Below are 136,340 nucleotides of genomic sequence, written 5' to 3'. Positions count from 1 at the left end.
TACACCGTAGAAAAGCATTGTTAAAAATATGCAACACCTTACGGTAGTGAAGTGCTGAAGAAATCATCATACATCAGGCGTTTCAGACGTGGAAAAAGGGACAAGACTGTTTGTTGCATTAAGCCAATTAGAAAATCCTCTTTTCTCCGAATCAACGGATTTACATCGATGAGTAAACAGTCGAATGTCAAAGAGCGTATGCTTTTTAGGTGTTGCCTGGACAGCTCTGGTGTTAAAAGGCTAAACAAGCTCTTCAGTGATGTACTGATGAGCTTTACTTAAAGTAAAAGCACGATTTGTAAGTAAAACATAAAATAAAAATAAAAAATGTAAAGTATTGATTGATTGATGGATTGATTTCAAGCATTGTAGCCGATGCAATAACGAATGTAAACAGATTTATCAAACTCATTACAGAAATGTTGAAATGCATAGATTTAGAAGTCAGAAAGGTGCACGGTGGCGCAGTGGTTAGCGCTCTTGCCTCACAGCAAGAAGGCCCTGGATTAAGTCCCGGCTGGGGGACCTGGACCAGAACATCAATGGGGGACCTTTCTGGGTGGAGTTTGCATGTTCTCCCCGTGCATGCGTGGGTTTTCTCCGGCTTCCTCCCACCGTCCAAAAACATGCTTCATAGGTTAATTGGTCAACCAAAATTGTCCCTAGGTGTGGATGGGTGTGTGATTGCGGACACTCTACCCTGCGACAGACTGGCAACCTGTCCAGGGTGACCCCTTCCTTCGCCCACAAGTGGCTGGGATAGGCTCCGGCATCCCCGTGACCCCAAAAGGGAAAAACAGATTAGAAGATGAAAGAAAGACAGAAAATAAAACAAACAGAAAAGACACTTAAATAGCATTTAAATGTAGGGACCATTAACATAAGTCAGGTAGAGCTTGATTTATTGCTTAAAAAAGGAGTTTATATAATCCCACCCCTACTGAGTTTTTTATTTGTAGTTTTACAGTTTTTGTAACCTGGTTCTGATCCGATAGATTCTTTTCAAGTTACAAAATCCAGTGCTTTGTCATGATTGATTATCTTCAGAAAACATTCGTTCATGATTTCAGTGAACAGTAACAGTAACCGTTTTGTATTAATCATTGATTATTAGAACACATGATCACAATAAACCAGTAATTATTGCTATGCATTGCAGATCAAGTAAAGAAAATCAATATCTTAATGATTGTAATTCAAACATTTCAGTAATCATTATTGCACATTACACAAAGTACGCTATATTAACTACATAGTACTTCATACCTAGGCTGCACGATATGAGGAAAACTAGCGATATGCGATATTGGTGATTAATATTGCGATAACGATATAATTCGCGGTATATAAACAAATAGCAAAACAACCAAAAACATAATTTCCATTTCACTGCAACAGTTTAAAAATTATACTCCAAATGACCCTCGTCAACGTAGGAGGCAAACATAAAAGGGCTCATCTGATTGATCAACAACGTAAACGGGTCCTTCCGATTGGTTAAATGCATAAAGGGATTTATTTCATTTGTTAAATATTTCAAGCTGCCATGAGTTTGTTTTAGCACATTTAAGGTAACCATTTATTGCGATTTTCGCCGTCTTTTGTGGTATGCATATTGCACAGCTTAATGTCGCGATAACGATAAATTTGCGGTATATTGTGCAGGCCTACTTCATACTATTAATGTAGTATAATAACAAAGATGGAAATTATGATGATAAAAATCCACTGGACATAAAATACAAACAACTGAAATTTACAGACTTAGTAGCTTTTTAAAAAATCACATGTGTTATTCAAAGCAAATATTTACTCATTGCCCCACAAAATTCAAAATCTATTTAATAAAAAGGAAAAGATGAAAGAATAAACCGAACTTTAAATTGGTGTGTCTGCAAACAACAACCAAACAAACAAAAGCCTCTGTGACACAGTTTGCATGTGAATTTGAAAGTGCGTCTTTATTTTAAACCACTAAAAAAACTTGTACACTTACGATTGACAAGTATACCCATTTAGGTGGGAAACATGTAAAGACCTTTTATTTCTGTTATAACATTTGGAGTGAGTGAGACCTGATTGTGTTTGTCTAAAAGACCCCTAGTGGTCACTTGGTAAACTATCCTGGCTCCAGTTTAGGTATTTGGATTTTCAGTCTTTTTTAAAAGCATCGGACAAAGGGGGTCAACGGGATGAAGCATAAAAACAAGGGAGGGAACCACGAGGAATTGACGCACATTAGATGGTCTGCTGGCATTTCTGTTCCTTACCCGGCGGCGGGCTGAAACAGAGTTCTGTGCGCCTCAAAGTAGAGCAGGGTGGGAAGTCAGCTGGTCTCTGAATCTGTGATTAATACAGCAGGGCTGCACTGAGCCACCTCCGCACCATACTGTCCTCACCTCCAATTAGCATGCTAATGAAGCTGCACATGTGACTGTGCACGGAGACTGTGCGTGTGTCACCTGAGGGCTTTTTCTCACAGCGGAGCGTAAACAAAAAAAATAGGCTGACATTCAGAAAAATGACTGCTGCACTGCTAATTGAGAATGGGTGTGTGTGTGTGTGTGTGCTGGTCAAATCTGCTGCTGCCACGGTGACCGGAGAACAGGAATCTTTTCCTCGGAGTGGTTGCACCCGTCACGGTGACCTTTGCTCTTGGCAATCGCTCACAGGTGAACAGTAACAGCTCGCCGTTTGTTATTTACAGGAAGCATTCACACTGCTTTGTGCTGCAAGCATACGGCACCCAGGAAACAGTGTTTGGCCTTTAGACCATGTGGAGCTCTCACTACAATGAGTTGACAGGATGTTGTAGCAATTTAATCAAAATAATAAAATCTTAGATAGTTCTGGTTTGATCTCATAATAAGACTCAATTGGTCAAATTTTATAAAAAGTCACGACCTCTTATTCTACATTACAGGTATCTGTAAAAAAGAAAATAAAAGATCACCTTTGTTCTTTTATTTGGTGGTTTTGTAGAACTCCATATAAATATATATAAAATATATATGTTGTTGTGTTTGATATGAACATTGTGTAATTGTGAATCTCTCTACCCCCAAGATGTTAAGGAAAATGCGAGGTCTACACTATTTTGATCTAGTGGAAAAACAGACAAATAAGTATTTCACCCCCATCAATTAGCTGATGGTACAACCCATATGACACATATTGTCCTAAAGTGCTATAAAGAAATAAAAATCGCATGTTTATTTGCAGAAATCATACGCACATTCTTCCAATAAAGACAAAGAGTTAAAGTTTGACTTCAGTCCATGGTTTCCTTTAAGCCCCTCCTACTGGATCCAAAATGAACAAATGTCAAATTAACTTTAAAACCCAGAATAAAATTCTTCTTAAATTCTCCAGTATTAAGATTTTTTTATACCCAGTTTGGCTTGGATTATTTCAACAAATCCAACTTCTCTCGATTGCATTTTCTTTTGGTCTACATAAGAAAACAACAGACTACAGGGAATAGTTAGTGTAATTCCACATTCAAAAAATGCATCCATGTTATATTAAACGGAAATTTCTCCCATCTTATGACATATTAAACACACTTTTGAGCACAACTATAACAGTCGAATTGTCATGGTGCCTCTGTCAGACTCCTCCCCCTCCAGCTTGGCTCCACTCTGCTCCTGATTATTCTCCAGCTGCCGTCACTCAACTCATCAACCTCTGCTGCTTAAAAGGAGACCCAATGCCAATAATCAGCGCCAGATCGTTGCCCATTTTGGTGACTAGCCTGGTCTCGTCTAGCTCTAGCACATCTTGTTGAATTTCTAGTTCTAGCACTAAAACTTGTTTCATTGTCCCAGGAAACCGGTCCAAGAGTGACGTCAGCACAGTCTCCAGCCTGCTGTCGGGAAGGATCAGTGAACTGCCGCGTCCGCACCTCCAGCCGTGCCACAGACTATCCATCTGGATCACCTCTCGCCAACCCTCTTTGCCAGCCTCAAAGAAAATAATAAATCCTTCTTACCTGCCACGTCCCGGACCTCTTACTGGGTTCCAGCATCTGGGTTCGCCCTGCCTTGAAATCATGACACGAATCCCCCATTTCTTTTGCAGAAGTTTGAGTTTGTTACCCAGTTAAAACAGACTCATGAAAATGGTGTTTTTTTTAACATGTTCCTGTAGCATTCCTGTAGTTGTTACTACGGATGGTGGGCCACAAGCTCCCTGCTCCGCTCTGTTCTAATGCATCCTCTTGGGTTTTTTTTCCTCATCCGAACTGCGGCATCTGACTCCAAACTGTACGGCTGGATGGCTCCAACATTGCTCGCCGTTTTTCTTTGCACTGGTATTGTTAGGTTGGGGTTGTGAGGGGCTGTAAGCTAGCGGGAGAGAGTGTAAACAAAGGGATGATGGGAAATAATTGGTGGCTTACTATGTGCCCATAGTTTCTGCCCACTCTGCAGAAACTATGTTCCATTTTGGCAGTCTTGATTTTGGCTACAAACTGTATAAAAATAATTAAAAGACCACTGGGAACACAATTACGATAAATCAAAAGATGATTGGAGCGAGATTTCAGCAACAGTCGCATTAATAAGCACAAACTTGAACCAATTTGTCAAAGCTAAGAGTTCTCAGGCACACAGACCTGAAATCCAAGTGCATTTTACACTGAAGTCAGGTAATCATAAGATTCTGTTTACTCCGCCTGTCCTTCGGGTCAAAGCCCCAAAATAAAGCAACTTCAGTACATTTTAGATCTAAAGTCTGTTGTGCATGATGAAACAACCTGTTACTTTTATTGGAAGTAAAACAGACACACGAGCATTAAAAATGACAAAGCAAGAAGAAAATATGCAAACGACACAAAAACAACTTAAACGTGTAAAGAAAATATAATTAATTATGTATTTTTAATAGACTGAAGAAAAATGCTTTTTTTTAGTTCATCCAAATACTAATGGATAAAATAGTTCCAGCCTTGCTTTCAGGTTAGTGCATTTTACACAAACGCAAAGAAAAATTAACGACATCAACACTCGCAGACGTGGAAAACAGCAAGCCGCATAGCTACACCACAACCTTTGCAGTAATCAGTTCTGTCTGATGGGCCTCTTTAATTAACCTTGTAGGAAATTAATCCCTATGTTAAATGGACAAGAAAAAGATGTTTGATTACCACCACGAGTCAACTGGGACTTCTGCCTCTGTCTAATTGCCCAGGAAGTGAGAACAAGAAGGGGGGGGGGGGGGGCACAAACGAGAAACTGAAACTGATAGGAAGAGGGAGGTGAGGAGGGAAAGCAGAGCGCGCCGAATCCTGTGGTGTCATTAGCGTCAGTGTGAATGTCAGTCAGTCCCTGAAGCGCTGATAAGGCTCCACCAAGAGGAGGGATGGCAGAGATGTGGGGGGTAAAACGAGGAGGGTGGAAAAAGAGAGAAGACATTTTCGTTGAGAGTGAGAGCTTCAAAATATTCTATAAAATAAAATCAAAAAAAATGTCAGGCTAGCTGCTAACAAGACAACATTACACCAAAGCCAGAGCTTTCAACAGAATGTCCTCAAACCAAAAAAAAGCTCTGCCTCAATTAAACGCTTGGACAGTTGAACTTTTGGACTGACTCAGTTGGACTTGTTTTATTCTTGCAACATTTTTATTGTAAAATTAATTAATCCAACTTTTATGCAACCAACACATTATAAAGAAATCCAACAAGTTATAAATTCTCCAGTGATTTTGTTAGCTTTTGTTATTTTCAGAGTGAGTAAATGCAGGAAAGTGATCTTTTATCTTACATGGATCACTAAACTGCCGTAAAGATACAAAACTGTCAAAAGTCTCACGCCCAGAAAAACTATTTTACGAAAAACAGAGTAAATTAGAGCAGCAAAGTAACTATCCAACACCCTAAGATGATAGAGTGAATCAGATTGAATGATTATCCCTTCCCCCTTCTCTGTTTGTGTACTGGGGGGTTCCATTCTGGGACCTCTGCCCTGTCTCTATTCAAATGTATGCCGACGATACAGTAATTTACACACATGGTGAAAACATGACTCGAGTTGCTGAGATGCTTACTGCCAATGTCTCATGTCGCAAAAATGGTTTATCAGTCACGTTTTAAACTCAATATAAATAAAACAGTTGCAATGTTCTTTTCTGAATATAGAATCACAAGTCCAGAAGATCAAAAATGAGAAAAGTTGTGTCAGAATTCAAGTATCTTAGAATCCTAATGGATTCTAATCGGAAGTTTGAATCACGAACCAAAAGAGTCTGTAATCATGTCAAGTTCAGTTGGTCAAATTTCCTGTTCATAAAAGAGCAGTTATCGTTGGGGGCTGCTAGTCTGAGGCGAACAAAACAATTTTAGTCACTGTATAAACAAAGTGTTGGACAAAAAACTATTAAGAAATCATCTTTGTCTTTTCTAGCCTTTGTCTGATATGTAAAATAGTGAATATTCTTTCATCTCCTTTACTTTTTCACTTTGTAAACACTTGAACCAGCTCACAATGAGTCCCGCAAGGGTCAGCTCGAGGAGATTGTATTGTTCCTTTGCAGAAACGTCTTTGGTCAAATAACCTTCTGTCCCAGCAGCACAGTAGAAGTCTGTCCCTCAGAAGATCAGAGGACTAGACTCACAAAGACTGTTTATAAAAAAAACATCTTAACTGGCTGATGACGCATCAGACATGTCAACATATAAAACTTATTAATTCTCCAAATGTAATCATGTCTGCAAGTTCAAATCCTTAATGGAGTCAATTTATTTACATTTTTACAAAGTTATTGTCAACCTCTACGGCTCATTTGTGTTCACATTTTATTGTCAAGATACAATTCTTACTGCTCATTTGCCAAATTTTTCTCTTTTCAAATGTTATGTTCTCACTGTTTTTATGCTTACATTTTGTTTTTAGTTTTACGTTTTTAAGGGAGACAATTTTACTATCAGTCCAAGGACAACAGAGGCAGTAATCTTATTTAATGTGCAATGGCCCTGTTGAATAAATTGAATGAAATTAAATAAAATTCATAACAGTCAAGAGCAAAAACCCCTGAAAAAGTTTACTTGAAGATTTTTCGAGTTCATGTTAAGACAGAAATATCTGCACAAAATCTTAAGGTTGTGGGCCGCTTGGTCAACCTGTTGAGCCAAAATGTTTATGCACATTTTTTTTTCTGTGAGCATGCTGTAGGCAGCAGATTATAAACACTTATCCAGGATGTAAGGGTACATTAGGGAAGTGTAGATTGTACATTTTTTGTTGTAGCCTCAACCACCCAATGTAAGAACTCAGAAGACCTTCTGTAGAGAAAAACAGGAAACTGTTCCTCTGTGAAATGTCTCATTTGGATGTTCTTGCTTCATTGCTGTTCCCAGAGGTGCGTTTTGAAAGCAGGTGCCTCTCCTCACTCCTGGTTTCTCAGGATATTTTCACTGACCTCAGCTCCCCATGACTCATCCTGTGGTGACTCTGTGATTAGGCTGTGCTATTCCATCTGCATCACCGTTTCAGTTTTCAGTCCGGAGTGACAGAAAAAAACTGGTTACTTTTTAGTGAAACAGAGACGAGAAGTTCAGCTCATTTAAATCTATTTTCCCTTTTTTTGGGAACTGAGAAATTTGTTAGTACTTTAGGTGAACTTCAAACAGTGTCTGCCAATTACAAGAGTACAAGCAGATGGTAAAACCGTTGAATGTGACTGACAGGCGGTACAGTGTGGTGAATAGCACAGTGTGGTCCATTGAATGCATTGGTTACTGTGTTGGCGCTTTTTCTGCGCCAACTGTTTGGTTCTTCAATTTAAAGGTTTTGTTATTTTTATTTGATCGGAAAAATTTTAGAGAAAAAAAAATTCATTTAAAAAAAAGTCTAACAATCCTTACTTGCTTTTTTCCCCATAAGTTTCCTTTTTAATTGGAGTTTTATTCAGTTTAAAACTGTACACTACATTACAATATGAAAACATAAGTTAACTATGGCTTGTTAAAGTTCCACATGGGCATCTTTACAGCTACTTGTTTTTATCAGGATTACATCGTTTTAACAAAATAAAACCCCCCTTTTTTTTTTTAAAGGACAGTAGTTCAATGGAAATTCACCTGTGAGTTGTGCAGGACCGTTGGCGTGAAGCAACCCCGCCCTCTTTACGCATCCCTATTGCCGAGAGCTCACAGTACTCTCCGCACTAGCTGACAGCCCCTCACACCCCATGACCAAACTTTACGAGTGCGTCAAAACGATGAGCAATTTCAGAGCTTTGCAGGCATGCAGTTGAGCCAGATTCCAGCTCAGACGAGGAAAACGAAGAAGATCCAGTCGTCTACAAGCGGATGCATCGGATGGAGCGGAAGCAGGAAGCCTCATTCCTGCCTGGCTTATTTTGACAAATGTGCACTTAAAAACAGCATTTTATTTCGTCTGCTCCCATTTCACAATGATCTGAATGAATAAATACTCGGAAATGTAAATTAATAAAATGATTTCTTATTAAATAATAATAATAATGGATTGGATTTATCTGCGCTTTTCAAGACACCCAAAGCGCTTACATTATGTCCATCATCAGAAAAAAGAACGTTTTAGAAAAACCAAAAACACAATTTTCATCAGAGTGGGTCTTCAAGTCAATTGGTTTGTTTGATAGGAACGATGTACACTGATGATCATCTGTATAAAAGACAAAATCAGGACAATTCTTATGATTTGGCTAAAAATAAAAAGTAATTTTTTTAGCTTTTCATGTGTTAAGCCCTGGGTTTTAAAAAGCTGCCATTAAAGCTGGTACTCGTGTTTTAAACGGCCGTTGTAACAAAAACACGCCGCAGATGTGGCATTTGTACAAATATTAAAACACGCACAAAATGGAAAGTTGTGGTAAGCCTTGAATGTTTCTTTTCTTCCTTTGAGCAAAAGAAAAACTTTTACCTTAAAAAAAATGTAATGCTTTTTGACACGTGAAATCAGAATAAAATGTCTTGAAAAATTAAAAGCCGACGTTTTGTTTTTGTAACTTTTTGATTTGCCAAAATAAGCATCGGTCCAGTCCCCCCAACCCCCCCAGAAAATGAGTAGAAGGCAGTAAAATGTTCATAAACAACAAACGTGCCTTTTAGAGTGAAAGATTTTAGTTTTAGATGCCATGAAAAAATACAAACCATATCTTAGTTAAAGATGATTAGTCGGCATGAGTGTGAACACATGTGATGTCTGGAAGAGTGTTCTTACGCCGTTCAGCTGAACAGAAGCAAAAGGTCAACCTTTTTCCTACCAGAGGTTAATACAATCCCCATTACCGCTTCCTGCTGCCCAGGCGGGGCAGAGGAGGCGGGCCGTGGAGGAGGATGAGAGGGTCCACAGAGAAAGGGCCAACTCTGACGTGACAGTGACAAATTGCCTTGTATTTATTCAAATTGTGAAACGGGATATTTTGACTGTTTTGTAATGTCTGTGTTCAGAGGGTTTGACCTTACTGATGAGTTAAGACTAACAAGCTTTTAATGAGGGTAGAAAGAGAAAAAGGTAGAAGGAAGACAGTAAAGTTAGAGGATGCTCGACTAACTATGTCCAAACAGACTGAAGTGCAAACTCCATGAGACGTCCTATTTATCAGGTACATGGAAAACTGAACTCCTTTTTTAACGTTGAGTTGTTTTTTTCTACTAATTGAAAACAAAACATGTATTTCCTGTGAGGTTCAATTACCTTTATTTTTCAAAAAAACAGATTTTTAAAACTGCTGATGTGAAAAAAAGGTGGAAAAGAAATCAAATGACAAAATTATAAAAAATAAAAACACAAGAAACTGGTAAAGGTAGTATGGGACATCGCTAATTAGATGACGACATCTGTCCATCATTTCAACCCGAAAATTGTTTCACATGATACTAAATACGCTCCGTATTAATCGTAAAACTGTTATTATTTAGACATTGAGTTTTCATAACTGCATCTTCAAACATCAAACATCAAAATCAGCATGATGTTTCAAATCTTTTCCGGTTTCCTATTGTGTTTCATTTTTAAGATTTTAAATGCACTTTTTTGGTCATTGTTTTTTTTTTAAATTGTGCGTTTTCTAAAATGTAACATTTTTTCCCTTTTGTTCAACTTTCTTAACCGTTGTTATGATCGTTGACATATTTTTGCACCAAGTGATTTGTTTGCACTTCAGAGCTACCATAGTTTTTTTTTTTGCCTTGTACTCTGCTAGTTTGCACAAAATCTCTTTGCACAATTGCATTTATTGACATCACATCCGCCTCATCACCCGTTTTGATCTGCCTTTGTCTTGTTTGTCTTAGTTTTGATGTTTGTACGCCGTTTGTCGTGGCCCGGAGCGACGTCATTTCGCTCGGCGGTGCGTCCTCAATGCGGAGCACGGATGACAATTATGAAGAAAGCAGAATCTATTTCATCAATAAGAAACCACAGAGGTTAGTTAGAGAGAACAAGCACAATCCCATCCTCTCAGGGTGTGGAGTGACGATGATAAAACGTAATGATCAAGGTCTTCACAGGTGGGTTTTGGCTCAACGTTTAGTACCATCAAAACGCTTGTGTACTGCAGATTTTCTTTGTGTTATTTTCCATTTTATTTTGTAGCACATTTCTCTTTCAGGTTTGCTTCACTTCCTGTCCATCAGTTCCCCTCCTCTTTAGCTGGTGAAGCCATTTAAACCTTTTTGTCTCCTCCCACATCCTCCTTAACTCACAACGACCACCGTTTTTTTGCTTTCTCTTCAAACACACAAACTTTTGACAGTAACTTTTCAAAAAAAGAAAGAAAGAAATGGTCTTGTGATCCTATTTTTGAATACACTCCTGAGCCATCTTGGCCGGGACTTTTATTCTGAAAAGATGAATAAAGCTTGCCTGGCCTTGGGTTGGAGCAAATCTTTACTGTATTTAACTCGGTAAAACCTTAATGTGCACAAACTTAATGCATATTTTTCTGGAAGTGAGATTTTTAAACAGTTCTTAGTCGGAAGTGAAAAAGAGGGGGACCTCTTAGAGTAGAGGGTTAGCACAACATCTCAGACCTCCTGCATTCTTTCATCTGGCAGTTTGAACATCCTCCAGTCCCCTCTGCTCCTTCTATCCCACTCTTAAATAAATCCTCTCCTTTCTGACAGCCTTAAATAAATCCTGCCTGATGCGAGATTTGGCAGCTCCCTCCTGACCCGGACAATACCCCTCTGAATCTGCACACACAAAAGAGCCCTGAGGCGGGACTGCGACCCCTCAGGCTCTGACTTTCCGTGAGAGAAACAGTCCAAGTCCTTGTGGACTCAGATGTCCTCCTGGCTGCTGTAGCCGACTCTGCTCCACGTTCCTTTCTTTTTTCTTTCCCCACCTCTCGTCCTCTTTCGCCCGCCTTTCCTCCCAGCCTCTCTGGAGACTTAGTGATAACCAGCCCAGCAGTGAGGAGGAAGGGGGCGCAGGAAAGGGGGGGTGCAGGGTGGTGAGAGCGAGGTGTGATGTCCAGACTCAGGGATATTTAATCCTCACTGCGAGGGGTGAGCGTCTCTCTCCCTGTTTGGCTTTGGGAGATCAAAGCGTCCGTTTAGATTCTGCCAGAGATCACTTGCGCTTTCCCCCTGAGTGGGCCGGAGACTCGCACACCAACGCAGACTCTCACGTGGGAAGCGTGGAGGATGTTGGCGGTAATGAGGCCGTGATTGACGGGACTGTTTTGGAACATCTTGAACCACCTGTTTCAGACGGAGGCCAGCCTGTAATCCAACGGGAATATCACAAACTGGCTACTACTCACTTGAGTTCCGCCTTCCTAGGTTCACAAATCCACTTCCAGCGGCAGAGAGAAATCAATTCATCCAAACACCAAGAAAATAAAGTAAAAAATGTAGAGAGCCATTCCGATTGAAATCGTTGTTTTTGTTCTTGTAGCATTTTTCTCATAATATTAATTGACGTATTTCTGAGCAGAAAAGAAAAAAAAACGCAACTAAAAAAACAGTTATGCAGAAAATACGCTGGGAAGCCAAAAGCTCCCTGCTCCGCACCATTCTGATGCATCCACTAGCAGACAAATAGATCCATGAACGTCTTTGTTTTCCTCGTCTGGGCTGGAATCTTGATCCAAACTATAAGGCTGGACAGCTCCAACCTTGCTCGCCAGTTTTGTTGCACCTGTAATGTTAGGTTTGGGGTTGTGAGGGGCTGTAAGCTAGCATGTAAAAAGAGAACTTTTTACGCTTTTTACGTATGTTGCTTCTCATTTTAAACATGTTTTAAAACGTTTTAGGTTTTTGCTTTGTCGAATGAAAGACACAGAACCCCCAATAAAATGTCCATTTGAACATAAAAACCCAACCAATAATAGGATTTTGGCCTAAATGCTTTGAGGAAACTGTATCTTGCATCTGTTTATACCAGGAGCCAGCACCACCACGAGAGGGTTTCACCACACAAGAACCCCACATCTGGGCCACAGGCTGAAGGCCACATCAAGCCAGAGGGCTGCAGCCCCCCCCCCCCATCAGCCACCAGACAAGAGGAAACATGAAGGCAGAAATAACTCCCAGATAGAGCAGGCGAAACCCCCCTGGGAGAAAGATCCTCAATGAGAAAACACTGCAGTTAAAACAATATTAAAAAAACACTGAAGACACAAGGATGAAATTACTAAAATAACCTCAAATAATGACTTTAACATATACAAATAAAAGGAAAGTTATAGTTAAAAAAAAAGCTTTTAAACCTCTTTTTTAGAAGCCTCAATTGTCTGCAGCACTGACGGTCTCTGGCAAAAATGTACAAAGACTATAATAGTTTATCAAATCTTAACCGAAGTTTGGGACAATTAAAAAACTGGAGGACCTGAGTGTCCACCAGTGGCTCATAATCTTAAAGCAGTTCCAATAAAGAAGGTCCAAGACTGTTAAGACTTTATTAAACAACTAAACTTCAAATTAAGTCTGAATCCCTCGGGGAGGCAATGCAGCGATTTTAAAAGCACCATGTGTGTAAGAGATAAATATTTCTGTCAAAATAATCCGTAAACTACAAGAAAAGGTTATTAAAAAAAAAGTAAAAAGCAAGCAGTCATCCAAACCATCCCAGCTGTGAAGCATGGCGGAGGAAGGATCATTTTATGGGGCTTTTTTATTTGGGACAACCGATTCAGATGGAGACCATCAACACTGAACAAGAATATAAACACTTGTTTTGGGCTCCCATTTGTCATGAGATGAACTCAAAGATATGAAACATTTTCTACAAACACAAATATGTAATTGTGAGCACTTCTCCTTTGAGATAATCCGTCCCATTTTACAGGAGAGCTGATTAGACTGTTATTTTTATTTTTTAAACGGGGGTCTGGGGACTCAAAACTAGTCAGTATCTGGTGTGACCCCCATTTGCCACATGCAGAGCAACACATCTCCTTTGCATAGAGTTGATCGGGCTGTCGAGGGGCCCATGGTGGCGGTGGGGTTATGGTATGGCTAGGCATATGTCATGGAGGGTGCATTTTATTGATGCCATTTTTTAAATGCACAGTGGTCCTGTGGTCCATTGTTGTGTGATACATCCAAGAACATCAGCTGGTGTTGCAGCATGATGGCGCACATCCCCATGTTCCAAGGATCTGTGCACAATTCTTGGAAGCTGAAAACATCTCAGTGCTTGAATCGCTGGCATTCTCACCGGACATGTCCCCCATATGGGGTGATAAAAACCAATCTGAATCCATGCGAGCTTAATAGATCAATAATTGAGGGATAAAGTAGGGATCAATAAAAGGGCTTTTGTTTTTTATAACCATTTGTAGCCTTAAGCACAGTTTTTTGCTCAAATCTTCTGCAATAAAGTGCAAAGCTGTAGCACGAGCTCCACCGAGTGTCCAAACGGAAACACTCTCTAGGAGATTCAGAACATTTATTTTTGCAATATGTATCAGATTAGAGCCTTTACAATGCTAATGATCTGCACATTTTTGTTGGAGCTTCTCCTTTTTAGAAACCATTTAACACTGTATGGTGTAAACAGTCTTTGGTTTATTGTTTCTCTAATAAATTTTATCGGATGTGAACTGAATCGTATTGATTTGAATGTCTTTAAAACAAATAGATTATTCATGCATTTGTTTACAAATATGTGTAAATTTCTAAATTCAACATTGAATCGAATGGATAGAAAAACATAAATAATAATAATATTAATAATAGTTATTTGGTGAATCAAATCATCTCTGGAAATTATTGGTGATAGCCAGCCCTACTGTGAATCAATGTATAGGACAGTGTGTTCCAGTTCTCGCAAACATCCACGGGGTCGTCCACGTTGCCAGAATTCATTTTCGCCAGGTAGAGTTTTTGAGTATGTGGCTGTGGTGACAATTTTAGTCGGAGGTGTAGTATAAAAGAATTGCAAAAAACAACAACAATCCTGGTCCTTGCAGTCCAGACCTGCTGCACCACATAAAAGTCAAATATCTCAGAGTATTCAAGAACACATTTTGCATTTAAAGTGAAATTCATCCTCTTTTACTATCACAGCTTTAACTGTTGTGCTACGTTTGGCATTCCCTTGGCCGCTCCTGATGAAAAGTCTGAAGGTTCGAAAATGTGCGTTTTGGGGTTTTGCATTTGGGCATTGCAAGTTTTTGGGGCTCTACATAGAAAAACAAAAAGCAAAAAACATGGCCATTGAATGCAGGTGGCATCCGTTTTAATTCACAGAAATGCCAACCATTTAAAAATTTGTGTTTCTGTTTTACAAATTCACAAGTCTCTTGTATGTTGCAATAGAGAGAGCTGTTAAAGTTTTTGCGCATTCTTGAACGCTTGACGCCTGCCTGGTGTGAACGTAGCTTTGTTATCCGTTTACAAAGGTTCATGGATGTCCAGAAAAGCAAGACATGGCAACAATCTGTCATGCAGGCATTTTTCTTTGTACTGATTGAACTTTACTGTTTGATCACTTTTCTGTGGTAAACTAGTGGCGTGTCCTGGTTCTGTGTTTCTAGTTGGGATGATCAGGACAAGAACAGACGGAAAAGATGGTAAAACTTAAATCGTTACAAGTGTGAGGGAATTAGTGATTCCTTAGGAAGGACACCCAGAGGCGGAGTTCTCCTCCGGCTGCATGGATGAATGCCTTTCTGCTGTAAAATGAGTTTCACACTTAGATTATTCTTGCTGTGTTTTTTAATATAATATCACTTCAAAGATATTCTGAGTTATGAGGTGAGTACATTTCACCGATTTCTGTTTCATCACCCGGGAGGAGTTTGTTAACAGTGGGAGCTGTGAAGCGTATGAGATAAGAAAAAGTGATGATTCCAATGTTTTTTCTCCATTTGTTTTTTTTTTTCTTTCTTCCTCCTTAAACACATTTGTGCACACACACACACACACACACACACACACACACACAACTGCAGCTCCCTCGCTGCGTCCCTTCTGAGGTTCGCAGGTCTGATAGGAAGCCTCTGAAATGGAAAAGAGATAAGAGGAAATAAACAAATAAATGCAATAAAACCAAATTTGCGCTGGTTCAGTGCGCACAGGGGGAAGTGGAGGAGCGAGGCCGGAAGACGAGCTGCATGAAGATGCAAAGAAAAAAATAAAAAATAAAAAGTGAGGGTATTTCTAGTGGATTCAGCTTTACTTTTCTAACTGCTTCTATTCCACAAACAGGTCATCACTTCCTTCAGATGGGATCTGCGTCCGTGCGACCAAAAGGCTCCTGACGAAAAGTCTTCTCTCAATCATAATATATTTTGGATTTTGCTCTGCACCTTGGCAGAGGCTGAACCAAATCACTGGCTTTGATGTGCGCCCATACAAACACGCCACTCCAGCAGCCTCTCTTCTCAGATGTAGCTTAATTACACTATCATAGAGTGGTAATTACCTCATCAGTGCCGCATAATCCCATGGTCAGCATCTTAGCGCCATGTATCAAAGCAACACAAGTCTCTTTCATGTGCTTTTTTTTATATTGTTCCCGAAGTGAATTCAGTGGTTTGCAAGACTGCAGATTCATTTAGTTATTTCTGCAAGAGATGGATATTTTTTGGACTATTTTTGTTTTTGCTTAGTTGGTTTAGCAGCTCTGTAATAATAAATGTAATTGATGCCCCAGAGACTAAACAAAAGGAGTCAGCTGTGTTTATTTAATGCTAGCAGAAGCTAAATACAATCATTATTGTTTGTTTGTCCTAAAAGAAAGAAATGTAAATTAATAAAATCCTTGCTCTATGGTTTTATTCCAGAATACTAGTTAGGTTGTTGTTTCCAACAACCAGGTTAAAGAAGAAAGAGGTCAAGTCTAATCTCAGGACAAAAAAAGTTAACACACATTTGATAGATTATATTTATAACTTTTTGCTCTTTTACAAAGCAGTTAAACTACAAAGTGCAATATTGTGGGATGACTATTGAAATAAACAAAAACATGTACTTTAATTTTGTTATGGAAAAAAGGCCATTAGGATTCTCTCTGGTAGTAGTTACAGAGATCCAGTTAATCCATTATTTAGTAAATTTAAAAAATATATATATACTAAAATTAAAAGATTTAGTTGATTGAAAATATTTTAAAGGTAATTGGAATTGTCTTCCACACAATATACAAGGAAGATTTCAAAAACATAAAGTACTTGCTGTTCAAAAGGATGTGAAAAAGGATTAAATGAATGTTTCTTAATTCCAGGTACCCAGTAGGCCCAGTCTCCTCAAAAAGGCTTCAATCAGGAAGTAAATGTGCCCCACTATAGGGATGGGCGATATGGCCTTTTCAATCCAAATACAATTTCTGATTTCACTTGAGTCTTTCAGTTTCCAAAAACAACAATGACAGAAAAAAAGAAGAGAAGGCAAACAGTTAGCCTGATAAAAGGGTAGAAACCGAAGAAGTAAAATGTTTTTAAAAATGTCAATCTGAGACATGGGGAAAAAGTAATCATGACAAAATGAAATCCTGTGCACTTAAATATTGTTTTTTTGATCAATTTGTCCCTTTTCTGCTGGACGACACCAATTAGGCCCCCACAAACAGTAAAGCCAGAGTTTGTTTTATTAATTAACTATTTAAACTAAAGTTAATTTAATTCAATCTTTATGGGAACTCTCTGAATTTTATACTTCAATAAAATGTTTATTAAAAAAATGTAGAAATAATTCATGAGAAGAGACGGTGGTAAGCTGGAAATCAGTGAACAAATTCAGAATGAGAATGGTTTCATTGTTATAGTTGATTATACAACTATTTTTTTTACATTAAAATATCATTATTCCATTTCCATTTTTATTAATAATAAATAAATAAAAATAGACACAATTCTAGTGCTGGGTAATGTGTTGTTTTTTCGAATCAAAGCCACATTTTTTGCCTCTCCAAATTCTCAGGAATGTGGTTTGGGAAAAAGAATAAACTCAACAGTGAGGCTTCAAAGATTACATTTTAATATACACCATCGACTCACACTTTATTAAGCGCTTTACAGAATTTACTTACACCGTCAGAGGAGCCTGTGTTACAACTCAAGATGCAAATAATTTACTTGTGTTAAAATGGAGACAGGAGCATCTCAGGAATAGTTGGGACATGTATTAAAACATGGGGGTGTAATAATTCATTTTAAAAACGATTCGATATTTGTGGTTGTTGATTCAATTCACTTTCGATTTTGGTTCACTGACCTAAATTGGATCCAGGACAACTTTAGCCAAAACTTCAACTGGTGAGACTCAGAGAGAAATATCTGGTACTAGACAGAGCAAGTGATGTTTTTTTGACTGCTTGGATGTCTTCAAGATTATCAAGTATAAGTTAAACATGTGTACAAACAAACAAGTAAATACGAATGAATGTCCAATCCATTCACATTTTAGTTTCCTAAAGTTCAGCCCACTGTTGTTTTTCCACGTCCAAAGAATCCAAAGGGAACATTCTAGCACACTGTATGGTCACATGTCTTTGCTAAATTCAAAGTCTTTTCACTCATTGGACTGGAATGATGGACTGATCCTTTTTTGTTGCATCACGTGCATGTTGTCCGATGTGATACACTTGGTCATTTTTATATTATAGTAAGTAGGCTGCTAGAAGTTTGAAGCTGTGGTAACTATGGTGCACTGGGGTTCTTTCCTCTACTCTCGCCTACATCTACTCTCCTTCTCTCCTCTATTCTTGATCATTTATTTATCATTTAGTTTTCCATGCGTCTGTTTGATGCAGAGCAATTCGGGTACTGTCCCTCTTTCCCACTCCCCTCCGGGGGAGTGATTCCAGATTCCAGTTGGCTCATCTGTGCTCATGTAACTGACCGTGTACCTTGTCTCTGGCTTGTCTCTACTACGCTTCCTACACTTGGATGTGGATCCTGCCTCTGGCTCATCTCGCCCCCCCAGCCGTCCCCCAACTCCATCTGGATGAAGTCCATCTGCTGGACTATTTAAACATGTAGTTGTAGTTGTAGTTGTAGAGTTAGATAAGCTAATTCTCTCCAAAGGTTGTGGTACATCACCTGTCCGTCCTGGGGGGGGGTCCCTCCTTCATGTGGACACCTTCTGAGGTTTCTTTGGCTACGTTCACATTGCAGGCGGAAACGACCCAATTCTTATTTTTTTGCCCCTATCCGACCTGTATCTGATCTTTTCATGACAGTCTGAACGACACAGATCCGATCTTTTCAAATGCGACCCAGGCCACTTGGGTATGTGGTCCTGAATCTGATACGTATCTGATCTTTTGAAATGCGACCTCCGTCTGAACGGCCAGGCCACATGAATCCGACCCGTACGTCATCGATACGCTACAAACATCATAATTCTGCATTGAAGTAGCGGGAACGAGAACATAAACATCAACCATGGCGGATGATGCTGCTGAGACCAGTCAGTGGAAGGGAAGCGGTTTGATTTAATTTGCAGCGAAATGGCCGAGCATGGTGTTGAACCTTTCCTACGATTACATTTTTTCCCTTTCCAACTGTGGTCAGAAGCGCGGGGGGAGACCTTTTCCTGGGCCGAAGGCGGATCCTCCTCGGGTTCACTTCCCCGTTCTGACCCTCAGATTCTCCAGGGCGGGTTAATAAAGAGTCCATAGCATTTATTCTGGGGGAAACCTTTTATTACCGTTCTCCTTCCTCCATAACACAAAACATGAATGAATGCGCGCCTCCAACACACTTCCGCTACCCCGTCTCACTCCGTCCTGCGCTGCACGCACTCTCTCCTCTCTTACACACACACGCGCGCGGCCCCAGCACTTTTTTTTTTTTTATTTTCCGCCCCAGCATATTCACATCCCCATTCCACAACAGTGGGTACAGACGATCCCGGCTCCAATGCCTTCTTAAAATGAGAAGATTGTAATTGTGCTGGTTCCTTTGTGAAAATAAATGTAATAATACAAAAAGAGCTCCGCTGTTGACAACACTGTTGTTGACATCCATTGTTAACGTTGGCTACTTCCGCAAACAACGCGTGACGTCGTTCACCGTTGAGTACTCTTCTGCGCATGTGGGTCACTTCTGGGTCATTTCACGGTCACACAGGAGATCACAAAAGTTCACATTTAATTGGAAATGTGATTGGCCTTGCAAAAAAAAAATCAAAATTTTTCAGAAAAATCGGAATTGAGCATTAAGCCCTGCAGTGTGAACGTAGCCTTTGTTTTTTCCTGAATCTGTTTTTTTTAGGAGTTTTTCCTTACATAGAAGGAAGTTCTAAGGGCAGGGAGGCCAGGTTTAGTTTAGTCTGTTTAGTTAGTTCAGTTTAGAATGTTCCTATTGAATTCTATGTATTCATGATCCTTGTGATTTTATGTTTAATTTACAATTACTGGTACGAAGCCCAACGACACAACTCTTGTTGTGATATTGGGCTATAAAAATAAAACTGAATTGAATTGATTTAAAATAAACCTACTGTGCATCAATCTAAATTTTGAAATGACTCTTTTTAATGGTTTAGGCTCTATTCGATTCTGACTCAGACAGATTAATCTGGTACAAACCTAGGATTGGAAATCGATTCATCGATCAAATGGGATACATTTAAACTACGTGCATCTTCTGATTGCATGGGATGTGCAGACATTATTAAGACTTGGAACCACACGGCTCCAAACTACGTGACCCCGAAAGGGGAAAAAAACAGTTTAGAAGATGAATAGAACTACATAGGAAACATGAAATACATACATTTTGAGACTGCAAAGGACACGTGTAAATTACATGATTTCAGGACTGTTCATTTATCCTCTAAACCCGTTTGTCCCCGTGTCGCGGGGGTGCCGGAGCCAATCCACTCATGTGTGAAGGCAAGGAACATTCTGGACAGGTCGCCATTCTTAGCAGGTCGCCATTCTATCAAAGGGCCACAAATCACACACCACGCACCTTCACACTCACATTCACTCCTAGGGACAATTTAGAGTAACCAATTAACCTATAAAGCAAATTTTTTTAGATTGGGACGGTGGGAGGAAGCTAGATTCCCCGGAGAAAACCCACGCATGCAAACTCCACACAGAAAGGTCCCCCCATTGGTGTTCTGTTTCAGGTCCCCTCAGGTCCCCGAGGGCCTTCTTGCCATGAGGCACCACCGTGCAGCCTCCCAGGACTACACAGGATCATGTATTTGCTTTGTAGGTCTACACAAGACACGTGTAAATTACAAGCATCTCAGGACAGCATCAGACTCTTGTTAACTATTTCCATCTTGTGACTGCACAGGACATTTATAGATAAAATACATCTTGGAACTAAACGGGATATGCGTAAATTGCGTGCATATAGACATCCACAGGGCAAACATCTTGGGACATGTGAAATTCACTTGCATCTTGGGACTGATTAGGACACGTGTAGATTAAGGTCATTATGGGACTACATAGGATTCACATAAACTACATGCTTTTTAGAACTGAATAGGAAAAACTACACAGTACTACCAGCTTGGGACAAGAGGACTTGGCTGTAGACATCGACGTCCAGAACCAGAGGTCTTCAACCAGAACCGGAAGTCTTTTATTTTAACAGGCGATCCAGTTGTTTTTTCCTGTTTTTTAAGCTTTAATAAAATACATTTTTACAATTCTCAACACTTGATGGAAACACATTTCCACTTCCGGCAGATGATGTCGGGTGCCATCCTTGTCTGCAGCCAGGTCCCTCTCAATTAGAACTTCATTGATCCTGCGTAATTTACACTCATTTTAGGACGTCATAGGAAAAACAAAAAATATACACATCTTCAAACTACATGGGATCGCATGCACTACATGTAAATCACATGCATCTCAGGACCGTATAGGTCACACGTAGGTTGTGTGCATATTGGGACTGCATAGGCTTCATATAAATTGCACGGACCTATAGAGTGCACAAGGCATGGGTATGTTACATCTACTTTGAACTACATGAGACACATCTACATTACATGCATCTTGGTTAGCATAAGACGTGTAAGTTAAATGCACGTTTGCCTGCATTGGTCCTGCAAAAACGACATGTATCTTGGGACTGCACTGCATATTTTTTGCGTTGCACATGACATGTATTTTGTTACTGCAAATAAAATGTGCAAAATGTGAGCATTTTGGTACTGTCCATGACACATGTAAATTATATGCTTCTCGAGAGTGCATAGGACAAGCGTAAATGACATGCTTTCTAGGAACTAATAGGATACAAACTGTACTTTGGGACTGCATTAGATATGAGCAAATTACAATAGGACTGCATTAAAAATCAACTGAATCGATTTATATTTTTACCATCTAATCCGATCGATCTGTCTGAGGCAAGTTGTTAACGGTAAATGGTGTATACTTGTATAGCACTTTCTAACTTCTACGCACACATTCACATGCTGGTGGCGGGTCTGCTGTCAAACACTGGCGCCAACCTTCCACCAGGGGCAAGGTGAGGTTCAATGTCTTGAGCAAGGACACATGGCGGTAATCGAACCTGCAATCTTCTGATCAGAGGTCGACCAAAATACCGCTGCACCACGACCACCCATATTAATTTTTACCGTATTAATTTAATTTTATCGATACTGGAAAATGCAATTTTTAAAAGGCACAGTAGGTATATAGAAAAAAGGATCAAGCCATCATTACAGTCTTTCGTTTTGATTGACTTTACTTTAAATATGGTCCTTAATTCCAGAAACATGTTGTGACCTCTTTTCTCATTTATAGGTTTCATTCAGAAGACTAATTTTCCTATAATGAACGTACGATTATTTGTTTTTGATCTTATATGACAATACAGCTTGGTTATAGGATTGTATTTCCAGCCAATGGAGTAAATGTTTGCCTATCTGAGTGTTCACGACTCCTTTGTGAAAATTATTATCTCCAAAAAATTGTGTTTTCATGTTGAGATTCTAATTTAAAATAATTAAATGAACTGGAAAAAGATATTTACAAAAAAAAAGACTTCAGTCTTTCAGAATATGTTGATAAAAGCACAGATGTTAACGTGGATGTCATGTTGGGATCTTGTGTTTGTGCACCTCAGTGCCTCCCCAGCTCACATGTTCTCACTCCCAGCTCTGTTAGCTGCCTGCTGGATGTGCCGACTTGGGGGAAAATTTCCATTTTGCGGATAACTTCGCAGCCTTTTGATGGGAACGTCTCCCCGACTTTTATCTCTCAGTGCGTCTGTAAACTAATTAATATTTTCTCTCTCCTTCCGCTTCAGGCAAATATTTGTTTCCTTAGAAGTGAGCGTGGGCAAAACCTTCTCTGCTCCATATATGCTGCCAGCTGCCAATCAAGTGGCCCAGAACCCCTGAAACTGTTCACAAATACCCTCCTCCTCTTCCTCCTCCTCCTCCTCCTCCTTGCTTCATCCCCTCTCACTCTGGAGTTGGGAAAAGAATTTTTGTGTATGTGGGGTGGAGGGTTTGTCACTGGAAAATGAAGACATGGATAAAAAATGAAATAAACAGTTGATAAAGGAGGTCTCTGTCCACTGACAGCTCCTCAGGTTTGCCTATTTTTAAGGACAATACTGTAAAAGTACAAAGAGTAAACATGTTAGATTTTCTTCTACATAGAAAAATAGGTCAAAAGTATGGAGTCCTAAACTGTTCATGATTAAATAAATAAATATGACCTTGTGCAAATACACAATCAACCACAATATATTTTATAAATATATAAAAAGATCATGAAATTGTGAACTACCTGCACACTGATTTTAAATTAGCCATTATATGATTCAATATATTTCATTTTGGTGTTCATTATTTTAAAACAGCATTTTAAAATATTCATTTTAATCATGTTGAATATTATTACAATTCTGTCTTTTTTCAGAAACTCGGATTTCAAAATCAATATTTTCCAAAGTATCTTTGTTTTTATTTCACATTTCTGTTTTTCTGAATGACTCATTTATTTCATAATGACCTTTTTCAGCAGAATGAGCCTGTCTTTCTGTCAATCAAACCAGACAGTTCTGTGATTGGCTACTGCTTTACTCAGACATAAGCAGCAGCACCATAACCACATCGATCGAAGTCGCTTCAGCGAAAGTGATGGCGCAATGCACACCCCTTAACACTAGGGGGAGCATGCACCTCAACACGTCGACAGTGTTGCCAGAAATTTGGCAGTTTTGGTTCTAAATTTGCGGACAAAAATGGCTTTTGGCGAGTATGCATAATTCGGGTGATTTTGTGGTCGGTTCGGTGGTTTCATAGTAGTGGTCTAAGTTAGGCTGGGTGGCTGTTGGAGTTCCACAATGCTTCTATGAACTGGAGTTCTCTGAACGCACCATGCCGCGTGTGGGAGGAGCTACCAGCTAATGTTTTTAGCCTGATATCCACATGGAGCAGTGTCTGTGTTTATCTCACAATGCATGGATGCACAATGCACACGGAGAATGTTAAGAGATCAGGTTTATTTATTTTGAATAGTTCTACATGATAACAATGTTTCCATGTTTGAGTTTATGAGATCATCCCAGAGAGCAGTTCGGTAAAGTTAGAAAGATATTCACAGATTCGGACTTCCAGCCTCAATAACTCTTCTGATAAACATTCAAATGTGCCAGCAAGTATCTCAATCCTTTTGTATTAACCCAGAGAGTGTCCTACACATGCATTTCAAAAGAAAAAAGATCTTATTTTTGTCTTTTGATCAAAATTGTTCTCTTCGAGGTGTAAAATGCAGCGAGCCGGCTGCCAAGGGACCGTCAAACAATGTGCCACCTCTGTGAAACAACTTTCTATAAAAATCAATAATCTTTTAAAAAGCGAATAAATGTCTATATTTGTATTAACTGGTAATAAAGACCTTCCAGCATATTCATGCTCCAATAAATATTTTGTGAGAAAGTCCATCTATTGTATTTTATTGCATATATTTTTCACATTTTAATAGAGAGATCATCATAATTAAAGTGGGCAATAGCTCTGAAAATACTGAAGCTACAGTCACCAAACTTTCTGTACTGACTAATCATGACCTATACTATATATACTATATATATATATATATATATATATATATATATATATATATATATATATATATATATATATATATATATATATATGGAGAGAGAGAGAGAGAGATAAATAGGCATATGGATCAATACATGAGCAACACACAGAAGGGTATTGGTAGAGCCAAACACCAACTCCTGGTTGACAGAACAGTCGCTCAAGACTGCAGTTCACGACACATTAACCTGTGTACTGCCTGGATTGATTACAAGAAAGCCAATGACTCGATGCCACACACATGGATCACTGAATGCTTGGAGCTGTACAACATCAACAGGACTCTAAGAGCCTTCATAGGAAACTCAATGAAGCTGTGGAAAACCAGCCTTGAAGCCAATAGCAAGCCACTTGCACAAGTGTCCAGAAATGTGGGACATACCGAGGTGATGCTCTGTCCCCACTGCTGTTCTGCATAGGTCTGAACTCCCTCAGTCAAATAATCTACAAGACTGGCTATGGATACCGACTCAGAAATGGGGCCAACATCAGTCACCTCCTCTACATGGATGACATCAAGCTATATGCTAAGAGCGAGCGTGACATTGACTCCCTGATCCACACCACCAGGATCTACAGTACTGACATTGGGATGTCATTAGGGCTCAAGAAATGCAACCGGATGGTGACAAAGAGAGTTAAGGTAGTCCACACTGGAGGGGTCTCACTCCCAGAAGGAACAATAGAACACATTGAGGACAGTTACAAGTACCTCAGAATTCCACAGGCAAATGGCAACCTGGAGCAGGCAACAAGGAAAGCTGCAACAGCTAAATACCTCAAACAAGTAAGGCAAGTCCTGAGAAGCCAGCTCAATGGCAAGAACAAGACCCGGGCAATAAACAGCTACGCACTGCCAGTTATCAGATACCCTGCAGGAATAATAAGATGGCCAAAGGAAGAGATACAGACCATGGATGTTAAGACACGAAAGCTCCTCACCATACATGGAGGGTTCCATCCCAAATCCAGCACACTGAGACTGTATGCTAGCCGCAAGGAAGGAGTCAGAGGACTAGTGAGCGAAGAAGCCACTATCCAGGATGAAACATCCAAGATGCATGAGTAAATCAAGCTCAAGGCCCCAACTGACAGTGTGCTCAGTGAATGTCTCAGGCAATGGAGAGCAGAGGATACAGTGCTGGAGGACAGATCCTCATGGGAGGACAAACCCCTGCATGGGATGTACCACCAGACCATCACTGAAGTGGCTGATATCAAGAAGTCCTACCAATGGCTAGAAAGGGCTGGCCTACAGGACAGCACCGAAGCACTGGGGACAGAGCATTACCTTGGTATATCCCGCATTTGATGGACACTTGTGCAAGTGGCTTGCCATGGGCTTCAGTGTGGTTTTCCACAGCTTCATTGAGTTTCCTATGAAGGCTCTTAGATTCCTGTTGATGTTGCACAGCTCCAAGCATTCAGTGATCCACGTGTGTGGCATTGAGTCATAGGCTCTATATATATACATATATATATATATATATATATACACACACACATATATATATATAGATATATATATATCTATATATATATGTATATATATATATGGATATATATATATATATATATCTATATATATATATATATATATGGCTGGGTAGCTCAGTTGGTAAGGTACAGGACTGTCACGCAGGAAACCTTGGTTCGATTCCCAGGGGCGGAATGAACAATATAATGGCAATGGTAAATGGGGGCAATTACCATAACAATGGAAATGGGGCAATTACCATAACAATGGCGAGCAATTAACATCACCCAGTGAGGGTCCTTGGGCAAGACCCTTTACGCTACAGCCTACCTCACAAACATGAGAGACAGTGAACCACATGTCATGCCGGCTCAGACGTCGCCCGGCCAAACAAGGTCTGCGTCAGGTGCTGGGGGACCAGAGCACTCTGATGGAAAGTGGGCTACTGGAACAAGACGGAAATGGACTAGATGCGAGAACAAGGTTCTGTTAGAATGCTACTACTCAAGTAATCCCAACCAGCGTGGTTACATGCAGAGAATGTGGAATGAATGGATGCTTCAAAACCCACAATCAAGGCTAACTGCCAAACAACTGGTAGCCCAATGCTCTAACATCCACAAACGGCAACTCCTATCACAACTTGAGATTGAAGCGATACAATACAATGGCAATACCCCGGGAGAGCCAGAACAACAGGTCAGAGAGGAGGCTATACTACACTCCCACCCTGAGATTGGGTACACAGCCCCAACAACCACAGTTACGCTGAGCGAGGCAGCAACTGACCTGAAAGAAGAGGATCATGTCTAGAATGAACACTTGGCAACCCCGACACCAGCTACAACGGTTAAGTGATGTACCGCCTGAAAGTCTACTGGAAACTGTGAATGAAGCATTGAGGGCAATTCCTACCACAACCATCACAGAAACCAATGAACTGGTTTACACTTCAGCAGCAGTGATCCTTGAGATGCTTGGCTATAACAGTAACCATGGGAGAAAACAATACCCACCATGGAAGCAACGGTTAGAGGCCAAAATCAAGGCAACTCGGAAGGATGTGAGTAAGCTGACAGAGGCTCAAAGAGGTACAATGAGAAAGCAAGTACCTAAGAGATACAGCCAGATGCCCATACCTGAAGCACTGGAAACTGCCAAACAAAGGCTCCTAGCCTTGAGCAGCCGCCTAAAGAGGTACACAAGAGACAATGAAGCCAGACGGATAAACAGGCTGTTCGCAACTCAACCTGCGAAAGTGTACGCTCAGTGGCAGGGTCAAAACAGCCGAGCAGACCCACCAAGGCTAGAAACTGAACAGTACTGGAAAAGTATATGGGACAGCACATAACAGCAATGCCCAGTGGCTGGTCTCTCTGAGAGAAGAACATAGCAACCTCCCTGAACAGAATCCAGTAACCATCACAGTGGCAGACATCCAAGAAAGAGTCTCAGGTATGAAGAACTGGACAGCACCGGGCCCTGACATGATACATGCCTACTGGCTAAAGAAGCTCACTGCACTCCACGAGCGCCTGGCAGCACAAATAAACCAGCTGCTAAGAGATGGAACTCACCCCGAATGGCTAACAGAAGGGCGAACGATCCTGATCCAGAAGGATCCCTCAAAGGGTGCAGTCCCATCCAACTACCGGCCAATAACCTGTCTCTCCACAACATGGAAGCTCATGTCAGGCATCATTGCAACCAAGATAAATAGGCACATGGATCAATTCATGAGTGACACACAGAAGGGCATTGGTAGAGACTCCAGAGGAGCCAAACACCAACTCCTGGTTGACAGAACAGTCGCTCAAGACTGCAAGTCACGACACACCAACCTGTGCACAGCCTGGATTGATTACAAGAAAGCCTATGACTCAATGCCACACACATGGATCACTGAATGCTTGGAGCTGTACAACATCAACAGGACTCTAAGAGCCTTCATAGGAAACTCAATGAAGCTGTGGAAAACCACCCTTGAAGCCAATGGGAAGCCACTTGCACAAGTGTCCATCAAATGTGGGATATACCAAGGTGATGCTCTGTCCCCACTGCTGTTCTGCATAGGTCTGAACCCCCTCAGCCAAATAATCAACAAGACTGGCTATGGATACCGACTCAGAAATGGGGCAAACATCAGTCACCTCCTCTACATGGATGACATCAAGCTATATGCTAAGAGCGAACGTGACATTGACTCCCTGATCCACACCACCAGGATCTACAGTACTGACATTGGGATGTCATTCGGGCTCGAGAAATGCAGTCGGATGGTGACAAAGAGAGGCAAGGTAGTCCACACAGAAGGGGTCTCACTCCCAGAAGGAACAATAGCAGACATTGAGGACAGTTACAAGTACCTCGGAATTCCACAGGCAAATGGCAACCTGGAGCAGGCAACAAGGAAAGCTGCAACAGCTAAATACCTCCAACGGGTAAGGCAAGTCCTGAGAAGCCAGCTCAATGGCAAAAATAAGACCCGGGCAATAAACAGCTACGCACTGCCAGTTATCAGATACCCTGCAGGAATAATAAGATGGCCAAAGGAAGAGGTACAGACCACGGATGTTAAGACACGAAAGCTCCTCACCATGCATGGAGGGTTCCATCCCAAATCCAGCACCCTGAGACTGTATGCTAGCCGCAAGGAAGGAGGCCGAGGACTAGTGAGCGTAGAAGCCACTATCCAGGATGAAACATCCAAGATGCATAAGTACATCAAGCTCAAGGCCCCAAATGACAGTGTGCTCAGTGAATGTCTCAGGCAATACAATAGATATATATATATATCTATATAGATATATATATATATATATCTATATATATATATATATATCTATATAGATATATATATCTATATATATATATATATGTATATCTATATATATATATATGTATATATTTATATATATATATATATATATATCTATAGATATATAGATATATATATCTATAGATATATATAGATATATATATATAGATATATATAGATATCTATATATATATGTATATATCTATATATATAGATATATATATCTATATATCTATATATAGATATATATATATATATAGATATATATATATATATATATATATATATAGATATATAGATATATATATCTATATATATATATATATAGATATCTATATCTATATATATATAGATATCTATATCTATATCTATATATATATAGATATCTATATCTATATATATATATATATAGATATCTATATCTATATCTATATATATCTATATCTATATATATCTATATCTATCTATATCTATATATATCTATATCTATCTATATCTATCTATATCTATATATATCTATATATATCTATATCTATCTATCTATATATATCTATATCTATCTATCTATATATATCTATATCTATCTATCTATATATATCTATATCTATATCTATATCTATATCTATCTATCTATCTATCTATCTATCTATCTATCTATCTATCTATCTATCTATCTATCTATCTATCTATCTATCTATCTATCTATCTATCTATCTATCTATCTATCTATCTATATATATACATACATACACACAGGCACACACACACACACGTTTTATATAATGCAGTATTTACCAAGCTTATTTAAGTCTGAGTGCAGTGTTAACCTTAGGTTTTCAATTGTCTTTGTTAAGGTTGGTATTGACGTGAATTTCTCTGGGAAAGATGGATAACTGTTTAGAAGACTCATCAGGGTCTATCACACTGATTTATAGCAATAATTGTTTGGATTTATTTATTTATGTTTACATATCATTACTTTTTCTGCAGCAAGCACCAGCTTCTTTTTTTTTAAAGTTTTTTTCCTTTAACTTTAGCAACCTTTAACCTTCAAAGGTCCTCTTACCTGCTGATATCACATTCATCAGATGCAGGTATCACTTCAACGGCAAATGATAGTTATAGTTATTCATCCTTCATTTTCTTAAATTGCCAATATTTATGAAGACATTTGTTTGTTATCCACTTAAACATTTAGAATCTAATGTGGGGTTTAGTGATCATTCAAATTCTATAGTTAGGGGTGTTCCCACCTCCACAAATCCACACTCACACCAGACTGAAGTTGCTAATTATCCACAGCTGTTTTCTGTTAGCTAACCATCATCCCCAGGATATTTAAGAGTCTGGTTTTCAGATCATCTGTTTGACAACAGAACATTTCTACTTAGATGACAGGAAAGCACTGAACCAACAGAAATGCTTTTAAAGATAAAATGGAGGAGGATTACATATTGAGGACTGAGTGTAGTTATTTCTAAATGTATTGTTTCACTTTTGAGGAAATTGAAGATGTTTATAAAGATTTGAGGTGGAGAATTATTGATGGGCAAAGAAAAGTGGGGAAAAAAAAAAAATTATTAACTAATGAATTAAATGGAATTACTGTACACTACAAATAAATGAGACTCCATATCCAAACTCTGTACCAGTAGGGGGCTGACACGCACCTAAAGGTTGTGTGCAAACTGCCATAAAACAAAAGAAAAAAATAAAGTTTTGAAAAGATGCTTGTTAATATTTACCTTTGCTGCCTCATTCCAAAAAAAAACATTTTTTTTAAATTAACAGGAGTTTGTAAGTTTGATACAAACCAAAAAGGTTTATCAAGTTGTCCTAACAAATGAAATATAAATATTTTTTATTTTTGGATTGGTTAAACATAAAGATTCATTAAGGTTGCTACCTACCACCAACCTCCTCGCCCCCTTTACACCCGCCCTCACTGATTCAGCGGCAGCCACAGACCCCCTCGCTCTCCCCTTCTCCCTCTCTGACTCTGGTCAGAGCTGCATGTGACAAATTAATTAAAAAATATGGCCTATACAGTTTTTTTCTTTTTTGGCTATTCTGTTGCTTCTCCTTTGCAACCATTCTTTTTTTTGGTCACTTTTGGCTGATGAACAGTCTGTAGAATTTTTTTTTTTCCTTTTAATATAATGCACAATTTGCGACAATGACCAACAAGCCGTAGGTCCTGTAGCCATCCCATAATAATTTTAAAACTCTCTCTGACTATTCCAAACACACGTGTTTTGGATTTTGAGCTTTTTATTTTAAACCCCATAAGAGAATTTGACTCCAGTTTTATTTTTGGTTTCTCTCGCTGTGATGTCATTTTTTAATTTTTTAAAAAAAATTTCAGGGTGCGGGGGGGTATTGACTATGCCCAAAGCACATTTTTACCGGGTGCAAGGTGTGCATTTTGATGAGTTTCTGAGTATGTGGCGGGGCGACATTTTCACTTAAACCTGCAGTAAGAAAGACGAATTGCAAAAACAATCAAATATAATTCTTGTGGTCTTTGGGCCATAATAATATGGTGACTGACATGTAAACAGCAGGATTTTAAATTTATTTTCTATGGAATGACTTGTCCCTTTTTCTTTTTTTTGTCTATACGCCCTCTGTTTATTCTCCTTTTTGTTCACTTTGAGGATTTTTGCGATCATTTTTCTTTTCATCTGCAAACTAAACGTTTCATTAAAATCTCTTACAGGACAGACGTGATGACACGATCTCCTTCAGTAATAATTCAGCTATGATATCAGGCTGCAGAGCAGCTTGCTGTACACATTAGTCAGTTACACACACACACACACACACACACACACACACACACACACACACACACACACACACACACACACACACACACACACACACACGTCTGTGCTGATATCACCATCGTGTGTATGTAAGTGATTCCGTCTTTGTGAGGTTAATTGAAGGCAGGAGTGCCAACTGCCTCAGACATAATCTGTGTGTTTGTGTGTGTGTGTGTGCAAGGAGAGCAGGGATGTTCTTGATGTAAAAGCACCCGTTCTTTCATTTTTAAACACAAAAAAACACTAGAAGAAACGCACACGCAACTCTTCTTCTTTATCCCTCCACCTGCTCCTCGTCTACCTCAACTCGGACCAAAATAGAGATTAGCGTTGTCCGCGTGTGTGTTTCTGTGTGTGTGCAGGGGCCTGCTCCTGGGGATTTTGGTTTTACAAAAGAGACAAAAGAAAGCAAGAGTGATGCCATAAGGTTTGGATTTCTCTCATATCAGTTCTTATCAGGGCAGTCATTTTTGACAGGAGAAAAAGCCTTTATCTGGAAAAAACTGGGCCCGTCTGGCCCCTGCATGTGCGCACAACCACACAAAAACACACACACACAGCAGGTAATCGGCTCACTAGTAGAGTTAGGGGGTCAGAGAATAGAAGGAAAGAGATCTTGCCAAGTGTATCTCTCCTCTTTGACTGGATTAAAGCCCACCAGTATTCAGTCCAGGTGCTCCGCAGGATGGAGGGGTGAGGGGGGTTTACGGCGGGTTAATTTTCCTTGCAGCACGGGACCAATTCCTGCTGTTTTCTGTCTAACAAGATCAAACATATATGGGTTACATCCGGCCAAACAGCAAAGAAATATGCTTTAAAAAGGAAAAAAAAAAAGCCTACAAAGAAGCCGGTGGGGGTCTGTCAGGGCTCATTTTCAAAACGTTTATTACTTTATTATCATGTTAACCATTTCTTTATAATAACACCATAATTGCTGGCACTTGAAGTGCAAGATCACGGCTTCCTTAAATGAAGTGATGCTGTGTTTCTGTTGTGGAGGATGACAGGAGGAGACAAAAGAGTTAATTAGCGATGATTAAGCAGAGCTGCAGTCACTGAACAAGGCCCGGTTTGAGCTTTGGTAATTGCTTCCTTTCCCTTCCCGTAATTCCCCCTCACTGTCCTCCCCTTTCTCCCCAACCGCATCTACATATTTGGCGCTCCTGTCCCATCCATGCATGGGAAAGTTGGACTTTTCTCAAAAAGAGGGCTGGAGGGCCCTCTGTTGGCTGCTCGGGGGGCCTCTGCCACCTTAATGGATTTACTGCAAAAACCAAATACACAACTGTAATCAATGCAGAGGCTGCATGAGGACTTTTCTTTTTTACATTTCATCAAGATTTTACTGTCAGCTTTTTATAAAACAGAGTCAAAAAACCAACTTTGCTCTAAAAGCAGAATGACATTATTATTTTATGATTAAAAATCTAAATCATGGCTATTTCTAGACATGCATTATGCATCCAATAGACGTCCTGAGGGCCCATTGGACAAAGCCGATAGGATCTCTTGCAGACGACTTTCCCACGGCTAATCCCATCATGCCTTGTAAACAAGCTGCCATTTTTCTCCAGTAGGGTTTGTGTTAAATAGTGTGATTAAATAACAGGAAGAATAAATTAGAAGGCACATTTATGGTAGTTTTTTGCGCTCTAAAGCAGTGGCTTCCAACCCTCTGTGGACGAGTAACGGTTTGTGGGACAGTTGGTCAAATGAGGAAAAGGACACCATATATTTGACCCGTTTTATTTACAATCTGATTCTGAAGGAAGTTTAATTGACTACACCTGACTGAGTCTTTAAGCACGTCAAGTCGCTCGGTCATAAATGCTTCCGTTAGTGTTCCGAACGCTAAATTGAAACCCCAAATTAACAAAAAACAAACTTGTTAGAAAGGTTTATTTTCACAGAAACGAGACAATGAAAAAACAGAAGAGCCTTTGACCTTAAAGAAAAAGCTGCTTTTAACAGATCAAAATCTCCAAATATGGATTTATTGTGACAGTTGGTTCCACAGACCACAACAATAACGCACAATATTCAGCAACCAGCTTTCTAATATTACGAGGATGCTGCTAATAAAGTTGTTCAAACAGCGGATTCACATTCATGATCATAGTTAGAATAAATTGTGCGTTGCATCTTAAGTCAAGTTGGCGTCTTATTTTTTTTTCAAACTTCTACTTTGTGGGTTAAGAGAAAATCTTTATGCATTTTTGTTTATGGTTTCTACACAAAATCTAGTGTAGAAATAAAGTTTAAACCAGTTGCAGATATTTTACCAAGGATAAAGATAATCAGTCCCTTCCAATGTTTGGGGAACTGGAGGCTAAAAAGAACCCCGACAAACTGGACGCTCACTTCAGCCTCGTTCAGGCAAGTTTGTTAAAATATTGTCTGACTTTGAAACCAGTCTGTGGCCCGAAAAAGGTTGGAAACCACTGCTTCAGAGGCCATCTTGCAAATTTTCAACAATGGAATAGAGGACAGTATTAGTAAAGACGCGTACGAGAAGACCTAGAATGCTGGAGGAGAATATGATGGGGTTTAAAAATGGGATTACTTTGGTGAAAGTGACTGTTCAATGTGCGTTGTCATGATTTTACTTTGTTTTTTGTGTAAAATGTGCAAGTTGGGTGGATTCAGCAAGTTCTGATGATTGACTGAAGGTAAAGTTGCAGTTTATTTTATATCTGGTGATTTAAGGATTTTAATGGACAGCTAAATATATCCCAAGGTTTGATGGCTACAAGCAGATGTGTAGGAGACCTCTATGTGCAGATACACTATATCAGTGTTTTTCAACCTTTTCTGAGCCACGGCACACTTTAACCTTAAAAAAAATCCCGCGGCACACCAGCATCCAAAAATTTAAAAAAAAAGGAGAAACTCATAGTCTGTATTGATCTACAGCCCCTCCACAATCTCACATGCATTTTTGAGATAATTGTTACAGAAAAAGCTGGAAACTGCAGCTGTTTTTTTTCTAAAAGATGCAATAAAGGATAAGTTAAAATATTTAAAAACAGTTTGATGTGTGTTCGTTGGTTTCAAGACGTTTAACAACAGATCTCCGTATGCGCTGTCACTCTCACAACCCAATGCATCATGGGAGATGTAGTGCATTAAACGGCCGGAGATCGGTTTTCGGAGCTTCATTGTTTTGTTCACTTGTTCCACGGTCTGATACCGGATTCTGTGGGAAGCTACACCGCTAAAGACGAGCTTTAGCTGGTATTTTTTGTTAGAACTGAGCGACTTTACGAGCTAAATCGGGACAAGGAAGTGAAGACTTTAACCACTTCTGATTGGTCAGACTGATGACATGTGATTAAGCCCCCAGGGATGATTGGTGGAGACAGTTAAAGGGACGGGCCGTTTCCAAAATACAGCCGAAGGTGCAGCTGAATCGCGGTACCTTATCAAAATGTCATCAATAAAATAAAATAAACGCAAAGAAAAAGTATTTTATGATCTTTTATATTCCTAACTCCTCAGTGTTTTATCAGGGCCTGTTTGGATGAACACAGAGCTGAAATCCTGGAGATGGACAATGTTTTTAGATCAGTTAATGAGGGCAATTTCCCATGGCACACTTGACCATCTCCCACGGCACACTGGTTGAAAAACACTGCACTATATGACCAAAAGCATTCGCTAACCCATCCAAATGATCAGAATGTCCTAATCAGGTGTCCTAATCACTCGGCCTGGCCGCAGGTGTATAAAATCAAGCACTCAAGACTGTTTTCACAAACATTTGGGAAAGAATGGGTCACTCTCAGGAGATCAGCATTTGGGAACAACAGCAACTCAGCCACCAAATGGTAGACTGCGTAAACTGACGGAAAGGGGTCAGCGGATGCTGAGCTCATTGTGCAAAGAGGTCGCCCACTTTCTGCACAGTCAGTTGCTACAGAGCTCCAAACATCATGTGACCTTCAGATTAACCAGAGTACAGTACACAGAGGGCTTCATGGAATGGGTTTCTATGGCCGAGCAGTTGCATCCAAGCCACACATCTCTAAGTGCAATCGGATGCCGTGGTGTAAAGCACGCCGCCACTGGACTGGAGCAGTGGAGATGCCTTCTCTGGAGTGATGGATCACATTTTTCCATCTTGGCAATCTGATGGACGAGTCTGGGTTTGGAGGTTGCCAGGAGAACGGTTCATTTCAGACCGCATTGTGCCAGAGTGTAAAATTTGGTGGAGGATTAATTATGGTGTGGGCTTTTTTTGAAATTTGGGCTTGGCCCCTTAGTTCCAGTGAAAGGAACTCTGAGAACGTCAGGACACAAAACTTTTTGGACAATTCCATGCTCCCAACCTTGTGGGATCAGTTTGGACCGGGCCCCTTCCTCTTCCAACATGACTGTGCACCAGTGCACAAAGCAAGCTCCAAAAAGACATGGATGGCAAAGTCTGGTCTGGATGAATTTGATTGGCCTGCACCGAGTCCTGACCCGAGAGCCAGGACTTCTCCACCATCATCAGTGTGTGACCTCACCAGCACGCTTTTGGAAGAATGGACAAAAATTCCTATGAACACTCCTCAACCTTGTGGAAAGCCTTTTCCAGAAAAGTTAAATACTTCCACAAACGACAACCCTCTCTGACTGTTTTACAAACACTAAACTGCTGACTGCTACACATGTGTGCAATAACCGGGTCTCTGTGCAATAGTCCACAATATTTATTATGCTGCGCTCATTGCAACTCAACTAATTCTATTTTGTTCACACTGTATTTAATTGTTTCTGTACATATTGCACATACTTTTGATTTGATTAGATGTGATTTACTGTATTTTTATTTTATTTTATTTTCACCACTCCAAGGCTGCTACAGTTTCCTTGTATTACCATGCACAGTGACAAGAAATTATTCTGATTCTAAAAGCGAAACAAAATAAAGTTGTCTGAGGTGTCCAGCCTCTTTGGATGTATATTGGTTATCCAATGGACATTTTGTGCCCGGTGGGTTTGGGCATCACTGTTAAACTCAGGTTAAGACTTTGATTCACGTTTGAGAAAATCCTGAGCAAACGCCTCTCAAACAAAAAATGTATTGAGTATTAAGCAACAGTTTTACAGCCTGAACAGGATTTTCTTTTCTGAAAGCCGACCATCTGCAACAGCTGGATTAAATGGGAAGTTGTCACAACTGATGACAAACATTTATGTTGTGGTATGATGTGACTTTTGGTGACATTTCAGACTGAGAACTTCAAAGTTTATCAGTGTAAAAGGACCAATGTTGCTGCAAATGGCTGTTTTGCTTTTTGCAGTTGGATTGATAGTCAGGTTTAATTTCCTTTCTGTTTTCCAGCTGTTTCTGGATCAAAAGCACACTGAACTGATTAACTTATGTCACAAATTAAACAAAAAGTTACCTTTATGGTAAATTCTTTAAAACAAACTTTCAATCTTCCTTTGATGGTTTTGGTGACAGACAAACAACAAATTCTCTCACAATTTTGTGTAAATTTTAGCACAACTATTATTCGTGGAAACTAAAACAACTCCTGGATAAATAGAAATATATTGATTTTAATAGAAAATGTATTTGAATTGAAATAAACTAATTATAAAGGTTAGAGATTAAAAAATGCTTAATAAAAATACATTATTAATGAGAATATAGTCCAAATATTGAGAAACCGTTCAAGAAATGCCCACATTACTGCCAAAACAGTCAGAAAATATATGTTTGATACAGATTCATCACATTAGTTGTACACTTCCTCATAAATCTATACATCCCTAAAGTTTGGAAGTCCGGGAAATGTAACTTTATTTGTACTGCATGAGATGCTTACAGTATTTACATTATAATCATTTGTTCTGAAATGTTGAAATATTTAGGAAAAAAAGATGCTTAACGTGTCTTTATGATTTCCTTAAATTGTTTTAAGCCTGTAAAGCAGTTTGCATCACTGTTAAATGAAAAGTGCTTGATAAAGTTTAATTTGATACGAAGCAGACAAATTAAAATAAATTAAAAAGATAAATGGTGAGGAAAAGTGGGAAAAAAAGTCAAAAATAAATATATGCTTCCACTTTGTCTTTAACAGTAATTTTGGAAGAGTTTTTGGTTTTTATTTATTTATTTATTTTATAAAAAGCTGCTAAAATCAAACACAGTACTGTGATTGCAAAGGAAAAACTGTTAGAATAAACAAAACTGCTGGTCTTATGGTTTAATTGTGTCTTTATTGCTGCATACACTGAAAAAAAAGCAAAATGTTTTTCACATCACATCATTTAAACTGGTTAAAACAGACAGGAGAACAATGAAACAAATGTGTTTTAACATTTTTCCCCAGACTATTTTTTCTGATAAAAGTGAAATAGAATTGTGTGGGACAAGAAAAACAAAAGGGTGAGACATAAATCGGTTTGAAAGAGGCAGGTGGTCGACATGGAGCGCACCAACCCCAAAAACAGCTGTTCATTTCCCAAAGCTGCCCCGCCCCCTCAGCACACCCCTCTAATCCATCCTTTAGCTCCACCCACAACCGTCCCTCCTAGACAACTGTCTCTCCCCCGCCTCCTCCCTCTTGCTGATGATCCTTTACCAAAACAAGTGAAGGAAAATTTGACGTGTGTCCAAAGTGTATTTTTGCTATAAACTCCGTATGAAGTTGTTCTGCTATCATGGTTTCTGGCGTTGTTTTATAAAGTGTTTTTCGTAACCATGTGGCCCTGCATGGCTCCGCCCCCTAAGACAATGCAGATCCTAGGATCACAGGACTGCAACCAAGGCTGCAGCTCCTCGAGTGTTCCTGAAGGTGGACTGGCCCACTTGAAGAAGCATATCTTCAAATCCGTTGACTGAACATGAGAACTGGACTGAGTGACCCCCCCTCCCTCCCTCACCTTCCAAACAGGAAGTCCCTGCAGACCCCAAGAAGCCAAAATCCCATCGAGAAGCTGTTATTACTCAGTCATTCTGTTTGCCAGAATAATCATTCTTGCTCTGATACCCTTTTAACATGTTCTTGATAATTCTATTTTTTCATATTTGTCTTTATTGCAAACTATGTAAATTATAAACTGACCTCAATAAAAGTAGGAAGTTGAACGTTTGAAACCTTTGACAGATTTTGGCGATATGATCAAATTCCTTGACTAATCCCCAACTACTAAAAAACTATTTATTTTTAAACGGCAAATATGTCACAGATTATGTCACAGATTTTGCAAAGAAAAAACTAATAAATACTAAACAAGATTTTAGAAATAACAATAATAAATCAGATTTTACAAAGACTATTTATGAATCCACTGTGTTCTGATGATGAATATATGGATGGTATACCAAAAAAAACCCATAGAAAATTGAATGCATTTTTTAAGACGAAAAACTGTTCAAACACAGGGCATTGTAGTCTTTTTTTGCTAATCCAGTGAGTAAACTTCTGGGAACTTCTTGGAGTTGTAGATTCGGACAGCACTAGAAAATGACAAACACACTATATAGTGCACTACATAGCGAGTAGTGAAGGAATTCGGACATGGCCTTAGACTAACTCAGATTAATCACTGACCATTTCTGGTTCCAACATGGCGACACCCGTATCGTTGAAAAATGGTGACCGAAATGACTTAATTTTATTGGAGCCAGAAGAGCCATTTTCTATGTCAGACTCACTCAGTCCAGTCCTCAATTACAGCCAATGGTCTTGACCTTAGGTTTTATTGTCGACAAGAGAAAATACCTACTTAAAAAAAATGTATTCATCTTTCATTTCATTTTTACACAAATCTATGCTATATCATTCTGTCTTTTGTTTAACTGACAACTTATATTGTTTTTGCTTATGTATTTTTTAAAGATTAATTTCTGTGAACGATGAAATTATTTTGACAGGAACTTCACGTCCTGTAAGTGCGTGGCGAGTTCCAGTGAAGGAAGTAAAAAGCTTGGTCTGCTCTCCCGCTGGCTGCAGGAGTGACTCATTTGCTGCCACTCAGCGCTCGGCCCACCAGCATGAACACCAACCCAGAGACGAGCACCAGAGGGACGCCGGCTGCCGCCGCCATGAAGGAGGGGCCGTAGAGCACTGAAACCTCTGCGTGTGGACACGACTCTCCCCTCTCCTGCAGGATGTAGCGGGCCACGTCCACCGCCTCCATCCACAGAACGTACAGCAGGAGCGTGGACAGGAACAAGCAGGCTGTCCAAACACAAAGAGAAGCTTGTTTGTATGGAAAAGGGCAGATCTTCTCTGCAGAGAAGCATCTGTGTTTCATGGTGGGAGCGGCGTGAACAGCTGACAGACGCCACGGCTGCAACACATGTTTATGGCCAAACATTCATGTTTTTCACGCTGCTGCCCGTTTCACACCACAAACGCTCCACAGAAACACGCTGCTGTCTTTAAATTTACCAGCACTGATGAGGAAGGCTCCACCCAGCTTGTAGAGTTTGTGGCTGATGAAAGGAACGCCACACACCAGGAAGAAGCCTCCAGTCAGGGCAGAAACCAGCCCGAGGATTACCAGCACGGTCCAAAAACCACGAAACACTGAGGGAGAGACGCACAACTATGGAATATGGAAGAGGATTAGGACCATGGAGAAAGAAAAAAAGAGGGCATAGAAAATTCTGACTTTGAGATTAAAGTCAGAATTTGTAGATTTAAGAATTCTGTCAGAATTCTGAGAAAAAGTCAGAACTCTTAGAAATAAATCAGAATTCTTTCATCTTGGAATTATGACTTTTTTCTCAGAACTAAATCTGAGGTTAAAGTCAGAATTTTTAGATTAAAGAATTCTGTCAGAATTCTGAGAAATAAACCAGAATTCAGAGATTAAAGTCAGAATTTTTTAATCTTGGAACTCTGACATTGAGATTAAAGTCAGAAATTGTAGATTTAAGAATAAACCAGAATTCAGAGATTAAAGTCAGAAATCAGAGATTAAAGTTAGTATTCTTTAATCTCAGAATTCTGACTTTTTCTCAGAACTAAATCTGAGATTAAAGTCAGAATTCTTAGATTAAAGAATTGTCAGAATTCAGAGAAAAAAGTCAGAATTCAGAGATTAAAGTCAGAATTTTCTATGCCCTTTTTTTTTCTTCTCCATGGTCCTAATCCTCTTCCGTACACAAACATCTAAGCTTTGCATGAGATTTCACTGACACCAGTCAAGGCATTTTGAAATGCATGTCCATGTTCTATTCCGGGGGCCAAATGCAGCCCATTAAGCTATTTAATGTGGCTCAGCTGGGACAAATTATCCTTGTTATGTTTTACTTTCCCTGTGATTCTGGTGCACTACAAATAAATTGATCTTTCAGGTGCAAAAATGTACTCTGCATTCATGTGGTGGTGGAAGTTGTTGGTTTTCTGATTTTCCTAAATCTTCTGAATTGGATTTGCATTTTCCCAACAGCACATAAACACAACATTTCTCTAAATTTAAGTTCTTGCCTGACGGAACCTATCGGTCCAATTGGCACTAATATGAGAACGAAAGCCACAAATCTTGTAATAACTCCTCCAAAACGTTCATTTTTTTGTCCAAATTTTTAGTGTTTTGGCCCAGGTTATTTCTCACACTTATAAAGTGGATCAACAAAACACTCCATGGGTCTGAACCTGGTCCGGCCCTTCTGTCACATTTTTGAACCCCTTGTGGCCCACGAGCCTAAAAGTTTGTCCACCCCTGTTCTATTCTATGCAAATGATGAAATCATTTCATTTTTAAATAATGATTATTAGCACATCTTATGTTTGCTCTTTTGATGTATGAAATTTTTTTGTCACAAACCGATGCTCAAAAACATAAATATTCATAGAAATAAACATGTCCTTACAATATTTAGAACAACTCAAACTTTCATTAAACAATCAAGAGAAATCAAGAATTTAAAAAGTTTCCTTTCCTTTACCTCCGTCATGTAGCAGATGTTTTTTTTTTGTTTTGTTTTTTTACAAGTTTGGCAGAAATTCTGATCTTTGACGTTTCACACAGTCAGGAAGTGGCGATCATTTTCTATTTGACCTGCTTGAAAATTCCTCAGAGGTTGCTGAACAATGTGAAGATCTCGTGTGTGAGGGCTCACCTGCAGTTGCGTCATAATTTGGATGAGGAATCGGTCCCAGAGCCACAGGTAGGGGGAAGAGGTAACCATGGACACACAACTTGGATTTCGGCTGATTTGCTAGTTGTAAAGAGAAAAATAAAAGGTAAAAGTCGTAAAATAAAACCTGTCAGTGTCTATTTTTACAACACACGTTCCTGTGGGGCGTGTAGTCAGTCAGGACTGCGTGGAGCAGCCAGACAGCCCGTGTTTTAGCTCACATACTCAAGAAAGTGGTCAGGACGGCGTGTGCTGAGGGCTCCATCTGAAACGCGCAGCGCCAGAAAAATCCTTCGTGGAGCAGAGTGAGGGAAGACGGCGAGGCAGTGACGACTTCTTCAGACGCCATCTAAGAGGGGCGCAAACGTGCATCAGAGAAGACGACAGTCAAACGTTTCTTATTCTCAGGCTTGTCAACACGTCTACAGCTGCAGCAGCATCACACATGGTTCTGACTGAGGCCTGCTGAGCGTTTTACATGGGAAACTATTGGGGAGTGCCGAGTGCCACTCACTTGTCAGGAGGATGACTTTGAATAAAACAACTTAAATGATCTTGAATTTGAAACGAAGACACCAAAGGGTCTGTGATGCTGCAAAAGGTACTCATTGCAGTGTGCTTGGTGCAGTTTTACACAAGTGGAGGTTGGAGATTAAAGGCCTTTCTCAATCTGACTCCATTTTTTAAAGTCTCCGGAAAAGCTTTGACGGAATTAAGAGTGTTGATATGACATTTTAGGAGAAAAGGAACTTGAAATGTTTGTAGGGAATCAAGATTAGCTTGTTCTTTCAAGCAAATTATACATTAAAACATAAAAAGTACTAAAAAGGGGGACAGCAATGTAATTTGAGTTTGCAGTGTAAACATTGGCTGGCAGCAAGCTGTAGAACAGTGACACCTAATGGCCAAAAACTGAATTTATTTGAGCCTTTTTTTTAATCATAGAGGTCAGCGATTGTAATTGGTCAAATGAGGTTTGTGCAAAGATGGACTTTGCTGATTATTTAAATTGTTAAAAACTAAACCACTGATCGTCTCTGTGCAAATATTCTCGTTTTTTGACAGGTGAGATCACAAAAACTATTTGAATCTCATGATTTCCATAACTTTAGATGAAGTGTGGGTATGTTTTTTTTTCTTTCAGAAGCAAACAGAGGAAACATAATTGGAAGTCTGGGGCAAAAATAAGATTTTGTATTTCTGTCAAAGTGTTCATAAAATCCCAAAAGTGTACAGATTGCTCTGATCTGAGTTGCAGAATGTGTGCTGTTAAAATAACATCACACAAGGGGCTCAAGTAATCTATGGAAGTCTATTGTGTCCCATTTAAAAAGAAAAAAAAGAGGTAAACGAAATGTGCTGCTCCCCAAAGTCGCATTTCTGAAGTATTTCTCCTGTGCTTCTCACAAACCAGCATTACTATAAATTATCCATGAAACCAATGATTCTGCAAAGTTGAATATTTAAAAAGATCTACAGACAGTAACGTTTTTCACACTGCAATAAAGTTGGCCCTAAAAATTGGAGAAAAGACCACAAATCCTTAGAGGAAAATCACAAAGCAGTAAAATCATCTTTTCAAACAGTCATTTTTAATCTAGAAATTCTGCACCAGCACTCAAAAGTAGGAAAATAAAAAAGTTAACTGTTAAAATTATATGTCATACGGCCCATTATGGGTACAATTGTTTGTACTTTTTGAGGCTTGTACCTAAGTGTAGTTTATTCTGATCGTCATTTTAGAGTAAAGTGCGAATAAAATAATGAGTGACCTTGGAAAAAATTGACCCATCTCAATTACTCTAAAAGTATTCTTAAAACATAAATATAGTTTTCAAAATACGGACGATGAACTTGCCAAATTTTTTTGAACTTTAAAATAACATCCTAAAATCGAACAAAAAATTAATCAAATTTGGGGTGTTTTTTTTTTTTTTAGTCTTAAATCAAAATTTTCTATAGCCAGTAATATGGAGCAAAAAGATTTTGACTTATTTTAATAACCCCTTCATTTCTAGATCCTTCTAATGAGACAGAAAATGTTGATTTTGAGAAAAGCCTGTAAGAGTGCAGCACAAAAAAAAAGTTAAAACAACAACTTTAAACCAGATAAAATATCTTGAATGTCTAAAAACAAAGTTTTAAATCTTTCTGAGTATCAAAAGAATGTAGTGTGGTGATGCTGTAGCATAGTTCTGATCTGGCTTGGGTCATTTTTATCTGCTAGTTTTCCAATCCCATTAAGATCTGCCATCTTTCCTTCACTGCGTATTTATGTCACAGTTGTTGAATTCTCTCTTTCAGTCTGGATCCAATTAAATAAAGCTCGCTGCTAAATTTAGTAAAACTGCGTTCTTTATTTGACACCATGACTGGAAAAAGGGTTCTTAACAGGAAGTAAAAAATACAGAACACAAGATGCTTTTACCTTGAAAAAATATTTTAAAAACAAAATTAAATCTTGAAATCAACAATAAACATATTTAGATATATTCCTCTGACAATTGGAAATATTATGTCTTAAAAGAAGCATGTATTGTAAAAAAAATTGTATTTCTTTGACCCAAATGCTTATGCTTTTCCCCAAAAAACACATTGAGATCAAAATATAATAACTTCTTTGTGTTATTTATCTGCTCACATGCTTTAATTTAGAAGTTTAACATTTCATATGGACCCAGATTTAATTAAAGTTTTTTTTTTCAGACAAAATTTATCTTTATTTTATTTCTGGTCTTCAAATCAGAAACTGACAGTAATTAAAAAAATGCTTTTTTTTTCAATTATAGGTAAAGAAATGAAAGTGTTTCCCATTTCATTAAATAGGTCATTTGCATTTTTTGTTATTATAAAGGTTTAAAGATTGCAGGCCTATTGGTTGGCCCTCATCCATTTTCACCCCTCTTTGCAAAACATTTGGACACCCTTGGTTGAAATCAAATCAAATCAAATTAAGCTTTATTGTTAAGATGGCGCTTCTGATTCATTGCACAGCGCAAAGCGCTTTAACATTAAAAACAAAAAAAACACAATATTACAGTAAAAGCTTAACCCACCCTTTACCCTTCCCACTCCCCTCCGTTAAAACATATGACCCATGACCCCCACGTACAATGAATGACTATGTAGCTTCTAAAAAAATAAATAGATAAATGTAAGGCTTGGCTCTTTGGGAATCTCTACATACCAGGAGCCAGCTTGGCCATGGGAGCATCGCCACAGCGCCCACCCAGACTGGGACAGCAAGGGGGTCCACTTCACAGCCGTGAAGCTGCAAAGTTAAACTCCAGCCGCCCCAGCAAGGGCGACAACCGCGGCAACAACCACCGGCCTAGCCGGCAAGCCCTGGAGGAAAAGATCCTCACAAGAAACACTGGGGCTAAAATCACGATAAGATACTAAAATTAAAGACATAAGATGCATATAAAAGCATAAAATTGAGAATAAGATGCATAAAATGAAAATAAATATATAAAATAGCCTATACTAAAACTAAAAGAATAAATTAGCAGTTAAAATCAAATTAAAAGCTAAATTAAACAGGTGGGTCTTGAGCCTCTTCTTAAAAACTTCTACAGTCTCTGCGGCCCTGAGGTTCTCCGGCAGGCCAATCCACAGGCGAGGACCGTAATGGCAGAACGAAGCCTCACCATAAGTTTTGGTCCTCACCTTAGGAACAACTAAGAGGCCAGCACCGGAGGACCTAAGGGTCCGCAAGGGCTCATAGTTTAAAAGAACAGCATTTAAATAAGAAGGCCCATTTATAAACCATTATAAACATTTATAAACCATTAAAAGAATTTTAAAATCAATCCTGAAACGCACAGGGATCCAATGCAGCGATTTTAAAACCTGTGTAATGTGTTCCCGCCCTCTGGTCCTCGTCAGAACTCGAGCCGCTGAGTTCTGCAATAGCTGTAGATTTGAAATAGACTTTCTGGATAAACCAGAGAGCAGAGCATTACAATACTCTAAACGACTAAAAATAAAAGCATGCATCAGCACCTCTGTGCTGGCAAGAGAGAGGAACGGGCGGACTCTGGCAATGTTTTTGAGATGATAAAATCCTGTCTTTACGACATTTTTGATATGTGGGATAAAATTTAACTCGGAGTCAAAAAGTACGCCCAGGTTTCTAACACATTGAGAAGGTTTATAATAATTAAGATGAGGTAAAATCATCTCTCTTGTCTTCAGAACCGATGATTAGAACTTCAGTTTTGTCCTGGTTGAGCAGTAAGAAAATTTCCGCCATCCATGACTTTATATCTAAAATACAGTTTAAAAGAGTGTTGACAGGTTCAAGGTCATCAGGGGACACGGCGATGTAAAGCTGTGTATCATCAGCATAGCTGTGAAAGTCAACGCTGTATCTCCTTTTCTTTTTTTTAATATCTTATTTATTTATTTAAGTGAGACAACAAAACAACACAAAACAAAACAACAAACACTTGAAAAAACAGATCTGACAAACACAGACAGCTACCAATACTAACACATAAAGTGTGTGTGTGTGTGTGTGTGTGTGTGTGTGTGTGTGTGTGTGTGTGTGTGTGTGTGTGTGTGTGTGTGTGTGTGTGTGTGTGTGTGTGTGTGTGTGTGTGTGTGTGTGTGTGTGTGTGTGTGTGTGTGTGTGTGTGTGTGTGTGTGTGTGTGTGTGTGTGTGTGTGGGTGTGGGTGTGGGTGTGGGTGTGGGTGTGGGTGTGGGTGTGGGTGTGGGTGTGGGTGTGGGTGTGGGTGTGGGTGTGGGTGTGTGGGGGTGTGTGGGGGTGTGCGGGTGTGCGGGTGTGGGTGTGTGTGCGTGTGGGTGTGGGGGTGTGCTAGCGTGTGGGTGTCTGTGTGAGATCTAAGGCCAACGAGAGAGAATTCCATCCCCAAGCTTGATCTAACCGTAACACATTCTGTTAACGGTTAACGCCGTATCTCCTGATGAGGCAACATATATAAATGAAAAATTATTGGGCCTAAAATCGACCCCTGGGGAACCCCACGTATCCATACTTGCATTAAAGTGTTGACCTGTAAAGTAAGAGTAAAACCACTTAAGAACATTTCCAGAGAGGCCCACTAAACCCTTAAGTCTGTCTAATAAAATCTGGTGATCTACTGTATCAAAAGCGGCACTAAGATCCAGCAGCACCAGAACAGAAAGTTTCTGTGAGTCATAGTTTAATCTAAGATCATTAACGATCTTTAAAAGAGCCGTCTCTGTACTATGGTTTGTCCTAAACCAGACTGATACTTTTCTAAAATGTATTGGATAATTAAAAACTGAAAAATGTAGTTGAGTAGCGACACTTTTTTCTATAATTTTACTTAAAAATGGTAAGTTGGATACGGGTCTGTAGTTATCCAGAGTTTTCGGGGTATAATGACTCTTCTTCAGAAGGGGCCTCACCACCGCCGTCTTACAGGCAGAGGGGAAGACCCCCGTCTGAAGAGAGCAGTTAACTATTTTTAAAAGCTCTGACTCAAAGAATCCATGAAATTTTTGAAAAAGTGAAGTGGGAATGGGATCTAAAGGGAGGTTGTAGTGTTTACTTGGGATAGAACTCGACCAAGCATCTCCGCATCAACCAGGACAAAAACTCCCCAGTGTTTCTTCTGGTAAAAACAATGCTGGAGGTCTGTTAAGATCAGTGTATTGCACACATGAAATGTTTGATCTTATAGCATTGATTTTACCCATGAAGTGTTCTGCAAAGTCCTCACATGCAGCATTAGATGATTGCATGGAGGGAGGACTTGTTGAAATCTGTTTATTAAAATATCAATTGTTTTAAAAAAAGAACATTTGGGTTATTTTTATTTTCTGAAATGATTTTTGAAAAATATCAAGTTCTGGCCCGTTCAAGTGAGTTATTGTAGATTTAAAGTTCTTCTTTTAAATTGTTAATTTCGTCTTCCTGTATCTCCTCTCTGCTCTCCTGCAGTTCTGACGCTAAATGACATCAGTTTTCCATGGGATTTTAGGAGTGCTTCTTAATGTTTTTGTCTCGAATGGAGCCACTGCATCTATGGAAGACTGAAGTCTGTTATTAAAATGATCAGCAATGAAATCACAGGGTGCAGGTAAAATCTGAACAGGAGTTTGCTTAAAAATATCAATAAAACTTGCAGCCACTTCAGGAGTTAAATACTGTTTCCTGGTATTCCTGGTGGCATCAAAGAACACACAATAATGATCTGATATGGCCAAGTCAACAACAGAAGACACCCCGGTGGACAGACTGTAAGTCCAGGTCTGTCCTCTGTTGGGCGTTGGTTGTCAGACATGTGTAAAATGCAAAGAATGATCTGAATGATCACAACAAGTCGTTTCAAACGACTTTAAAGTGTTCTAAATCCTCTGGAAAACAAAAAGACGGGATCCTTTCAGAGCAGACACACAACCTGGAAAAAAAGGATTAAGTTTAAAATGATCAAGGGGGAACTCCAGTAGCAATAGTGAGATGTTTTTTCTCTGAATACAGCACTAGTTAAGTAAATCTTTTAATATCATAGACTGTTGTGGATCACACGCCTCTGTGTACACAAACACCGATCAGGTTCCACTCCAGTCCTTTTTGTGGCGATGGCTTTCACACGTCTCACCTCAGTCTTATTCGCGTCGTTGTCCACAGTCAGACTTTGAGAGGTGTAAGATCCGCAGTCGTCACTGGCTACCAGCCAGTAGTCTGTACCAAAGGCCAGGAAGAAACAGAGGGTCCCCACGACCCCAAACATCCCCCCAGCCAAGGCTGCAGCTCCCACCCTCATGCCTGCAGCCTGTTGCTCTCAGAGTCTGCTGTGAAACCCGCGTCCGAGCTGCTGTCCCGAAGAAAGCAAGCGGTCGGCCGCTCCCTGGCATGCTGGCCGCTGTGGGGTAAAGACGCCGGGATGGGGTCAGACCGGGGAGGGGGGGAAGCAGGAGTTATTCTGGGAGGCCGTAAGCTCGTCCTGTTCAAATTACCAGTGGGTGTGCAGCGTGTTTGTAAAAGGAACGATTGCCTGTGGGCATGTGTGCACGAAAATTTATGACAGATGAGTATTTCTGTCTGCTGGGGGAGCATCTTAGAAGGAACTGCAGTAAAACAATGGACTACTCTCAAACCGCTCCAGGTGAAACAAAGCATCAATGACTTTATTGTTTTGGTGAAACACTCCAAGTCAAACAATCTTTCATTTGATTGCATCTCTACTGCTGCTTCTCGTTCTCCAGGTTAAAGCTGAGGTGTTTCTTCGGGGCTTTCTCCTGCTGGTCTGAAGAGGTCCGATCCGGTTCAGGTTTTGGGTTTTCAGGCTGACTTTGAGTCTGCGATTCGGTGGAGGCCAAAGAGTCAGAGAGGGTCCGCCTTGAGCTTCTGGAGCACACTGTTGGGAAGGGAGAGGACACAGTTTTGACGGTCCAACAACACGTTTTTGAATAGTTTAGACATTTTTAGGGAAAAGTTAAAACGTGAAAATATTTTATTTGTTATTTAAATCTTTTCTTTCTTTCCTCGTGTCTTGGGTATCTGTCTTTTATTCCCGAGGAGACATCTCACTTTGAAAATGAAGTCATTTCTTTTTATCCATAAAGCACTTTTTACAGAATAAAATCACAAAACAAAAGACAACATAAAATCACGGACTGATTAGGACCTGCTAAAGTGAATATAAAAGGTAAAGTCCCCTTCTGATTATGCTGTTTTTAGTCAAAAATCAGATCAGAGCAGCAGAAGTTTATCAGAAATTTGCCTCTGAGTTGTGGGCGGAGTTGTTGCAGAGTGAGCCTGCCCTCATTTCCCATTGTCCCCGCCCAGACGAGGAAAGCAAAGACGTACACGGATCTATTTGCAACCAGAGGCATCAGAATGGAGCGGAGCAGGAAGCTTGCGGCCTGCCGACTGTAGATTTTATGTGACTAAAATCTTTTTTCATTTACTTCTGATTCACAACAATTTTAATAAAGAAACACCCATAAGCGCAATTTTAAGTTTATTTTTTACTTTTTTTACATGTCCTCCATCATGACAAAAATCTTACAGAACATGTTAATACCACCAAAACCATGATCGTCATGGATGTGGGTCTTAAGATCACCATTAGACTGAGATCCACTAAAGGTTTCTACATCAAAACATCTGGATTTGGCCTTGAAAACACTCAACGGACGTCATCTGATGTGACGACAAAATTCCAAAGACAAGCAGTGGCAGTTTGAAAGGTCAGATCTCCTCATTTTTTGTTGCTGTTTTTTTGGAATATTTCAATATTTTGGCTTGTGAGCCGAAGAGCAGGGGTTTAAATGGTTGGTAACGTACGTTGGAGTTCTAAAAAGAGAAAGTGAAGGCCACACGACCAACCCTCCGTTCTCTCTGATGTACAGTCGGGTTCCATCGACTTCAAATTAAATCATTCATGGCTTTAAAATGGCTCACAGCAGTCACAGGTGTACATCCTGTCTTTTGTTGGTCATACCTGTGTGAGATCGGCTGAGTCCCGCTCTTCCTCTGAGAGAATCACAGAGCCTTTCATCGTCCTCCTTTAAAAACATGTTTCATTTGACAGAATGTAAGAGTTTGCACTCTTGCTTTGGTAGTATTTAGAAATCCTGACAAATTTTGAATCAGCCCTTCAACTTAAGCTTTACCAAACTTGGAGATGTGAATTTTTTGTGTGTGCTGGACCTGCGGTGTGGTTGCGTTGCAGGTGTATCTCCCTCCAACGCTCTGGTGCCTGTGAAGAGGCTTCCTCGCCCGGTTGGTGGGGACATCTTGGTGCAGGCTGTGTCTGCTATAAGCTCGTGTTTGCTGCAGTCAAAGTGTCCAAAAGTGCGATTACACATTTTTAAGTACCACGAGTTCAGTCGGGAGCCGAAAGGATGCTCACCTTCTTGTTAAAGCTGTGAAGGTTTCTGGAAAGGATCCGCCTGATGCTGTCCATCTCCTCTGGCAGCAGGGGGCGACTCGGAGGACAGGGGTCGACCCTGAAAGGGGTGTTTCCTCATGAAGCGTTTCACATCTTCGTTCTGCATTAAACACTGCTGTTTGGAAAGCTTTTTGAGAAGCAGGAACCACGGCTGAGGAGCGGTTGTCTTACACTGAGGGGGCTCCGTCGTCTCCTCTCTGCCCCCTCCTCTCCAGCTCCTGGTAGACTCTGAGGATGGAGTGAGCCTGCTGGTCCTCCCGGATCAGGAAGCGCCTGAGGTACTTCTTATTGAACTGTTCGAACCTTGCATGCAGATGTGTGCAGAAGCAAAATGCATGAGTAATCCAGTAGGCAGTGGCGGACTCAGCAGTTTGGGGGCCGCGGGTGAACAATTTCATGGGGCCCCCCTGCAGCGGGGCCCCTTATCTACGGGATAACGTCAAATAACTTCTACGCTGTTCCACCTTTAGACACCATCAATGTCAAGAATCCAACTGTTTTGATACGCGTTTAAAAGTGAAGTTATATTTAAACATTAAAAAAGTGTATTTTATTTACATTATATTTACTTGGGGGTAAAAGCATTGCATTTATTGAATGTTACCCACTCACACTCTAGTAGGAACAGATGAGGGGCTTCTGTCTTTTCTGTGATCTGTCAGGTTTTACTAAAAAAGACAAATGAAACAGAAATTCTTGAAATTCTTGAGCGTCTTTTTCTGTCTCTTTTCTCATTTTTCTTTTTTCCCTGCTTTGTCTTTCTGCACTTTTGGAAGTGTGTCATGCTTTCCTCTTCCCCTTTTTTTTTTTTTTTTTTGGTCACAGCTGCTCGGATAACAGCGTTCGTTCTTTGCTCTATATTCTGCTGTTGACGGAATAGCCCATTGCTGCAGAGGGATGGGGGGACAAAAACACCATGCAGTAGTCTTGTTCCATTTTAGTGATTTGGGTTTTTGTGACGGAATCAAATAATAATGGGAGGTGTTGAGGGGGGCCCAGGCAATCTCCTAACTTTGCCCAATAGTAATTCTGCCCCTGCCAGTAGGTGGCAGCCATGCATTTATAACCCCTTATGCTTTGCTAAGGAGGTTACAAAAAATAACTCACTTATCCTTCCAGAAGTGTTGACCCCAGTAACCAACCACATCTTCCATCCCTGCCATCAGGTGATCCATGAACTAAAATCAGACCCACATGTCTTTTTTTTTAAAGACGAAGGGATTTGGAATATATTTAGGTTTTTGTTTTTTTTTCCCCCCTCACTCTGGTGTGGATCTCCTCGCTGACTGTCGGCAGAGTTTTCTTCTTCCTCTTCACATCCAGCAGCTCCACCAGCGGCTTTATGGTCATCCCCTAAAGAGAACCCCAGAATGAATTCAAAAAGTCGCTCGTGAACGCACCGACACCACATCCAAGCTGCCATCCCACCTGCACAAAGACGGTGAAGAGGATGACCACAATCGTCGTTGTGATGAAGAGCCTTTTCTTCGGGAAGTCGTCGATCAGGAAGACGAGGGAGAAGCAGATGGCCCCTCTCAGACCGCCGTAAGCGATGATAAACTGGTCTCTGAAGGTCACAGCATTCCTCCTCAGCTTGTTCACAACAGGAGTCAGCAGGAGGACACCTTAGAGCAAACATTTCCAAGGTTCAGTGCTGAGAAGGTGAACTGCAAGAAAAGACTTTTAGGAAACCACCTGTTGCCCTCCAGAAGAGACAGAGCAGCAGCGTGGAGCAGACGAAGGGCCAGCTCCACATGTGCACGTCCTGGATGGTGGACACGCCGAGGAAGATGAAGATCAAAGTTTCGCTCACGCTGCTCCACATCTTCAGGAAGTACTGGATGCTGGTGTTGCTGTGCTCCGAAACATTAGCTTCCACGTACTGTTTCATGGTGACGGCACAAGTCACGATCCTGCAGAAAAAACAAAGACGGTTGAGATTTGTGAGCCGGGAGCCAAAGCTGGCACTCTGCGACACTCACGCCGTGATTCCAGAGAGGTGAAGCATCTCGGAAGTCAAGTAAGACAAGTAGGAATAGAGGAAGACGAAGAGCGGAGCGATGACCTGGGCTCTGGAGGTGAAGCGTGAGGTGAGGGCCGCCAACAGGCCGAAGAAGAGGCCCAGAAACAGACCTCCCAGCCCCACCACCACCACCCTGCACATCCCCAGCAACACGTCCAGCCCCGACACCGACGGCAGGCGCAGGAAGGACTCAAAGAGCTTATACAGCACCTGTTGGAATGAAACGTTTCAACCATTGGTTCAAGGGACCACCTGAACCCACGCCCCTCCGTGCTGCCCTCACCACAGTGACCGCGTCATTGAGCAGTGACTCCCCAAACACCAGGATGTGCAGCTGCTCATTGACTTGCATCTCTTGGTAGACGGAGAGCACGGCCACCGGGTCGACGGCGGCGATTAGGGAGCCGAACAGCAGGCAGTGGAGCAGAGAGATGTCCCCCAGAGACGACGGCGCCAGGAGGCAAACGCCGTACAGAGACAGGCCGATGCCCAGCACGTTCCAGAAGGTTCCCAGCACTGCGTACCTGCAGGAGCACGACAGCTAGTCAACTTTACTGAAGCTAGAATCCTCCTTCTTTTAGCTTTTAAAGCATACTTAAGTTGACAGTTGGTGTTTATGGCCAAATCAAACAACCACATGTTCAAGATGAACCATTTGATCTGTTGTAAAAGCGTTCCCAGTGGTCTTAGGATTATGATGTTTTTAGCTAAAATGCAAACCCCTGTGTTGTTTTCTAGGACACAGGTCCTGCAGAGCGGCAGGAGTTCATTAGAAATTCACCTCTGAGTTGTGGGCGGGACAGTTGGCGCAGAGAGACTACAGTACAGTCCTTCCCCGGGTGCTTGTTGCTGAGAGCTCTCTGTTTACACGCTCTACCGCTAGCTTGTAGCCCCTCACAACCCCAACTTAACATTACCGGGGCAACAAAATCAACATCTGAGCTATCCAAGCCGTGCAAGTGGAGGCATCCGAATGGAGCGGAGCAGGAAGCTTGTGGCCCCGCCCACCGAAAAACATGACTTTCATTGGAGTGGGTCATCAAAGGTAAACAAACCAAAGGATGGTTCCGAGGTTTTCAAAGAAGAGCCTCCCGGGAAGGAAGTATCCTGCGTCCAAGACGATGGGCGGCAGCAGGAAGAGGAAGAAGGAGTCTGCACTCAGAGTTGGAGGAGCGGAGTGTCGAACGCCGTAGATGACCCCTCCAACAAGAAGGCCCACCATGATGAGGACACAGCTCTCCGGCACGACGGCTGGGACCCGACCTGACCAATGGAAACCTGCCATGAGACCAGAAGAGTGGACCATGAAGGATAGGGTGGTACTATGGGGCGCCACAAAATTCTGTTTAAAACTCAGCCATGTGTGTGTGTGTGTGGGGGGGGGGGGGGGGGGGGGTCTAAATTTGTAGCTTTTTGTTGTTGTTTTTTAATACGCGAATCTCATGTTGAACCGAAACAAAATCGTAACACCAGAGGCGGTCCTGGCTAGTTTGACGCCATGGGTGAAACACTGGATGGCACCCTCACCCCCCCTCCCCCTTCCAGCCCCCGCTGGGTATTGAGCATGGTGTCTGAATAGCTTTTAATATTAAGGGCACTAGATATGTCCTGCACTGTATAGTTTTTTAGTAGTTAGCGGTTCTAATGCTGAACCAGAATTGAACAAGAAAGTAAGTTTTATTTATATAACGCCTTTCACAGATGAAATCACAAAGCACTGAACAATAAAAAAAGCATACAATACAGTAAAAGCAGAAAAAGAATTAATTAAATATCATGTAAAGCAAAAACTAAATTGAAGAAAAATAAACGTAGAATAAAAACAACAATGAAACCAGTCAGCTAAAAGCATTTTTGAATAAAAGTGTCTTCAGTTGACTTTTAAAAGAATCGGCAGTGTCGGCAGCTCTTGCCTGGAACGACCAGTCACCTCTGGTTTTATACTTGGTCTTAAAAATCTTTAAAAGATTTTGATCCGAGGATTGGAGGGCACGGACGGAAGCGTAGGGACAGAGCAAGTCTGATAAGTATTTTGGGGTCTGTCCATTTAAAGCTCTATAGGTTAAAACTAGAATTTTAAAATCAATACGCCACTTGATTGGGAGTCAGTGCAAGGAGGATAAAATGGGGGTAATGTGTTCCCTTTTGTCTGATCCTGTTAAAAGCCTTGCAGCAGTGTTTTGAACTAACTGAAGACGGTTAAGAACAGATTTATTAAAACAAGTAAAAAGAGAATTACAATAAACGAGAAGAAATAAAAGCATGGATAACCATCTCAGAGACTGATTTAGATGAAAAGGCCTGCGGTTTTCTTACGATACGTAAATGATAAAAACAATTTCTATTTAAAAGGCTGGAATGATGGTCCAAAGACATTGACTGGTCAAACCGGACACCAGGATTTCTGAAACAGGGTTGTACAGAGGATCTCAAAGAACCAAGATGCTGGGAAATTATTGGGATTGTGTTTTCTGGGGAAACTATTAGTGTTTCCGTCTTTTGTGGGTTTAGCTGAAGACTGTTACTTGTGAGCCAAGACTTCAGACAGGCAAGGCAATCCAGTAGTTTTGTAAGTTTGTGGAGTTCTGAGTCATTGAAGGAGAAGTACAGCTGAATATCATCAGCATAGAAACAGAATGACACATTTTTAAAGTTATGTTACAAGAACATTCTTATCTAGAACAGATGCATAGACCCTAATTCAAAAAGACTTTATTAGACGTTTCTGGATTGTCGCCCTGAATGACCCAACAGGCTCATCTCTCTTACCCAGCTTGGCCAGGGAGGCCAGCATGATCCACAGCACGATTTCAAAGGGAGCCTGGACGTGGTGGTAGTCCACGCTGAACACCCGCAGAGCCGTGGGAGCATCCGCATGCAGACTGCTGTTGACGCCCGCCGAAGGTGGCGGGCTGTGGGCTTGAGGGGGAGTCAGACCCCCACATCCCAGGAGAGAACCAGAAAGGAGCCAAAAGAGAGTCCGCGGTGCAGCCATCATGCTGCCATGCCGGGACAACGTGAGGCACAGACGGAGGACAGGGACAGGAAGGCAGAGAGGCACGCAAAAACACACACAATACACACACACACACAACCCCCTGAGCAGAACTCATGCTGCTGCTAATGTGCACAGGAATCCCTGAGCTTGCAGGGACACCCCACCAACAGCACAGAGTTGAAGCACCACAACATTCACAGCCACATCTCCAAGTTTAGGAGCGCATTACAGACACTCTTTTCAAATTAACCCAATCTGCATATTCCTAAACCTAAAACCAGATTAGAACATAGAATTTTACACACGATGAGCCAAGGCTTCATTTGAGAATAATCTGAGGGTTGTTTAATGTCCTATTTGAATGAGAATTTGAGTTTTAAACGACTCTGTTTTGTTTTAAAATGTAGATTCTTTCTGAAAGCAGAAAGAAAAGTCATGATTGAATCTATAAATGCAGCTGAAGTTCATTTTAGACACTAGTTTGAGTTTTAAACTTAATGTCGACGTTTGCGCAGGATTTTAATTATTTTAATTAAATTACTAAAAGAGATTTTATGACAGCCTGGCTGTTTTTTTGTTTGTTTTTTTGCAAAACAAAACCTTATTTTGTAAAAAAAAAAATCTTCTTAAATGTAAAGGAAAAGGCAAACTTGACTGTTTTCTGCTTTTATAATGAAACTATTAATCTTATTGATCCCACGAAACATGTTTAGATTGGGGACGCTTTTACTAAAAGACATAAAAAGGTTATGTGGTAAATCGAGAACTCCACTAAGGAATTTTGTGGTCCTTTTGGGCTGAAAATGAAAATCTATTTCTCGATTTTTATTTTTGTTTTTTTTACTTTTTTTTCTATTACATTTTAAAAAAAAATGGACATGGTTTGAAAATGAGATAAAACGTTCATTCAATGGTCGACATACTTGTTGCGCACCACAAAAACAGTTCTTACCTGGCAGACATTCATATATTCAAACACCAAAACCGACTGCAACAGGTTGGTTTTATGAGCTTTATTTTTATTTGTAAAGAATAGATTTGTGACAATTTATTTGAAACGTTTTTTTCTTGAAAGTTTGAAGACTTGTGGTGGGAAACGGACTGTGGTTTTAGACCTTTGAGGTTTCTCTCTCATCAAATTGATCTTATTTCAACTCTTTAACTTTACATGATTTTGGGAAAGTAACCTTTCAGATTTTTCAAATATTTAAAAATGAGTTGTTGTTTTTTTAAATTGAGGTTTAAAATAGAAACAGGCTGGAAGTGACTAAGAACAAGCTTTAAAAATCATATCAGACTGCTGACCTGTAGTGCCACCTTTTGACAGCAGGTGGCGCATGGAACCAGTTGAGTTTGAGGCATCACTCCATCATGCATAAAACAGAGCTGCAACATGGAATTACACTTAATTTCCTTTCACGGGTACATATGAGTGACCGTGCAGAATCCCTGGTCGAGCATATTCAATACTTTAGGAGGACGTTTGCCTGCAGATGTGGATTTTCAGCTTCAGAAATCCTCAACACTGGGGAGCTGAAGTGTGAGGAGGGAGCAACATTCTGGGTGCTCAGATAACTTATTTTGTCACCGCTGCCTCTTTGTGGACCTTGATCCATGCTGTTCTCAAGTGAGTAGGGTTCTTGGGACCCGGGCTGCGGCGGGGGCACCAGGCCGTGCAGGAGGCTGTTCTCCAGGTGGGAGTTGCATCGAGCTAAATTATCCGTCAGATGCTGCATGTAAACCTCCTCCAGCTTCTTTTCCAGCAGTCCGTTCAGCACGGAGTTGGACATGGGCTCCAACCCTGGTTCGTTCGCGTCCAGGCTGATGCTCTGAGTGCCGCCCATGACCAGATAGCCCTGGTCTGGGATGGACACAGCTGAACCAGCATAGACCTCTGGCTTAAAATTCACCGCAGGGTAGCCGGAGTCCTGCTGGCTTGAGTTGGCTCTCACTGGATTGTGGGAGATGCGACCTGAATCGGCCACCTGTAGGTCTGGATACTGGTCCAGGAGGCTGCAGTTCTCAATGCAGACGAGATTTGGGGTTGGTGCAGGTGAGTACCCGGGGATGAAGAGGCCCGGTGGCTGAGGAGGCACTCTCCGTCTCTGGGCTGAGCTTAAATCTTCCAAGTTTGGTCCTAAATGTAAGAAATATACATTTTTACTGACAAAAGAACAAACGCAGATGGATTATAAGATGTTTTCAAAGCCCAACTGTTAGTTTTTCTATTCACTTTGATCAAAATTTTTATTTAAAGCCTCAAGAAGTTCAGGTTTTATCCTGAACAGAGACCAATTGAAAGGAAGAAGCTGTCTTTGTAGGAGAAAAGAGGAAGCATTTCAGACGGAGGGCAAACAGCTCGAGGACCCATTTGCTTCATAAAGTGACTGTAGGAAGTTCAAGCTGACCCTCGTCAGAGCATTTGAGTCGAGTTGCAGAGCCTTGGCTCTTTACCTGCTTCGGCTGAAAGCATCTGTGGCAGCGCAGACCTGGAGCAAGAAGCTGCACACGTCAGCGGGTTCACGCCATGAGCGCTCGTCTGACCTCTCTTCTGCTTGGAGGCAAACCGTTTCTCCTCCCTGAAGGGCAGTGATGTCAAAAAACCTTCCGCCAACATGACACCGAGGAACGTCTTTCTTTCTGCCTCTTTTTGCACGTCTCTCAGCTCTTCATAGATGGCCGGTTCAGAAGTTTGACTTCTCTTCCTCTGTCCTGTTTCACTTCTGCATGTGACGACTGGGCCCTCCACCCACACGGGCTCACTTCCTCCACCACTGGGACAGAAAATCACGGCAGTAAAGTAAAATACAGTACAGTGCATGCAAAAGAAATGATAAACTTGAAGTACTATGATCTAAACCAGGATACTACAACCTTTAATGCTAAAAACAAAAACAAAAACGGCTTCTTTGCTTAGAAAAATCAACTTTATTTCTGTTTTTGTTCCCGTTTAGAAAAGTTTGTGTTTGTTTCTGAGGAACAGCACGGATATTTGTTTCCATCTTTAGGTTGAAATCTTTCATTTCATCCATGCAGGAGAAATTTCTGCACGCGAAAAAAGGTCTAAACGGGTCGATTTGACCCAGAACACAACAGCAGGGTTAAATGTTTGCAACAGTTCTAAAAGTGTTTTTCAAAAAAGAAAAAAAAAGAAAACACACAGTACAGTACAGTCCACCGCTCTCAACAAGGGAGTGTCTCTCACTTCCAACTTTCACAACCCACTTTAAAAAAGTTTCAGAGGGCAAATCATTGAATTCCTCTTATCCCGGCTACCGTTGGGCAAAGGCGGGGTGCGTCCTGAACATGTCGCCAGTCTGCTGCAGGGGCCACACACTCACACACACCAGTGGAAAACTTATCCCTTGTGCTATCCTAGGCACGTTAACGTTGGGTCATCTAGACCCACTAGACAGTGCTCTGAACCTTTTTTCTTCAATGATTTGTGATCTTCACTGGTGTCCATGAATTACATGAAATCCTTCCACCTTTATCCACCTTTGTCATGTTAGGGAGAACACGTCAATTTAAGGGTGGGGTCATCTGGACCCCATAAGAAAGCACAAGGGTTAAAGTGACCAATGAACCTGTTTTTTGGTCTGTGGGAGGAAGCTGGAGTGTCCAGAGAAAACCCACACATGCAAACTCCACACAGAAAGGACCCAGCCGGGATTCGAACCGCGGCCTTCTCTCTGAGAGGTGAGGGTGCTAACCTCTACCCCCACCATGCAGCAAATCAATGTCGTCGTAATGACCATGTTTAAAATATTTGCAATTGCTTTGCGTGTGCCGTTCTAGTTCTAAACGCCACGGATGCGAATCCGTTTGCATCTGTTGTTCATTTCTATTTCCTACAGCAAACTACTGGACAGTGTTGGAACGGAGTGAACTGAGGAGGCTCAAACCCTCTCTTTTTCCTCTTCCCCACCAAACAGCTGCTCCATTTTCACGGTCAGCCTGCCTGCTGATGATTTCCCTCCGTCTGACTGCCAGCAGAACGCGGCGATTTGTCACCTCGCAGCACATTTCCACCGCTGTGCAGCTCAGCTGTGATGACTTGCATCCCTCCCAGCACCCAGGGTTGGATTTTAGGGCCAATCAGCCATAAAATATGAGGCTCCAAAAGCACAAAAAACATGAGTCGATTGGAACTAATCAAAGTGGAAGCTTTAAACTATTTTAGGCAGCTGTAGTAGATCTTGTAAAACCGCATTTACACTGTAGAAATTATTATTTTTTTTAGCTTTTTAGCTTTGTAAACACAGAATGTTTATTGTAAAATGATTGGTTTTCAAAGGTTTATTTTTAGCTTTGAAATAAATTGCATTTGCTTGTATGTTCTAAGTGAACTGCATAATGAGATGAATTCAACAAGTTCTTCCTCTGGACTCAATTACCCATAATGCACAAACCAGGAAGAACTGTGTTCACCAGTACGGCCAAATATCCAATATAACAAAAAAACAAAATCTTCCTCTAACCCCAAAGATGTAAAACTTTTGACACCTTGGATTTTTTTTAAATGTACAGATTAACAATTTACTGCTTTTATGCTCTTGTTAATGCAAAAAATGTTTTTCTTTTCTTTTTTACTCATTTTTCTATCAGTGGATTTTAAAGTTGGCTTATTTTTGTATGATTCTGTATATTTTTAATAGAGATTATTTTTAAAAAAGCACAGCCAAATATCACATACATAAGTGTAAATATGCTTATGTTTTTTGTGTGTAACAAGTATTAATTCCAGCACAAAAGGATAAGCTGTTAAAACTGAAGTTTGGTCACATTTAAGAGTTTAGATAAGTTATATCTTTATTTATTTTTAAGTAATATGGCTTCTTTCTGTCTGTCAACCTCCTGGCAAGTTAAATGCCATGTTGCTGCTTCACTCAACAGACTTGCACGTGTTGCATGATGTTCTATATGTGCAATATTTGTCACAGTTCAATAAAAAGACTCCCCGGTATAGTTTCATCTGACTTGATTTGTGTATTTCAGCATTAATTTGCATCGTTGTTCAAAACCCTCCTTCATTTTGAGTAATGAGTTGCAACACTTCAAGTTAACAATGTCCATCCAGAAGGAAACACTGAGTTAAGACAAAAAAACTTTGCATGTTAGTTATTTGAACTGCTATGCAAATGGGGAATATGTACCTCTCCTTCTGTCCCAATACTTTAATATTATGAAGTTCCTCCAAATTCAAAATGTGAAGGCACTTAGTTTTAGGTCATTTGCACAAACACCAGGTGGAATTGCAAACTATCCAACAAAATACCTGTTCTGTCCTTGTTTTTAGCAGAATATATTTGTCAGTTTAGCATCCAAGTGTCCGTTTCAAATGACTTATTTTGACGAATCACGACTGAGGTTTTCTAAAGATTTTACACACATCCTGCAGCAGGAAACCACGTAAGCCGGCAAAAATCAAAATATTACTGGTATAATCCAGTTTATTCAAAATATTTTAAGATGCTTGAGGTCCAATTTGTGCTTTAGGCAAATCCCTTTCTCCTCTATTTTCCACATATTTTGAATAAACTGGGTTTAACAGACTAGTCTTACTTTCTTTGTGAGTTACTGTTCTCTTTGAAAGACAAATCATTTTTTGTGTTCGTCTAACTCCCTGGAGTTGCAGTTTAGTTTTTCTGTCCTTTATTTAGGTGCAGCCTTAATGTATTTTACACCAAAAGGAGAGCACACAGGATCATTTTTGCCACCTAAATCTTTATTTCACGTCAGGCCAGGCTGTACAAGATCATCAACAGGACGTCCAACAGAAGGAAGAGAAACTGCTACTTCCTTTAAACAAAGACGGCCAATAATAAAACAAAACAAGCTTCCCTCTTCTGGCCCTTTTGGAATGTACTTTCAGTCTCTAAACTTTTATCAGTCTTAGTAAAAAACAATCATTAAAAAAAAGTTTGGGATTCAAATGGCACTAAATCAGAATCATGTAAATATGAATATGGAGGTTTATCAACAACTTTTCCAGAAAGTTCTGATGAATGCTTGGATTGGATCAATATTCGTGAGGATGTGCTCCTGCAGAGGACGCTACAACGAGACGCTAACCGTGAACGGAACATTTCATCGGATTCACACTCTGAGGTCCGGGGGCCTCAAGGCACAGCTGAAGACGAATCATACAAAAAGGTTCCAACAAAGTAAGTAGAATTGTTAGTTATTAGCCGACTGAAGAGTGGAGGCTCTCTTCTCTGTGTTCTGGGTCGGTCTGGGTCCAGGCGTGGATGTGGGGAAGGCCAGAGGTTCCAGTGGAAAGGTGCTACTGCTGGGCTTTCTTTGCTTGAGCTACGGCCTCCTGGTGAAAAAACAAAGAAACCAAAGGTGATGAGAAATTCAGATTGCCTTTTCCTTGCCACAGACAGGAATAATAAAAAAAAAAAACAGTTTCCACGGTAACTGGCACACCTTCTGCAGTTCCTGCTTTAACAGAGAGGAGGTGCCAGTATGCAGGATGGAAAGCAAAAGGGGAAATATGTGCATTTTTATTACACTAATGTGTGTCTTCTGCATGGAAATCACTAACCAGATACAGTACAGACCAAATGTATGGACACGGCTTCTCATTAAAAGAGTTTTCTTTATTTTCATGACTATGAAAATTGTAGATTCACACTGAAGGCATCAAAACTGTGAATTAACACATTTGGACTTATACACATAACAAAAAGTGTGAAACGACTGAAAATATGTCATATTGTAGGTTCTTCATAGTAGCCACCTTTTGCTTTGATTACTGCTTTGCACACTCTTGGCATTCTCTTGAGGAGCTTCCAGAGGTAGTCACCTGAAATGTTTTTCACCTCACAGGTGTGTCCTGTCAGGTTTAATACGTGTGATTTCTTGCCTTATAAATGGGGTTGGAACCATCAGTTGTGTTGTGCAGAAGTCAGGTGGAGACACAGCTGATAGTCCTGCTGAATAGACTGTTAGAATGTGTAGGGATGGGAATAGAAGCCCCATGAAGCTTCCCTTTGGCTTCATGTAATTGCGCCGGAAAAATGAACCACTCATTCAGGGCTTTGAAACACAGAGCAGCGGCATCTGGTGGCGGACTGGACGTAAACATATGCTTCAACTAAGCTCCTTGTAACACTTCAATGTGGAAATGATGATGAAAAAACGTAAAACAAAACAATATTGTTAATGATAATTAGACTAAAAAACAACATAACACAACGAGTTACGTTTTCTGTGAGAGGTGGTTGACACAGCAAAATACACATCACATCAAGAAAATAAACGCAAAGCAAAAAAATACAATTGTAAAACACTTGACTTGAACTCAGGATGCAAACCCCACTGACTGTTCCACTGAGCTATCTCTACTGACACTAATACGGCTTGTCATCATAGCGTATCGTTGTATTCGGAGAAATCGAGTTGAAACGATCCTGAGCGACAGTAGGTTTTTGACCAGGAACCATGGTAAAGTGCAATGAACTGACGCTGATTCCAATCTTGGGGAAACAATAGAACTATTCGGGAAACGTTCGGGATTCATTTCGTATTTCTAGAGAATAGCGCGCCCAACTGTTGGAAACGCAAGTGACATCTGAAGCGTGGTTCGACCAAACGATGGATTTGGCGCATCATACATCATCAACCACGTGATCTACGATAGTTGATACAGACACTGTCGAAACACCGTGCCGAAACACTCTGTTTCATGGAAGTGAAACGCCCGCCGAAGCGTCCTGTCAAGCGGGCCATCCCTACGAACGTGTATTATGGCAAGAAAAAAGCAGCTAAGTACAGAAAAGAGTGGCCATCATTACTTTAAGAAATAAAGGTCAGTCAGTCCCAAAATTTGGGAAAACTTTGAAAGTGTCCCCAAGTGCAGTCACGAAAACCATAAAGCGCTACAAAGAAACTGGCTCACATGCGAACCGCCCCAGGAAAGGAAGACCAAGAGTCACCTCTGCTGCAGAGGATAAGTTCATCCGAGTCAGCAGCCTCAGAAATGGCAGGTTAACAGCAGCTCAGATTAGAGAGCAGGTCAATGTCACACAGAGTTCTAGCAGCAGACACATCTCTACAACAACTGTTCAAAGGAGACTGTGTGAATCAGGCCTTCATGCTAGAATATCTGCTAGGAAACCACTGCTAAAGAAAGGCAACAAGCAGAAGAGACTTGTTTGGACTAAAGAACACAATGAATGGACATCAGACCAGTGGAAATCTGTGCTTTGGTCTGATGAGTCCAAATTGGAGATTATTGGTTCCAACCACCGTGACTTTGTGCAACGCAGAAAAGGTGAACGGATGGACTCTACATGCCTGGTTCCCACCGTGAAGCATGGAGGAGGAGGTGTGATGGTGTGGGGGTGCTTTGCTGGTGACACTGTTGGGGATTTATTCCAAATTGAAGGCATACTGAACCAGCATGGCTACCACATCATCCTGCTATCCATGCTATTCCATCCGGTTTGGGTTTGGTTGGACCATCATTTATTTTTCAACAGGACAATGACCCCAAACACACCTCCAGGCTGGATGAGGGCTATTTGACCAATGAGGAGAGTGATGGATGGCTGTGCCAGATGACCTGGTCTCCACACCGAACCACCGGACCTGAACCCAATCCAGATGGTTTGGGGTGAGCTGGACCGCAGACTGAAGGCAAAAGGGCCAACAAGTGCTAAGCATTCTGGGAACTCCTTCAAGTCTGTTGGAAGACCATTTCAGGTGACTACCTCTGGAAGCTCATCAGGAGAATGCCAAGAGTGAGCAAAGCAGTAATCAAAGCAAAAGGTGAGGAACTACGAAGAACCTACAATATGACATATTTTCAGTTGTTTCACACTTTTTTGTTATATAATTCCACATGTTTTAATCAAAAGTTTTGATGCCTTCAGTGTGAATCTAAAATTTTCATAGTCATGAAAATAAAGAAAACCCTTTGAATGAGAAGCCGTGTCCAAACTTTTGGTCTGTACTGTATTTATTAGGACACAAAAGTCTGTTTCATAGGACATGGCTGTCACACATTTTCTTTGGGGGGGGGGGTCTTCAACTTGCCTTTGAACCTGGAGGAGCAGTCAGACCCAGAAAAGCATACACAGCGTTGTCCTCTCTGGCATCAAAGAAGGCTTCATAGTTCTGGGGGAAAAAATAATTGAAAATCGATTAGTTTCCTTCCATCTTTATCCCGGCACACCCAAGATGTGACGCTGCGTCACACGGATGGTTCCATCCGAGACCCTGAAAGCGAAGCGAAAAGCTCACATGACCCCTTTCTGCATTGTCACTTACACTCTTGAACGTACTCTCATTCAATACTTCCCCGGATCCGACACATCCTGCATGTGCTACTTTGTGTTTATCCATCAACAATATGAGGGCACGACTGCAGGAACAATTCCCAACAGAGCGTGGAGATATTTGAAAAGATAAATGGGCACATTTTAAAGCTGCACAAATTAATATCTGAAATACTTCATGTTTTTACCTTTTAATTCCAACCAGGAAGCCCAAAAATAACCAAAAAAAAAACAGAAATACAAGGTAAAAGTTAACATGACTTCATGTTTACATGTTACAGACCCTAAGACATGATTACAGTTGGCAGCGTGCGCGCCATAAACAATTTAATACCTATTTGTGCTAAAAAAAATAATGATCATAATTTAAAATCATAAATAAATCATAAAGGAAAGTTAAAAATGAAAACAAATAAAGAAAAACAGATTTAAAGTGAATCTAAATTCTACTTTCTAGCTGTAACAACACATCGTGAAGAGTGTTGGGAGTAACAAAAACAATGTTTTAGGTCCCAGGAAGAATACAAAAAACTTGCAGACTGTGATCCAAACGTGCACGTTTTAACATGTGTGGCCAATATGCAAAGTGCTTTTTGTTTTGTAAAGCAGTTTGGCATGCAATCATGTGAAAAGTGCTTCTTCAAAAAGGTTTGATTGGATATTTTCAGAGCTTTTTTCCCCTCCGTTGTGGGTCTCTGGTTATAGGAAAAATAAAATGTTATACGTTTTAATAAGAAATGTATTTTTCAGACTGCAAGGCGCATCGTGCCAAACAGATAAGTCACCAGCAGTTGAAGCACTGTGCGTTTCAGTCTGCCAGACTCCTGACTACAATACCCATAATGCTCCAACAATCCGTCAAGCAGTTCGGCCGTTTAGCAAAGTTGAATTAAAACACTTTGACTGATTTTTTTATTCCCACGTACCACAAAAACTCTATTTGAGGTCAGTAGGCACAACCAGAATTCATGTATAGGCAATTATAAGGCTAATTTTCTACTTTTGAAAACATTTAACACGGTTAAGTGCATCTTATGGTCCTAAACGTTTGGTAAGGGTCACTTAATTAGCTCTGATTTCATTTTAGTTAGTTAGGATTATGAATTTATGGATGAAATGCATCAACAACTGTCAATAACTGTATTTTTATTTACATTACCTACCTACCTACGACTACATTTGCTGCGTTCATATAATCCTATGTGGCACAGGATGTCTTTTATTTTGAAAGGAAGTTGTGAGAACCTGTCAAAAGTTATAAACCATTTTATATTTTGGAGAAACAAAACTGCAATTTACTCTTTGTTTTATTTATGCCAAAATATATAATGGTTCATTTATATTTATCATGACAGTGGCATAAAAACAGTTATTTTTTGTGGCTCCTGCTGGGTCAGTGAGACGTGACCCCCTGGTCAAGCAGAATTAGGATAAAGCAGCATTTTAGGCTAGACAACACTGATTGTCCTCATCTTTGGAGTAAATGTAGGAGTGTAACCTTAAAAGTACATAGTCTTGGGAGGTTTTCTTATGCATTATTATCTAAAAGCTACAAGCTGAGTTTTTACATGTCTCCAGCATTTTGTCTTATCAGTTGTGAGATAAATCTGCACAATAAATGGCAAATTTATCCCGATGTCAAGCTGTGCAAGGCGCATGTCGCAAACAACGGCGTTAACTGGGATAAATGGTTACCTTAAACGTGCTTAAACAATTTTATGGCAGCTTGAAGTATTTAACGAATCAACTAAATCCATTTATGCCTCTGACCAATCAGACGGAGTCCTTTTATGTCCTGTTTAGACGAGGGTCATTTGGAGTATAATTTAGTTTATTTTGACTCTTTTTTTTTAAATTAAACTGTTGCAGTGAAATGGAAATTATGTTTTTGGTTGTTTTGCTATTCGTTTGTGTATCGCAAGTTATATAGTCATCGCAATATTGATCATTAAGTTTTCCTCACATCGTTCAGCCCTAATCGGTAATCTGTTGCAGCATCAGAATTGTGATGAAATGCAAAACACAAGAGGGGAAAACTGAACAGCCTCCAACAAAAGAAGCTTCTTCGGGTCGCTCCCGGAGTTTTACACGCTGAGTGACGTTGAACTGATATGAACGGTAACACAATGTGCAGAAGAACAGCAGTTCGGCGAGCGCTCGTCTCACCCCGCAGTATTTGCTTTCGTTAAATATCTGTGGAGGCAGGGGGTTCCCAGTGGCAGGTCTGGACTCCTCGGGTATATTCTCCCGCATCCACTTCCTGTTGGCCTCGTTGGCTGCGATGTCGCACTCCTCAAACTCGATCCTATTGGCTGCCAGGAAGCCCATCACATCCTGCTGCTGCTTTTTGATCTGCGCATGGGAGGGGAGACAAACGGCGAAAGGGGAAGTTGTCGTTTAAAACCACATGTTGATGTACGACATGCAAGAAAACAGAAGGTTCTGCTAACTTCTTCGTGGTTCCTGGCTGCAAATGAATAAAGTTGACCCATCAAAATGATCCATTTGCTGCCATTTTCACTTTAAAAAAACACTAGCTAGTTTTGCAAATCCTAAAAAATATCTCTTTGAATCAATTCTTTTTTTGGCTCAGATGCAAAAAGAGAAAGGAACTTTATTCTGAAGGAAGCACAAGTAGATCAAAGGTGCTACATCTCTAAAGATCTGCAACCCTTTTGAAGGGTATTAACACAGAAAAGCAGCAGAGTTGTTCTTCTGACTCATCCCATGTGAGTCTGTATGTGTGCTTCAGTGTGAGAAATTCTCTTCCAATGAGCTCTCAGTGAGTGTGAGCCAGGAGGAGGATGGCCCTAGAAGGCCAGACGGAAACAAGAGCCCCTCTGGGACTCGAGGGGAGGTAACTGGTCAAACACGAGCCAAATAAGGCCTGCTTCATGGAGATGCACACACATCCAGACTCTGCAAAGCCATGCACCTTAAGCCAAAGTAAACCAGGTTTATCACCAAAAAAAAAAAAAAAACCACCAGGAGCGATTCATCTGCTTCCCTCCAGCTCTGACGGCATCTTGTCGGGGCTCCTCCCAAGTTTTTGCTATGCAGAGGAGGCTGGTGGACGACCAAAGAGTCGTCTGCTGAAACAAAACTTGGGTGTGTGAAACAGGGGGCTTGGGTCTGCAGGGACCTCTTCTTTCTTCCACTTTCGGCTTCTCCCATCAGGGGTCGCCACAGCGAACAAGTCGCATGGTAAATTTGGCAATGTTTTACGCCGGATGCCCTTCCTGACGCAACCTTCTCAAACCGGGCTTGGAACCGGCAGAGGTAGAGAAGGGAACAGGGAGCAGCCTGGAGTCGAACCCTGGTTTCACGGATGGAAGGCGCCGCAAACCAGCATGAGCTAAACTGGCTTGGGTCTGCAGGGACCATTTGAATTAAAAAGGGGGTAAAACCCTAAAAACCAGCTCCACCTGCTCGGGCAAATGTCCAACGCCCCTCTGGAATGCACAACACCTCATCTCGATGACTCGCCCGCGTTAACACGACAGACAAAACAGCTTGAAAATTCAGATTCGACACAAGTTTTCTTGTCGTCCTTTCAGTTTGGTGCACTGTCAGCACTACTGCAACAACCCTGCATTGTCCAGTTGCCAAGCAAAATTAATTTGTGGGACAAAGTGGCCTCCTGCCATCTGCCCCCAAGTCCAACCGCACACTGGAGCTCCCAACTTAAAACGCTTCTGGTTAGGAATCGAGCGCCTGGCGTTTCTGACACTGAAGACTTTGCCTTTGGTGTCGTAATAGACAGGATTTGATCTTTTGCACATTGCTGCCTTGAGCAATTGATTCCTTATCTAGTTCTTGGAATTAGACTAACTTAAATTGTAGTGAAAAAGCAAAAGATGTTTGAACCTTTTAAAATGTGCAGCCAGTTTGCTGCAAAGACAAACCGTGAAAGATCGATTTCCATGACTCCAGCTTTGCCTGTCTGATGTTCTCAGCCCTACACAATGTGCCTTTTATGCAAATAGCCACTGAGATTACAAACATAATGCAAATCTAGAAAAGGGAAATGTTTCCCTGTTTTGTTTATAGTGCGTGGAGCTTCAAACGACAATGTCTGGCTTGTCCAACAGCTTTGACCGTCTTATGTACCTCTCCTTCAGCTTTGGAGACATTTATGTTGAGCCTTTTCACTGAAACTGCAGAATATTTGTCAAAAAAGAGGGGCATGATCCAGACTTTTTATAATTATCGCATAGGGCTGAGAAGAATTTGCCATTTGCGATGAACAAACTGCAAAACAACCAAAAACATAATTTCCATTTCACTGCAACAGTTTAACTTAAATAAGATTTAACCCTCGTCAACATAGGAGGCCAACATCTAACAAAAGAGCTCCGCCCGATTGGTCAACAACGTGAAGGCGTCCATCTGATTGGTCAAATGCATTTATTTGGTTCGTTAAATACTTCAAGCTGCCATAAGATTGTTTTGGCACATTTAAGGTAACCTTTTATTGCGATTTTCGCCGTCTTTTGCGATATGCGTATTGCACAGCTTTTGATAAAGACAAATTTTCGACATATTGTCCAGGCCTATTATCTCCTAATTTTATTCTATTCTCCGCACCTTTAGGGATACACATCCTCGTTATTCTTTAGGTCACATCGGCACCTTGTTGTTGAATGTGTTGCCTTGGATATTCTGCTTTATTTGCCTGTTAAAAAAGATCATCAGAACTCTGCCATGAACCAAGACAGCAACGCCGGATCTGCACAAGAACGTGGGTATCGGATCTTTTGACGTGAACCCAACTGCGTTTCACGTTGGTGTGAATCTATAGACTTCAGATGGACCAAAGGGGGAAAACTAAAGCAAATAATGACATAAGTACCATGGATTACTAGTAGTGCAAAAACAAATGGTTCCCTTCAGGATTTGGATCACCCCTAAGAGCAGGGCTGTCAGACTCAAATTTACTGCGGGCCAAAATTAGGCAGTGAAGTAAAGTCACAGGCCAAACTCAATATTTACAGAAAAATTAACTGCAACTGATATGTAATGTTTAACCTTTTCGTATGGAAACAACCTTTAGCACATTGGTCTAAGCCGGACATCTGGCATCTTTTCTTAGATGCAAGTTCATCAAAGTCTGGGGTCGGGCTCTGAGCCGGGGAAAACCTCGTGTTTTAGCAGGCCTGTCTTGAAAGCTCCTGTTGTCCGTCTTTCGTTTGGCCATTTTTGTGGAGGGTGACATGAATTTGTCCGATGTGACGGGAGCATGTCTGTCAGTGACTGTCAACAGAAAAAGAGCGCCAACGTACTAGCAAAGCATTGTGGGATTTGTAGTGTTAGCAGTACAGTATATACCGGGGGCCAGCTCTAATGCACATTTGCGGGCCAAATATAATTACACTACAGGCCAAATTTGGCCCCCGGGCCAGATTTTGACACATGTGCCTAAGAGTTTTATAGAACACAAATCTAACCCCTTTTTTTTTTTAAAATCAGCTGGTTGTAGTAGAACCCAAATTTGTATCTTTTTTTAAGATAAGAAAGTTTTCTAGGCAAGTTGGAGAACGGTACAAAACAATAACTAGTCTGGCTCAGTCGTCTATTTGTGGAACGACAGAGTAGGCAAAAGCCAATATGGCCGCACCAGTTCAGGCCTCAATTTGTTGTCGTATTATTTGGATAACTGCTTTAGTTACGTTTTTTTCACTGCAAAGTTTCACTAGAAAGTGCAAAACGATCCTAACATGACATCCCAACAAACCAAAAGGAAGAAACTATGGTAGTTTGAAGAACGGTTAGATAATACGCTGATTTTGATCTTAAAAGGGATCGATATGAACCAACAGAAATCCTCATTATATAAAACTCAGACAAAGAACTGCGTTATTTTTCATGACTCTTGTCTTTTTTTTGTCTTCCAAAGCTAAAATGAAACCAATCAGCAATGTTTTTCATCTCCTTGAAACGACAGCAAACAAAGAGACGTTTGGAAGTCTTCCTCAAAACATCAACCAACCCGGTTTTCATTTGAACATTTCTAAGCAGGAAATCCACTATTTCTGTTACTACTAGCAATTATTAGCCAGCGAAAAAAATTCACGTTGGTAAATCACTGATGGATCGTCTCACCAAGAGTTCCTCCAAAAACAACCCAGTACAATTATTTTACATCAGGATTGTTGCTGAACTGAATGGAACAAACTTTAGCTATCTTAGCTTTAGCTTTAGAATCTCAGCGTAATTTTACAGTTTGGAGAAAATATTTGACCATTTACTCCCATCAAGACGCACATTTAAAGGTCTTTCCATACAGTTCAGAAGTAGCTCTGAATTTGTTTTGATGAAAAATGTCTTAGAAATCCTTCCAACAGTTGAAGAGGTCACCTGGTGAAAGTTACTCGGTGGAATATTGTGTATTGTGCATGAAAAGCAACTGGGTTCCAAACATTTTAAGGCTCAATATCCATCTAACTTGCCCTGTAATAAAACGTATCCAGGGTCAGGATAACTTCTGCTCAAAGACCCAGTGACTATGGATGGATGGAAGGACGGATAAAGAAACTCCTATTCTAGGTGCATTTCCTTGTGCTATCTTATGGGGTCTAGATGACCCCACCCTTACATTGACGTGTTCTCCCGACCATGACAAAGGAGGATAAAGGTGGAAAGATTTCATGTAATCCATGGACACCAGTGAAGATCACAAATCATTGAAGAAAAAAAGGTTCAGCGCACTGTCTAGTGGGTCTAGATGACCCAACTCCCAATGTTAGAGTGCCTTGGATAGCACAAGGGTTAGTCCTTTAAAAAACAAAGTAACCACATTTCCTCTAAATTCTCAAAATAGATCTTAGATTTTCTGTAAAACAAAGATTCTTCATCAACCCCAAAGCAGTTGACACTCCTCATCATCACGTGACATCGGCTGCAGACCTGATCAATCCCAGATAAAGGTCAGAGCTCTGGTGCTAAAAGCTCTGAGACAATGCTACACGTTTATTGGATGGACGGCGGCCACAACGTCAAATCAGACCAATAAAGCCGTGACTGATTGGAGACTATCATATCCAGTTTAATGGAGAGAGAGAAAAGGGAGAACTAAAACGGTCCAGGATACTCCGTGACCTTTCTGATGCAGCGGAGGCCAAACTTTTGAATCCACTCTGAGCCACAAGAAACATGATCTCTCTCCAGCCGTGTGTTTGTGAAGGATAAAGGCCTGTCGTGATTAGATCAGGTCTGATTTCTGCCCCAAACAGTTTCTTGCTGGAATGTTAACAGCAGCATTAGCCTCCACCCAAGCCTCAGCTCTGTCTACATGATATAAAAGAGCTGCACAATGCAACTTTGGCTACACTCTATTTTGGCTCGCTAAACAGGAAACAAACCACAAGAAAAGCAGAAAAAGAGGGAAAAAAAGAAGTGTGACATACAGGAGCAGCTGTAAAAACAATCGAGCCGTGTTTCTATCAATAGTCAAAGTGGGGATATAAGCAATTTAAACACTGAAAATAGTGAAACACACTGAATGGGAGACATGTATTGTGGCTACAAGGACGTTGTGCAACAGTGCATGCAGTGACATCAAGAGGAAAAGCACGAACACTAACGCTTTGCCTCGTTCCAACCGTGCAACTTTTGAGTTCCACTTGTTGCTGAGTGGTGCAGGTCTCCGTGACATTTGCATGAGTGCTTTTAGGGAAAACGTGTCTCGTTTGTTTGCCTATTGGGACACAAAGACCTGATGGAAATGAAGCTGGTAGTATTTCCTTGGTGTAAGTAACAAAACACCACGACTAGTTTTGGACGAGCTCGACGGTGCCTTCAAGACGTTATGATCTCATTTTTAGAAGGTCATAAGTATTAAATGATTTGGTCAGGAGAAAGAATCGCGTTTCGTGTGGCTTCAACCTCAAACTTGGGGTGGAAATGTACACATTATACGTTCGTATCTCAGCACATGGACGTGTAGATCACCATAAAGAAGTAGGTGATATCAGATCAATAATCAGGAAAAATCTGGGTTTTGCTGGGTGAGACCAAAGCAAAAGATGTTTGACCCACTCTCTGAATTATCCAAATTGGTTCTCGTCCTTTTCTAACCCCTCAGCAAAGCATCACCATCGTGCTTCTGCTCTACTTCCTCATCATCAGCATTACTACTTCTTCTGGTTCAGTCCCTCCACGTATCACATAATCGAGGTTCTAAGTCCAGAATCGTTCTGATTAAACCAGCAAATAGCTAAATTCCTGGTTGAATTCCTCTGGCTCGGCACACCATCTGTGTTTTTCTCCTCGGTCGAGTAAAAGCTTTTAATATATTTTGGAAACCCTCCCACTCATACCGCTGGTTCTTGGCAGCTTGGTCAGGAGTAGACACTGGCGGAATGCACCAACACCGTCTAGCACATAGGATTCTGGGTAAAAATATATATTTTGAGAAGGTTGCAACAGCCTAAAATCCTAGATCGAGTGTTGGTTTACAAACAAGCAACACGACCGTAAACATCAAAAGCAAAATATAACAGCAGAGGCCCCGATAAGCGTCATAAAGAAGCAGTTTTACAGCCGATCGCTAAACATTAACATTAAACATAAATATCAGGAAGTGCTTTGGCTGCAGAAGCTCATCTATTCATTCTAAATGGGCTGTACAGGAAGGAAACGGATCAATGAAAAGCATTCGACTTCCTCCCGTCTGACTTTTCAGACATAATTGCAAAAAATAGATGTTTAGTTTAAATGTATGGTGGCTTTGTCTTCAGTTTGTGCAGCAAAGCAGATCACTGATCCAGATAACAACTGTGTTGTTCAAGACGCATATGCATCAAGACACAAGCTTGATCCAGACCTTCCTAAAGTCCTAAAAAGTGGCACTTAGTCTGCAGGAGCTCCCTGTGGAGTTGCATCTGAAGAGAAAGTGCAGCAACGATCAACAAGAACACACAAAGACCAAGTGAAAGCGCACGTTCAGTCAGATTCTGAGTGTTCTTATCCTGCCATGGCATCAGGTGGAACATCTCTCGGAACATTATCGTCCCTGCATTTCTGCAGCTTGTTTTGCAACTAAAAAAAAAAAGAGAGAAAAATAAAGAAAAACTTCAGGAAGAAGAAGCAATGTGACAAAAACCACAGCTCAGAGAGCTTTCATTACAGTCTGCCTCGGGTCCTCTGGGTCTTTCTCCTCTGATAAAGTTGCAGGGAAAGTTAGAAAAAAAATGCATAACTGAGAAACTCCAGCTGTGTTCAAAGTCCTGATGGGAGCAGAGCTGCAAGCTTCCTCCAGGATGAGGATGACAGTCTAAACCTGATCAGTTCGATTAAAGTTAATCCATTTCTAATCAACCCTGGATGCTTTAATCAAACCCAGCAAAAATTTAAAAAAACAGCCTCTCCATTGTTTCAGGTCTTACCGAGGTGGATCCTGAGGACGATGCTATGTACACTTTGATCACCATCTTCTTCCTCTTGATGCTCTCCGTTCCAGCAGCTGCTTTGCTCGGCTTCGTGCAGGAAGGATGACGTGAAATAACAACAACAAAAGGACACAACAACGGAAAAAAACTACAACAAACTTCGAAAACCAAAAAGAAGCAGCGTTCAGATGTTCGCAGCGCAGACTATCTGCGCAAATGCTCCGGTTCTCAGCTCTGTGGATGGAGCTTCACATTCCTCCTCCGCCTCCACGCCCCTTCCAGACTCCCCCCTCCCCTACCCTCCGCGAGGAAGCTAGCGCGCGCGCGCACACCGACGCGAGAAGGCTCCCGTTCCAAGATGGCAACACGTCGAGGCTTTTTACTGTGTGAATCTTTCAGCTTTGACCCCCCCCTCCTATTGTCTGCCACCCGCTCGTACACGAATCTAAAGTGTTTTCTGTTCGAATTTATTGCAAATTGAACAGAAAACATTTGCAGCTATGACACCCCCCCCCCTCTCTCATTTTTAGGGGTTTTGTGCAACAGCACGGCTGTTAAGCAGCTACTTTCATTAAACGGGCTTTGTGAGCCCCCTGCAGGCGTTTATGGCACGCGGCGGCAGACGAATGTAGCAAAGCCGACCGACAAAACAAACAAAAAAAAATATGTCGGAAGAGGTGTAGGCGCCATATTGGGCTCAAACAACAACGGTGTGAATTTTTAAACTTTTAAACACGCGAGCTCGCGCTTTTTTTGACACGCGAGCCCGGAAAAAAAAAAAAAAAGCAGGGGGCTTATCCCCGCGGCGGAGGCCTAAGCACGCAGGCGAGCCCTCCGCCGTTAGGCCCTCCGCTATCGCGGTGACATCTCACGCGCGTGTGAAATCAAACATGTCCTCGAACGGGAGACTCCCCCCTTCCATTTCTCGCAGGCTTCCTCTCCCACCGAAGAAGGAGCCATTCGCGCAGACCCCCTAGAACACCACCGGCTCCAAAAAATTCCAAGTGTTCTGCGGGGCCCGAATGGCGTCATCTGATTGGTCCAGAGCCTATCAATCATGCCTTTAGCCGCACCCCTCCCCCCATTCAACCACTCGCTTCTCTGTTCCAGTGTGTTTACTACACTGCCGAGCATTAGGGAGACACTCGTCTTCACATGCACTGAACCCGCGAATAAAAGCCGCTTTAGTTGTGTTTGTGAGAAAACCTCAAAGAATTCACCATGCCCAAGAGAAAGGTACGTATTCGTGAGGCGATAAAAATATTTCGAGGCGGATATCGGCTATTAACGCGATGCAAATGATTGTGGAGACATCCCTCCGAGACATTACTTAATTATAACGCAACGTCCGTCAGTTGTTCGCCGCCGCTAATTCCCCCTAAATTTTCTAGACATAATGTGCATTTTTTGTGTGTCAAAACGAATATTTTCCTGTTCGAGTGCGACCGTAGAAACGCGTTTGACTGCGAGCGCCGCTGTCCTTTTTTTGGGGGGGGAGTCAGAAGTCTCGGTCTCCATGCAGTTAAAGCACAAGCAGCAGCCATGCTTTGCAGCTCTTGTCCACCTTCGTTGCCCGACCTACCGAGAACAAACGCTCTGTTTATCGCCATTTCGCCACCAAACCGCCCGGAAGTGCCGCCCAAAATTCCTCCAGTGCCTCTCCTTGTCATTTTGACTGAAAAACGATGGCATTCGCGCGCGCGTTTCGATAAAATTACGTATTTTCTCTCTTTGTTCGCGGTCCCAAATGGCTGCGATGACCCGCCTCTACCGCCAGGGGGCAGCCGAGAGCGCGAAAAAAGGTCCCTCCCCCTTTTCTGAAAGACTCCCGCGCCAGCTTTCAAATCTGAGCTCCATGCATTGAATGAGAGAAAGAAATGGGGGAGTGAGAGGGAAAAAACAGGGCCCAGGCCCTCAACTTATGGCTCCACGGGTCCACATGGCTCGGCTAACGTGGCCCACGTTCCAATCCTCGCATGAAAGCAACAATTTAGGCCCTTTGGGCAAGAAAATTCACCTGGTTTACAATTATTTGTCAGTTTCCACCTGAATCTGAGAAGTTTTCTGGAGCAAAATTAAATGGGCCTAAAAACGTGCAAAAACCACTTTTCAGCCCTTTGCATCAAAATAAAAACACATTATTGTTAATTTGGTCATTTATTCTCATATTAGTCTGTTTTTTTGTGCGTTTCTCAGGCACAAGGAACAGAAGCAGGAGAGAAGGAAGAGGTAAGTCGTTTTTAACTCCACATATATTTTATATATTTTTATTAAATCTAATAAATAAGTATTGTTTGTGCACATTTTTAAACGCATTTTGTTTAAAGTCTCAATCTGAGTAAAGCGGCTCCGTTAATCATCTTTGATATTTTTCAGCCCCAGAGGAGATCGGCCCGGTTATCGGCGGTAAGGAAACGCGCTCGTTGTGTTTACTTTCAAAAGACAGAATTAAAAATGAATGAAAAGCATTCAATTGTCTGTAAAAACAAGGAGATTTGTATATTATTTGCTATGAAGAAGAAAAAATAATTTGAAGGCAGTTATTTTCACTTAAAAATGAGATGTAAAGGTTCCACACGACAATAAAAAAGATTTAGGAAATGATAAATGTGTTAAATACAAATTTGATGTGAAAATTAAGGAATTTTTTTCTCCCCCCCACAGAAACCGGCCCCACCTAAGCCGGAGCCAAAGGCCAAGAAGGCAGCAAAGGTGAAGGACGTCGAGAAACCAGGTGAAGAGCAAAGTTCTCAGAACTAAAACGGCCGCCTCTCTTTTAACAGAAAGAAAAGGCTGTGAATGACAAGAAGGAGGACAAGAAGACCAAGAAGGCAAAGGAGAACGCCGAGGCAGAGGCCAACGAGGAGAACCACTCTGAGAACGGAGAGGCCAAGACCAACGAGGTGAGCGCCGGCGGGCGGGAGCCGACCCGACGCGCCAAAAACCAAAAGGCTTGACTTCTTCTTCCTCTTCGTCCTTTCCCAGGTGGAAGCAGCCCCCGAGGAGGCCAAGGAGGAGGCCAAGTCCGAGTAGCACCACTGCCCAACTGTTCCCCCTCCTCGACGGCCCACCTCCCCACACACCCAGCCAGCCAGCCGGTCCTCCCTGCCCTCCTCAAGTCTCACACGGTTTCCCTCCAAGGCGTATTGTTAACAGAGGAATATTTTTATCAATGATTTTATAAGTATCCGTACAGATTTTTAGCACAAAAAAAAAGCTGAACATGGAGCGCCTTGCAGATTTGCAGTGATCATATCAAAGTGTCTGCAAGAGAAACACACTAAAATCTTTTTTAAAAGGCATTTTATGATTGAAGGCTCGTTTTGGTGTAGGAAAAAAAAAAGACGCGTTATCCCCCTGTCGGATTGGCCATGTCGTGAGTTGTGTATTACTGTGTTTTTTGCCCCCCGCCCTACCTACCCCCCCCCCGCTCTGTCCTTCATCCTCCACAGATTAGACCCCCCCCCCCATACAGCTCAGCTTTTCTCCATGTTTTATTAACGGTTCAGCCATGTTAATGTGATTCTTTTAGACCTCTAAATGTGCAGTGACTTCTTCCCTTCGCTTCCGTCTCATGGTCTCGTTTCCCCTCCATTTTTTTTTTTTCCATTGATATTGCAAACATTAAACGTGTGTTTTGTCCAAAAAGAAAGAGGAAGATGAACATGTGAAACATTCCGGGAACAGCGATTGCCTCTGACCTGTCTCCTAGACGATAAACAGCTCCTGCTCCATCCAGGCTGTCATGTCAGCTTTTCTAAACACTCTTTCTTTCTTTTCTTTTTCTTTTCTTTCTTTTTTGTTAAAAGATTGGATTTGGAAATCTTTTATCTGACAAATGCAGGTGTCTGGTCCCTCTCTTATGTTCTGAAGTTCTCTTAATAAAAAGAAGTCCTGGGAATTTTCCTCGAATCATCGTCTGTGGTTTTGTTCTTTGGACACGGAAGCGGTGACGGGTTTAGGACGGAAAAGTACCTTGTAAGCATCTCTGGCAGCAAATGTAATCCTCACAAGTACAACAAAGGGCTTATGATGAGCTTCAAAACGCCAGCGTGATGAGCTGCCGCTACAAATTTTGAAATATCCGCTGGACAGGCCTCTTTTCCTGACCTTAGAGGGTTAAAATGAACATTTTTGTCGTCTGTAATTCAATCTTTTCTCTGATCAGAATCCTTTTTTGCTTGTCCCACTTTTTGTACTCTAAATAAGTAAAGATAAGACTATAAAAATACATTTCTTGAAAGGCTTAGCAGCCTCTCCATGCACCTGAGCCAGCAGCAGGCTGCAGCCCCTTCAAGCTGCTCCTGGACCCCAGTGACCCACATTCACCTCAAGCATCCACCGGTGGGCCTCTGTCTCATCCTGTGACATCCCTATGGAGAGCAGACACACAAAGCTGCACAGACGACATGCAGCTGAAGGGCTGAGACATTGAATGCAGTCGACTGGGCAAACACACTGCTCTTTCTGGGCTTTTCAATGCTCTGCATTAGCTTCCGGTGCTGACAGCATGGGGGTGGGGGGGTCTTGCATTATTTCCTGCAACTGCCAAAATTCTTATTGCATATTTTGCGAGTTGCATTCCTCTGTGAGGGCACATAAAGCGAAAGTGGAGCGCGGTCCCCTTCTTGCAGAGGGCATTTGTGTGCAGCCCCTTGCTGCCTGCAGCAGGCCCACCTCCAGTTCCTGTTCAAACGCAAACCATTCGTTCAGTTTTTTGTTTTTTAGACTAATTCTGCCTTCACTGGTTATTTTTCTCCATTCTCATGCATCTTCTGCGGATGCGTTGCGCACTTGCAGCCACTCTGACCTGCATTGTCATGGCCGAGCGCCGGGCTCCATTTTGTCTAAAACGTTTCCTTCTGTTGTGAAACGCGTCATTACGCACGGCGCCACTAGATGGCGGCATTGCCACGCGGAAGCGCTCGCATACTCTCAGCCTTCCCCCTCCCATCCTCCATGCGGTGGAGCTTTTATTAAGCCCACATTTTATTAACTGGCGCATTAAAGATGTTACTATTTTTCCCGAGGCATACATTAGGCGCGTATGAATCACTGATAAACGATAAGGGATGAGTCACACATTTCTCAATGAAAATTGGCTTCAAAGGTTGTTTTTTTAAGTCCTCCTGCTCCTCCTTCATGCTTTCTGGCCTCAGGAAACATCTGTTTAGTACTTTTTATTACTCATTTGGTTATAGAAGCAGGTGAGAAATCCAGCTGAGAAATTGATAAGACTGATATATTTGATGCGCCACAATGATATTGATCCGGCTCAAAGTTTTATTATTATTATTTTGGATCTCCTGTGCACAACCTCCTTTCATCATCTGTCCTTGTGATAGTGCTCAGCTGCTACACCTTTTACTGATCCGTCCATTTATCCCCTCTCCTGTGATCTGCCCTCAGACTCATTAACGGCTTTGATAGGCCACTAAGACGCAGACGCACCGCTCTCTCCTATATCGGGCATCAGCGCGCTAATCAGCCCGCAGCATTATTTCATGTCTGAACTGAAGGTTCGCCTGCCTGCTTATCTGTCTATCTGACCATCTGCCAGTCTGTCTGCTCGTCCTTTACTGTCTTTGGCTCCTGTGACCCGCAGCAGTAAGAAAACTTCTCAAAGGAGACAAAAATAAATAATAATAATACCACCAAATTTTCACATCATACTTTATTTTCTCACACCTTTCAGTGTGTGTTTGGAACTACTCATCCCTATGAAAACTGCTGGTTTTGGTTCGCTCGTGATTGAGGACATGTATTATTAAAATTGGGCTTAAAACTGCATTTCTGAGTATTCCTTTTCCCAAATCGCTGTGAATCAGGAGCAGATGAAAAGATGGCGCTGCATAAAGGGGGGCTACAGTCGGCGGGCTACAAGATCCATTCTGGTATGTCCACTTGTGGACGACTAGATCCATGAATGTCTTTGTTTTCCTCGCCCGAGGTGGCATCTGGCTCAAAAGTATACGGCTACATATCTACGACAGGTTGCAAAATGCCTTTTTTTTTAGCTTGGGGGTGTGAGGTGCTGTAAGCTAAAAAAAAGAGTGTAAAAAACAGAGGGATGATGGGAAATGAGAGATGGATCATTGTACACCAGCTCACCCACAGCTGAGAGGGAAATTTCTGTTGAACTACTGCCACTCTGCAGAAACTATGTCCTAGAAAACAACATGTTTTTTGATTCTCGCAAAAAAAATAACAACACCCCGCAAAAATCATAATTAAAAGACAACTGCAAACACTTTTACCACACAAGAAAAGATGATTGGAACTTTGAAGCACTGTTTCTGAGGAGGCCATGTAATGCATGAAAAGAGATGATGTCACCAACAGTAGGTATATTATATAATCTATTTTCAATCAATATTGTTTTAATTGTCTTTAAATGCATTGTTTAATGTCTAACCTCAGCCATACAGCGACTACACACTAAAACCTCCATAATTACACTCAAGTTGGGTTGTCTTTAACCCTTGTGCTATCCTAGACACTTTAACATTGGGAGTTGGGTCATCTAGACCCACTAGACAGTGCTCTGAACCTTTTTTCTTCAATGATTTGTGATCTTCACTGGTGTCCATGGATGACATGAAATCTTTCCACCTTTATCCACCTTTGTCATGGTAGGGAGAACACGTCAAAGTAAGGGTGGGGTCATCTAAGATAGCACAAGGGTTAACCGAGCGCCGACGTTAAAAAGGAAACTAACTTTTTGTTGTTTTAAAAAACTCAAGAAAAAACATACATTGGGTCAAAATGACCCAAAAAGTGACCCAAAAATACATCCCATGAATTACCAAGGATTGAATGGAAATAACCCAAGAGAATAACTTCAGAGTCTTTCAATTAAAAAAATAAAAAGCTGGGTGGCACTTACAGTAAAAATAAAATTGTCACACAGATCTCACACTATTTTGCAAAAATAACAAGAGGAGACAATCCAACTATACATTTTATATCATAAGCCAACACACTTGGATTATTTCTTCATGGGATTTTTAATGTAGGGGCATCTTTTTTTTGGGGGGGGGTACTTTTCAGAGCACTACACTACGAATTTTGGGGGTTATGTTGGTTTCATTTAAAAGTTAGTCCTTTTTTAACCTTGAAGTTTGGTCCAACTTGGGTTGGATTTAAAATATGGAGTCTTCAATGCGCAGACAGCGGTTCAAAACACTTTAAGTGCACTTTCACACTTGGATTATTTTGGTCCGGACAATTTTCTTCGTCGATCAATTCTGGGATGTGGTCTATCGTGGTGTAGCAGGTGGATGTTTGAAAAGAAACGACTTGTTTCCAAGCTTTCCCAGACACGACTGTTATGAGAGGTGCAGATCCTCCGTCATTTCCCTTTCCACCAAAGTATCACTTTTTAGTTTGTTTTTGTCGTCTTGAACATAAACTTTGTCATTTTTTAAAATATTTTTAGAAATAATAATTGTGGTTAACATCTGAAAGGACATCCTTGAGCGGTAAAAGTAAAATCTTTTGGAAAGGAAGTATAGACGCATTTGGCACATGCGTACGTACAAGAGTTCTGATGCAGGAATCCAATTTTAGATTCTCGGCCAGAATGAATTCTTGTCAGGAGAAATTGTAAATTGTTCTAAAATGACATGTTGAATTAGCAAAACCGTTCCAGGCACGTTTTTGATGAAGGAATGACATTAGAACAAAATAGAAGCTTCCAAAAAGGGAATCTTGCATCAAACCGGCCTTTAAGACGACCTTGCCTGCAACAAATATTTAGTGTCTCATGAATGTCTGCTGTTGTTCCAGCCTTGTACTTTATACGTATACATTTGTCAGGAGAAATTGCATAAGGAGATTTTACACCATAGATTCTCACATCATCCCCTGCCTTTTAATGTAATTGTCAAATTCTTTTTGTTACAGAAGGATGCGGACATCATGAAAACCTTGGTTGTCCATTCTACTGAAAAAGATCCAGTTAAAAAATGTTTAAATTGTTCTTAAGGGAAAAGAGATCCATTCCCATTGTCTAGATACTGCAGAAGCCTGGGCTCGGCTCATGGGGTGCACTTTGTGTTGTGTTCCAAATGAAAAGTGCTATATAAATAAAGTTGGATTTGATTTGATTTGATTTGATTTGATTCGATTTGATTTGTGGGCTGAACTTGGAATACCCTTGAAGACTTCGCTACACATTTGAAGTTTTTCACAAACTTTTAGTGGTACTTGATTCAACTATTCTCTCCCTAAAACACAAGTATTGAAAACGAAGCCGCTAGCATAAGTTTGTTTAATGGTGTTGTGTTGGAGTAAATCTAAAACGATTAAATTATATGGTTTTTGTTTTATTTATTGTGGAGATGGGGTTGGGGAAAATATATTTGAAAATCAGTTAAATTTACTCAATTTGTGGCAAAAAAAGGTTAATAAGAAAGTACATGTCATAGTTACAGCAATAGCTCAGTGTAAATTTAATATTTTCAATTCCTTCTTTAGTAAAGTATTATACATTTTAATTCAATTCTATTTATATAAAATTGAACTGAATAATTTATTTGACTTATTTTAGCCCAGTATTACAACAACAGTTGTCTCAATGAGCTTCATACCGGTTGTTAGAGCCATTTAACCCTTGTGCTGTCTTAGATGACCCCCCCCCCCCTTACAATGACGTGTTCTCCCTACCATGACAAAGGTGGATAAAGGTGGAAAGATTTCATGTAATCCATGGACACCAGTGAAGATCACAAATCATTGAAGAAAAAAGGTTTAGAGCTCTGTGTAGTGGGTCTAGATCAGTGTTTTTCAACCTTTTCTGAGCCACGGCACACTTTAACCTTAAAAAAAATCCCGCGGCACACCAGCATCCAAAAATTAAAAAAAAACAAGGAGAAACTCATGGTCTGTATTGATCTACAGCCCCTCCACAATCTCACATGCATTTTTGAGATAATCGTTACAGAAAAAGCTGGAAACTGCAGCTGTTTTTTTTCTAAAAGATGCAATAAAAGTTAAGTTAGAAGATTTAAAAACAGTTTGTTGTGTGTTCGTTGGTTTCAAGACGTTTAACAACAGATCTCCTTGTGCGCTGTCACTCTCACAACCCAATGCATCATGGGAGATGTAGTGCATAAAACGGCAAAAGATCGCTTTTCGGAGCTTCATTGTTTTGTTCACTTGTTCCACGGTCTGATACCGGATTCTGTGGAAAGCTACACCGCTAAAGACGAGCTTTAGCTGGTATTTTTGTTAGAACTGAGCGACTTTACGAGCTAAATCGGGACAAGGAAGTGAAGACTTTAACCACTTCTGATTGGTCAGACCGATGACATGTGATTAAGCCCCCAGGGATGATTGGTGGAGACAGTTAAAGGGACGGGACTTTTCCAAAATACAGCCGAAGGTGCAGCTGAATTAAGACATAAAGACATCAAAATGTCTTAAATAAAATAAAATAAACGCAAAGAAAAAGTATTTTATGATCTTTTATATTCGTAACTCCTCAGTGTTTTATCAGGACCTGTTTGGATGAACACAGAACTGAAATCCTGGAGATGGAAAATGTTTTTAGATCAGTTAATGAGGGCAATTTCCCACGGCACACTAGTGTGCACACTGGTTGAAAAACACTGGTCTAGATGACCCAAATCCCAATGTTAAAAAGCCTTGGATAGGACAAGGGTTGAACAGCCTACAACGTTTTTTTTTACTGGATTTGCAAAAGACTAGGTCAACCTAGGAGCCCAGCAGTTCCATTGGCTGAGATGTAAGATGTAGCCAGATTTCGTTAGTTTTGTGAAGCTGCAGAGCCTAGACGGCACTAGTTTTTGACCGTACTTTAAAGTTCTTATGTTTATACGGTATGTTTTTGTATTTACATTTTTTGTAACGACCTTTTCTGGAATTAAACATCTAAAAAACTAATAATTTGAACTGTGGAAGTTCATTTAAGAAGGACGCGTCAACTAAAAGCTCTGACACTATAGCTTAAGTGTAACTTCAGACATTAGACAGAGCCACACTTACACCGGTAGTTGTAAAACAACATGAAATCATGAAGAACATGAAGTCATGTTTTATTTAATATTATTAAGTAAATGGGCCATGAAATAGAAAAATCACTAAGTAATTTTTACCTAAGATAGTATCATAATGTGACTTGTGGAAGTGAGTAAATCTTAGATTGTTTTTGGAAGCTTTCATGTTCATAAATGCAGTAAAATGTACTTCATTGTTAGTGCAAATTGTTACAAGGATTTTCTTAAGTAAATCTTTTCAGTGTAGTTGAAAAAATGAAAAGAGCTCTAAACTAAAGAGGAAAATCACAAGAAGGTAGTCAAAGGATCTGTACATGCAGCAGGTTTTTTTAACTTAACCAGAAAACTTATAAGATATCAAAATCTAGAAACAAAGAGTCCCACACAAGAGAAAAAATAAGCTAAAAAATAACTGGTACTTAACATAGTAGTACTTTTTGCTAGCTCTTGTATTTTTGGAGTTTTTATGTACCCATAGTTCATTTTGATTACAATGACAAAAACCTGGTGTAATATGAGAAAGTGACTCATTTTAGAACAAAGTATGAACAAAATGAGGATACTATCCTAGTATAAGTTGGCTCATCATAGTAAATCAGCTGTCATGGTTTGGGTTTCTTTGTATTGGTTTTTGCTTTCTATCTTGTTCTGTCATGTTTGAGTTCTGTTTCCTGTTTTATTTTGAAAGGTTTCCTCTTTTGTCATGCTTTTGAGTTTTATTCCCATAGTCCCAATCTCTCCTGATCTTGTTCACCTGTGTCTTGTCATTCCTGTTTGTATTTAAGTCTTGTCTCTGCCGTCCTCTCGTGCTGGTCCATTAACGTCTCTTCCCTGACTCCCTTCATACCTTGTGTTCATGCTATGCCAGCAGTGAGTTTTAGTTTTGTTTCCCTGCTTAGCAGCGCCTTTTGTTTGTGAATAAACCCGTTGCCCTGGAACCATGTGCCTCCCATCTCTGCGTTTTGGGTCCTTCAAGGTCCCCAGCCCTCCACACCTGGCACCGGCCCTTATTTTTAAGAGTATAAATCTACAGTCAGGTCCATAAATGTTGGGACAGGGACATAATTCCAACATTTTTGGCTCACCACAATGGATTTGAAATGAAGCGAACAAAGTGTGCGTTAACTACAGACTGTCAGCTTTAATTTGAGGGTATTTACATCCAGATCAGGTGGGCGGTGCAGGAACAGTTTGCATCTGTGCCTCTCACTTGTTAAGGAACCAAAAGTAATGGGCCAATTGGCCTCTCAGCTGTTCCACGGCCAGGTGTGTGTTATTCCCTCAGCATTCCAATTACAATGAGCAGATAAAAGGTCCAGAATTTTTAAGGTGTGCTGTATGCATTTGGAATCTGCTGCTGTCACCTCTCAAGATGAGATCCAAAGAGCTGTCAGTATCAGTGAAGCAGGCCATCATTGGGCTGATAAAGACCACGGAAAACAACTGACCGAAGTATTCTGTCCCCAGTGAGGAGAACGCCCGTCACAAAAGTTGGTCCAAACAAGAACACCCTCCAGGAGGTAGGTGTGTGTGTGTGTGTGTCGAAGTCGACAATCAACAGAAGACTTCACCAGAATACAGAGGGTTGACCACAAGATGGAAACCATTGGTGAGCCTCAAAAACAGGAAGAGTTTGCCAAACGACGTCTAAAACAGTCTTCACTGTTCTGGCAAAATGTCCTACGGGCAGATGAGACCAACTTGTACCAGAGGGATGGAAGAGAAGGAAATGAACTGGTCCTAAGCACACAGTAGCAACTCATCAGTGAAGCATGGGGGTGGTAATGTCATGGCGTGGGCATGTATGGCTGCTAATGAAACTGGTTCTCCTGTATTTATTGATGTGAATGACAAAAGCAGTAGGATGAATTCGGAAATGTTTCTGGTTCATATTCAGCCAAAGGCTTCAGCACTCGTTGGACGGCGCTTCACGGTGCAGATGGACAATGACCCAAAGCATACTGCATAAGCAACCAAGGACTTCTTAAGGGACTGAAATGGAATGATATGCAATGGCCAAGTCAATCACCTGACCTGAATCCAATTGAAAATGCGTTTCACTTGGTGAAGACAAAACTGAAGGGAAAAGGCCCCAAGAACAAGCAGGAACTGAAGGCCTGGCATTATTCAGGGATGAAACCCGGCGTCTGCTGATGTCTATGCGTTTCAGACTTCAGGCTGTAGTTGACTGCAAAGGATTTGCAACCAAGTATTAAAAAGTGAATGTTTGATTTATGTTCTGTCCCAATAACTTTCGGTTCCTTAGCAAGCGGGAAGCAGATATGCAAACTGTTGTGATTTCTACACCGCTCCCTTGATCTGGACGTAAATTCCCCTGAAAATAAAGCTGACAGTCTGCCGTTGACGCACATCTTGTTCGTTTCATTTCAAATCCATTGTGGTGGTGTATAGAGCCAAAAATGTTGGAATTGTGTTGCTGTCCCAGTATTTATGGACCTGACTGTAGATTTTTGATTCCAAAAATAATGACAATCAATGCCAGTCTAACTTTTATTGAACTGTAAAATGGCATCCATATTTTAAACTATAGATTACTGAGAAATTTGAGTTCTTTTTAGTCTGAACTCAAGTTTTTCTATTGTCAAGACTGGAGCAAAAGGATTTTGACTCATTTTAATAACAATAATTTCCTTTTTTTGTTAGATCTTGAGGAGACAAATATTCTTGGCTGTACAGATTGAAAGAAAAGTTTGGAAAGGTGTGGAGCAAAGAGAAGTTAAAGCAACTTGAAAACTGGTAAAAAAAAATCATCTCGAACATCTAAAAATAGGGTTTTGAATCTTTGCAAGGATCACATGGACGCAGACACAGTTGCCTGTTGGGGCCTAAAGCGACTATGAGACTCATGGTTGCATGTTTTGTTGGAATATAACTTTTAACGCCGTGGGTGCTCTTCTGTCCAAATCATTCTGGTCAAGGACCATGTTTGCACATACCTGCTTTTTGTTTTGCTTTGTTAGTTTGTTTCTCTTCAGATGTGGGAGTGTGTGTGTGTGTGCGTATGTGCGTGTTTGTGTTGGGGTGGGATCATCTCTGACAAACGAATGAAGATGACCTTTCACGAGGAAACGATTTTAATCACGTCCTGTCGTCAGCGGAGATGTCGCCGTGTGAATGTGGATGGGCAATTGTTGTGGAAAGAACGTCACGGGCTCCTTTCGCTCATGCGTAAAAAGCGAAAAGGACAAAAGACGCGCGCGCGCCGGGAAACACGCACACACGCCAACGTGCCAACAGGTACACACGGGCGCGTTCCTGGTGAGAAATCCCGAGTCAAAGAGACCCGCGCGGACTTTGGTGGGGCTCGAAATGAGCAGATGTTTTCTGGCAAGTTTCTAATAATAACTTACGCCGCTCCGCGAGGACGTCGCTGTCTGGCTGTCTTAAACTGTTTGTGTTTATCCGTTGCTCTCTACGGGGGTGGGAAGAACACGAGTGGATGGGAGGAAGAGGCAGGACGACAGAGAGAAAGAGGACCGGGAGGTGACGGAGAGGGGAAGGAAGGAGAGGGGGGGGAGGGGGGGGGGGGCAAAGAAAGAGCGCCGCGTGCAGAGGAGAGGAGATGGATGCGGATGATGGGAGTCTATTCTCTCCGCGCACGCAGACGAGATGGAAATGAGTGGGCGTCTGTGACGTCAATCAGCGTAGACACATGCAGCGAGACACTCCTCTTCTTCTCCTCCAACCTCATCCATGCTTAAACATCTGCCCCCCCCCCCCCCCCCCCCCCCAACAGCCCCTCCACCCAACACGGGCACACTCCAGGCGCGCGCTTCGGAGTTTCATCCCAACTTGATTTGGGTTATTCATCCAGACAGAAAAGGTGCTTTTTTTTTCTGAGCTGCGCCATATTTAAGGTGAAAGGTGAGAGATCTGCTCATCACTCTGAGCTATTTTAAAACATCTATCATAAACGGAGTGGAAGAAGGACACCGTCTATGGATCTATTCTGATTCATCCTCCACACATTTCCCTTTTTATTCACACAAAACAGGCTTTTCTGTCAAGACTTTCAGTGGCTCATGCGAATGGGCTGCTAACTTTTCAAAGTTGAAAGAAGAGGGCGGCCATCACAATCAGGATGAAGGTTTCAAAGACCCACTCGATGAAAATAACGTTTTTGGTGTTTTTGTCATGATAGAGGACATATAGAAAGGACATTAAGCATTTCTGAGTTAATTCATTAATTGAAATCGCTGTGAATCAGATGGAGACAAAAACATTTCCATTGAAAGGGGGGCTGTAAGCTAGCGGGAGAAATTGTAAACAAAAAAATGTCGGGAAGCAGGGGCGGACTTACTTAACGCAAGTTTCTAATGAACTCCGACCCCTCTGCAGAAACTTTCTTGAAAACGACACCAGTTTTAAAAAAACGACATCATCAGAATTAAAAAAAAAACCCACTGGGAATGCTTTGAAAATAGACCAAAGAAGAAGCTTTATTACCGACTCAAAGTCCATTTGCCACTATAAACACAAAACAAATAAAAGATTTAAAAATAAAAATAAAACGTTCATACAAGTATGAAAAGAATGACGTAAATGGAGAACCAGAGCGGGATTTTAAAGAATGCGTCACCAGCCTTCATCTGTTCTGTAAACGTGTCATGAAGTCACAAGCAGAGCAGCCGTTAGATGAGAGCGCAAAAGTGACGTTCATTTATAGATAAAGTACCCAACTGAAACTTTATCACCTTTCTTAAAGGTGCTCCACCTTTCGATAAGAAACTCCTACCTTTGTTTTTTGTTCTTGTTTACATCTGGGCTGTACAGCAGTGGACAAGGCTGGATGAGTGCATGGGCAAAGGGGGGAGTGGGGGGGGGGGTGCCATCTCTGCACCCCCCCCCCCCCCCCCCAAATGTGATGGCCCGCAAAAATTCCCAACTAACTAAAGAGATCAAAATCACAAAAAAGCCAGAAACACACAAAAAGCGCCACAAACAAAAAGTTAATATAATACAAAAAAATAAAAGATAAATGCAGCTTCAACAGGGCTCAGACCAGTGTCCTGCTTGTGCCTGTCCCTAGTCCGGTAAATGCAGTGGAAAGTGTCAGGAAAAGCATTCAACAGAAAACTTGTAAGACATATTCAATAGATATATACCATATGATGGTGTTTTAAGCATTTCAGGGGCTCGGAGGGACTCTCAGCACACCCACACTTGACCCTTTCTGATATTCTACCTGCACCCCACAGCAGGGCTGTGGACCTGCCACTACAGTACCAACATTGTCTCATGGGTTTTGCTGCTTGTGCCTTAAATTATGAAAGCATTTGAACACCATAAGTTCATTGACCCAAAACAAACTCTCTAATTCACAAACAAACATACCTACGCATAAACACAGACCTACACACAGACACACACACTTTCTGTATAAAAGAAAACCAAATACAAAAAGACGATCATCCGTTATCTTAACATTGTAAACCTTTTATACTGTTATATAGATTTTAAATCAAAAATTGAGTAAAGTTGCGTTATTTCGGGGCTTTGGTCATTTTTGACATTAAACAGAATGTTAGAAGAGTTGCTGCGTATTTCTCCCTTTAACACATGTTCAGCTTCAAAGAAGTTGCTGTTTTAGCCAAAATCTAAATCCAAGACATAGTTTCTGCAGAGTGGCAGGAGCTCATTAGAATTTGGCATGGAGCAGCCCCGCCCCCTGTCTCTCTCTCTCTCTCCTGCTAGCTTACAGCCCCATAAACCCCAAACCTGTCATTACCGATGCAATAAAAAATGGGGAGCAGATTTGGAGCCGTTCAGTTTTGATCCAGATTGCAGCTCAGATGAGGAAAACAAAGATGTACGTGGATCTATTCCACTGCAGGTAGATGCATCAGAATAGAGTGGAGCAGGAACCTTGTGGTCTGCAGCATATTTTCCTTTTAACAAATACATATTTTTTCCAAATTACATTTTTCTGTGATTCCCAATGATTTGAATAAAGACATAACGTGGGCCAGGTGGGTGGCTGCCTGGAGCTTGGGGCGGGTCCCTTTGGGGGGTCCTGGCTCGTACCTGGTGTTGGGGTAAGGGGATGCCCAGAACTTCAGGATGGTGGTGGGGTGCTGGTCTGGGGCTGTGGGCGCTCTTCTGGGGCGGGATCCCGCAGTGGGCCCTCGCCGGCGCAGCAAGGGGGCTGCTCTCCTGGTTGGGCTGGAGCTTGCACTCTCTGTCCCCCCCATGCCTCCCTGCTCTCTGGCTCTGGGGGCCCCGTGGCGGTCCTGCTGGCCCTGGCCTGGGTGGCGGCTGTGATCGCCCGGGGGGCGGTTGATCTCTATCTGCTACCATGCGGGTGTTGGGGGGGTTCTAGCTGCCACTGCTGCGGTGGGGGTCTATGGGAGGTCTATGGGGTCTATGCGGTTGGGGTCTTTGGGGATGGCTGGGAACTCTCCCTCTTTCTTTTTACATTCCATCATCCATTTTAGAAGAACATAAACACTCACTTGAGCACAGGTGTTAGCTCACCTTTGCACAAATACTTTGTGTGATTGAATGAAATATTTCACACTAGTTGGTTTAAAGGCATAAGTATGCGTGTGTGAACTATATTTGTATTGTGTACATGTTGACATGTGAACATTTTTGGGGCAAACAGGTATGTTTATAACATCTGAGTGTGTGTGTGGACAGGCCCCGCCCTTTATACTTGTATTACATCTGAAACTCACTGTAATAAGTATAACCATCCAGAAACTTGTTGCTTTATGCTGCTTCATGGTTTTACCCCCCTTCTATAATCACCCTCCTATCCCCCCCCTCTCTAATATCCCTCTTTCTTCCTCCCTCCTTTCCTTTCCTGTCCAGTCCAACACAAAAGATTTTCAGATATGATTTAAAATGAATAAGTTTGGCCTCGATTACAAAAGGGGTTTATTCAGACATACCTCTGGTTTGTCAGAAGATTCATAACCCCTGTTGTTAAAGTAAAATCATTTGTTTGCTTAGGTGTTGGACAGGACAAGTAAAAAAAAAAGGAAAACGTATTCAGAAATGACATTTTTAAATGGCCGCCTAATTTGGTTTAGTATTCTCCTATTGAATTTCTGTTTATTCATGATCCTTTTGATTTTATATTTTCTTTACAATTACCGGTAATCCCTAACTACCAAAATAAATGTTATGAAGTTAAAATCTCATTGATTTGAGCATTTTGCAATTATTATTTACGTATCCACTGTCGTCTGAAGATAAGAACGTTGATGGTTTTTTAAAAACTACATTTAAATACTTTTTTTTTGTGCAAAAATTGTTCCGATGCAATGCATTGTGGTCTATATTCACCGATCTAGTGAGCATTGATGCACACTGGTTTTTGAAAAAGACTTCTGGGTAATTTCCAGGGCACTGGATTTTGGAATTGTAGATTCAGACAGCACTAGAAAATGGCGAACGCACTATTAAAGTAAGTAGGGAAGGAATTCGGACACAACCCATGGCGTCCAACTATGATGAGGTCTGTCACCCGGGAGGAGCTTGGAGTGTAGTCCGTGGTCCTTCACATCGAGAAATGAAAATCAAGGAGGCTCGGTCATCTCCTCCTCCGGGACATCTCTCTCTCTGGGGAGGTGTTTTGGGTGGGAGAACGCCCCAGAGAAGGTCCAGGAGTGCCACCTGCTGAGTTGGTAGCTCCTTGTGGTTCCACTGGCAGATCTGGAGGACGTCTCTGTGGAGATCTCTGCTTAAGCTGCTGCTTAACCCCACAACTTTGGCCACTTAGAAGCGGGAGAAGATGGATGAATCAAAGGCCGGATCCTCGCCATCACAAGCCAAAATGGAAGTCGCCGTGACCTTACTGGAACACAAACATGTGCAGCAACATTTGTCGCGACTTCACATCTGGCAAAGCTGCCCTCTGGTGCGAAGGCTTTTTTTCTAGTCGGAATAATGTACACGTTTCTCCCAGTGGCACCTGTTGCTGCTCTGGGAAGTGAATTTCTTTGTAAGGCAAGTTCCAGCCAGCTGCATGTCCAGCTGTGCCTCGCTCTGTTAGAAGCGGGACGCTCTTTTGATCACTAGTTATGCAAACTTTATCACACTGACATTAGGGTCTATCATGTCGCTGCATTGGGTTTGCATACTTAACGAAAGCAAAGTCTCAGTGACCCAGAAGCTCTAAAATTCAGCTTGGAGAAAAACAGGGAGGCAGATGGCTCGGATTTGTGTGTGAGATAGATGAGGCCCTAAAAGTCTGAGAGAGAAACAAAAAAAAAGAAAGATGGGTTTTGTTTGATTGACAGCAGTGATTCCTCAAGGTCTTCTGATTCCGGTCCCACGTAAGGTACGCATTTGGCGAGCTTGCCTTTGAGGAATCATTCATCCATGTCACCGAGTCGTGACGACACAGACTTCTGTCTAGAGAAATGAAGATCTATTTTTGAAACCCTCCTCAACTGCCTTTCACAATTTTGCTTTTAAAGGATGAATTAGCAGATAAAGAGGTGGTTCCAGTGGGGGAGGCATCTGTGCTCGTGTGAGCCCGAGCAAAGGGAACTGCTTTGCAATCGCTCCACTTCTTTGAGCTAAAAACAAGATTTTTTTTATTTATCTTCATGTATCCTCTGCTGAAAGAACACTGAGTCACAGCAGGAAAGGAAGCAGAGCTGCTTGGTGGGGAACGAGTGAGGAGAAGGGCGGAGGATGTGGGCAGGAGGATGGTAGTGAAAGAAGAAGAAGGAAAAAAAAGTTATGAATGAAGCTGTTCTAATGCTCAGCTGAAGAATTGTTCCACCTGAAGTGCGGGATCTGAAATAAGCCGCTGAGGGAACAGAAAGACTTGATTAAATTTCAGAATTATGATCAAGGGATTAGGAGAAATAAATTGGCCAGCAGTCATAATTATATGTGGGATCACACTTCAAACAGAATGCTCCACTTAAATCTCCCCGTCAATGTTGGAAAAGGATCATAAAAAAGCAGGAAACATGGGCGAACTGGGATTTCATAGGGGGTCCGGAGCGTTTCAGAGGCAGATGTGTGGGAGATGATCTCTTATTTGCCTCGGTGAGTTTTGAAAAATTTGTCGAGGGTGGATGGGTGGGCAGGCCATTAGCCAAATTGATGTGGTGTGTGTGTGTAAACATGTGTGGCGCTCTGACATCACTGCTGCCGTCACTGCAGCCGTCTCTCAGTGACTCCCCTGTGACTGAAGGCCTGACAACCTCCCACGCGCTCCCCATCAACTCCCCCTGCTCCCGGCTTTATCCGTCCCCTCACCTCCTCCTGTCTCATCCTCTAATTTTCTCATCCCTCCGTCTCTCTGTTCTCCATCCAGCTCTCCATTCTCTGAGCTCTGCGTTTGTCTCACTCCTCCTCATTTGGTGTGTGGGTCTTCCCTGTCTTCTGTCATGCTCTCTGCGCCCACAGTGCTCCCTGTCTGTGTCTCTATGGAAACCCAGAGTGGACAACAGTGCCTTAGAGGTCTGTCGGAGACTGATAGAGACCCCCACCAGATCACATCTTTTGTCTTACAAAATGAGACGTATGCATGCAACCTTTCTTCCACCGGCGGAGGGAAAAAAACAGAATAAAAAAGATTAATTTTTTTTTAAAAAGAGGCAAATTTTCGTCTATTGTTTGATGGCAACTTAATTACCAGCGGTGGAGATGGAGCACCTGATGCCGCCTCTGCATGGATAGATGTTGCCATCCACAAACATGCTCTCCTCCCCTCCACCGCCTCTCCTTTCTGCTTCACACCTCACCAACCACATTCCCCTTCACATTTACACATTGTTGCTATGTTGCGTGTAGCCTGTGCGTCACCTTGGTACATTCACATCTGAAGGACAGGTGATTTGTGAGAAGGAGCCGCACACAGACGGAATTTCACAGCTTTGGTTCGCTCTCCTGGGCGCCCCGGCATGATTTGACTGTCATGCTTAAGTGGATCTGTGCCGAGCGCAATCACTGGAAGGATGGGTGAGTTGTGCAGCGCGTCGTTTTTTGGGGGGAATTGTGCGGATGTTGGGGGAAGAAGGAGGGTTTTGGAAGATGAGCATCCGGGGAAAGGATGAAATAAAACTCTCTCTTTCACGCGCCTGCATTATTTCTCTTTTATTTTTTTATCAAAATGTACATGAATAAATAACAACAAAAGACTACATTAAAGAGGACATCAAAACGAGCAGCAGTAACAGGGGTCAAACAGCTGAACATAAACCCACCCAGCCCTGGACCTACCCCCCCCAATCCCCATTCAACACCCACAGTGCAGAGGAAAATAAAAGACATGCCGACGATGTCTCAACATTGAGGCACTTGATTTCCCAACTGAACCATCATCTTTGGTCAAAGTTTGCTGTCGTTGGCGTTTAAATCTGAACACGTTGTCCGTTTTCTCGGTTCGAATCGAAAGGTGAGTCGACGCGAGTTCCCGCCCTCGCAGATTCTGCATCTGCCGTGTTCAGGGATGACCCAAAGATGCATGAAGGATCTGACCACCTTAACAACGGAATTAAACGTCTGCATCAAATCCACACCAGATGATACGATACTGTCACACGGTTACAGAATGGACTCCACGCGAGAAAGGAACCAAGCACTACGTTTCAACACAATTTACCTGAAAAACAATACATTGTATTTGCACACAGTATACTGTAAACAATATGCTATACAGTCTACACCAAAGGCATTTATCGTTGGCTTCTTTTTTTTTCTTAAGGAACTAACCAGTCTTTAGAATCTGGGAAATTCTTGCAAAAATAGATCAATTTCTAATCATTGAAAAGCTTTATTTCGACTTCAGATGTGATCTATTTAGCTACTCATGCATCGTCTCACTTCATGTGCACACAGTATTGGATGTTTGGTTGCGTGCGTGTAGAATGTGTTGTGCATGCGGCGTGTTGTTTGAGATGAGAATACCGCGTGACACGAGCAGACTTGTCTCCTCTCGCTATAGTTTCCCCTTTTTTTTTTCTCTCTGGAGGAATTACAAAGTCACAAGGAATCGTTTGAGAAGCATAGTATCCATTCCACACAGTATTTGGCAGTGAGAAAAACAGTCCTAACGTATCCATGCACGATATCAACCACAGGCAAAGTCCACATTCTGAACGATCCCATTGAGAACGACACAGTAAGAACATAGAAAAAAAAGTGTACAAGAGTTTAAGAACCTGGAAGTGTGTTTGTGTGTCTGTGTCTGTGCAAGTGTGTAAATGTCAACGGTTGGTTTCCAAGGGAGACCAAAGAGCCCCCCCCCCCAACGACTCATGCAGTGCATGAAGCGTTTTTCTGCAACCCAAACAATATCGGAAGAATTGTTAGACTTATTGTTATTTTCCCACAAAAGCCCAGGTAATTACACGTTAGAACCTTACAGAGGGAGTTTTGCGGTAATAAACCCACTCAAGCCCACCCCCACAGTCTATTATAGACCAAGCAGGTAATCCCTGCGTTATGCTCTCCGGCTGCTCCCGTGTGGTCAGACCAATGCTCAGTAGTGTGTTTTGTGTGCAGTTTTTTCTTGGAGGTCTCAGACCAGCCCGGTCTGGGGATGCAGGTGTAAGGGGTATGGCTGGTAGAGTAGAGTCGACCCCCCTTGCGGTATGTAGTAACTGCAGTAGCTGGGTTCTGCTAGATAAGGAGAGCTGTGCTCGGCAAGGTATGGGGCGGGCTGGTAAAAGCAGGTCACGTGGTCAGTGTTGGGTATTATATTCTGCTCTCCGAGGACCTTCAGTGCCAACACGGTGATCATGTTCAGGGTCTGACGCCTCTCGTGGCCCATCAGGCACACGGTGCTGTCGTCTATCACGCGACGCAGCGTCATCAGGTACTGGTACTTGCTTCTCTCCTCGCCGATGAAGTGGTTCTTCAAGTAGGACAGGATCTTCCTCTGCTGCTCCTGCACGTCGGGGAAGTCGATGAAAAAGCGCGAGCACATGTAGCGCTCCAGGGTCTTTATCTGAGTCTCGCTGGCGGGCCTGTAGTCTCTCACCAACAGGTTGCTGTACTTCAACAAGCCGCCGCCTCGGATCTCCTCTGGATTTCTGGTGGCGATCAGGCGATAGCGCAGGTGGTCCATGGCAGCCTCAAAGTCGCCGTACATGCTCTCTGCCAGGACCTCCACGTCAGGGGCCGAGTCAGACATGTGCGACGCCTTGCCCTGCTCAGAAACATCGGTGGTTATCTCGGGAGCCTCTCTTGTCTCAGTGATGGGGGCCGGCGCCTGAATGGGTTTGGGAGGGGCGGGATCTGCCGGGCCTGCTGATGAAGAGCGAGGCTGGACGTGTGAGGTGGAGCTTGGAATGGTGATTGGAAACGAGACGGGCTCGGCAGCCTGAGGCTCTGCTGGAGTGATATCCATTTTTTCCTCCAGGAGGGGGACTCCTAACTGAGGAGGGGGCTGCAGGGCCTGCTCGGCTCCATCGGCGTTCAGGATCAAAGGCTCCATGTCTGAGGACAGCTGACGCGTGAGCTCCTCGGACTCCACAGGAGGAGTGAGGCAGAGGAGGGGAGGGGTGAGGCAGGGGGAGGGTGGGGTGAGACAGAGTGGAGGGGGGCTGAGGCTGAGCATGGGGGGGGTGAGGTAAGGAGGCGAGCTGAGGCAGGACGACGCTGGGCTGAAACTGAGAGGTGGGGAGCTGAAGCTGGTCGCAGGGCTTACAGCGCTGAGCATCGGCGACGGAGGCGTCAGACACGGCGGAGGGCTGAGGCTGGGGGGCAAGGGGGTGAGGCTAACCACAGGAGGGGGGAGACAAATGGGAGAAAGAGGTAAAGTGGGTGTGATGTCTTGTGGACCGGCGGGATTGAGGTCTGTGTTTGGGGTCTGTTCTGCGGGAGCCTCAGCTTCGTCAGGGTCGCATGCAGGTTCCTGACTGTTGGGGCTCAGCGGGTCGAACAGGCAAATCGATGCTCTCAACGACTTAAGGAGCTCCGGCTGTTGAAGATCAGAGGGGATTTCTGGAGGGAAAGAATGGCTCAACTCATCAGTGGCAGTGTCGAGTGTCTCTTTAAGATCTCCACCTCCTGTGATTATCTGAGGAGAAGAGGACGCCTCTTGAGGTAACAAAGACGTGGGATCCAGAGTCGCGATGGAAACTATTTCAGAGTCCGGACCAGCGGGTGAGGAAAGGCCAGAGTTTGATGACAGCTTATTGGAAGGATTAGGAGTCATGTCTGAATCAGCCTCAGGAGAGATAACATCTGCTGGTGTGTCTGGAGGGTCTAAAATCCTCGGGTTCACCTCAGACGTGGAATGAGGATTTGAATTTGGGATGGGCAAATCCAGGAATTCACCTTCAAGAGTAAGGTTCGGGTTGGGTGGAGCCTTTCGACACATCCTACGAGGGGGTTTGGGTGATGAGTGTTTGAGGACCACCATATGCGACAGTCTGTCTGAGACCTTACCCGAGGGAGAAGACGAGGTTTTTTTGTCAGAAACAAGGCCAGGCGGTGCGGGTGAAACATCCTGAGTATCTGAAGGGGCGACGGCGTCGAGCGGCTCTGCGCTTTTCTCTGAGTTATCTGTGTGTTGGGTGCTGCTGATCTCCTCTGTGTCACTTATGCCATGCGGAAGAGAGGTGGAGGAGGTGCAGTCGATGCTTTGCGTGTCTTCTGTCTGTCTTTCCTTTGAAGCTGAAGTCTCCTCTGGAGTTTTCCCCTCCGTTTCCTCGTCGCTCTCTGCTTCCATTCTCCGTTCATCTGCGAGGCGAGTCTCTATCTCGGCACGTGAAGACGCGCCATCGTCTGGAGAAGACGCGTGTTGGGTTTTATCTGCCTCATTACTCCTCGGCTCCTCTCTGAAACACTTTGTTTGATCAGATTTGTCTACGCTATCAGGCTCCTCCGGAAAGTTTGGACTATCTGCGGGGATTTTCTTCGAGCTACTGGGCATATCAGTGCATCCCATCTGCCCTGTTACTTCTTTCTGTTCGCCGGACGCTTTGGTGGGGATCGCCGCTTTGCTTTCGGCAGAGAAGTTCTGGTGATTTTCGTCCGGCGGTTTGGGGCCTTCTTTGGGACTCGTTTGCTCAAAATGTCCCGTTACCGTCGATGATTGAGTCTTGTCTACGAGCTCAAGCCTGTGCTTGAGTTCCTCTGGAGCCATTTGCTTGGGTTCTCCAGACTTTGGTTTCTTTTCTGGCAAAAGGTTTTCTTTAAGGATTTCAGACCCTTCCTCTGGTTCTGCAGATGGTTTTTCGTCTGTGGAGGGTTTGGTCTGGTTAAGATGTTCCGCCTGAAGGGATTCTGTCTGAGACTCCTTTTCGCGCACGTCATCTTTTTTCTGCGACCTGCTGATTTGAGACCCGCTTCTACCCGTGGACGTCTCTGAATCCGGAGCGGCGGCCCCACTGACAACGGAGGAGGGCTCCTTCTTTTGGCCCTCTTCCGGCCGGTCCCTGAAGTTGAAAGCGTTCATTTTGTGCTGCAGGTCCTGCTGCATGTAGGACTCCAGCAGACGGTCCAGAATGATCTGGAAGGAGTCCACGCTGAACTCAAACTGCCGCCTCAAAGCGCTCACAAATTTGAGCTCAAGGTTTTTGCCAGAGTTGTTGGACAGGGAGATGAGGCTCCAGCGGTCGTGCTCGTTGAAGACTTTGACCATTTTCTGGACGTAGGCCTCCTTCATGGTGGCGTTGCTTATCCGCTCTCTGTTGACGGCGGCAGGCAGGCAGTCTAGCAGACAGCCAAGCACTGACTCTTTGATTACCTGGGGGGACAAGAAGTCGTCGAGACGATGGCAACAATTATTACCAGGTAGTTGTTTATTTCTCATGTTTTTGCCTCTCCTTTGGAACTTTTTTTTTAACTATTATAATACGGCCTTTAGAAGCCTTTAAATAAAGTAAACTATTTTCAAATCTATATTTATGTTCTTTGGGGGAATATCACTGAATAAAATAAATAGCTGTTATTCCAGATGTGGTATAAATGGATTTAGTTGTCTAGATCATTTAGGGAAAAATTAAATGTCACATAAAACATGATTTTTTTTTTTTTTTTTATAAAAATGGCATTTAAACTTTTTTCCACATTTGCATTGTCGTATTAAACTGAATCATCAATTTAAGCTTCAAAAATAAGTCTGCGTTATTTCTAATACGTTTGCTTTTCAGTTGTGTTCACAACCATTGAAGACCCACTGTGATCAATAATATGGATATTTTTGGTGTTTTAAACATGTTCTTGTGACATTTTCTGATGATGGGGGACATATTTAAAGAAAATTAGGCTTAGAATTGCATTCCTGATCATTTATTCAAATCATTAATCAGGAGCAGACGAAGGAACGGCGCTTGAAAAAACGTAGACGTAGACGCAGTTTTCCACGTCTGAGCTGAAATCTGGCTCAAAACTGTACGATTTCATAGCTCCAATATTGCTCACCATTTTTGTTGCACCGATGACGTTATGTTGGGGTTGTGGGGGGGTGTAAGGTAGGCGGAGAGCTGTAAACAGAGAGCTCTCAGCAATGGGGAGGGGAAGGGGGGGGGGGGGGGGGGGGTGAGGTTGCTCCACAGTCTCGCCTGCAGCTCAGAGGCGAAATTTTGCTACTCTACAGAATCTATGTCATAGAAAACGACACCAGTTTTTTTTATTTTGAGAAAGAAAAAAAGCCACTGGGGTTGATTTTACAGTAGATTAAGACAATCGGAGTGAGACTCTAAAATGTTTATTTCTATTTAAGGCATTTCTTTCGTGCGTTGTCTCAACTTTTGCACACTTTCAGTGTTTCATTATAAAACCTGCATAAAATATGCAGGAAGGATTTACCTCCGACCCTATAAACTTTTAATTCTATAACAGACGAAATTGAAGGACTATTCTCTTCACAGGGAAATAAATCAATTTTGTGTTCAACAGATCAGAAAAAAAAAACAAAAAACTTAAAGAGGTCCTACCTGGAACTCCTCCTGACTGGGCAGCTCGACTCCAAAGATGATGTCCAGGTCTTTGTAGCTGGTTCCGTTGTCTCTGACAAGCACGTGGCTGGCTGTGGAGCCGTTCAGGCGGACATCACGGACCGTGATGCCCTGCCTCTGCAGCCTGGCCCGCACGGCGATGATGATGTCACGAGGACGCAGCTCCAGCGTGGGAAAGTTCCCGCGGCCGTGGATTGGGACCACCTCCGACAGAACCTGATGAAGGACCTCCACCTGCTCAGCGTTCAAGCTGTGAAACCGCTGGCCGGGTTTCCTTTCAGACATGCTGCTGTCCTGAAGAGGAAGAGGGGGAGGAGGAGGAAGAGGGGGAGGGGGGGCAGGATCGTTTTATTGCAGCTCCATTTTCTGTTTGACAAACAAGCCAGACTCATTTGACAGTCTGCTGTCTTCAGATCACAGCTTGGCTGACAGTTTCTCCACAATGGAACTGCTGTGCCTATGGGCTGACACATGGAAGACGTCGCATAAATGGGTTCAGCATAATTACCCCTCCTGCCTCAGTTCCGCTGGGGTTATTTTGCCTCCAAAAGCCAAACTTCTGAAGGTAAAATTCACCCTTTTGTCCACCAGAGGTGCAACGGTTAAGCCGAATGAGTCATCATCTGCATTAATCACACCAACGTCACTAATTAAAGACGCACATCTGTTTTTGTGTTAACGCGTCTCGGGAAAACGACCGCGCTTTCACGTGCGCAGTCCTCGTGGCGCTTGGACGCGCGCACCTCCCGGGAGAGGAGGGGAGCGCAGCGCGTCTTTTGTGCCCAACCGAGTCCCGCGAGTCCATGTGTGGAGGAAAGTGAGCGGCTGAGGTTCACGCCAGTCCATTACGATCTTTTGTTTGCTTTAATCAATGGTTGTCACTCAGCGCCGGAGCCGATTGCCGCTGATTGCTACGATCTGTCAGGGTAAACACTGGGAGACTAATGAGGACTAATGGGATGCTTTCTGTTCCCAGTTTCCTCACTCATCGGAGGGCTGGAGCCTGTTACAAAAAAAAATGTTCCAACATCTCACCTTGCACATTGTGGTCATCTTTAAACTTAAAAATAAATCTAATTTATTTAAAAAAAGGCTCCTGCAACACAACTGCAGGCAGCAAATACAGCTCCACGTGTTGTCACTGATCATGTACACAAGGAAACAAATGTGTGGAGGAAACACAAGAGGCACTGCGGGACTATTTCAAACAGCTGCCCCCCTCCCTGAATGCTCCCCTCCCTCCTTCCCATTTCGCACTCTTCTGCAAACTTGAAGGCTGAGTGACTCATCCCGGCGTGTTGGCTCAACTCGCATATAATCCACGGTCTCTGAGAAAAAAAAACCCACTAACAAAGCCTCTGAAGCGAGTGCGCACTAACGTGACAAAAAATACACACAAGGCTCCATTAACTTTGCTTGGTGTATCACAATCTGTGAACAAGTAAGCAAACAACACAACGTGGAAAACTTGAGGATTTATTTTTGTTATTATGTCATAAACTTTTATGTTTTATCAATAATTTAGTGTGTAAATTAACATTTATGGACCAAAGCTAAAACATTTACACACTTTCCATTTTACAGTTGACTAAATAGTATTAAAGACGTTTTACATTTTAAAAAATCTAATAAAATTAAACCAATTAAAGGAGTGATAGTTACAAATCAAGTCATGACTACCTTTGGGCTCTAGAGTATTTTTTTTTTACACTTGATACACCAGAAGCAGCGTAGTGGACTTTCTCCCACAACCCAAAACTTCCCGGAGTTTAAGGGGTTTTTACCTGTTGCTGTGGCATTTAAGGGAGCGTCTGGCTCCTGCGCGTGAAAGCGGGACTGAACCTCGAGGTTCCACCGAGCCGAAGCGGTTGCGTCGCGGGGACGATGCGCGTTTCGCCTGTCGGGTCTCTACGCCAAGTCTGGGCAGACTCATCCGGCTGCGCGTCGCCGGCGTTCATGCGGGCGCTGTCCGGGAGCGCGGTGCTGAAATGAGGAGTGAAACGAGTCCTCGCGTTCTTGTTTTCTCCCTCCGCTGCCCGGAGCGTAACGCAGTTTCCATAGCAACCTGCCGTCACTCAGTCATGACTGGGGGAGCGTGTGCATGTGTGTAAACGAGTCTATGCTCACAACAATGGTGGGAAAGAGGGCGTCAACATAGTGGCAGGGATGATCTGTCAGTGAAACTCATGGTTTGCGTAAAATAGACACAAATAAAGGCTGTTTACTGGAAATACGTGGAGTTATTTTTATTAAATAAAGCTTATTACTTTTTACTTCAGTGTGTCATACATTCAAAACCGATCTATGAAGAAAATGTGTTAGAAGAGTGCTCCTCTGGGGTGTTTCCCCCCAAAAAAAGTTTTCCTTTTTCCCTGAAGGAAACATCATTGTATCTTATCCTGCGTCTTTAGAGTGTCCAGCAGATACAGAATGAGTCATCCACTCTTCCCCCTCCCCCAGACCTTGATTCGGCCGGTGCGCACTGAAGCCACCTTCTATCTGGACCCTGATCCACTCTATGTGGTGCAGTATTTGTGTTTTCTCACTGAAGCACACCGACACCCACGTTCATTAATGCGTTTCTGGAACTGATCAGGTTTGTTGGCACCCACAGAAAGAAAATAATAACAATAATAATAAAAACACATGTTTGCAAATGGAAAAGTGAACAAAACGCCGAGTGGAAACCCAGAGACACACAAACGGAGCGCAGCTTTGTAGAAAAGGTCAATTTACTCCCTCACATAAAAAGCATCGATTGCGTCACTTGTTCCCCAGCCCACCGATACCGGGTACAAACTATTTATAGCCCCGCTGTAACTTGTCTGCACTGGACACGCGCGCCTGTCCACAAGGCAGTCGTGACGTAGACGGCGCGAGCTCGGTGAATCGTGACGACGGAGATGAGAGGTACCAGCGGTTTTTATCAAAGATAAAAAAAAGAGTTGAGATGGAACTCTCCTCTTTTCTTATTCTTTATTGTTATTACTATTTCAACGTAGTTATGTATTATAGATGTATATGCATATTTTATAAAAAAAAGTAAGACAATATGAATATTTTTTAACCATTTTTGTTTCTTTTTTCGAGGCAAGATTTTCGCGCGTGCGCACATTAAAGCTCCTCAAAGTTTTTTTTAATTCTCATAATTATATACACTAAAAAATGTAAATACGATAATGAAATTATACCATAACAATTAAAATACTATTTTTTCTGTGTACAAGAGGAAAAAATAAGCTGCGATTTTGCGACCGAAACTAATGCGGAAGTACGTCACGGAGAACCATCTTTAACCCTTTAGTGTCGTCGATTCCCAGGAAAGCGAACCAAATCAAACAAAAACTAGGCACCTTTTTTGTTCCCATTTCAGATTTTTGGTTTGAAATCAGACAAACTTTTGCCTGAAAAACACGTCCATCGCATCGAGTATATTATAGGACAACATCCTTTCCTGTGTTGTTTAAGTCAAGCGGTCCTCTGTTTGGCTAACGTAACGACGTTGACGTGCTCGTTAACTCCAAGCGTCGTCATCGAACTGAAGGTGGAAAACAGCGACAGCTGTGCGGCTCAACCGCCTTTTATTTTTTTTATGATCCTGGTTAATGTTTGACTCGGTTGGTGGTGGAACTGCGTTTTCCTTATCTGCACTGACGTGGCCTCCATTAGCCGTGTGCTTCGGGGCACGTCCGTGAACGCATCATCATGCTGTAGCGTGGCGAACTGGAAACCTTCCACAATTCCTTGACTAGAATCACTGGAACACCTAGCTAACCGCAGATTTGCAACCGAGGAGCTGCAATGCAGATTATTCTTCCTGTCAGCTAATAGACTGTAGCCAATAATTGCTGTTATTGTTATTTTTTAAGGGTATTTTAGTGTTATGTGTTAACTGTCTGCTGTTTTTCAGTATTATAGCAATGATTAAATAGTAGTTTCTACCTTAGTAGTTTTATTTCATTTAAAAAATAAGAGTAAAAGACTGAAAAAGCTAAAGTAAACATGTTTATTAACTTGTGGCTGATTTAAACATGAAGGCAGTTAGAAAACACCACCCAAGGGTGCAGACTGCCATCATGAACCAGGCCTCATGTAAAAGCAAAACTGCGTGGCAAACAAACAAATGTCCCCCTCTCGAAGTCACAGCTCAGAGAACCGCCTCCCATTTACTCAAAGTCTTCTACGGAGAAGAAACTGAGCTTACTGTCTGTCTGCAGAAAAGCCGTGCAAAGCTGTAAAAATAAAATAAAACCACCTTTTCACACCGTGAAGTGTGAAACGTGAATGCAGCCGCATGAAACACTAAGACAGTCACCGTTGCTAATTCAGTAATATATGGTCAGTTTTGACTAAATGAACCTTTAATCATTGACTAAGGAAGCTTTTAGCAGAAGTCTTATCAGGTAAACCATGAAGCTTAAAGAGTTAAAGTGACACCTAGTGGCAGGACTAGGTCACAACATGCTTCATTTTGTGGTCTAATGCAGTCTGCAGGGGCCTCTGCTTATTTTTTTCTATATCTATATCTATGGTGGTCAGATCTACAGATGCTAGACTGAAGAGCATCAAGTTGGTGTAGGCATTTTTGTGTTTTTTCTGCACACAGATGGAGACGTTTTAAGCCAGTTTGAGATTCTCTGTGAGCAAACAGCTCCAGTCGAACACACGATGGGGAGCACCGCCGCTCTGACCACACCCAAGTGACCAGGAACGGCGACTCCAACCGTGGTAAATGATTCCTGCAATTTTCAACCTGGGAAACAGTTGAAGTTGTGATCTAGAGTGAAGTGGACTGGGTGAGATGGTAGATGAAACTTCACTAATTTAGCTTCTAAAGCATTATTTGTGGAGGAAAATACATCCATCGACCTCACCGGGTTCAGCATCAGGACCAGCAGATGCAGGAACTTCATGTAAGGCTCACTGTTTTCTTCCTGTGTTTACATGCAACCAAAGAGATTTGTATACATTTTGCATGTCACATCCTGCTCTAAATCTGCTGCCTCTCAAACCCAAATGTTTTTTCCGTTGTTTTTAATATACAGTTTCTGCCACAAAAGATAAGAGACGGAAAAGATTACGGCCTAAAACGGAAATTCTACAGTCATAAAGAGAAAAGCTCTACAGTATGCAATAGAATTTAGTATAACAAGAAAGTAGGAGTAGAATAAAAAAACATAAAAGTGAAAATATAAGCTTAATTATATCATATTTGGATCACAGAAAGGAAAGGAATTAGTGACAAGCTTTTAACATAAAGTGGGTTTATGAGATAACCACTGAACCAACATGTTGCAGGGTCTGAAGGCTGGAGGAAGGAACGACCCGCTTTGGCCTCTTTCATGCTCTGGGGGTGTCACGCTTTGAAGCATCTGCTCACTTACCCCGCCCCTGAACATGAATAAAATGTCTATAGTTTTTTTGTCCTGAAGGATGTGGTTTTTTCATGGCTGATTTCTGCAGAAATCACACAAATTAGGGGATATATTTGACACAAATCTTGCTAACGAATTGAAATTGAATCAAAATTGAGTTTTGTAACTATGAATTATTTTGCTGTCAGTTTTAAACTGAAAATAAATAAGATTTGAATGTTTAAACATCATTTAGTGTCTTAGATAAATTCGATTCCAGACTCTTGCATGAACTCTGATGAATTCAAAAACAACATATAAGTCAATTTAAGCCAATTTTTACATTAAAAGGATAACTGGACTGATACGTTTTTGCGGTTCATTTAAATCTGACTGCCTTAGATGGACACATTTTGTGCAGACCCACAACAGGAAACAACAAGTTTTGTTTTCTCCGGCAACTTTAGGAGCTAAAATATTAGTAAACAAAAGACGTTCCTGCAGCACTTTTACTTTTTAATTGCAAATAAATACACAATGCATCCAAAAAAAGACCTTTTTAGTTCATGAACCTGTGAAAAAAGAGGGTTTTTATAGATAAGCCGGTCTAAGACATTTGTTAATCCCATCAGGATTTTGTGTAATTTTTCCGGTTAACAGTCTTTAATCTTTCAGAAACTGGAAATCCTACGCTGACAGATTTAACAGGTATGTTTCCTCTGATTCACTCTCTGGTTTCTTGGTTTTATTTTTATTCAAGTTTTCTCCTCCTCAACCTTTCTTTTTTGCACTCAGGATTAGCTCAGTCTTTGCAAAAGCTGTGGGACCAAAAAGAGCGGGAAACAGCGTTAAGAGAGGATCTTGTGTCTGAATGCTTCACCAGCAAATTCATGTTAATTCTTTATTTATTTAAATAAAATGAAATTTATTTAAAGAAAGTTGAGCTTATAGCTGCTCACTACCTCCTTTTTTTTTGCCGGTTAAACCGTTTTATCTTTAATTTTTCAGCAATAACAAATGTTTCAAGAAGTATTTTGAATGAATGGAACTTTATTAGCACTTCATTAGGGTGTCACAGTTCTTTGCAATTAAAGAAAAGGTTCTAAAAAATTATTTGAGAAAATTTAGAACAAAAAAAATATAAAATTACAAAAGGCAAAACAAATAAATAAAAGACAGGAAAGAATTCAATGAAGCGAGTAAAAGAAAAAAAGATGCCAGCAACTACTGAGTATTAAAAGCCATTTTAAAAAGGTCTAAAAGTATTTAGATCAGTTCCGGAGGACCATATATTTATGGGGGCAGCCGCATAAAAAGCATGGTCTCCCCAGTGTTTTTGTTGTGAGGACAAGAAAAAAACTCCCCTGGGAAATGAAATTTTTAAACTGTTTTCTTTAATCCCGCAAGAGGGCTGATAAAAAAAAAAAAACATGTAAAGTCGCTGTAGACAAGGCAGCTTAGCATCATCAGGGACCCACTACGTAAATGCAAAAGCATCATTGAACACTTTTCTTTCTAATTTAGCAGATTTTATGGTTTTTCTTGATGAAAACACTCAAACACACTCTCCATTTGTCCTCCTGCCCCTTTTTTATCTCTCCTCCAGCAGGGAGCAGATGAGGGGTCAAAGGTGTCACCTGTGGAGGAAGTGGTTCTTCTGCTGCCGGAATGCCAATGCCCCATTTTACACACACACACATGTTCTAGAGCAGCAGACGTGTCTCAGCTGGGAGCCATTACAGGTGCCATCCGCACATGCGCACCTCTGACCCCTTCCTGTGTCCTTCCCCATCATCATCTTCATCATCAGAGCCCAGTTTCAAACGCTGAAGCGTCTCCAAGAGTCTTCGTCGGGGATTTTTCTGACCAGCAGCCGACAGTCATTTCTGTTTTCAACCAGTAAAGTAAAACCTAACAATAGTATTTGGATTTATGTTTTTATTTTATTTTTTTATCCCAGCACTTAAAACTCCTTTAAGAGCAATTGCTCAAGATTCAAGTTTTTTATTGCCGTTTGCACATGCGGTACATCGGAATTTGTCTTTGGCATCTCTCATGTCAGGGTAGGTTAAAAAAGGACAAAAGAAAAATTTGAAGAAGAAATAATAAAGAAAATAAAAATAAATAGAATTAAGTTAAAAGTCAAAATTAGACAACAAATTTACATGGTGTATAAAAAAATATGAATATCAGTAAAATATGATAATGAATATTGCAGAGACCCAATTTGTACAGAAGCATTATTGCACATAGAATTATTGCACATATTATTGTTTATTGCACTTAGTAATTTAGTCAAGTCTTCCCTCTCTGATGTCCTTTGCCAGCATTCTGATTGCTGTTGGGAAGAAGCTGTCGTGGAAGCGTGTGGTGTGTGCGTGGATGCTTTCATTGCAAGTGGAAACCTGGGTTCAATAAGGTGTTGATACCTAAATATACACCACCACAGGGTCACATGTCAGTTTCTTTGGTTTAACAGCCTAATTCTGAGTGGGTGGGTTAACTGAAGATCTATATGATCACCCTAAACGTTTGACACGTCCTCCACAACACATCCTTGAGCTTTAAATGTCAGAAAACACAATCATGAAAGGCTGTATTTTCATTTAAAAATCAATGAATGAACATTAATTAGATTTTTTTAAGATAAAAAGTATATAATAGATCTGAATATATGCAGATTATTTGGGAACAATGGTCTTGATTTTGGATTTAGATGTTACCAAAAAAGTGCCTTGAAAAATAATTTAAAAAGAAAAAATGTCCATCCATTCTAAACATTTATTATAACTGTATTATATAAAGTATATTATTGAGCAAATTCAATTTTTCTTGTCTTGAAATATTTTACTTTTTTTTTTGCTTTTTTGAAGCACACAGGGTGGAATAATGGCTTCGATACAATGAACCCATCCACAGTGAGCAAAAACAGCACAAATAAAAAGCTAGAAATGAAAAAAAAAACACGAATAACGGAGAGAAATAAGAGGAGAAAAGTGCACACAGTGTTGTGAAAGATGCCATCAAAAGCATTAAAGCAGCAGAATAGAAAGCAGCATTAGTTTAACAATCAAACTCTGATGTTAAATATTCATATTTATTTCAAATCCTGTCCTTAAGTGAATTAGGGATCACTAAAAGCTTTGAATCAATGCATCAGACTAGAAATTTTAATGAAGCGTCAGTAATAAAACAGTATGTAAATTCATTTCAAAGGTTCTTTAACCTTCTCAGTGTTTTTTTTGCCGCTTTGTTCCTGCAGGATGAAGAAAGAAATCTTTCTGAAACACAGCATTTTCTAAAGATTCAAAGCCCCTTTTGGCCTCTTTCATCGAAACGTAAAGTCAGGGCGACCTGGTCAATTTTTCTCTCAGTTGCTTGAAACCACATTAAGAATGCGTGTTGGACTCAAAGAAGGAAAGACTCACTCATATCCTCCTGAATGTTTGTCAAGAATTCACGCAGAAAATACTGAATCCTCTTTACTTGACACAAACCTAGACATTTTTTGCTACATTTTATGTTTTCTAAGGCAAAATGTTCCCTTTGCGTTTATATTTGCACATTTCTTTGGTCGTTTTTTGGCATATTTTTATGATGATTCCCCCCCCCCATTTCTATGAAAGTTTCTTTCCCAGTAGTTGTGAAACATGCTGTATTTTTAAAGGTGAATCTCACGTGGAAAGGTTTCACGCAGTCTTTTTTTTTGTGTGCTCGTCTTCCTGCTGCCTCTCAGCTTCCCGTTTGAAATATTCAATTACCGTCCATGAAGGGTCAGGTCAAACACAGGAAGCCCAGATGATTGGTTCTGCTCAGATATCGATGGGCATGTGTGACCAATCACTGCTGCTCAGGGCTTTCCCCAGTCTCCATCTGCTGCTGCATGAGCGTGTCTGTGTGGATCTGTGTATGTGCGTGTGTGTGCACACGTGCACGCCTGTGTCCAATTGTTCCAGACCAAAGGTGTCCCCTCAGTTTCCACTCACCTCTTGACCACTGCGCTCTGGCAGACGTGTTAATGCTGCCTTTAATCAGTTTTACTGTTTGCTGCCGTGCACGCTCGTATGCGCACGTGCACATGAGGCATGTGGCCCCATCCATCCATCGCTGCTCACAAAATGCTTCATTAGGGTCCGACCAATCGCTCTCAACAGAAGCTTCTCCTCACCAAATGATATCTTTTGTATGGACCCACCGGCCCTAAAGGTCTTTTTTTTATTACTTGAAAGGAAATAAAATAAATTATTTTCGTTTAATTTTGGTTCACAGTCAAAAAAAGCACAAAAAAAGCACTTCTTGGTCTGCGTGTAAATGCACTTTACCACATTAAACTCGTGTGTTTTTCCTCCAGTTATATGGATTTAGCACCTCACAAATGTTTCTTTAGTCCAAATCCAACATATTGGAACAGAGACAACTTGATTCTTTATCATTTTTTCTAGCTTTTTGTGCCAACATTCAGGAGCCATGCTGACGAGACGTTCAACTATCAGATCAGAAGAAATGTCTCCCAGCAACAATTCTTATTTTTAGTCATTATACCTAAAAAAAAGCCAATTTCAAAGCAAAATATCGAAATAAAAGATGGAAAAATGCAAATAAACAAATTAAAGTGATAGACAGACGCTAAACTCGAGGTTTTTCTTTTCCTTTTACAGCCATCCTTTTATTTTAAATCTGGCTGCACTGTTTGCAGTTTACCCCCCCCCCCCTCCCACACACACATACACACATACAAAAAGACAGAAAATGTTTCGGAAAACAAGTCATTTCCAAATTAAAAATGAAACGTTAAAAAACAAAACCCAATAGGGAAACGGAAAATGCAGGTACTATTCATTATTACTATTATTATTATTATTCATTATTACTAGTCATTATTGTACAGACATTGAAGATGCAAGAAACGTCAAAAATCAAACATCATCCACCGGTTAGCGATGTCTCATGGTATCTACATTTTCCATTTTTTTATTGTTTTATTTTCATTTTGTTTGCTGGAAATTACTTTCTGAAGCGTTTCATTTTAATTTTTGTATAGTTTGGTTTCTGGAAATTTGTTTGTATTTCTAAAATGGGATGTTTTGCTTTTATGGGTTCAGCTGTTTGAATTGTCGTTGGGATCTTTAATGTGCTTTTGCGTGGATTTGTTGGTGGGATTTGCCCTTCCACCGTGGTTTTCTGCATCAAAAACAAACCCGGAACTGAGAAAAGGCGCCCCTCTTAACCTTTTAAGGTTAGTATTAATGCAAAAAAACAAGGTCTTGGTTGTCATATTAGTGGTCTCCAGTGAAAAGAAGCAGGTAGAGTGGAAGCTCTAATAGGATTTAAACCTCTGGTGCTGTTTTAAGTGGGTGGAGGAATGGGGAGTGTTTTGCTGGGAGTGTGTGTGGCGGTGCATATGGTAAAACACTCTGCAGGTCTGCTGTTAGTCACACTCCCGCGTCTCAAATTGAATTAGCGTTGACAGCGCACAGCGCCGGCCGCGTGTATGCGTGTCCGCGCCGGGCGCACTAGCTGTTGGCAGGCTGTCCGTGTGTGTGAAGGAAACAGAAAAGAAAGAAGCCCCCCCCCAACATACCCCTGAAATCAATTAAACATAGCACAGGTCTGCTGGAGGGCCACATCCTGTAGAGGGCAGCCCAGACAGACAGCACCAGCTGGGGCAGCGGGCAGACCTGACCCTGGGTTGAAACATGAAAGAAGCAAGGTAGGTATAAAGAGTAAAGCAGAGTGCAAACCAGTGTTAAATCACCACCGTAGCCCTTAACCCAAGCCCTCGGTCCGCCATCCGATACATCAGCCACGGAGCATCATTCTCACTCAATCATCCCCGCCTCTTTCTTATCCTCGCTTCTCTTGGAGTATCTGTCTCAAGAGGGATAACCTGTCATATACAGGAAGCAAAAAGAAAAAAAGAGGCAAGAATAATCCATCCCGGTGTCGGAGATACAGCCAGAAAGAAAAAGAATATCTCACATCTCTTGTTCCAAAAGAGTTGATTTATGTTTCGTACAAAACAAATCCAATGCGGGTATTAAAGAAAAGCCCCGTTTACAGAAGAAAAAAAGAGGAAGAATTGAGGACACACTTCCTCTCAGAGAAAGGATGGCTGCTGGCGATGGACACCACAGGTCAGGGCGTGCGTGTTTCTTGGTCAGAGCCTGAGTGGCGACAGCCCTCTTCCAGTCACCCTTGCATTGAGATGAGCTGCTTCTTTCATCATGAAACTCACAGTGGAATCTGGGTTAAAACAGTTTTTTCTTTTTTGGATGTTCTCATTTAGACACAATATTTGAAAATGAAACATTGTGGGAATAAATACACATGTGAAATGCATTTATTGCTGACTTTTGGGCTAATAAATGCATCATTACCTGGATTTCTCAAACTCTGAATTTTTGTACAAACATTTTTTGCTGCTTTGTGTTGTGATTCAAAGTTGTATAGATCAAAATCCTAAAGCTGAGCTCACTACTCATTTAATTATGAAATCAATTTTTGGCTTTTACTTCATAAACCCATTAGATTGCCAGAGAAAGAGCTCAAATGTGACAGAAATAATTTAACTTGACGATCCCGGACAAGCCCCCAGTAATTTCTACGTAGCTCAGAAGCAACAAAAGCAGTGATTTTAGCTAATTACTTTATAGTTGGTAACCTTTCCCATATATTTGAATGCATCAAATGAATGTTATCTTTGGTGTGTGTTGAGAAATAAAGTGTAAAGAAGCAAAATAAAAAATTACGTAGCTTATTTGAGAAAAAAGAGAAAAAAAAAGATGTTAACATAATAGATACTAGCTCATGCGGATTTCTTTCTTTCACAGTCATGCTACGGACAAGCCTTTGGTCCTTCTGCAGACTTCAGAAGGACCGGACAGTTAGGGACACTCTCCATACATCGCTACAAAATCCAAGTCTCTGATTGGTCAAAGCTCAAGTACTTTAAATCTTTGATGTGCGCTCAAAACGTTTTGTGCGAAGAGCGAGAAAATGGACTCAAAAACCTGCATTGCTGCGTGTGAATGCGTGAGTTTTGAACATGGAAGGCCAAAAATCGCATATGCGTGCATTTACATCGACTAACCTCGGTGTAAACACAGCATTAGGCCAAACTGGACAACCCAATCACTGTGAACCAAAAAGTCCTTTAGCGGGGGGAAAGTAACGCGATCTGTACTGCCGTCAGACACAAGGGACGGTTTTCTGCAAAAGAAACGTAAAAGCAAAGAGAAAAAAAATTCACAGAGCTCATGGTCCTGCTGTCATGTTGAGTACTAAAACTTAAAATCATATAGGTGTTACTGATGATGGAACAGAAGGAATGCTGGGAGAAAAGCTCCTGCACTGTAACTGAGTAGCTCTACGGTGTGTGGTGCTCGATAGCTGTTAAACCACCACGGCATAATTCCCTTTCAGCCACAGCTGGTTTCAACTTCACAAAAGGGCTCGGCCGTGTCCCTTCATCTGACCTAATAAATAACCAGCTTTTAGTGGGTTTGGAAAGAAAATAGTATAAACTTGGGCGAAAAGTCCAAGCATGAGCGAAGCTGCGGGGGCACAAAGCTGACGGCGGTTCAAAGCATCTCAAGGAGGTCTGTGGAGACTATCATTAGGAGATAACTGACATCTGCGTGTTTGTGTTGTGTGTTAATCTAATAAAAGGCAAATGAGTATATTTACATGTCCACGCTCTCTGTCGGGCTTCCCCCCTCCCCGTTTCGGGGATGCTATTTCAGATGATTGGAAACAAACGACTTGGAGGTCAAATTTTTCTCCCTTTGCTACCTGTCAATCAGAGTGGCCCAGAAAGGCCTCTCCTTGTGTTATAACAAACTTGAATTGACTCAGTTTCCGTGTTATTTCAGCCACCGTCTGCATGAGGATTACGCCGGCATGTTCGACTACGCCGGCGGTGGACGTTCATCATCTACAAGCTGATAAACGGCCAACCCGGCAGACATCTTTGGTCAACTTTGCCTGCTGTCAAGAAACAGACTCCGCTTGACCTCCACTGGGTTGTTTTCACAGATAATGCACGCACAAAACAGTGCGTTTGATCAGGAACACAAGAAATACTGATATCCAGAGTCCTCCACCTTTTTCACAGCCGTTTTTTGAACATGCCTATTATACTAGAAATGTCTGAGAGGCTTTTATTTATAAAAATGCATACCATTGTGCAGGATGTTAATTTACTTAAAATGAAAATCCTAAAATATGTTTTTTTTTTAACCAAATGAGCATCTTAAACAGCCACACAGAAAGCACTGGCATCAATTATGACAGGTGCCTCATGTTTTTGCACGACTAAAACCTGCAATACAGGCCCGCTTTACTCCTTCCTTGTGCGTTAAAGCGGCAGGTGCAGAGTTAAAGCTCTCCCGGCATGAAAGCAATTTGTCTAATTGAAAGATCAGGAGTTATTTCAAACTGATTGTCCCACGTAGACAATCATGGAAATGACAGACAGTATCAGGTAACAGCACAGATGATGTCTGCCAGCACACAAAGGCTCGGCTGTGCGATAGTGCTGCACCTGACGCTCCTGAATTAACTCCTTCCTGCTATTTCCTTGTTACCCCTCCGCTCTGCCTGGCTATGACAGCTTAATTGCTATTTGGTTATGACCGTTTTTTTTAAATATATATATATATATGGGGGGGGACAGGCTGTTTCCCCTCGAGCTTTTCCTAAACCGCTCCACTGCTGAGAGGAGGGGGCGGTTTCTGCGTTTAGAGCCTGGACTGAAGGCAGAAATTATCACATCAGTGGCTGAATGGGTGTGTCCCCCTGTGGACTACGCAAGAAAACACAGCAGTGAGAGGTTTTACATCTGTTTTCCCATGAATTTAGCCCTCTGGAAGGTGCACGACTGACAAAAAAAAAAGGAAAGTGAAAACAAAGTGCTGGTTTTACTGCTTTTCCTGCAGCGACATGGAGACAAAATCAAAACAATGACGACTCTTTAGGAGGAAGCTGTTGAAGTCAAACAGCGAAGGCTTGTCAAGTTTTGATTAAAAACATTAACCGTTTATGCATTTTTCTCATCTTTTTCCTTCAAAACAACATGTATAATAGAGGAGGAAAAAACGCAAACACTGAGACAGAGATGCTAAGGGCTGAATTCAAAAAGATCTTCTTTTTCAATCTAACTGGAAGGTCGTGGGTTCAAACCCAGGCCGAGTCATACCAAAGACTTTAAAAATGGAATCCCATGCCTCCCTGCTTGACATTCAGCATTAAGGGGTTGGATTGGGGGGGTTAAACCACCAAATGGTTCCCGAGCGCGGCTGTGTCTGCAGCTCACCGCTCCCCCAGTGGATGGGTCAAATGCGGATAACAACTTTCGCACACCTAGGAGTGTGACAGACAGTGGGACTTTAACTTTATGACATAGTTCCTGCAGAGCAGCACTATTTTATTTGAAACTTGGAGCAACCCCGCCCCCATTCCTGTCCCCTAGAAGCCTGAAGGAGGGGGCTTGTGACCATCCCATTATATTTTCTACTTCTCAAATAAGCTTTTTTTTCCAATGGCATTTTTTTTGTCTGGTCCTGATTTACAACTATTTCAATAAGGAAATACCAGAAACTCAATTTTAAGCTTAATATTCTTAAAATATGCCCCCCCCCCCCCCCCCCCCCCCCGTCATCAGAAAAATGCCACAAGAACACGTTAGAAACGCCAGTGTCACCATGCTGGGTCTCTTCAAGTGCCTCAGGAAGCTACAGAAGAACTAATTTGTCCAAAATAGTATTACAGAGGTCCAGGTCCATGGACCATCAGACGCAGTTTGTTGGCAGAGCATCAGAACGGGATGGTTGGAAGACCCAGATTAAGGTTTTCAGGTAAGAAGATGCTGTTGGATTTACTCTGTGGGTTTCAGGAAAGCTACAGAAAACCGGTGGAGAGATCTGAACAGTAGTTTGACGTCTGTTTGGGTAGGTTGTCACATATATTTACAGCTGTATTGTGGATTATCTGCATAGGCTTAATTCTGCAGCCTGATAGAGCTAATGCTGTATACTCGGATGGTGCTCTTCTACCTTGCTCAAGGGCCCATGGTGCTTTACAGTCACATTCAACTATTCACTCTGCTGCCAACCTATAACCACCGGAGGATTGCCAAGATTCTATGAACACATTAACGTTTTACGTATTTTTTTTCTGATCTTTTTCCTTCAAAATAACTTGCCTTTCCCACACGGATTGAGCCGGCAATCTTCCGATCGGCTGCCCTACCGCTGCCCCACAGCCGCCTCATAAGAAATCTGTAGTCAAACCAAGAGATGACAACTGCATGCTGAAGGACTTGGGTGAGCAAAAAGGCAGAATGGTTCTAATCTTCTTGACGTCGTAGAGGACAAATCTGCATGCCCAGGAAGTCATAATGCGTCACCTCCCATGATCTTGAAGAATTTCCAGGAGTCGTCATTCAGGACCAGAACCAGATGCTAAAACTGTTGCTGCACACAAGCGTTGATTAAGAAAAACAAAACTTCTGTCTTTGTGAGATGTTTTGTCTTCATGAACTGAGTGTCATCAGCCATGAAATGGCGAGAAAAAAGGTATCCGTGAATACGGAATCTTAGAGATGTGTCATAGGGTGAAAGGAAAAGTGGTCTTAGAACAGAGCCCTGAGGCACACCAGAGGCAGTGAAAGCTGGGCGACCAAAATGTTCTGCGTTTTCACAAAGAGGTAGGGTTTTAACCAGTTTTAAATTCTGCCAGAGATATCTCCAGTTGCATGGCCGCACGGTGGGGTAGTGGTTAGCACCATCATCTGTCACCATGGTTCAAAACCCAGCTTGAACCTTTCTGTGTGGAGTTCATGTCTCCCTCTGAATGCGTGACACTCTGGTTTCTTTCATGCCTCACAGGTTTATTGGTTACTCTAAACTCCTGGGTGTGTGATTGTTCGGTGCACCGGCCTTTTTCAGGGTGTACCCCGCCTTTGCCCAATAGTAGGTGGGATAGGCTCCAGAAACCCCTTGACTAGAAAATAGACGGATGAAAATGTCTAGTTTACAACGGAGAGAGGAGAAGAAAAATGTCATCATCAATCATCAAGGAGATTTTTTTGAGCAACAAAAAAAATGTGAAAACTGGTTGAGGTGCCATTTGTTCCAAGCTGCTTCTGTTATTCCTCACCAAATAACGTGGATTATTTGGCTTTGCAAAATAAATATATACCAGCAGGAGGATTAATTCCATGAAACTTGCCTCCTGGATCAACTCAGCGGTAAAAAGTTTTCCTTTAAGCATCAAGCAAAGGTGAAGCAGATACCATCCCAACACCACATTCAGAGTAATCTGCTCCCTTGTCACGTCTCGGCTGGATTGTCAGGTCTCACTTAGTGTTGGTGTCATTCAGTCGCCGCCGCTGCTGCTAATCTCTGCCAGTGCATTTTGGAGTTTACATTATGAGATTATTTCATTTGCTTTCAAATCTTTAAACGACCTCAACCATACGGCTCTCTAAGGTCCAAGAGGAAGCTCAGAGGGGATTGAGGTTGAGGTAACTCTTTATAAGGCGTCCATTCGATATCTTATTTAAAAACGTCATATTTTTGCTCCAGCTAATCTGCTCTTTTTTTGCTTTATCGTCTTGTTTTCAGAGTTTTAACTGATTTATCGTATTCTTATTACTTTTTTGTCTTCCTGTGCCTGCTTTTTGAGTATTGCTCTTATGTTGGATATATGCATCCCATTTTGTGATACATTAGTAAAGCTGAGAATATGAAGTTGTGCATTATTCAATATGTAACCACAAAAAGTACAACAAAACCACAATGTTTGATAGTGAGAAATGTATTTCTGTCCATCAGTATTAAAAATAGGGAACAAATTTCAAAACTATTCATTAGGGTTTGTTGTGTTTTTTAATTTATGTCAATATTTTCTTAATTTATGCCACAACAACACTTAATGAAGTAAAAGTTATTAAAAACATATGTTTTATTGATATTTTTATATATATATATATGTATAGTTGCACCAGATTATCAAGTTTTGTGCTGCACAAGAACCACATGACAAAGAGAGTTTTTCTCCCCATCCGTCTCTGATTAGTCCTGTTATTGGTAATAAAATACAGGACAGGAAACTGGCGGCCTGAGTTGAGGCAGGTGTTGCTCTTCCTCTAAAATCACAGAGTGGCTCTGATGAGCTCATGGTTTTGGTCAGAGGAAGTCAACCCTGATCCTGGATCCTCCAAGTAAACCAAAAACACACTTCTATCCCCGTTTTTACTTAAAAACAAAGGATTCATGCCGTAAAGTTTGGCCTGCATTGCAAAAACGGAATTTTCAGAAAGGAAAAAGACCCTCGCTTCTATAAAAATGGCTTGTTTCAAGAAAAACAAGCTTATCAAGAAAGCTTTTCAACAGCAAAATAATCTTAGTTTTGGTGAAAAATGTCTCGGAGACTAAAATATTTATCTAAATTATTGATATACTTATTTCTGCAGCTGTAACTTGCTTTGTCACAAAAACAAATCTGGAAAATGCTCAAACAGATGGGTGCATGGATGTAAAAAGAAAAAAGCATTTTTCCAACGTGTTTTGTTTTACCAAGAACGTGAAAATACTTTAATAGGCACTTGTGAGGTTTGTTTTAACAGTTTACCATGCTACATACCTTTGGTTTTACTGCTGACTTTAAAAAAATCATTTAGTCCAAATCAAAACTGCTTTAAAATGATTTTCTTTTTAGCTCAGTTTTTTTTGTGCTGGTAAATCCAACCCCCCCTTTTTAAATATACATATATATAAAAAAAATCCTTCCCACAGTCTCATTTCTCCTTTGCATGAGCATGTTTTGCTGGCTTGTTCTGCCTGTGAGTGTGGTCCAGCTGTCAGAGGCAGTGGTTGGCGGTTAGCTGCCATGGAAACTGGCGCAGCAGAGAGTCTGAGGTGTCCTCGGCTAGTTTGGGGTGCCGGGAAATGAGTTGGGAGCTCAGGGGGAGGCTGTAGCGGTAAAGGCAGCAGGGGCCTGAAGCTTCAGCGAGATCAGGGAGGAAGTGGGAGCTGTAAAGAGGGGGAAGGCTCCCCAGAGGCCTGTGAAGACGAGGTTTCCTCCCCTGGAGCGTCGAGAGGAGCGGGAGGTCTGAGAGAGGAGGCAGCGGGGGAAAGCTCCTCTGTTTCTCTCCGTTTAGGAGGAAGGCCTCGCCGCCTGGTGTGGAAACGCCGGTGGCAGAAGCTTTGCCGTAGAGCGGAAGAGCGAGGGTGTGAAGGGCAGCGTCCTGGCAGGAGAAACCAAAGTGTGGGAGGAGGGCCGGAGATGAGGGAAGAGGGAAAAGGCTCTTCATGCTGCCCGAACCCGAACTGCCTGTCGACAGACGTGAGTCAGGACCAACACAAAAAAAACTCACAAAACTTCGAACCAGTCTGGCAAAGTACCTTGGAGCTGGAGCGCGAAAGGCTTCAAGTCCAAGCTGAGAGGGCCTCTCCAGGGGTAGGACTCCAGCAGGCCATCCAGAACCCCCCTGCATCCACAAACACACACTGTAAAAGCAGCCCAAAAATGTTATTTCAGGGATTCAAATGATGGCTCTGAGAGGTGTGAAATCCTGCACTGCTCAGGCTGGTTTTATGTGAAGGTTTTACACGGCTTCACATTTCAGTGGCTGAACCCAAACTCAGTCCCAGGTCCTTCAGCGGGGGACTTTAGTGTGTTTTTTTTTTTTACCTGTTCCTTCCTGGATCTCTGAAGCCCTTGGCGAAGGGGTTCCTGTCGATCTTCAGTTTTGTGATCTAGAGAGAGGAACACAGAAGGTCAGCATGGAGGCGGAAAACGGCATTCTTCACCCCACCGCCCTCAGGGACAGCGTCTCCCAGCAGCCCTCATGTCAAGCAGTCTTGTTGGAAGAGAGCTCTGGAGTTTGCTGTGTGTTATTTCACGCTTTAACGGGCTGTGAGCTCTCGATGGAGTTTCTATAATAATACGTTTGCTGATGAAGAGAGCTGGCAGCCGCTGCTCTGCTTTGCGCTGGCAGAAAGGACACTGCAGGGAAGCGGCTTCATGATTTACGCCTGAGGTCAAACAACCTGAGCTGCAGGCCGTCCCCTGCAAATCAGAGAGGGTGACGCCTGGCCAGAAGGTCTCCTGAGGGTTACCTGCTGGTTCTGGTAGGCTGTCACTGTGGTGAACTCAGTTTCCAGGAAGGAGAAGCTGTGCACCCCTTCAGCAGGCAGAGAGCGGATCTGAGACAGGTCCATCCGCGGGTCGTGCCGGATGACGTGCACACGTGGTTTGTACTTGTGCATCGACTGCAGAATGATCTACAGATGGAGGTGTCTGCGTCAGACCCACTTCAAGCATCACAAAATCATCTTATGCCTCAACCGTTTGACAACATCAGCAGAGTTCAGGCCAAACAACGCAGGGCTCTGTGTGTCCTTAAAGTTCATCCTGAATTCAGAAAACTGCACAGCAACTGATTTCTGCTGCAATTATGAAAATGTCATATCTGTACACTTGATTTTTTATTTAAAACATAAAAAAGCAGGAATGATTTACTTAAAAAACTACACAATCCTTTGTTTTGTCTATCATTTTTTCACAATTCATTTTAATTTTACTTTGGTTTTTTCCAATCAAGAGGGGGAAAAAATATGTCCAAAGCACAACGAGATCTTAATAAATAGATCACAACTAAGTTCTAATAAATTCTAATAATTTATCTAATAAAAAAACATATCAGAGCTTAGATTTAAAAAACAAAAAAGTTTCTGTTGTTTTTCTATATTTTTGAAAATTCTAGCTTTTCTTGCCATAACTGAAAAACAGATTCAATAATCAATATCCTCAAAAACGGGCTTTATAAAAACAGATGGAAAACTTTCAATGGGATTTATTTCTTTTAAACAGAATAATATTCTGTTTTTCTTCTTCACTTCCACATCTTTACTGCAGAAACGTTCCCCTTTATTTACCTGGTAAAATCCTGATTTCTGACAGTTGCAGCTGTTTTTGTTCAGGTCATGATGTGGTTTCATGTTTAGTCATGAACTTCAGGAGTTTGGTTTCCAAGCACCCAATAAACAAAAAAACAAAAAAACAGCCTTTTAGCGTAAAATTTGGAATGAAGCCCAAATATTTGCTCCTTTTTTGACTGATGCCAGCTTTTACTGTCTACACATTTGGTGCATTGACATATAATGTCGTTGAGTCAAATCCTTTAAATTTAAAATATAGTAAAAAAGGGCTGACATTCATTTATATCATTTTTTAAATAAAATATTTTACTGATTTCATTATTTTAGAGAGAGCTCTTTTTTAGTCATTGCTTTAGAAACTTCAGCAGATTCTTATTGATGATATGAACACTTTCATCAAGAAATTGTAATGAAAAAGTGAATACATTTTTTATTTATTTTAAAAAAGGTTATCGTGTGTAAATAAAATTCACATTAGTTCACTGTGTAAAATGTAAATTCATTTTTTTATTTCTCTGTACTGTTTTCTCAATTTTTTTCCCTGCAGGATAATATTAAACATGAGTGTTTTTTTAAAGTAAATTACTTTAAAAAATGTTGAATTTGTGGCTGCAAAACTGTTTACAGTGTTTTATTTTTAACTTTTGAAGACATTTGGAGGCAAAGTGTGTCTTCTTGTTTCTCGTCTTCAGTGCTGAGAAATTTAAAACTAAAGCCTTCCGCCGCTTCCTCGAGCCTCCTCAACCACAACATGAGGTCCTCATTTAAGTCATTATGACTAAATAAAACGCGCACTTTGGAGGTGAATCTGCAGCAGATAAGGAGCACCTTGTGGTCACTTACATGCCCCTTATCATCCATCTCGTTGTTGGTGAGTTTGACCCGGTCAAAGCTGATGACCTGACGCATCCACGTCTCTCCTGTGCACGGCGAGTCCGGGTGCACGTAGAGCCGTGGAGAAATACAGGAGTGGTCCGTGTTTCCAGCCACCATCCACTGCGAGCTGTGGTACACATACCTGAGAGGGGGGGGGGGGGGGGGGCAGCAGCGGCCGGTCAGCAGGTGGGAGGAGGGAACATCTGGAGAATTACTGAATGGATTCACACCTGTAGCGTTTGGAGTCCACGGGCATCACGTCCATGGCGATGTAGTACTGCTGGCAAGGCTCCAGATTGCGCACTTTGACGCGCACGGATGGGAACATTCTCCTGATGGCAGCCAAGAGAAAAATTACGCACATATTTATCAAATCAGATTATTAAAATGCTTTACATGTGAAACATTGAAGACATAGGTGACAGTTAAAAGAAAATAACTTTAGATATAAAAGAAGAAAACAAACAGTTTAAAGGATTTTCTCGATAACTCCTTTGATGGTCCACGTAAGCGCAAACCAATTTACTTTAATAAAAACACAAAATAACCTTAATCCACAAACAGAATGTTTTATGTAAAGGAAACAAAACCCCCCACAACTGTTATGTTTCAGGTTCAAACGAGTCAAACATCAAAACGCGTGACGTGTTGCGCGTAAAAGTGAAACAGGACATCAGTGCCGTTTGCCTCCGCGGTGCTTCTCATCTGATAACTGCAAACTGACACTTTCTCTGATTATTTCTGATTGGCTGCAGTGCTTAGGGGCTTTTTGTACCTGCGACCACAAGCTGCTAAGTTACATAAAAAAACAGATAATGATCTATCTATTATAGTTCACTAACTGACTCCAAACACCAAAATATATGTAATATAATGCCTTCAGACGTCAGATCTCACACACTGTTCCAACCTACCTGCCAGCTTTAGTGATGATCATCTCGGTTCCGATCTCGTAGAATCTCTTCCACAGTTCGGAGCCCTGCAGCTCCACCCGGGCCTCTCCGTCTGACCGGCAGTCGCTGTCCTCGCAGGCCGGTTCAGAGTCCTCCGACGCGGGTCTGTCAGTCTGTCCGGGCGGCTCACTGGAAGTGTCCTCAGGCCTCCTGAGGGCTGAACCCGCCTGCTGAGCCTGGTTGGTGGAACGTTGGCCTTAAAGGGATGAAACTAGACTTGACAAAAGTTCCTCAAAAAGTTTGAGCGAAAGTTTAATTTAAAAATATTGAATTGAAAAGTTTGTTAGCAGCATACACTTTATATTGAGCTGAGAGTTTTCTAAATCCTAAAATAAACATTGAAAGAAACTGAACAAAAGTTGTTTAAACTTTTAATTCAGAAAAATATATATAAAAAGGTAATTTTATGTTGTTTTTCCAAAGTGTCCTTGCGTCCTCGTGCCTCACCGGTGCAGACGGTACCATCGGCGCCTCCATCTGAACTTGATCCGAGCCTCTCTGACACTTTCATCCTCTTGCAGGGTTTCCCAACCAGCGCCTCCACGGAGAAGGCGTGCGCCCTGGAGCTCAATCCCTGCATTCTGCAGCGAGTGGCCGGGCGCACGAGCCGCGTGTCCGTCCGGACCTTGTCCTTGCGCGAGACTCCCCGCTCAGTCTGCATAAATCCGGGCTGAATAACCAGCAGCAATGGTTGGCAACACCTCAGGGAGGCCCTATTCTCTCCCAGCGGCTCTGTGACGCTGCGTAATTGATGCGTTGCCATGTGCTCTCCGAGACGTGCTCCCGTCCAAAATATTTGATTGTTGGCACGCCTCTCCTCCTCGCCGCAATGTTTCTCTCACTCCCCCTTTCATCCGCTTCAGCGTGTCTCCTTTGCTCTCTGCCCCACAGAAAGCGTGGACGGATCTCCATGTGGGAAAGGGGAGGAGACGGGCCCGCGCCAAACAAAGTTTTGTCTGAGCTGAAACAACAACCCCAAACTAAACTATAAAGAAATACCAGGGGGAGGATAGTAAATTGTCCATATCTGGCAACTAACTTTCCATTTTTCCTTCATATTTTTATTTCATTGTTTGTTGTTGGACAACAAAGTGGTATGGGACATAATTCAGCTTTTAGTTGGAGGACTTTAATGAAAATGTGGTCATTTATTGTGTCGTTTTTATTATCTGTTTAATCACAGTGCGCATTATGAGCACCTCTGGGCAAAGAACGACACTCATTACAGCATCTTAACGCGCATCTGATGCCAATTAAACTTATTCCAAAGGCACAAAGCAAAACATAAACCTAGGAGGAGTCATTTCACTTTAGTTGAAGGTTCTTTTCACCGGCAGTTTTAGTGGACAAAAAGTTCTTCAAAAACCTTAAATTCACTTTTGGAGCGGCGGGTTTCAGCGTCCAAATATTTAATTATTTTAATTCGGTCCTTCTGCTTCTAAAATGTCTCCCCGAAGCTCGTTGATTGGCTGCTGAACTTAAAATTTCCTACGAATTTTCTTGAATGGCTTTATCGTTTCTTCTAAATGAAGTGAAAGTCCTGCTTGCGCGCGCGGGCGCGCGCGTGTCTGGTTCACATAAGCGCGCCGATCAGTTGGAGTTTTGCGCACACGCGTGAGATCCGGGTCTGTATTGACAGCTCGGTATTATTACATTACTGCTCGACATGAAATAGATCCGCTTTACACAAATACAAGTCAGCGAAGTTTCTGTTTTAAATGCCGTTTTAATCACATGCTGTAATTACTGCGAGGAGAAAACAAATGGAGTCTGTGTTTACGGAACGGCCGGTTTGGCTGCAGATGGAAATCTCTGACAATAACAGCCGGGAATCCGAGAGCTATGACCAACTGAAATCACATGCGTTATAAGTCACTAGAACCCGTTTTTTGGATGATGAGATTTGTGTTTATTTATTCTTTTTTTTTTTTTTAAGTTAAAAATTATTTGGTTTCTGTAGTCAGCTCATGGATCTTCTTTTTTGGGATGTCAGCGCGAGCTCGGCTGGCGCACGTGCGTTTTCCCTGCATGAAGTGAACAGGAAATTCTCCTCGTTGCTTTCTGATTCTTAATCCAGTTCAAATCTGGCATATTTGACGCACGTGTTTTCTCTTATTGAGCACAAAACAAGCGGAAACAAGAGACTCCAATCCAATTTGGCAGAGGCCTCAGGTTTCCATTCACCCGGAAGTTTGATGACTAGCTGCACTTTCACATCACTTTGGGCTCTGTTGATATCCCTTACCAAAGTAATAATGATCTCCAATAGGTCTACATGTGAGCACCAACTTAGGTCTTAGCGGTTCAGCTCCTAAAAAACATGTGATGGTTTTCTTAACTGAAATTCTTTGTTCATCCCCTGTCATTTGGTTTGAGGCTGCAGTGTTTGCAGCTGAAGGCCGGAGCCCATGCAGGCAGTAATCATGAGCAGTTGTTGAGCGTCTGCCTGTACAGTATCTGTGCACTCTCTGTGTTTGTGTGTTTATGAGCGGGCCTGTCTGTTTCCCCGCGCTGAGCGGACGTGACAGGCCGCCTGATGGTTTGTTTTAAGTTGGATCCGGATGCCGAGCAGTTTCTGAGTGTGTTCCGTGTTTGAGTGAATGCCCGCTTGCTGCCAAATGTCAAATTTCCACCACCCTTCTGCTGTGAAATTCAGGGAGTGTTTGAATGTGGAACGCTGTAAACTTTGCGGTGCGAGGCTAATGGGATGTGAGTCGTCTGTGATGGAGGTGAGACAAAGAAATTCAAATCCTTTTTAAAGATTGCTTTCCTTAAATCAATGTTTCTGAAAAGAGGATGTTTGGGAAATTCTTTCAAGGTACTGATATTTCTTTGGAAACATGGTTAAAAAAAGATCTGTGAGGACAGGAATAAGGTCATAACATCCTTCAAATCAGTGTTTGACCTATGTACACAACGGGCACTTGAACGAGTTCAAGAACACGCTAAACTTGATTGAATGTAGCCCCTGGTGTTCACATTGGACAAGCAGGGAGGGGCTTCTTCTTCTTTTTCTTTTCATAATGTTTTCATGTCCACCACCTACAGTTGGAAGAGGCTTGGTGCGGAATATGGAAGCGGTGCAGAACTTGCAATTTGGGCACGAAACAGAAACAGTTTGGTTCAATGCTAGCGTCTTCGCAATGGCGGATTACCCTAATGTCAGGAGAGTGGCCTTTGGTTTATCTTTATTTGAAACACAAACGCAGACGTCGTCAGGTTCGTCGCCATTTCTGGGTTCATCTGATAAAACAAACCCATGTTTCAAAACAGAAGTCGGATCCCTGATTGGTCAAAGTTTGACCTTGTTTAACTTGCAACACGCGTTTAGTGACCACGCATAAAAAAACCGTCATAAAATCTTTCATAGCTTCGCGAAAGTTGTGAACGTGGAAGCCCGAAACGTGTTTGCGTAGACTTTTTCATTGGAAAATGGATTGCAGAGGGCAGTGTGAACGTAGGCTCAATTTTTTCCTCTTTCTATAAATGCTAAACTGTCAGAGTTCCATCAAATCGTTGCCGTCTTGAAGGAACCAGAATTAAGTCTATTTTTTGCTCTCTTGGAGTCTCGAAATGGAAACTCAGTGGGGAAGGAATCGGGTCATTTGTTGCCTCAAAGAGCTAATGGACCGCGTCTGCAAACACTAACCATCTCACCACTTCATTTACTGTTAAAAGCTGATTTTCTCTTGCTAATCAACTATGTTTGAGGTAGACTTAAGACTTAAGCTGTCAAACGGAGGTGACCTTAAAGAAAACCCCACCTGTTTGACACAGGAATAATACTTTTAATTTGAAAAACTACCATCTGAAGAATTTTTATTTTCAATTTATGCCGGTAATTATGGAGGAATAACGATTAAAAACCAATATTTTCCCCCAAATTTTCCTTTTTATTTTGTGGTCAAGAATTGTAATATTTAGTTTGATACATTTTTATGATAACTCAATAAAATTAAAGTTCAAGCAATGTGGATTTATTCTGACAAAAAGTCCTTGACAACTGGGAGGACTATGTGAGGATGAAATGCCAAAAAAGCCTTTTGTGAACTCAACATACCGAGTTATCTCACTGCTAACTAAAGTTTTATGTAAGTTAGTTCAGTCCAAAGATTTTTACAGCCGTACTGGAAGCTGTGAAATTGAAAATGTTTGAAAGAACGTTTTTAAAGTACTTGTACTCATCGGGTATTGTACCGAAAAGAAGTGTGTAACGCTTAATTCATACACTTCCTTTGTTGTTTTGCATCGTTGATATACTGCTGACTTCCAGGTTGAAGCTTCTTTTAATAAATAACAAGTGGAATCAGACGCAGTTCAGCAATTAACCACTAGGGGCTTAATTCATGACTCTTCCAAAGAGAACTACAGCATCTTCATTTCTGCTACCTCCAGCTCTGCCTCCTGTCTTCTTCTCAGTCTCTCTTCCAAAGAGAACTTCAGCATCTTCATTTCTGCTACCTCCAGCTCTGCCTCCTGTCTTCTTCTCAGTCTCTCTTCCAAAGAGAACTTCAGCATCTTCATTTCTGCTACCTCCAGCTCTGCCTCCTGTCTTCTTCTCAGTCTCTAAACAACAGCACAGCTGCTCTTACTACAGTCTTCTACACTTTTCCCTTCATTCTTGCTGACACATTTTAGTCACACATCACACCCGAAACCTTCCTTCACCCGTTCACCGCCGCGTCACCTCTTTCCCACACTCAGTTGCCACTAAGTACTCCAAAGTCCTCCACCTTCTTCACCTCTGCTCCCTCTAACCTCACCGTTCCTCTTGAATTGCTCTCATTTACAGTCAGATTCTCTGTCTTGCTGGAGCCGTCTAGGTGTTCCTCCACCTACTCCCTGCTCTCACAATAGATCACAATGTCATCTGCAAACATCATGGTCCAGAGGTTCTGGTCTGTCAGTTTGCCCACCCCTGATCTTTGGTGCAGTCCCACCTCCAGCTTGAATATCTCACCTCTGTCTTACAGCAAACTCCAGACTTCAAACCAAACGCTGCCTGGATCACACCAAAAAAGTTCAATTTGCACCTGAGATCCAGGGAAACAATACCAATTTTTAAGGTTTCTTTTCTCTTATTAGGTAACTTTGATTGTTTGTGTGTGTGTTAAAAAATATACAGAAAGAGCACACACTGCAAAGAAAATCTGCACTAGAAATGTGTTAAGTAAACCAAAAAAGTCTCTCAGTGGGGTGGGAAAAATGATTTACCAAGGATTCTGACATGAAGTAAAAAAATTCTAATCACTAAGACACATTTTCTTAAACCAAGATTATTTAGCTATTTGCATTTATAAAGAAAACTAATCTCAAATTTGCATTTGTGCTGCTCTGCTGAAACTATGTCTTAGAAAACGACACAGATTTTTTTTGTCTTAAAAAGTTGTAATCATACTAAAAACACTACTGGGAGTGACTTTACAATAGATCAAACGATGATTGGAGTGGGAGTCTGAAAACTTTCCTGATAAGTTTATTTTTCTTTAAGACAGAAAAACAACACTTTTTTTCTTGAAACAATGCTCTTTTCACTTTAGCGTTCAGTTTTTACAGTGCAATTGGTGAGTTTGACAGAAGTCGAGCCAAAAAGAGAGATAAAACGTGTTGTTTCATGTTATATTTCCAGTGTTTGACTTAAGGAGTCCTTATATTTATTGTAGCCGAGGTAGATGAAGCAGAAAAGAGTAAATTCAAAAGCTTCAGTATAGGGTCATAACTGTAATATACTGTATGTCTATGGTGATAACTGTTCCTGCTATTTTCTCTCTCCTCCTCTAACAGAATTAAATCTACTCTTCTCCTCTTGGAGCCGCCTGCGAAGGATGGTTTTATGGCTCATGTGCCCTGGCATCAAGCCCTCCCCGGCTCCCTCAGCCTCCGTTTGCTCTTTTTGGGTAACAAGGGATGAGAGTGTCAAGAAAACAGGAGCCGTGAGAGACGTCTCTGCCAAGATGCTGTCTCTTCCTCTCACCACAAGTGTGTTGACATTTATCTTTAGCCTCATGCGCCTCTCCCCCTATAGACCTCAGGTGATCCCTCCCTTCTCTCCTCTCATTAAACACACGTAGATCTTCATTTGTCCAAACTGCTTTAGGATCTGTGGATCCGGGTCGAGGGAACGTCCATCTCACATGTTTGTTTAGCTAATTCTTTTTGATGAAAATTGCCTTTTCTCTCCTTCCGCGTCTCCGACTTCCAGTAACCGTGCGGTCAACGGTTGCGGTAAGAAGAAACCAAAACAGACGTAATTGGTAATGAGAGTCAGACTGTGGGGTTCCCAGCTGAGCGCCGTTTTTCTGAGTCACGCGGCTCAGAAAGGTCGCTCTGCTCATCAAACTGAACTGAGCAGCCTCCAGCATTCATGGTGGAGTTCTGGGGAAAATCTGTTTAAAGCCCCACTCTGATGAAAATGGTGTTTGTTACATTTTATTGTGGCATTTTTCTGATAATGGAGGACACATATAAAGCATTTAAGCTTAAAATTGCATTTCTGAGTATTTCTTTATTAAAACTGTTGTGAATCAGGAGCAGATAAAACCTGCCTTTGGAATAAGGCCTGTAGCAGTGACTTAGGAGCTTCAACCGGCGAGCCACAAGCTCCGTGCTCCGCTCTATTCCAGTCCATCCACTTGTAAATGACTAGATCCATGTACGTCTTCGTTTTCCTCGTCTGAGCTGGCATTTGGCTCAAAACTGTATGGCTGGATAGCTGAAATATCAATTGCCATTTTTATTTTTAGGTTGGGGTTGTGAGGAGCTGTAAGCCAGCGGGAGTAAACAGAAGGATGTCGGGAAGCAAAGGCAGGCTTGCTCACACCCACAACTGCTTTTACAAGAGGTCCAAATATGATTGGAGTGGGACTTAAATAAAAAGAAATCAAAGTTTAGAATATTAATTTGCAGGCAAAGAAAGACTTTTTTTTTTGGTTTTAAATAATTTGAATACACTGATGCACAAAAGTGCAAAGCTCTAATATACTTGCATGTTTTTAACTAGCACTAGCAAGCAAGTGTGTTGAATTTCCCTTTTTCTGTTGGCATGTGGCAGAAGGCTGTCGAGACAAACCTTCGATCACACGTCCGCATGGGTTTTTGTCCTACAGAACACAATCAATCAGAGCAGCACCACAGCAGAGGGGAATTATTTTTAGCTTTCTCCCAATAAATGAAGGGTTTCGTATATCTGGATGTGGTTTCGGCAGGGGAAGGGGGAAAAGAAGAAAAAGGGGGGTTGGAGAAAGGAATCTGGCAAAGCCTCAAACGCTTTATAAAACAAGTGAAAAATCAGCAGTTCTTTAACAGTTAGCTTGTCATTTTTATTTGCCCCTTCAGATGGTGGCAGCGGTCGTCTTTTCAGTCTCTGCCAGCTGGGATTGGCTGCTTGCAGGAAGGCCTGGCCCTGGTTAGCGCTCTTATTATCATCACCGCATGCTGCAATTCACATGCCAATCACAGCTCCGAACAGGCTGGCGCTGAGGGGGGAGAGGCGCTGGTGAGAAACGGGGGAGTGAGTACTTCCAGGAGTCCCTAATCGGACCTTTCATTCCCACATCACATCCCAAATGAGCCCGGATTGGGACGTGATTGGCTGCAGCAGGAAGGCTGGAGGAAGCGAGGGTTGGAGCGGCTGAAAGGGTCATAGTGACCCCTGAAGAGGGTCAAACTGTCAGAGAGTGGCAGGTCTGGACTGACTCGAAGAGAGGAAACACTGTTCATCTCATGAGAATCCTCTCTATTCAGGCCAAAAACGACCGATTAAAAATGCTCAACTAACATTCTTGCTGTCAGATATTTTTGTTTGTGTTTTTTTTTTCTAGGAGAAAACTGAGCTCAGACAAACAGTTTGAGACGTTGTCGACCAAATCTGAACATCATCATCATTGGCACATAAGGAGCAAACACTTGACGCCTTCGTACTTAACTTTATTTCCCACTATATAAAAAAAGGAAAGGTTTTTTTCCATTCCAGGGGATGCGTGGAATCCTGGATTTATGGGTACGTTGTGGATGAGTGACATACGGCTTGACTGGATCAACCGGATTCCTTAGTCAATCAGAATGAAGCCGAAGACTTTTGTGCAGCAACGTCTGTTGCAGAATAAAATTAACTGCACAACAGTCCAACTGCAACAAGCCAACTGTTCGCACCTTTAGGCTCTAACCCTTGTGCTATCCTAGGCACTTTAACATTGGGAGTGGGGTCATCTAGACCCACTAGACAGTGCTCTGAACCTTTTTTCTTCAATGATTTGTGATCTTCACTGGTGTCCATGGATTACATGAAATCTTTCCACCTTTATCCACCTTTGTCATGGTAGGGAGAACACGTCAATGTAAGGGTGCGGTCATAGGAAAGCACAGGGGTTAATTCCACTCTACTGGTCTGTCACCAAATAATTGCATCATTTTTTTTGTCAGTCATTTTAGAAAATGTACCTTGTGCATTGTATTCAATCATTGCACACAGGTTGACATTTTAAAATCCATAATTTCTTGTAATGTTGAGGATTATGTAAATGAAAACCCCAAATTATGAGTCTCGGAGATCTTATTCGAGCCACTTAATGGGAATGTTTTCGACGCACAGGACATAGTTTCTGCAGAGCGGCAGTACTTCATTAAAAAATTTGCGTCTGAGCTGTTGGTGGGATTGAGAGCTTTGTGTTTTACACGCTCTCCTGCTAGCTAATAACCCCTCGCACCCCCAACCTAACATGACTGGTGCAACAAAAATGGCGAGCAATACTGCAGCTGTCAAGCCGTACAATTCTGATCCAGATGCTAGGTCTGACGAGGAAAACCAAGATATACACAGATCTATTTGTCTGCACGTGGATGCATCAGAACGTCATTTTTTCATCTGTTCATTAAAGAAAAACTCTGAAATGCAATTTTGAGTTAAATTCTTCGTAAATACGTCCTCCACCATCAGAAAAATGCCACAAGAGCAGGTGAAAAACACCAAAAACATTATTTTATCAATGGGTCTAAAAGGAGTAGCTAGTATATTTTGAGTCTATGCTCTTGTCTTCTTCCAGCTCCACTTTCTTTCTTTGCAACGCTGCCTCAAGAGGCTCAGTTTGAGCCAATACATGAGCAGAGCATGAGTTTATCACAAGAGCTCAGAAACCACAGACAAAAAAAAACAACGAATGTAAATTTACAAAATAAAAACATTTGGAGACAGGAGTACAGGTGTACTCTTCTTCAGTATTTTGATAAATCCAATGAGTCACAAACGTACTCTTGTGAAGCAGTACACCAGATACACTTACTGATTTCACCAGGTGAGTGCTGAGACAACTCACCCTGCTACATGCATCTGTGCTGCCCCCCTTTGGCCAGTCTGCGGAAATTGGTTTTGGAGGCAAGTTCTTGAAACTTTTGGACAGTTTTTCCTTGTAATATTGAACAAATTAGTAAAACATTATGTTTGCTCACCTTTAACTCAAATCTGCATCTTTTAATCATTTGATAAGTTATTAAGGTAAATGTACAATTGTTCTGGGCTAACCAGACAACAAATAGTATGTCCCTAATCGATGAAAAATATACCTAAAATGTAAAATGAGTACTTTACTCTGATATTGAAGCCGAAGAACTCCAATCATCATTTGGTAGCAGCAATAAAACTCCAGAGCGTTTTTACACGCCCTCCTGTGTCCACAGAAAAAAAAACAACCATTTGATTTTATTTCCATCCGTAGAGGCCTTCTGCAGCCCCGCACAGACTATAATTTAAACCCTACCAAACTGAGAGCTGAAAAGCCAGTGTGCTATTTCAATCAAAAGCTGCGTCTTGCCCCATCATTCTGCCTGCCAAAGCCTGGTGCAACACAGACATGCACGCAGTGCAGACCCGCCACTGTGTGGTTTGCTGTCACGATGCCTTAACGCTTCGTGGTCGGGGCCCCGAAAAATGATTTATTAGTGGCTCCCGCCTGTATTTACAGATAATGATTCTCCGTCAGTGTTAATATAAAGATCTATTCTCAGTGTGAAAGCACGGTGCCCCCTTTTTAGGAATTACTGCCACTGCTGAACATCAGCTTGCCTGCCCTGCAAAGATGTGTGTTCCTTTGTTCTTCAAATTATTTTATGACGCGTCGGCCCATTTATCTACAGAAGAAAACCAACTGCTTTCCTGTTATTGTTGTGCTGACAGCTCTTTGTGTCTTCGGACCGAGCTGCTTCTCCGTGACTCAAATTGAGACTGAAGGGAAAAAAAAGAAAGAAGGCTGTTGCTTTAGCAGGCCAGTGTCAGCACTTTTATCAGTCTGGAGTCGCAGTTGATGCGGTGAGGATGAGGATGAAAGAGATGTGGAGATGGATGGGAGCTCTGGCAGTAAAGAGGGCTCGCCTGACATCATTCTGTCTCCCTCTGGTTCCAATCAGCTCATCCTAATGACACCTGATAGATGAATGGCTGTTAAAAAAAAAAGTGTGTGTGGCTGTGTGTGCCGTTTAGGGGGCCTGCAGAAAGCCTGCAATCAGACAGCTCTCAAATTAGCGCTTCATAACTACGTCCTGTCCGCGGCTTAGCCTTCTGAAACGCTGGAAAGTCCTTCCAGACGCACAAACGCGGGCTATTGCTTTCATCCTCAGGATATCACATCACAGTCTCAGTGTGGCGAACTTTGACATGGCTGGAAACAGAGTTAAAGGGAAGAAGAAAAACGTGTTGTTTTATCCTTTTTCCCCAGATTTTCGACAGACAACAGTGTAGGCCTGGAAATGTGTAGGTGTTGCATTTCCTGACATGTTGGTAAATGACCTCCCAGTGACCTCCTCTGTAACCTCAGAAGGATACTATACCCAGAATCGGTCCATCTTTAAAGTCCAACAGGGAGTTTAAGTCTGTCAGTTGTGAGCTGCACCCACAGCATGACGAGCAGATAGTTTCTGTCTGAGTTCACGGAGGAATCTGAAATCAAAATCCTCACCGCCGTCTCTGGGTCCTAATTGAAGAAAAATACAGATGGGCGGGTTGCCCTCCGGTGGGAAAGGTGCGCGGCGTGTTTGCGCTGTGGGCTCCATGTGAACCTGACAGAGCTGACATCACTGAGTCTGGAAATGATTCATCCAGGCCGTGATGCCGTTGGCCGCAGTTCAGCGAAGGCTGAGTGCACGAACGTGTGTGCGTTCTCCGTCGATGCAAACTCAACAGGGCTGCAGTCCTCTGGAGCAGCATGTCTGTGAGGTAATTCCCCTGAAGTTCAGCCCTGGGAAGCGCAGCAGACGTTTATCCGTGACCATGCCACAGTTTTTTTCTCTGCCCCTTCATTATGTTTGATTTGCTTTTTTCTCCCCGTTTGTGCCAAGTACTCACCAGCCATCTTTTCTGTCCTTTCTTTGACTCTTTCATACCATCATCTTCGTTCTGTCTCTTTTGAGCGAACACACATCAGGGGTTTTAGAAGATTTCATCTTTGACAGGACCTGTTACTGAGTGGAGTTTTGAATTACTATAAACTGGCTGATCTGAATCATTGAACTCAAATACAGCCTAATATTCAGATGATCTCTTTGGTAGACCGATTACTCTTGGAACACGTCAATTTCATGCAACTTACAGACAAAATTGATTCAGATAGGAGGCAACTTTATCAAACTTCATGCTAAAAGTTGAGTTGTTGTAGCAAAGCAGGTTAACACTGCTAGTCTACTAGCTCAGTGTTTCCTGTCCTGCAGGTTTACCATGTTGCTCCATTTACCAGACCTGATTCAGCTCATCATCGAGTTCTGCAGAACTGATTGTGGCAGCCATTAAAGGCAGGTGTGTTTGAACAGGGGAAGACTGAAAAAATGCCGGACAGGGCTCCCCGAGGACCAGGGCTGGGAAACATTATACTAGCTAGTTTGCACACGTACTTGAATTTGGAAAAACAACTTTCCTCACTATTGTGAGAAATAGAAAACAATTCAAATACACTTATAATGCTGAACAGTGCAGCTGCAATAAATATATAGCTACACAGAGTCTTTCACTATGAAAATGTGTTAAATCAACATCATTTTGGGCTTAAAAATACCTGTATTAATTGATAGATTCTGATCAAACTGAATTTTTTAATTGTTCATTTTTCTTTTTTATTTATGCAAATATGTATATATATCATATTTCTGAATATTCACAACCGTAACGGTAACAACTGCTGGAAAGAAAATTAAAAAAATAAGATAAATAAATGGGATAAATAAGAGATCAATAAGATGAAAATGATAAGATAGTTAAGTTAAAAAAAAATTATATATAGATCAATAAATAAATGGAAAATAAACAAAACTTTTAAAAAGGCCAACAATCAACACTATTTCTTTACCAATCAACGTTTAACAGCATTGTTAAAAGTTAATAATATATTTTTTAAAAGAGACAAAGTTTTATTTTTTTATTTTCATGCTAGCCAGATTTCTTGATGCTTATAATATGATTTTTGCTGTGGCCATTCTCAAAACAATTGGACAAAGAAAAGATCAGATAAGTCAACTTTATTATTTCTTTCACAACTAAAAGAATTAAGCAATTACTTGCAGACTACATTTATCATCCCATACAGAAGAAATGACTTCATTAAAATGTTGATTGACTGTTTAATCAACATGTACTGCTCCTTGTTGAGGCCTTTTTTTTTTAGTCACATGTCTATAAAGGTCCTCAAATTGGCTTTTGGGCCCCCCCCCCCCCCCCCCCCCCCCCCCAGAAAAACCCGAAAAACAATTCTGTACATCTGGCTTGAAACACAAACTCAAGAATATCTGTTGTGGTTTAAGCCCTAATTTTCCTGAATCCTCCTCTCAGACCTCCATCCGCATGAAATTATTGCGCTTGACGAAGATGACCAAAGCTGAGAGGATGAGGAACAAAGGAATCGGCTGGAAGCTGATACTCATGGGAAGCTCTCATTTGTCACCCTTGTCTCCAAGCCATATGCGATTGCTAAAAGTGTCCATGTGATGGAGGAAGGATCATAGCCGAGTGATGAACGCTGATTTTTAGGCAATGAAGGGGGGGGGGGGGGGGGATCTTTGAAGAATCATCACTTCTCCCTTCCCATGAACAGCTCTGCTCAGAAGATGTGCTCTACAGGGTTTTCTTTTTTTCTCTCTGGGTTCCACCACTGAAGGTTTTTTCAGTTGAGCCACATGGTGATCATGGCGAATCCACATGACGACACGTCAGGGACGTTATGAAGAGCGGGGCGGCGTCTGACTTCTTGGTTCACTTCAGCGCTGTGGCCGGCTGTAACCATAACAGTGTGTGTGCGTGTGTGTGTTGGAGTTACAGTTGCGGAGCAGCACTGGGGACAAAGTCATTTGTCACCAGTGGTTTCACTTGTCTGGTATTGAAGCTGATGACAAATGTGTGAGTTATGTGCCTGTGTTTGCGTTCATATTCGTTGGCTTGTGAGTTAATGATGTCATGCATGAAGGTTTCTTTTGGCCACACTTGCTGGGGCCAGAGCTGCCTCTGCAATTTTATTGCTTTTACTGAAAGTCCCACTCCAATAACCTATTGGTCTATTGTAAAAGCGTCCCCAGTGGTATTTTTTTATGATAATTATGCTGTGTTTGACCAAAAAAATAAATAAAAAAACTGTGTTGTTTTCTAGGACGTCGTTTCTGCAGAGCGCCAGTAGATCATGAGAAATTTGCTTTGCTTGCTTGCATTGCTGAGAGCTCCCTGTTTACACGTTCTCCCACTAGCTTACAGCCCCTCATGCCCTTAACCCAACATTACTGCCACAGCAAAAATGGCGAGCAACATTGGAGCTATCCATGCAGTTTTGAGCCATGGAAATCCAAAGATGCATCGTATTTTCCAAAGCATAAGTCGCACCCGAATATAAGTCGCAGCAGCCAAAAAATGCATAATAAAGAAGAAAAAAGAACATATTTTTATCACTCCAGAGAATAAGTTGCACTTTTGGGCTCCTAAACAAATACGCCAAGCCCCGTGTGATGCTAAGTTCACACCAAACACAATTCTCACGTTACCTTTTTTTTCC

General features: G+C 41.7%; 7 protein-coding genes and 2 long non-coding RNA genes across 14 annotated transcripts; 3 read left to right on the top strand and 6 right to left on the bottom strand.

Annotated features, from left to right (window-relative positions):
* Nucleotides 1-3,568: 3,568 nt before the first annotated feature.
* On the top strand, nucleotides 3,569-3,997 carry LOC110015710 (uncharacterized). Its single transcript, XR_002290955.2, has 2 exons — nucleotides 3,569-3,745; nucleotides 3,828-3,997. It is a non-coding gene; the product is annotated as an uncharacterized LOC110015710 (long non-coding RNA).
* Nucleotides 3,998-37,796: 33,799 nt separating this feature from the next.
* Nucleotides 37,797-48,581, bottom strand: LOC101164410 (transmembrane protein 182). The gene is made up of 5 exons (XM_004073657.4): nucleotides 48,288-48,581; nucleotides 41,919-42,042; nucleotides 41,676-41,774; nucleotides 39,997-40,134; nucleotides 37,797-39,783 (listed from the first exon to the last, which is right to left on the bottom strand). Exons 1-5 carry the CDS (start codon nucleotides 48,450-48,452, stop codon nucleotides 39,563-39,565), a joined length of 747 nt encoding a protein of 248 aa, XP_004073705.1. The 5' UTR covers nucleotides 48,453-48,581; the 3' UTR covers nucleotides 37,797-39,562.
* Nucleotides 48,582-48,789: 208 nt separating this feature from the next.
* LOC101164163 (sodium/hydrogen exchanger 2-like) lies at nucleotides 48,790-55,719 on the bottom strand. Its single transcript, XM_011480573.4, has 13 exons — nucleotides 55,378-55,719; nucleotides 53,664-53,886; nucleotides 52,892-53,132; nucleotides 52,568-52,818; nucleotides 52,281-52,498; nucleotides 52,014-52,210; nucleotides 51,849-51,938; nucleotides 51,693-51,763; nucleotides 50,757-50,888; nucleotides 50,547-50,643; nucleotides 50,345-50,467; nucleotides 50,136-50,199; nucleotides 48,790-49,046 (listed from the first exon to the last, which is right to left on the bottom strand). Exons 1-13 carry the CDS (start codon nucleotides 55,604-55,606, stop codon nucleotides 48,871-48,873), a joined length of 2,112 nt encoding a protein of 703 aa, XP_011478875.1. The 5' UTR covers nucleotides 55,607-55,719; the 3' UTR covers nucleotides 48,790-48,870.
* Nucleotides 55,720-56,604: 885 nt separating this feature from the next.
* si:dkey-237j10.2 (uncharacterized) lies at nucleotides 56,605-58,556 on the bottom strand. Its single transcript, XM_011480537.4, has 2 exons — nucleotides 58,061-58,556; nucleotides 56,605-57,743 (listed from the first exon to the last, which is right to left on the bottom strand). The coding sequence occupies exons 1-2, from the start codon at nucleotides 58,425-58,427 to the stop codon at nucleotides 57,070-57,072; spliced, it is 1,041 nt and encodes a 346-aa protein (XP_011478839.2). The 5' UTR covers nucleotides 58,428-58,556; the 3' UTR covers nucleotides 56,605-57,069.
* Nucleotides 58,557-61,313: 2,757 nt separating this feature from the next.
* Nucleotides 61,314-76,045, bottom strand: sh3bgrl (SH3 domain binding glutamate-rich protein like). Of its 2 annotated transcripts, XM_004073588.5 has the most exons (5): nucleotides 75,865-76,045; nucleotides 74,280-74,369; nucleotides 67,060-67,245; nucleotides 64,652-64,732; nucleotides 61,314-61,928 (listed from the first exon to the last, which is right to left on the bottom strand). In XM_004073588.5, the coding sequence occupies exons 2-5, from the start codon at nucleotides 74,322-74,324 to the stop codon at nucleotides 61,893-61,895; spliced, it is 348 nt and encodes a 115-aa protein (XP_004073636.1). In that variant the 5' UTR covers nucleotides 74,325-74,369; nucleotides 75,865-76,045; the 3' UTR covers nucleotides 61,314-61,892. The 2 variants fall into 2 exon arrangements, with proteins under 2 accessions (XP_004073636.1, XP_078810527.1); XM_078954401.1 differs by lacking the exons at nucleotides 74,280-74,369; nucleotides 75,865-76,045 and adding an exon at nucleotides 68,275-69,219 and having other exon boundaries at nucleotides 67,060-68,035.
* hmgn6 (high mobility group nucleosome binding domain 6) lies at nucleotides 74,795-78,194 on the top strand. Its single transcript, XM_004073587.5, has 6 exons — nucleotides 74,795-75,518; nucleotides 76,479-76,511; nucleotides 76,659-76,688; nucleotides 76,947-76,994; nucleotides 77,066-77,185; nucleotides 77,268-78,194. Exons 1-6 carry the CDS (start codon nucleotides 75,504-75,506, stop codon nucleotides 77,313-77,315), a joined length of 294 nt encoding a protein of 97 aa, XP_004073635.1. The 5' UTR covers nucleotides 74,795-75,503; the 3' UTR covers nucleotides 77,316-78,194.
* Nucleotides 78,195-94,371: 16,177 nt separating this feature from the next.
* On the bottom strand, nucleotides 94,372-102,272 carry tent5d (terminal nucleotidyltransferase 5D). The gene is made up of 3 exons (XM_023959376.2): nucleotides 101,985-102,272; nucleotides 100,180-100,494; nucleotides 94,372-98,987 (listed from the first exon to the last, which is right to left on the bottom strand). The coding sequence occupies exons 1-3, from the start codon at nucleotides 101,997-101,999 to the stop codon at nucleotides 95,811-95,813; spliced, it is 3,507 nt and encodes a 1,168-aa protein (XP_023815144.1). The 5' UTR covers nucleotides 102,000-102,272; the 3' UTR covers nucleotides 94,372-95,810.
* A 498-nt stretch (nucleotides 102,273-102,770) lies between these two features.
* LOC105354976 (uncharacterized) lies at nucleotides 102,771-107,474 on the top strand. 4 transcript variants are annotated; one of them, XR_013658671.1, is made up of 4 exons: nucleotides 102,771-103,110; nucleotides 104,807-105,113; nucleotides 106,230-106,262; nucleotides 107,161-107,474. It is a non-coding gene; the product is annotated as an uncharacterized LOC105354976 (long non-coding RNA). The 4 variants fall into 4 exon arrangements; XR_013658672.1 differs by lacking the exon at nucleotides 106,230-106,262 and having other exon boundaries at nucleotides 102,778-103,110; nucleotides 107,164-107,474; XR_002291052.3 differs by lacking the exon at nucleotides 106,230-106,262 and having other exon boundaries at nucleotides 102,780-103,110.
* A 10,647-nt stretch (nucleotides 107,475-118,121) lies between these two features.
* Nucleotides 118,122-123,289, bottom strand: tbx22 (T-box transcription factor 22). Of its 2 annotated transcripts, none has more exons than XM_078953752.1 (8): nucleotides 122,776-123,289; nucleotides 122,290-122,524; nucleotides 121,606-121,707; nucleotides 121,343-121,517; nucleotides 119,678-119,842; nucleotides 119,250-119,314; nucleotides 118,961-119,065; nucleotides 118,122-118,889 (listed from the first exon to the last, which is right to left on the bottom strand). In XM_078953752.1, exons 1-8 carry the CDS (start codon nucleotides 123,089-123,091, stop codon nucleotides 118,571-118,573), a joined length of 1,482 nt encoding a protein of 493 aa, XP_078809878.1. In that variant the 5' UTR covers nucleotides 123,092-123,289; the 3' UTR covers nucleotides 118,122-118,570. The 2 variants fall into 2 exon arrangements, with proteins under 2 accessions (XP_078809878.1, XP_004073702.2); XM_004073654.5 differs by having other exon boundaries at nucleotides 118,961-119,046; nucleotides 122,776-123,281.
* Between the last annotated feature and the right edge of the window lie 13,051 nt (nucleotides 123,290-136,340).

The sequence above is a fragment of the Oryzias latipes genome, chromosome 10 (assembly GCF_053564925.1).
Source record: "Oryzias latipes strain Hd-rR chromosome 10, Olatipes_Hd-rR_3.1".
Lineage (NCBI taxonomy): Eukaryota > Metazoa > Chordata > Actinopteri > Beloniformes > Adrianichthyidae > Oryzias > Oryzias latipes.
The sequence above is the reverse complement of the archived record's forward strand: the minus strand, read 5'-3'. Positions and strand labels throughout refer to the sequence as shown.

Bases quoted from the DNA above. Each gene is read 5' to 3' on its own strand.
- tent5d (XM_023959376.2), bottom strand. The intron at 98,988-100,179 runs GTAGGACCTCTT...TTGTCCCCCCAG, and splicing joins CCAGTCAGGAGGAGTTCCAG to GTAATCAAAGAGTCAGTGCT.
- hmgn6 (XM_004073587.5), top strand. The intron at 76,512-76,658 runs GTAAGTCGTTTT...GATATTTTTCAG, and splicing joins AAGCAGGAGAGAAGGAAGAG to CCCCAGAGGAGATCGGCCCG. The intron at 76,995-77,065 runs GTGAAGGACGTC...CTCTTTTAACAG, and splicing joins AGGCCAAGAAGGCAGCAAAG to AAAGAAAAGGCTGTGAATGA.
- LOC101164410 (XM_004073657.4), bottom strand. From the start codon at position 48,452: ATGAGGGTGGGAGCTGCAGCCTTGGCTGGGGGGATGTTTGGGGTCGTG. The intron at 42,043-48,287 runs GTGAGACGTGTG...CGCCCCTCTTAG, and splicing joins ACGACGCGAATAAGACTGAG to ATGGCGTCTGAAGAAGTCGT. The intron at 40,135-41,675 runs GTGAGCCCTCAC...TCTCTCCCTCAG, and splicing joins AAATTATGACGCAACTGCAG to TGTTTCGTGGTTTTTGGACC.
- tbx22 (XM_004073654.5), bottom strand. From the start codon at position 123,091: ATGGCAACGCATCAATTACGCAGCGTCACAGAGCCGCTGGGAGAGAAT. The intron at 122,525-122,775 runs GTGAGGCACGAG...CATCCCTTTAAG, and splicing joins CGATGGTACCGTCTGCACCG to GCCAACGTTCCACCAACCAG. The intron at 121,518-121,605 runs GTGTGAATCCAT...CCCCCCTCTCAG, and splicing joins GTGGACTCCAAACGCTACAG to GTATGTGTACCACAGCTCGC.
- si:dkey-237j10.2 (XM_011480537.4), bottom strand. From the start codon at position 58,427: ATGCACTGTACTGTATTTTACTTTACTGCCGTGATTTTCTGTCCCAGT. The intron at 57,744-58,060 runs GTAAAGAGCCAA...TCTTACATTTAG, and splicing joins GATGCTTTCAGCCGAAGCAG to GACCAAACTTGGAAGATTTA.
- LOC101164163 (XM_011480573.4), bottom strand. From the start codon at position 55,606: ATGATGGCTGCACCGCGGACTCTCTTTTGGCTCCTTTCTGGTTCTCTC. The intron at 50,644-50,756 runs GTAAGACAACCG...CACCCCTTTCAG, and splicing joins GACGACGGAGCCCCCTCAGT to GGTCGACCCCTGTCCTCCGA. The intron at 50,200-50,344 runs GTCCAGCACACA...ATGTTTTTAAAG, and splicing joins GCAACGCAACCACACCGCAG to GAGGACGATGAAAGGCTCTG.
- sh3bgrl (XM_004073588.5), bottom strand. From the start codon at position 74,324: ATGGTGATCAAAGTGTACATAGCATCGTCCTCAGGATCCACCTCG. The intron at 64,733-67,059 runs GTGAGACGAGCG...TTTTTCCCCCAG, and splicing joins ACGAAAGCAAATACTGCGGG to AACTATGAAGCCTTCTTTGA. The intron at 61,929-64,651 runs GCAAGTTGAAGA...TTTTTTCACCAG, and splicing joins CTGCTCCTCCAGGTTCAAAG to GAGGCCGTAGCTCAAGCAAA.